Raw genomic sequence first — 144,179 nt, 5'->3', positions numbered from 1 at the left:
TTCTTGTCATCACTATGGTCCATGACACTTCTCATCATAATGTTACATGTTCTTGTCATCACAATCCTCCATGCACTTGTCATCGCAATGTTCCATGACCCTTGTCATAGCAAGCTCTATGCGCTTGTCATCACAGTGCTTCACGACATTGTCATCAAAATTCTCAATGACCCTTGGCATCACAATGTTCCATGCTCTTGTCATCACAATGCTCCATGCCATTGTCATCACAATGGACCCTGACATATGTCATCACAATGCTCCCTGACACCTGTCTATACAATATTCCATGACCTTGTCATCACAATGATCCATGCCTCTTTTCATCACAATGCTCCATGACCCCTGTCCTCACAATGCTGCATGACCACTGTCATCACAACGCTCCATGACCCCTGACAAAACAGTGATCCGGGACTCTTGACAGCAAAATTCTCCATGAGCATTGTCATCTCAATGCTCCATGAAACCTGTAATCACAGTAAATCATGACGCCTGTCATCACAGTGCTCCTTGACACTTGTCATCACGATGCTCCATGCCTTTGTCATCAAAATGTTACATGACCTTGTCATCACAATGCTCCCTGCCCTTCTCATCACAATGTACCACGCCCTGACATCAATATGCTTCATGACCTTTGTTATCACAAAGCTCCATGACCTTTGGCATCACAGTGATCCATGCCCCTGTCATCACAATGCTCCATGAAAGCTCTCATCACATTGCTCCATGCCCTTGTCATCACAAAGCTCCATGCCGCTTGTCATCACAATGCTCCATGCCCTTCTCATCACAATGATCCATGCCATAGTCATTACATTCCTCCATGACCCATGTATCACAATGTTCCTTGCCCTTGTCATCACAATGCTCCATGCCCACTCTCATCAAAATAATCCATGAATCTTCTCAGACCAATGCTCTATGCCCTTGTTATCACAATGCTCCATTACGCATGTCATAACAATGCTCCATGACTTCGGCCATCACAATGTTCCACGGCCTTGTCATCACAAGGCTCCATGACACTTGTCATCTCAATGCCCCAAGACCCATGCAATTACAATGCTCCATGTCCTTGTCATCACAAAACTCCATGACGCATGTCATCAGAATGCTCCTCGGCCCTCTCATCACAATGCTCCATACACTTGTCATCACGATGCTCCTAGACCCCTGTAATCACAATCCTCCATGCTCCCTGGCATCACAGTTCACCATCCCCATCATCATAATGCTTCATGCTATTGTCATCACAATGAAATCAAAATGCTCCATGACCTCTGGCATCAAAATGTTCCAAACCCTTAGGATCACAATGTTCCATCACACTTGTCATCAGAACACCCCATGACACTCGTGTTCAACATTATCTGTGGACTTCTCATCGCAATGCTCCATGCCCTTTTCATCACAATGCTCCATGCCATTGTCATCACAATACTCCACAAGATGGTCATCAGAATGCTCCATGACACTTGTCATCACAATGCTCCATGAACACTGTCCTCACAATGCTCGATGCCCCTTGTCATTACAGTGCTCCAAGTCACTCGGCATCACAATTATGCAAGGTCTTCGCATCACAATGCTCCACGGTCTTGCCATTACAAAGCTCCATGCCCTGGTCATCCCAATGCTCCATGTCCATTGTCATCACAATTCTCAACATCCTTGTCATCACAAAGGACCATGACACTTCTCATCATAATGTTACATGCTCTTGTCATCACAATTCTCCATGCACTTGTCATCACAATGCTCCATGACCCTTGTCATAGCAAGCTCCATGCACTTGTCATCACAGTGCTTCACGACCTTGTCATCAAAATTCTCAATGGCCCTTGGCATCACAATGCTCTATGTCCTTGTCATCACAATGCTCCATGCCATTGTCATCACAATGGACCCTGACATATGTCATCACAATGTTCACTGACACCTGCCTTCACAATACTCCTTCATCTTGTCATCATAATGATCCATGCCCTTGTCATCACAATGCTCCAAAACCCCTGTAATCACAATGCTCCATGCCCCTTGTCATCTCAATACTCCATGGACACTTTATTCACAATGCACTATGACCATCATCATAATGCTTCATGTTATTGTCATCACAATGAAATCAAAATGCTCCATGACCTCTCTCATCAGAATGCTCCAAACGCTTCTTATCACAATGTTCCATAACACTTGTCATCACAACGCCCAATGACGCTCATCATCACAATTATCCTTGGTCTTCTCATCACAATGCTCCATGAAATTTGCCATCACAATGCTCTATACTCATGTCATCACAATGCTCCCTGACACTTGTCGTCAGTATGCTCCTTGAAGCCTGTCATGACAAGGCTTCATGCCTTTTTCATCACAATGATCCATGCCCTTTTCATCACAAGGCTCCAAGAACACTGCACTCACAATGCTCCATGCCCTTGTCATCACAAAGGCCATGATTCAGGTCATCAGAAAGCTCCATGGCCTTCTCATCACAATGCTCCATGCCCTTGTCATCAAAATACTCCAAGAACCCTGTAATCACAGTGTTCCATGTCCCTTATCATCAGAATGCTCCATGAGATTTGTCATCACAAGGCTCCATGGTCTTCTCAAAACAGGGATCCAGAACCTTGTCATCACAGTGCTCCATTCCCTTATCATCACAATGCTCCATGACACCTGTCATCACATTACTCCATGAATATTTTCCCCAAAATGCTCCATGCCTTTGTCAGCAAAATGCTACATGACCCCAGTCATCACTATGTTCCATGCCCCTTTTCATCAGAATGCTCCATGAGACTTGTCATCACAAGGCTCCATGGTCTACTCATCAAAATGCTCCAGGATTTTGGCATCACAATGCTCCTTTCCCTTTTCCTCACCATGCTCCATGAAACCTGTCATCACAATACTCCATGAACATTTTAAGCCCAATGCTCCATACCCTTGTCATCCCAATGCTCAATGACCACTGTAATCACCATGCTCCATGCCTTTGTCGGCAAAATCCTACATGACCTCGCCATCACAATGCTCCATGCGCTTGTCATCACAATCCTCCATGAAACTTGGGATCACATTGCTCCATACACTTGTCATCACAATGCTCCATGCTCTTTGAAATCACAGTGTTCCATGACCTCTGTCATCACAATGCTACAAACACTTGTGATCACAATGCTCCATAACACTTGGCATCACAATGCTCCATGCCATTGTCATCACAATACTCCACAAGATGGTGATCAGAATGCTCCATGACACTTGTCATCACAATGTTCCATGACCCCGTCCTCACAATGCTCCATGACAGCTGTCCTCACAATGCTCCATGCCCCTTGTCATTACAGTGCTCCAAGACACTCGTCATCACAATTATCCATGGTCTTCTCATCACAATGCTCCACGGTCTTGCCATCACAATGCTCCATGCCCTGGTCATCCCAATGCTCCATGTCCATTGTCATCACAATTCTCCACGTCCTTGTCATCACAATGGTCCATGACACTTCTCATCATAATGTTACAAGCTCTTGTCATCACAATCCTCCATGCACTTGTCATCGCAATGCTCCATGACCCTTGTCATAGCAAGCTCCATGCGCTTTTCATCACAGTGCTTCACGAACTTGTCATCAAAATTCTCCATGGCCCTTGGCATCACAATGCTCCATGTCCTTGTCATCACAATGTTCCTTGCCTTTGTCATCACAATGCTCCAGGCCCACTCTTATCACAATAATCCATGAAACTTCTCAGACCAATGCTCTATGCCCTTGTTATCACAATGATCAATTACCCCTGTCATAACAAAGCTCCATGACCACTGCCATCACAATATTCCACGGCCTTGTCATCACAAGGCTCCATGACACTTGTCATCTCAGTGTTCCAAGAACACTGCAATTACAATGCTCCAAGCCCTTGTCATCACAAAGCTCCATGACGCATGCCATCAGAATGCTCCTTGGCCTTCTCATCACGATGCTCAATGCCCTGGTCATCACGATGCTCCTAGACCCCTGTCATCACAATCGTCTATGCACCCTGGCGTCACACTACTCCATCCCCATCATCATAATACTTCATGCTATTGTCATCACAATGAAATCAAAATGCTCCATGACCTCTGGCATCACAATGCTCCAAACCCTTGTGATCACAATGTTCCATCACACTTGTCATCACAACGCCCCATGACGCTCGTCTTCACCATTATCTGTGGACTTTTCATCACAATGCTCCATGCCCTTTTCATCACAATGCTCCATGCCATTGTCATCACAATACTCCACAAGATGGTCATCAGAATGCTCCATGACACTTGTCATCACAATGCTCCATGACCCCTATCCTCACAATGCTCCATGCCCCTTGTCATTACAGTGCTCCAAGACACTCGTCATCACAATTATCCAAGGTCTTCGCATCACAATGCTCCACGGTCTTGCCATCACAAAGCTCCATGCCCTGGTCATCCCAATGCTCCATGTCCATTGTCATCACAATTCTCAACGTCCTTGTCATCACAATGGTCCATGACACTTCTCATCATAATGTTACATGCTCTTGTCATCACAGTCCTCCATGCACTTGTCATCGCAATGCTCCATGACCCTTGTCATAGGCAAGCTCCATGCGCTTGTCATCACAGTGCTTCACGAGTTTGTCATCAAAATTCTCAATGGCCCTTGGCATCACAATGCTCCATGCCATTGTCATCACTATTGACCCTGACATATGTCATCACAATGCTCTCTGACACCTGCCTTCACAATACTCCTTGATCTTGTCATCATAATGATCCATGCCCTTGTCATCGCAATGCTCCAATACCCCTGTAATCACAATGCTCCATGCCCCTTTTCATCTCAGTGCTCCATGAAAACTGTCATCACAATGCACCATGTCCATCATCATAATGCTTCATGCTATTGTCATCACAATGAAATCAAAATGTTCCATGACCTCTGTCATCACAATGCCCCAAACCCTTGTGATCACTATGTTCCATAACACTTGTCATCATGACGCTCGTCTTCACCGTTATCTGTGGACTTCTCATCACAATGCTCCATGCCCTTGTCATCACAAAGCTCCATGACGCATGTCATCAGAATCCGCCATGGCCTTCTCATCACAATGCTCCATGCCCATGTCAGCACAATGCTCCAAGACCCCTGTAATCACAATGCTCCATGCCCCTTTTCATCTCAATGCTCCATGGACCCCTTCATCACAATGCACCATGACCATCATCAAAATGCTTCATGTTATTATCATCACAAGGAAACCAAAATGCTCCATGACCTCTTTTATCACGATGCTCCTATACCCCTGTAATCACAATCCTCCATGCCCCCTGGCATCACAGTGCACCATCCCCATCATCATAATGCTTCATGCTATTGTCATCACAATGAAATCAAAATGCTCCATGACCTCTGGCATCACAATGCTCCAAACCCTTGTGATCACAATGTTCCATCACACTTGTCATCACAACGCCCCATGACACTCGTCTTCACCATTATCTGTAGACTTTTCATCACAATGCTCCATGCCTTGTTCATCACAGTGCTCCATGCCATTGTCATCACAATAGTCCACAAGATGGTCATCAGAATGCTCCATGACACTTGTCATCACAATGCTCTATGACCCCTGTTATCACAATGCTCCATGACACCTGTCCTCACAATGCTCCATGCCCCTTGTCATTACAGTGCTCCATGACACTCATCATCACAATTATCCAAGGTCTTCGCATCACAATGCTCCATGGTCTTGCCATAACAATGCTCCATTTCCTTGTCATCACAAAGCTCCATGATGCATGTCATCAGAATGCTCCTTGGCCCTCTCATCTCAATGCTCCATGCCCTTGTCATCACTATGCTCCTAGACCCCTGTAATCAAAATCTCCCATGCCCCCTGGCATTACAGTGCAACATCCCCATCATCATAATGCTTCATGCTATTATCATCACAATGAAATCAAAATGCTCCATGACCTCTCTCATCAGAATGCTGCAAATGCTTGTGATCACAATGTTCCATTACACTTGTCATCACAATGCTCAATGATGCTCGTCATCACAATTATCCATGGTCTTCTCATCACAATGCTCCATGACCTTTGTCATCACAATGCTCAATACACTTGTCATCAAAATGCTCCCTGACACTTGTCGTCAGTATGCTCCTTGAAGCCTGGCATGAAAATGCTCCATGCCCTTTTCATCCCAATGATCCATGCCTTTTTCATCACAAGGCTCCAAGAACACTGCACTCCCAATGCTCCATGCCCTTGTCATCACAAAGGCCATGATGCATGTCATCAGAAAGCTCCATGGCCTTCTCATCACAATGCTCCATGCCCTTGTCATCACAATACTCCAAGACCCCTGTAATCACAGTGTTGCATGTCCCTTATCATCAGAATGCCCCAGGAGATTTGTCATCACAAGGCTCCATGGTCTTCTCATAACAATGCTCCAGAACCTTGTCATCACAGGGCTCCATTCCCTTATCATCACAATGCTCCATGGCACCTGTCATCACATTACTCCATGAATATTTTCCCCACAGTGCTCCATTCCTTTGTCAGCAAAATGCTACATGACCTTGTCATCACAATGCTCCATGCCATTGTCATCACAATGGACCCTGACATATGTCATCACAATGCTCCCTGACACCTGTCTATACAATATTCCATGACCTTGTCATCACAATGATCCATGCCTCTTTTCATCACAATGCTCCTTGACCCCTGTCCTCACAATGCTGCATGACCACTGTCATCACATCGCTCCATGACCCCTGACAAAACAATGATCCGGGACTCTTGTCAGCAAAATTCTCCATGAGCATTGTCATCTCAATGCTCCATGAAACCTGTAATCACAGTGAATCGTTACGCCTGTCATCACAGTGCTCCTTGACACTTGTCATCACGATGCTCCATGCCTTTGTCATCCAAATGTTACATGACCTTGTCATCACAATGCTCCCTGCTTTTCTCATCACAATGTACCACACCCTGACATCAATATGCTTCCTGACCTTTGTCATCACAAAGCTCCATGACCTTTGGCATCACAGTGATCTATGCCACTTTCATCACAATGCTCCATGAAAACTCTCCTCGCATTGCTCTGTACCCTTGTCATCACAAAGCTCCATGACGCTTGTCATCACAATGTTCCATGCCCTTCTCATCACAATGCTCCATGCCATAGTCATTACATTCCTCCATGTCCCATGTATAACAATGGTTCTTGCCCTTGTCATCACAATGCTCCATGCCCACTCTCATCACAATAACCCATGAATCTTCTCAGACCAATGCTCTATGCCCTTGTCATCACAATGCTCCATTACGCATGTCATAACAATGCTCCATGACTTCGGCCATCACAATGTTCCACGGCCTTGTCATCACAATGCTCCATACACTTCTCATCACGATGCTCCTAGACCCCTGTAATCGCAATCCTCCATGCTCCCTGGCATGACAGTTCACCATCCTCATCATCATAATGCTTCATGCTATTGTCCTCACAGTGAAATCAAAATGCTCCATGACCTCTGGCATCAAAATGTTCCAAACCCTTGTGATCACAATGTTCCATCACGCTTGTCATCAGAACGCCCCATGACACTCGTGTTCAACATTATCTGTGGACTTCTCATCACAATGCTCCATGCCCTTTTCATCACAATGCTCCATGCCATTGTCATCACAATACTCCACAAGATGGTCATCAGAATGCTCCATGACACTTGTCATCACAATGCTCCATGACCACTGTTATCACAATACTCCATGACACCTGTCCTCACAATGCTCCATGCCCCTTGTTACTACAGTGCTCCATGACACTCATAATCACAATTATCCAAGGTCTTCGCATCACAATGCTCCACGGTCTTGCCATCACAATGCTCCATGCCCTTGTCATCACAAAGCTCCATGACACATGTCATCAGAATGCTCCTTGGCCCTCTCATCACAATGCTCCATGCCTTTGTCATCACTATGCTCCTAGACCCCTGTAATCAAAATCCTCCATGACCCCTGGCATCACAGTGCAACATCCCCATCATCATAATGCTTCATGCTATTTTCATCACAATGAAATCAAAATGCTCCATGACCACTCTCATCAGAATGCTCCAAATGCTTGTGATCACAATGTTCCATAACACTTGTCATCACAACGCTCAATGACGCTCATCATCACGATTATCCATGGTCTTCTCATCACAATGCTCCATGACCTTTGTCATCACAATGCTCATTACACTTGTCATCAAAATGCTCCCTGACACTTGTCGTCAGTATGCTCCTTGAAGCCTGTCATGACAAGGCTCCATGCCTTTTTCATCCCAATGATCCATGCCTTTTTAATCACAAGGCTCCAAGAACACTGCACTCACAATGCTCCATGCCCTTGTCATCACAAAGGCCATGATGCATGTCATCAGAAAGCTCCATGGCCTTCTCATCACAATGCTCCATGCCCTTGTCATCACAATACACCAAGACCCCTGTAATCACAGTGTTCCATGCCCCTTATCATCAGAATGCCCCAGGAGATTTGTCATCACAAGGCTCCATGGTCTTCTCATAACAATGCTCCAGAACCTTGTCTTCACAGTGCTCCATTCCCTTATCATCAAAATGCTCCATGACACCTGTCATCACATTACTCCATGAATATTTTCCCCACAATGCTCCATGCCTTTGTCAGCAAAATGCTACATGACCTTGTCATCACAATGCTCCATGCCCCGTTTCATCAGAATGCTCCATGAGACTTGTCATCACAAGGCTCCATGGTCTACTCATCACAATGCTCCAGGATCTTGTCATCACAATGCTCCTTTCCCTTTTCATCACAATGCTCCATGAAATCTGTCATCACAATACTCCATGAACATTTTAAGCCCAATGCTCCATACCCTTGTCATCCCAATGCTCAATGACCACTGTAATCACCATGCTCCATACCTTTTAGCAAAATCCTACATGAACTTGCCATCACAATGCTCCATGCACTTGTCAACACATTCCTCCATGAACCTTGGGATCACATTGCCACATACACTTGTCATCACAATGCTGCATGCTCCTTGAAATCACAGTGCTCCATGACCCCTGTCATCACAATGCTACAAACACTTGTGATCACAATGCTCCATAACACTAGGCATCACAATGCTCCATGCCATTGCCATCACAATGCTTCATGACCATTGTTATCACAATGCTCAATACACTTGTCATCACAATGCTCACTGATACGTGTCATCAGAATGCTCCTTGAAACCTGTCATGAAAAGGCTCCATGCCTTTTTCATCACAATGCTACATGCCCTTTTCATCCCAATGCTCCATGTCCATTGTCATCACAATTCTCCACCTTCTTGTCATCACTATGGTCCATGACACTTCTCATCATAATGTTACATGTTCTTGTCATCACAATCCTCCATGCACTTGTCATCGCAATGTTCCATGACCCTTGTCATAGCAAGCTCTATGCGCTTGTCATCACAGTGCTTCACGACATTGTCATCAAAATTCTCAATGACCCTTGGCATCACAATGTTCCATGCTCTTGTCATCACAATGCTCCATGCCATTGTCATCACAATGGACCCTGACATATGTCATCACAATGCTCCCTGACACCTGTCTATACAATATTCCATGACCTTGTCATCACAATGATCCATGCCTCTTTTCATCACAATGCTCCATGACCCCTGTCCTCACAATGCTGCATGACCACTGTCATCACAACGCTCCATGACCCCTGACAAAACAGTGATCCGGGACTCTTGACAGCAAAATTCTCCATGAGCATTGTCATCTCAATGCTCCATGAAACCTGTAATCACAGTAAATCATGACGCCTGTCATCACAGTGCTCCTTGACACTTGTCATCACGATGCTCCATGCCTTTGTCATCAAAATGTTACATGACCTTGTCATCACAATGCTCCCTGCCCTTCTCATCACAATGTACCACGCCCTGACATCAATATGCTTCATGACCTTTGTTATCACAAAGCTCCATGACCTTTGGCATCACAGTGATCCATGCCCCTGTCATCACAATGCTCCATGAAAGCTCTCATCACATTGCTCCATGCCCTTGTCATCACAAAGCTCCATGCCGCTTGTCATCACAATGCTCCATGCCCTTCTCATCACAATGATCCATGCCATAGTCATTACATTCCTCCATGACCCATGTATCACAATGTTCCTTGCCCTTGTCATCACAATGCTCCATGCCCACTCTCATCAAAATAATCCATGAATCTTCTCAGACCAATGCTCTATGCCCTTGTTATCACAATGCTCCATTACGCATGTCATAACAATGCTCCATGACTTCGGCCATCACAATGTTCCACGGCCTTGTCATCACAAGGCTCCATGACACTTGTCATCTCAATGCCCCAAGACCCATGCAATTACAATGCTCCATGTCCTTGTCATCACAAAACTCCATGACGCATGTCATCAGAATGCTCCTCGGCCCTCTCATCACAATGCTCCATACACTTGTCATCACGATGCTCCTAGACCCCTGTAATCACAATCCTCCATGCTCCCTGGCATCACAGTTCACCATCCCCATCATCATAATGCTTCATGCTATTGTCATCACAATGAAATCAAAATGCTCCATGACCTCTGGCATCAAAATGTTCCAAACCCTTAGGATCACAATGTTCCATCACACTTGTCATCAGAACACCCCATGACACTCGTGTTCAACATTATCTGTGGACTTCTCATCTCAATGCTCCATGCCCTTTTCATCACAATGCTCCATGCCATTGTCATCACAATACTCCACAAGATGGTCATCAGAATGCTCCATGACACTTGTCATCACAATGCTCCATGAACACTGTCCTCACAATGCTCGATGCCCCTTGTCATTACAGTGCTCCAAGTCACTCGGCATCACAATTATGCAAGGTCTTCGCATCACAATGCTCCACGGTCTTGCCATTACAAAGCTCCATGCCCTGGTCATCCCAATGCTCCATGTCCATTGTCATCACAATTCTCAACATCCTTGTCATCACAAAGGACCATGACACTTCTCATCATAATGTTACATGCTCTTGTCATCACAATTCTCCATGCACTTGTCATCACAATGCTCCATGACCCTTGTCATAGCAAGCTCCATGCACTTGTCATCACAGTGCTTCACGACCTTGTCATCAAAATTCTCAATGGCCCTTGGCATCACAATGCTCTATGTCCTTGTCATCACAATGCTCCATGCCATTGTCATCACAATGGACCCTGACATATGTCATCACAATGTTCACTGACACCTGCCTTCACAATACTCCTTCATCTTGTCATCATAATGATCCATGCCCTTGTCATCACAATGCTCCAAAACCCCTGTAATCACAATGCTCCATGCCCCTTGTCATCTCAATACTCCATGGACACTTTATTCACAATGCACTATGACCATCATCATAATGCTTCATGTTATTGTCATCACAATGAAATCAAAATGCTCCATGACCTCTCTCATCAGAATGCTCCAAACGCTTCTTATCACAATGTTCCATAACACTTGTCATCACAACGCCCAATGACGCTCATCATCACAATTATCCTTGGTCTTCTCATCACAATGCTCCATGAAATTTGCCATCACAATGCTCTATACTCATGTCATCACAATGCTCCCTGACACTTGTCGTCAGTATGCTCCTTGAAGCCTGTCATGACAAGGCTTCATGCCTTTTTCATCACAATGATCCATGCCCTTTTCATCACAAGGCTCCAAGAACACTGCACTCACAATGCTCCATGCCCTTGTCATCACAAAGGCCATGATTCAGGTCATCAGAAAGCTCCATGGCCTTCTCATCACAATGCTCCATGCCCTTGTCATCAAAATACTCCAAGAACCCTGTAATCACACAGTTCCATGTCCCTTATCATCAGAATGCTCCATGAGATTTGTCATCACAAGGCTCCATGGTCTTCTCAAAACAGGGATCCAGAACCTTGTCATCACAGTGCTCCATTCCCTTATCATCACAATGCTCCATGACACCTGTCATCACATTACTCCATGAATATTTTCCCCACAATGCTCCATGCCTTTGTCAGCAAAATGCTACATGACCCCAGTCATCACTATGCTCCATGTCCCTTTTCATCTGAATGCTCCATGAGACTTGTCATCACAAGGCTCCATGGTCTACTCATCAAAATGCTCCAGGATTTTGGCATCACAATGCTCCTTTCCCTTTTCCTCACCATGCTCCATGAAACCTGTCATCACAATACTCCATGAACATTTTAAGCCCAATGCTCCATACCCTTGTCATCCCAATGCTCAATGACCACTGTAATCACCATGCTCCATGCCTTTGTCGGCAAAATCCTACATGACCTCGCCATCACAATGCTCCATGCGCTTGTCATCACAATCCTCCATGAAACTTGGGATCACATTGCTCCATACACTTGTCATCACAATGCTCCATGCTCTTTGAAATCACAGTGTTCCATGACCTCTGTCATCACAATGCTACAAACACTTGTGATCACAATGCTCCATAACACTTGGCATCACAATGCTCCATGCCATTGTCATCACAATACTCCACAAGATGGTGATCAGAATGCTCCATGACACTTGTCATCACAATGTTCCATGACCCCGTCCTCACAATGCTCCATGACAGCTGTCCTCACAATGCTCCATGCCCCTTGTCATTACAGTGCTCCAAGACACTCGTCATCACAATTATCCATGGTCTTCTCATCACAATGCTCCACGGTCTTGCCATCACAATGCTCCATGCCCTGGTCATCCCAATGCTCCATGTCCATTGTCATCACAATTCTCCACGTCCTTGTCATCACAATGGTCCATGACACTTCTCATCATAATGTTACAAGCTCTTGTCATCACAATCCTCCATGCACTTGTCATCGCAATGCTCCATGACCCTTGTCATAGCAAGCTCCATGCGCTTTTCATCACAGTGCTTCACGAACTTGTCATCAAAATTCTCCATGGCCCTTGGCATCACAATGCTCCATGTCCTTGTCATCACAATGTTCCTTGCCTTTGTCATCACAATGCTCCAGGCCCACTCTTATCACAATAATCCATGAAACTTCTCAGACCAATGCTCTATGCCCTTGTTATCACAATGATCAATTACCCCTGTCATAACAAAGCTCCATGACCACTGCCATCACAATATTCCACGGCCTTGTCATCACAAGGCTCCATGACACTTGTCATCTCAGTGTTCCAAGAACACTGCAATTACAATGCTCCAAGCCCTTGTCATCACAAAGCTCCATGACGCATGCCATCAGAATGCTCCTTGGCCTTCTCATCACGATGCTCAATGCCCTGGTCATCACGATGCTCCTAGACCCCTGTCATCACAATCGTCTATGCACCCTGGCGTCACACTACTCCATCCCCATCATCATAATACTTCATGCTATTGTCATCACAATGAAATCAAAATGCTCCATGACCTCTGGCATCACAATGCTCCAAACCCTTGTGATCACAATGTTCCATCACACTTGTCATCACAACGCCCCATGACGCTCGTCTTCACCATTATCTGTGGACTTTTCATCACAATGCTCCATGCCCTTTTCATCACAATGCTCCATGCCATTGTCATCACAATACTCCACAAGATGGTCATCAGAATGCTCCATGACACTTGTCATCACAATGCTCCATGACCCCTATCCTCACAATGCTCCATGCCCCTTGTCATTACAGTGCTCCAAGACACTCGTCATCACAATTATCCAAGGTCTTCGCATCACAATGCTCCACGGTCTTGCCATCACAAAGCTCCATGCCCTGGTCATCCCAATGCTCCATGTCCATTGTCATCACAATTCTCAACGTCCTTGTCATCACAATGGTCCATGACACTTCTCATCATAATGTTACATGCTCTTGTCATCACAGTCCTCCATGCACTTGTCATCGCAATGCTCCATGACCCTTGTCATAGGCAAGCTCCATGCGCTTGTCATCACAGTGCTTCACGAGTTTGTCATCAAAATTCTCAATGGCCCTTGGCATCACAATGCTCCATGCCATTGTCATCACTATTGACCCTGACATATGTCATCACAATGCTCTCTGACACCTGCCTTCACAATACTCCTTGATCTTGTCATCATAATGATCCATGCCCTTGTCATCGCAATGCTCCAATACCCCTGTAATCACAATGCTCCATGCCCCTTTTCATCTCAGTGCTCCATGAAAACTGTCATCACAATGCACCATGTCCATCATCATAATGCTTCATGCTATTGTCATCACAATGAAATCAAAATGTTCCATGACCTCTGTCATCACAATGCCCCAAACCCTTGTGATCACTATGTTCCATAACACTTGTCATCATGACGCTCGTCTTCACCGTTATCTGTGGACTTCTCATCACAATGCTCCATGCCCTTGTCATCACAAAGCTCCATGACGCATGTCATCAGAATCCGCCATGGCCTTCTCATCACAATGCTCCATGCCCATGTCAGCACAATGCTCCAAGACCCCTGTAATCACAATGCTCCATGCCCCTTTTCATCTCAATGCTCCATGGACCCCTTCATCACAATGCACCATGACCATCATCAAAATGCTTCATGTTATTATCATCACAAGGAAACCAAAATGCTCCATGACCTCTTTTATCACGATGCTCCTATACCCCTGTAATCACAATCCTCCATGCCCCCTGGCATCACAGTGCACCATCCCCATCATCATAATGCTTCATGCTATTGTCATCACAATGAAATCAAAATGCTCCATGACCTCTGGCATCACAATGCTCCAAACCCTTGTGATCACAATGTTCCATCACACTTGTCATCACAACGCCCCATGACACTCGTCTTCACCATTATCTGTAGACTTTTCATCACAATGCTCCATGCCTTGTTCATCACAGTGCTCCATGCCATTGTCATCACAATAGTCCACAAGATGGTCCTCAGAATGCTCCATGACACTTGTCATCACAATGCTCTATGACCCCTGTTATCACAATGCTCCATGACACCTGTCCTCACAATGCTCCATGCCCCTTGTCATTACAGTGCACCATGACACTCATCATCACAATTATCCAAGGTCTTCGCATCACAATGCTCCATAGTCTTGCCATAACAATGCTCCATTTCCTTGTCATCACAAAGCTCCATGATGCATGTCATCAGAATGCTCCTTGGCCCTCTCATCTCAATGCTCCATGCCCTTGTCATCACTATGCTCCTAGTCCCCTGTAATCAATATCCCCCATGCCCCCTGGCATTACAGTGCAACATCCCCATCATCATAATGCTTCATGCTATTATCATCCCAATGAAATCAAAATGCTCCATGACCTCTCTCATCAGAATGCTGCAAATGCTTGTGATCACAATGTTCCATTACACTTGTCATCACAATGCTCAATGATGCTCGTCATCACAATTATCCATGGTCTTCTCATCACAATGCTCCATGACCTTTGTCATCACAATGCTCAATACACTTGTCATCAAAATGCTCCCTGACACTTGTCGTCAGTATGCTCCTTGAAGCCTGGCATGAAAATGCTCCATGCCCTTTTCATCCCAATGATCCATGCCTTTTTCATCACAAGGCTCCAAGAACACTGCACTCCCAATGCTCCATGCCCTTGTCATCACAAAGGCCATGATGCATGTCATCAGAAAGCTCCATGGCCTTCTCATCACAATGCTCCATGCCCTTGTCATCACAATACTCCAAGACCCCTGTAATCACAGTGTTGCATGTCCCTTATCATCAGAATGCCCCAGGAGATTTGTCATCACAAGGCTCCATGGTCTTCTCATAACAATGCTCCAGAACCTTGTCATCACAGGGCTCCATTCCCTTATCATCACAATGCTCCATGGCACCTGTCATCACATTACTCCATGAATATTTTCCCCACAGTGCTCCATTCCTTTGTCAGCAAAATGCTACATGACCTTGTCATCACAATGCTCCATGCCATTGTCATCACAATGGACCCTGACATATGTCATCACAATGCTCCCTGACACCTGTCTATACAATATTCCATGACCTTGTCATCACAATGATCCATGCCTCTTTTCATCACAATGCTCCTTGACCCCTGTCCTCACAATGCTGCATGACCACTGTCATCACATCGCTCCATGACCCCTGACAAAACAATGATCCGGGACTCTTGTCAGCAAAATTCTCCATGAGCATTGTCATCTCAATGCTCCATGAAACCTGTAATCACAGTGAATCGTTACGCCTGTCATCACAGTGCTCCTTGACACTTGTCATCACGATGCTCCATGCCTTTGTCATCCAAATGTTACATGACCTTGTCATCACAATGCTCCCTGCTTTTCTCATCACAATGTACCACACCCTGACATCAATATGCTTCCTGACCTTTGTCATCACAAAGCTCCATGACCTTTGGCATCACAGTGATCTATGCCACTTTCATCACAATGCTCCATGAAAACTCTCATCGCATTGCTCTGTACCCTTGTCATCACAAAGCTCCATGACGCTTGTCATCACAATGTTCCATGCCCTTCTCATCACAATGCTCCATGCCATAGTCATTACATTCCTCCATGTCCCATGTATAACAATGGTTCTTGCCCTTGTCATCACAATGCTCCATGCCCACTCTCATCACAATAACCCATGAATCTTCTCAGACCAATGCTCTATGCCCTTGTCATCACAATGCTCCATTACGCATGTCATAACAATGCTCCATGACTTCGGCCATCACAATGTTCCACGGCCTTGTCATCACAATGCTCCATACACTTCTCATCACGATGCTCCTAGACCCCTGTAATCGCAATCCTCCATGCTCCCTGGCATGACAGTTCACCATCCTCATCATCATAATGCTTCATGCTATTGTCCTCACAGTGAAATCAAAATGCTCCATGACCTCTGGCATCAAAATGTTCCAAACCCTTGTGATCACAATGTTCCATCACGCTTGTCATCAGAACGCCCCATGACACTCGTGTTCAACATTATCTGTGGACTTCTCATCACAATGCTCCATGCCCTTTTCATCACAATGCTCCATGCCATTGTCATCACAATACTCCACAAGATGGTCATCAGAATGCTCCATGACACTTGTCATCACAATGCTCCATGACCACTGTTATCACAATACTCCATGACACCTGTCCTCACAATGCTCCATGCCCCTTGTTACTACAGTGCTCCATGACACTCATAATCACAATTATCCAAGGTCTTCGCATCACAATGCTCCACGGTCTTGCCATCACAATGCTCCATGCCCTTGTCATCACAAAGCTCCATGACACATGTCATCAGAATGCTCCTTGGCCCTCTCATCACAATGCTCCATGCCTTTGTCATCACTATGCTCCTAGACCCCTGTAATCAAAATCCTCCATGACCCCTGGCATCACAGTGCAACATCCCCATCATCATAATGCTTCATGCTATTTTCATCACAATGAAATCAAAATGCTCCATGACCACTCTCATCAGAATGCTCCAAATGCTTGTGATCACAATGTTCCATAACACTTGTCATCACAACGCTCAATGACGCTCATCATCACGATTATCCATGGTCTTCTCATCACAATGCTCCATGACCTTTGTCATCACAATGCTCATTACACTTGTCATCAAAATGCTCCCTGACACTTGTCGTCAGTATGCTCCTTGAAGCCTGTCATGACAAGGCTCCATGCCTTTTTCATCCCAATGATCCATGCCTTTTTAATCACAAGGCTCCAAGAACACTGCACTCACAATGCTCCATGCCCTTGTCATCACAAAGGCCATGATGCATGTCATCAGAAAGCTCCATGGCCTTCTCATCACAATGCTCCATGCCCTTGTCATCACAATACACCAAGACCCCTGTAATCACAGTGTTCCATGCCCCTTATCATCAGAATGCCCCAGGAGATTTGTCATCACAAGGCTCCATGGTCTTCTCATAACAATGCTCCAGAACCTTGTCTTCACAGTGCTCCATTCCCTTATCATCAAAATGCTCCATGACACCTGTCATCACATTACTCCATGAATATTTTCCCCACAATGCTCCATGCCTTTGTCAGCAAAATGCTACATGACCTTGTCATCACAATGCTCCATGCCCCGTTTCATCAGAATGCTCCATGAGACTTGTCATCACAAGGCTCCATGGTCTACTCATCACAATGCTCCAGGATCTTGTCATCACAATGCTCCTTTCCCTTTTCATCACAATGCTCCATGAAATCTGTCATCACAATACTCCATGAACATTTTAAGCCCAATGCTCCATACCCTTGTCATCCCAATGCTCAATGACCACTGTAATCACCATGCTCCATACCTTTTAGCAAAATCCTACATGAACTTGCCATCACAATGCTCCATGCACTTGTCAACACATTCCTCCATGAACCTTGGGATCACATTGCCACATACACTTGTCATCACAATGCTGCATGCTCCTTGAAATCACAGTGCTCCATGACCCCTGTCATCACAATGCTACAAACACTTGTGATCACAATGCTCCATAACACTAGGCATCACAATGCTCCATGCCATTGCCATCACAATGCTTCATGACCATTGTTATCACAATGCTCAATACACTTGTCATCACAATGCTCACTGATACGTGTCATCAGAATGCTCCTTGAAACCTGTCATGAAAAGGCTCCATGCCTTTTTCATCACAATGCTACATGCCCTTTTCATCCCAATGCTCCATGTCCATTGTCATCACAATTCTCCACCTTCTTGTCATCACTATGGTCCATGACACTTCTCATCATAATGTTACATGTTCTTGTCATCACAATCCTCCATGCACTTGTCATCGCAATGTTCCATGACCCTTGTCATAGCAAGCTCTATGCGCTTGTCATCACAGTGCTTCACGACATTGTCATCAAAATTCTCAATGACCCTTGGCATCACAATGTTCCATGCTCTTGTCATCACAATGCTCCATGCCATTGTCATCACAATGGACCCTGACATATGTCATCACAATGCTCCCTGACACCTGTCTATACAATATTCCATGACCTTGTCATCACAATGATCCATGCCTCTTTTCATCACAATGCTCCATGACCCCTGTCCTCACAATGCTGCATGACCACTGTCATCACAACGCTCCATGACCCCTGACAAAACAGTGATCCGGGACTCTTGACAGCAAAATTCTCCATGAGCATTGTCATCTCAATGCTCCATGAAACCTGTAATCACAGTAAATCATGACGCCTGTCATCACAGTGCTCCTTGACACTTGTCATCACGATGCTCCATGCCTTTGTCATCAAAATGTTACATGACCTTGTCATCACAATGCTCCCTGCCCTTCTCATCACAATGTACCACGCCCTGACATCAATATGCTTCATGACCTTTGTTATCACAAAGCTCCATGACCTTTGGCATCACAGTGATCCATGCCCCTGTCATCACAATGCTCCATGAAAGCTCTCATCACATTGCTCCATGCCCTTGTCATCACAAAGCTCCATGCCGCTTGTCATCACAATGCTCCATGCCCTTCTCATCACAATGATCCATGCCATAGTCATTACATTCCTCCATGACCCATGTATCACAATGTTCCTTGCCCTTGTCATCACAATGCTCCATGCCCACTCTCATCAAAATAATCCATGAATCTTCTCAGACCAATGCTCTATGCCCTTGTTATCACAATGCTCCATTACGCATGTCATAACAATGCTCCATGACTTCGGCCATCACAATGTTCCACGGCCTTGTCATCACAAGGCTCCATGACACTTGTCATCTCAATGCCCCAAGACCCATGCAATTACAATGCTCCATGTCCTTGTCATCACAAAACTCCATGACGCATGTCATCAGAATGCTCCTCGGCCCTCTCATCACAATGCTCCATACACTTGTCATCACGATGCTCCTAGACCCCTGTAATCACAATCCTCCATGCTCCCTGGCATCACAGTTCACCATCCCCATCATCATAATGCTTCATGCTATTGTCATCACAATGAAATCAAAATGCTCCATGACCTCTGGCATCAAAATGTTCCAAACCCTTAGGATCACAATGTTCCATCACACTTGTCATCAGAACACCCCATGACACTCGTGTTCAACATTATCTGTGGACTTCTCATCTCAATGCTCCATGCCCTTTTCATCACAATGCTCCATGCCATTGTCATCACAATACTCCACAAGATGGTCATCAGAATGCTCCATGACACTTGTCATCACAATGCTCCATGAACACTGTCCTCACAATGCTCGATGCCCCTTGTCATTACAGTGCTCCAAGTCACTCGGCATCACAATTATGCAAGGTCTTCGCATCACAATGCTCCACGGTCTTGCCATTACAAAGCTCCATGCCCTGGTCATCCCAATGCTCCATGTCCATTGTCATCACAATTCTCAACATCCTTGTCATCACAAAGGACCATGACACTTCTCATCATAATGTTACATGCTCTTGTCATCACAATTCTCCATGCACTTGTCATCACAATGCTCCATGACCCTTGTCATAGCAAGCTCCATGCACTTGTCATCACAGTGCTTCACGACCTTGTCATCAAAATTCTCAATGGCCCTTGGCATCACAATGCTCTATGTCCTTGTCATCACAATGCTCCATGCCATTGTCATCACAATGGACCCTGACATATGTCATCACAATGTTCACTGACACCTGCCTTCACAATACTCCTTCATCTTGTCATCATAATGATCCATGCCCTTGTCATCACAATGCTCCAAAACCCCTGTAATCACAATGCTCCATGCCCCTTGTCATCTCAATACTCCATGGACACTTTATTCACAATGCACTATGACCATCATCATAATGCTTCATGTTATTGTCATCACAATGAAATCAAAATGCTCCATGACCTCTCTCATCAGAATGCTCCAAACGCTTCTTATCACAATGTTCCATAACACTTGTCATCACAACGCCCAATGACGCTCATCATCACAATTATCCTTGGTCTTCTCATCACAATGCTCCATGAAATTTGCCATCACAATGCTCTATACTCATGTCATCACAATGCTCCCTGACACTTGTCGTCAGTATGCTCCTTGAAGCCTGTCATGACAAGGCTTCATGCCTTTTTCATCACAATGATCCATGCCCTTTTCATCACAAGGCTCCAAGAACACTGCACTCACAATGCTCCATGCCCTTGTCATCACAAAGGCCATGATTCAGGTCATCAGAAAGCTCCATGGCCTTCTCATCACAATGCTCCATGCCCTTGTCATCAAAATACTCCAAGAACCCTGTAATCACACAGTTCCATGTCCCTTATCATCAGAATGCTCCATGAGATTTGTCATCACAAGGCTCCATGGTCTTCTCAAAACAGGGATCCAGAACCTTGTCATCACAGTGCTCCATTCCCTTATCATCACAATGCTCCATGACACCTGTCATCACATTACTCCATGAATATTTTCCCCACAATGCTCCATGCCTTTGTCAGCAAAATGCTACATGACCCCAGTCATCACTATGCTCCATGTCCCTTTTCATCTGAATGCTCCATGAGACTTGTCATCACAAGGCTCCATGGTCTACTCATCAAAATGCTCCAGGATTTTGGCATCACAATGCTCCTTTCCCTTTTCCTCACCATGCTCCATGAAACCTGTCATCACAATACTCCATGAACATTTTAAGCCCAATGCTCCATACCCTTGTCATCCCAATGCTCAATGACCACTGTAATCACCATGCTCCATGCCTTTGTCGGCAAAATCCTACATGACCTCGCCATCACAATGCTCCATGCGCTTGTCATCACAATCCTCCATGAAACTTGGGATCACATTGCTCCATACACTTGTCATCACAATGCTCCATGCTCTTTGAAATCACAGTGTTCCATGACCTCTGTCATCACAATGCTACAAACACTTGTGATCACAATGCTCCATAACACTTGGCATCACAATGCTCCATGCCATTGTCATCACAATACTCCACAAGATGGTGATCAGAATGCTCCATGACACTTGTCATCACAATGTTCCATGACCCCGTCCTCACAATGCTCCATGACAGCTGTCCTCACAATGCTCCATGCCCCTTGTCATTACAGTGCTCCAAGACACTCGTCATCACAATTATCCATGGTCTTCTCATCACAATGCTCCACGGTCTTGCCATCACAATGCTCCATGCCCTGGTCATCCCAATGCTCCATGTCCATTGTCATCACAATTCTCCACGTCCTTGTCATCACAATGGTCCATGACACTTCTCATCATAATGTTACAAGCTCTTGTCATCACAATCCTCCATGCACTTGTCATCGCAATGCTCCATGACCCTTGTCATAGCAAGCTCCATGCGCTTTTCATCACAGTGCTTCACGAACTTGTCATCAAAATTCTCCATGGCCCTTGGCATCACAATGCTCCATGTCCTTGTCATCACAATGTTCCTTGCCTTTGTCATCACAATGCTCCAGGCCCACTCTTATCACAATAATCCATGAAACTTCTCAGACCAATGCTCTATGCCCTTGTTATCACAATGATCAATTACCCCTGTCATAACAAAGCTCCATGACCACTGCCATCACAATATTCCACGGCCTTGTCATCACAAGGCTCCATGACACTTGTCATCTCAGTGTTCCAAGAACACTGCAATTACAATGCTCCAAGCCCTTGTCATCACAAAGCTCCATGACGCATGCCATCAGAATGCTCCTTGGCCTTCTCATCACGATGCTCAATGCCCTGGTCATCACGATGCTCCTAGACCCCTGTCATCACAATCGTCTATGCACCCTGGCGTCACACTACTCCATCCCCATCATCATAATACTTCATGCTATTGTCATCACAATGAAATCAAAATGCTCCATGACCTCTGGCATCACAATGCTCCAAACCCTTGTGATCACAATGTTCCATCACACTTGTCATCACAACGCCCCATGACGCTCGTCTTCACCATTATCTGTGGACTTTTCATCACAATGCTCCATGCCCTTTTCATCACAATGCTCCATGCCATTGTCATCACAATACTCCACAAGATGGTCATCAGAATGCTCCATGACACTTGTCATCACAATGCTCCATGACCCCTATCCTCACAATGCTCCATGCCCCTTGTCATTACAGTGCTCCAAGACACTCGTCATCACAATTATCCAAGGTCTTCGCATCACAATGCTCCACGGTCTTGCCATCACAAAGCTCCATGCCCTGGTCATCCCAATGCTCCATGTCCATTGTCATCACAATTCTCAACGTCCTTGTCATCACAATGGTCCATGACACTTCTCATCATAATGTTACATGCTCTTGTCATCACAGTCCTCCATGCACTTGTCATCGCAATGCTCCATGACCCTTGTCATAGGCAAGCTCCATGCGCTTGTCATCACAGTGCTTCACGAGTTTGTCATCAAAATTCTCAATGGCCCTTGGCATCACAATGCTCCATGCCATTGTCATCACTATTGACCCTGACATATGTCATCACAATGCTCTCTGACACCTGCCTTCACAATACTCCTTGATCTTGTCATCATAATGATCCATGCCCTTGTCATCGCAATGCTCCAATACCCCTGTAATCACAATGCTCCATGCCCCTTTTCATCTCAGTGCTCCATGAAAACTGTCATCACAATGCACCATGTCCATCATCATAATGCTTCATGCTATTGTCATCACAATGAAATCAAAATGTTCCATGACCTCTGTCATCACAATGCCCCAAACCCTTGTGATCACTATGTTCCATAACACTTGTCATCATGACGCTCGTCTTCACCGTTATCTGTGGACTTCTCATCACAATGCTCCATGCCCTTGTCATCACAAAGCTCCATGACGCATGTCATCAGAATCCGCCATGGCCTTCTCATCACAATGCTCCATGCCCATGTCAGCACAATGCTCCAAGACCCCTGTAATCACAATGCTCCATGCCCCTTTTCATCTCAATGCTCCATGGACCCCTTCATCACAATGCACCATGACCATCATCAAAATGCTTCATGTTATTATCATCACAAGGAAACCAAAATGCTCCATGACCTCTTTTATCACGATGCTCCTATACCCCTGTAATCACAATCCTCCATGCCCCCTGGCATCACAGTGCACCATCCCCATCATCATAATGCTTCATGCTATTGTCATCACAATGAAATCAAAATGCTCCATGACCTCTGGCATCACAATGCTCCAAACCCTTGTGATCACAATGTTCCATCACACTTGTCATCACAACGCCCCATGACACTCGTCTTCACCATTATCTGTAGACTTTTCATCACAATGCTCCATGCCTTGTTCATCACAGTGCTCCATGCCATTGTCATCACAATAGTCCACAAGATGGTCCTCAGAATGCTCCATGACACTTGTCATCACAATGCTCTATGACCCCTGTTATCACAATGCTCCATGACACCTGTCCTCACAATGCTCCATGCCCCTTGTCATTACAGTGCACCATGACACTCATCATCACAATTATCCAAGGTCTTCGCATCACAATGCTCCATAGTCTTGCCATAACAATGCTCCATTTCCTTGTCATCACAAAGCTCCATGATGCATGTCATCAGAATGCTCCTTGGCCCTCTCATCTCAATGCTCCATGCCCTTGTCATCACTATGCTCCTAGACCCCTGTAATCAATATCCCCCATGCCCCCTGGCATTACAGTGCAACATCCCCATCATCATAATGCTTCATGCTATTATCATCCCAATGAAATCAAAATGCTCCATGACCTCTCTCATCAGAATGCTGCAAATGCTTGTGATCACAATGTTCCATTACACTTGTCATCACAATGCTCAATGATGCTCGTCATCACAATTATCCATGGTCTTCTCATCACAATGCTCCATGACCTTTGTCATCACAATGCTCAATACACTTGTCATCAAAATGCTCCCTGACACTTGTCGTCAGTATGCTCCTTGAAGCCTGGCATGAAAATGCTCCATGCCCTTTTCATCCCAATGATCCATGCCTTTTTCATCACAAGGCTCCAAGAACACTGCACTCCCAATGCTCCATGCCCTTGTCATCACAAAGGCCATGATGCATGTCATCAGAAAGCTCCATGGCCTTCTCATCACAATGCTCCATGCCCTTGTCATCACAATACTCCAAGACCCCTGTAATCACAGTGTTGCATGTCCCTTATCATCAGAATGCCCCAGGAGATTTGTCATCACAAGGCTCCATGGTCTTCTCATAACAATGCTCCAGAACCTTGTCATCACAGGGCTCCATTCCCTTATCATCACAATGCTCCATGGCACCTGTCATCACATTACTCCATGAATATTTTCCCCACAGTGCTCCATTCCTTTGTCAGCAAAATGCTACATGACCTTGTCATCACAATGCTCCATGCCATTGTCATCACAATGGACCCTGACATATGTCATCACAATGCTCCCTGACACCTGTCTATACAATATTCCATGACCTTGTCATCACAATGATCCATGCCTCTTTTCATCACAATGCTCCTTGACCCCTGTCCTCACAATGCTGCATGACCACTGTCATCACATCGCTCCATGACCCCTGACAAAACAATGATCCGGGACTCTTGTCAGCAAAATTCTCCATGAGCATTGTCATCTCAATGCTCCATGAAACCTGTAATCACAGTGAATCGTTACGCCTGTCATCACAGTGCTCCTTGACACTTGTCATCACGATGCTCCATGCCTTTGTCATCCAAATGTTACATGACCTTGTCATCACAATGCTCCCTGCTTTTCTCATCACAATGTACCACACCCTGACATCAATATGCTTCCTGACCTTTGTCATCACAAAGCTCCATGACCTTTGGCATCACAGTGATCTATGCCACTTTCATCACAATGCTCCATGAAAACTCTCATCGCATTGCTCTGTACCCTTGTCATCACAAAGCTCCATGACGCTTGTCATCACAATGTTCCATGCCCTTCTCATCACAATGCTCCATGCCATAGTCATTACATTCCTCCATGTCCCATGTATAACAATGGTTCTTGCCCTTGTCATCACAATGCTCCATGCCCACTCTCATCACAATAACCCATGAATCTTCTCAGACCAATGCTCTATGCCCTTGTCATCACAATGCTCCATTACGCATGTCATAACAATGCTCCATGACTTCGGCCATCACAATGTTCCACGGCCTTGTCATCACAATGCTCCATACACTTCTCATCACGATGCTCCTAGACCCCTGTAATCGCAATCCTCCATGCTCCCTGGCATGACAGTTCACCATCCTCATCATCATAATGCTTCATGCTATTGTCCTCACAGTGAAATCAAAATGCTCCATGACCTCTGGCATCAAAATGTTCCAAACCCTTGTGATCACAATGTTCTATCACGCTTGTCATCAGAACGCCCCATGACACTCGTGTTCAACATTATCTGTGGACTTCTCATCACAATGCTCCATGCCCTTTTCATCACAATGCTCCATGCCATTGTCATCACAATACTCCACAAGATGGTCATCAGAATGCTCCATGACACTTGTCATCACAATGCTCCATGACCACTGTTATCACAATACTCCATGACACCTGTCCTCACAATGCTCCATGCCCCTTGTTACTACAGTGCTCCATGACACTCATAATCACAATTATCCAAGGTCTTCGCATCACAATGCTCCACGGTCTTGCCATCACAATGCTCCATGCCCTTGTCATCACAAAGCTCCATGACACATGTCATCAGAATGCTCCTTGGCCCTCTCATCACAATGCTCCATGCCTTTGTCATCACTATGCTCCTAGACCCCTGTAATCAAAATCCTCCATGACCCCTGGCATCACAGTGCAACATCCCCATCATCATAATGCTTCATGCTATTTTCATCACAATGAAATCAAAATGCTCCATGACCACTCTCATCAGAATGCTCCAAATGCTTGTGATCACAATGTTCCATAACACTTGTCATCACAACGCTCAATGACGCTCATCATCACGATTATCCATGGTCTTCTCATCACAATGCTCCATGACCTTTGTCATCACAATGCTCATTACACTTGTCATCAAAATGCTCCCTGACACTTGTCGTCAGTATGCTCCTTGAAGCCTGTCATGACAAGGCTCCATGCCTTTTTCATCCCAATGATCCATGCCTTTTTAATCACAAGGCTCCAAGAACACTGCACTCACAATGCTCCATGCCCTTGTCATCACAAAGGCCATGATGCATGTCATCAGAAAGCTCCATGGCCTTCTCATCACAATGCTCCATGCCCTTGTCATCACAATACACCAAGACCCCTGTAATCACAGTGTTCCATGCCCCTTATCATCAGAATGCCCCAGGAGATTTGTCATCACAAGGCTCCATGGTCTTCTCATAACAATGCTCCAGAACCTTGTCTTCACAGTGCTCCATTCCCTTATCATCAAAATGCTCCATGACACCTGTCATCACATTACTCCATGAATATTTTCCCCACAATGCTCCATGCCTTTGTCAGCAAAATGCTACATGACCTTGTCATCACAATGCTCCATGCCCCGTTTCATCAGAATGCTCCATGAGACTTGTCATCACAAGGCTCCATGGTCTACTCATCACAATGCTCCAGGATCTTGTCATCACAATGCTCCTTTCCCTTTTCATCACAATGCTCCATGAAATCTGTCATCACAATACTCCATGAACATTTTAAGCCCAATGCTCCATACCCTTGTCATCCCAATGCTCAATGACCACTGTAATCACCATGCTCCATACCTTTTAGCAAAATCCTACATGAACTTGCCATCACAATGCTCCATGCACTTGTCAACACATTCCTCCATGAACCTTGGGATCACATTGCCACATACACTTGTCATCACAATGCTGCATGCTCCTTGAAATCACAGTGCTCCATGACCCCTGTCATCACAATGCTACAAACACTTGTGATCACAATGCTCCATAACACTAGGCATCACAATGCTCCATGCCATTGCCATCACAATGCTTCATGACCATTGTTATCACAATGCTCAATACACTTGTCATCACAATGCTCACTGATACGTGTCATCAGAATGCTCCTTGAAACCTGTCATGAAAAGGCTCCATGCCTTTTTCATCACAATGCTACATGCCCTTTTCATCCCAATGCTCCATGTCCATTGTCATCACAATTCTCCACCTTCTTGTCATCACTATGGTCCATGACACTTCTCATCATAATGTTACATGTTCTTGTCATCACAATCCTCCATGCACTTGTCATCGCAATGTTCCATGACCCTTGTCATAGCAAGCTCTATGCGCTTGTCATCACAGTGCTTCACGACATTGTCATCAAAATTCTCAATGACCCTTGGCATCACAATGTTCCATGCTCTTGTCATCACAATGCTCCATGCCATTGTCATCACAATGGACCCTGACATATGTCATCACAATGCTCCCTGACACCTGTCTATACAATATTCCATGATCTTGTCATCACAATGATCCATGCCTCTTTTCATCACAATGCTCCATGACCCCTGTCCTCACAATGCTGCATGACCACTGTCATCACAACGCTCCATGACCCCTGACAAAACAGTGATCCGGGACTCTTGACAGCAAAATTCTCCATGAGCATTGTCATCTCAATGCTCCATGAAACCTGTAATCACAGTAAATCATGACGCCTGTCATCACAGTGCTCCTTGACACTTGTCATCACGATGCTCCATGCCTTTGTCATCAAAATGTTACATGACCTTGTCATCACAATGCTCCCTGCCCTTCTCATCACAATGTACCACGCCCTGACATCAATATGCTTCATGACCTTTGTTATCACAAAGCTCCATGACCTTTGGCATCACAGTGATCCATGCCCCTGTCATCACAATGCTCCATGAAAGCTCTCATCACATTGCTCCATGCCCTTGTCATCACAAAGCTCCATGCCGCTTGTCATCACAATGCTCCATGCCCTTCTCATCACAATGATCCATGCCATAGTCATTACATTCCTCCATGACCCATGTATCACAATGTTCCTTGCCCTTGTCATCACAATGCTCCATGCCCACTCTCATCAAAATAATCCATGAATCTTCTCAGACCAATGCTCTATGCCCTTGTTATCACAATGCTCCATTACGCATGTCATAACAATGCTCCATGACTTCGGCCATCACAATGTTCCACGGCCTTGTCATCACAAGGCTCCATGACACTTGTCATCTCAATGCCCCAAGACCCATGCAATTACAATGCTCCATGTCCTTGTCATCACAAAACTCCATGACGCATGTCATCAGAATGCTCCTCGGCCCTCTCATCACAATGCTCCATACACTTGTCATCACGATGCTCCTAGACCCCTGTAATCACAATCCTCCATGCTCCCTGGCATCACAGTTCACCATCCCCATCATCATAATGCTTCATGCTATTGTCATCACAATGAAATCAAAATGCTCCATGACCTCTGGCATCAAAATGTTCCAAACCCTTAGGATCACAATGTTCCATCACACTTGTCATCAGAACACCCCATGACACTCGTGTTCAACATTATCTGTGGACTTCTCATCTCAATGCTCCATGCCCTTTTCATCACAATGCTCCATGCCATTGTCATCACAATACTCCACAAGATGGTCATCAGAATGCTCCATGACACTTGTCATCACAATGCTCCATGAACACTGTCCTCACAATGCTCGATGCCCCTTGTCATTACAGTGCTCCAAGTCACTCGGCATCACAATTATGCAAGGTCTTCGCATCACAATGCTCCACGGTCTTGCCATTACAAAGCTCCATGCCCTGGTCATCCCAATGCTCCATGTCCATTGTCATCACAATTCTCAACATCCTTGTCATCACAAAGGACCATGACACTTCTCATCATAATGTTACATGCTCTTGTCATCACAATTCTCCATGCACTTGTCATCACAATGCTCCATGACCCTTGTCATAGCAAGCTCCATGCACTTGTCATCACAGTGCTTCACGACCTTGTCATCAAAATTCTCAATGGCCCTTGGCATCACAATGCTCTATGTCCTTGTCATCACAATGCTCCATGCCATTGTCATCACAATGGACCCTGACATATGTCATCACAATGTTCACTGACACCTGCCTTCACAATACTCCTTCATCTTGTCATCATAATGATCCATGCCCTTGTCATCACAATGCTCCAAAACCCCTGTAATCACAATGCTCCATGCCCCTTGTCATCTCAATACTCCATGGACACTTTATTCACAATGCACTATGACCATCATCATAATGCTTCATGTTATTGTCATCACAATGAAATCAAAATGCTCCATGACCTCTCTCATCAGAATGCTCCAAACGCTTCTTATCACAATGTTCCATAACACTTGTCATCACAACGCCCAATGACGCTCATCATCACAATTATCCTTGGTCTTCTCATCACAATGCTCCATGAAATTTGCCATCACAATGCTCTATACTCATGTCATCACAATGCTCCCTGACACTTGTCGTCAGTATGCTCCTTGAAGCCTGTCATGACAAGGCTTCATGCCTTTTTCATCACAATGATCCATGCCCTTTTCATCACAAGGCTCCAAGAACACTGCACTCACAATGCTCCATGCCCTTGTCATCACAAAGGCCATGATTCAGGTCATCAGAAAGCTCCATGGCCTTCTCATCACAATGCTCCATGCCCTTGTCATCAAAATACTCCAAGAACCCTGTAATCACACAGTTCCATGTCCCTTATCATCAGAATGCTCCATGAGATTTGTCATCACAAGGCTCCATGGTCTTCTCAAAACAGGGATCCAGAACCTTGTCATCACAGTGCTCCATTCCCTTATCATCACAATGCTCCATGACACCTGTCATCACATTACTCCATGAATATTTTCCCCACAATGCTCCATGCCTTTGTCAGCAAAATGCTACATGACCCCAGTCATCACTATGCTCCATGTCCCTTTTCATCTGAATGCTCCATGAGACTTGTCATCACAAGGCTCCATGGTCTACTCATCAAAATGCTCCAGGATTTTGGCATCACAATGCTCCTTTCCCTTTTCCTCACCATGCTCCATGAAACCTGTCATCACAATACTCCATGAACATTTTAAGCCCAATGCTCCATACCCTTGTCATCCCAATGCTCAATGACCACTGTAATCACCATGCTCCATGCCTTTGTCGGCAAAATCCTACATGACCTCGCCATCACAATGCTCCATGCGCTTGTCATCACAATCCTCCATGAAACTTGGGATCACATTGCTCCATACACTTGTCATCACAATGCTCCATGCTCTTTGAAATCACAGTGTTCCATGACCTCTGTCATCACAATGCTACAAACACTTGTGATCACAATGCTCCATAACACTTGGCATCACAATGCTCCATGCCATTGTCATCACAATACTCCACAAGATGGTGATCAGAATGCTCCATGACACTTGTCATCACAATGTTCCATGACCCCGTCCTCACAATGCTCCATGACAGCTGTCCTCACAATGCTCCATGCCCCTTGTCATTACAGTGCTCCAAGACACTCGTCATCACAATTATCCATGGTCTTCTCATCACAATGCTCCACGGTCTTGCCATCACAATGCTCCATGCCCTGGTCATCCCAATGCTCCATGTCCATTGTCATCACAATTCTCCACGTCCTTGTCATCACAATGGTCCATGACACTTCTCATCATAATGTTACAAGCTCTTGTCATCACAATCCTCCATGCACTTGTCATCGCAATGCTCCATGACCCTTGTCATAGCAAGCTCCATGCGCTTTTCATCACAGTGCTTCACGAACTTGTCATCAAAATTCTCCATGGCCCTTGGCATCACAATGCTCCATGTCCTTGTCATCACAATGTTCCTTGCCTTTGTCATCACAATGCTCCAGGCCCACTCTTATCACAATAATCCATGAAACTTCTCAGACCAATGCTCTATGCCCTTGTTATCACAATGATCAATTACCCCTGTCATAACAAAGCTCCATGACCACTGCCATCACAATATTCCACGGCCTTGTCATCACAAGGCTCCATGACACTTGTCATCTCAGTGTTCCAAGAACACTGCAATTACAATGCTCCAAGTCCTTGTCATCACAAAGCTCCATGACGCATGTCATCAGAATGCTCCTTGGCCTTCTCATCACGATGCTCAATGCCCTGGTCATCACGATGCTCCTAGACCCCTGTCATCACAATCGTCTATGCACCCTGGCGTCACACTACTCCATCCCCATCATCATAATACTTCATGCTATTGTCATCACAATGAAATCAAAATGCTCCATGACCTCTGGCATCACAATGCTCCAAACCCTTGTGATCACAATGTTCCATCACACTTGTCATCACAACGCCCCATGACGCTCGTCTTCACCATTATCTGTGGACTTTTCATCACAATGCTCCATGCCCTTTTCATCACAATGCTCCATGCCATTGTCATCACAATACTCCACAAGATGGTCATCAGAATGCTCCATGACACTTGTCATCACAATGCTCCATGACCCCTATCCTCACAATGCTCCATGCCCCTTGTCATTACAGTGCTCCAAGACACTCGTCATCACAATTATCCAAGGTCTTCGCATCACAATGCTCCACGGTCTTGCCATCACAAAGCTCCATGCCCTGGTCATCCCAATGCTCCATGTCCATTGTCATCACAATTCTCAACGTCCTTGTCATCACAATGGTCCATGACACTTCTCATCATAATGTTACATGCTCTTGTCATCACAGTCCTCCATGCACTTGTCATCGCAATGCTCCATGACCCTTGTCATAGGCAAGCTCCATGCGCTTGTCATCACAGTGCTTCACGAGTTTGTCATCAAAATTCTCAATGGCCCTTGGCATCACAATGCTCCATGCCATTGTCATCACTATTGACCCTGACATATGTCATCACAGTGCTCTCTGACACCTGCCTTCACAATACTCCTTGATCTTGTCATCATAATGATCCATGCCCTTGTCATCGCAATGCTCCAATACCCCTGTAATCACAATGCTCCATGCCCCTTTTCATCTCAGTGCTCCATGAAAACTGTCATCACAATGCACCATGTCCATCATCATAATGCTTCATGCTATTGTCATCACAATGAAATCAAAATGTTCCATGACCTCTGTCATCACAATGCCCCAAACCCTTGTGATCACTATGTTCCATAACACTTGTCATCATGACGCTCGTCTTCACCGTTATCTGTGGACTTCTCATCACAATGCTCCATGCCCTTGTCATCACAAAGCTCCATGACGCATGTCATCAGAATCCGCCATGGCCTTCTCATCACAATGCTCCATGCCCATGTCAGCACAATGCTCCAAGACCCCTGTAATCACAATGCTCCATGCCCCTTTTCATCTCAATGCTCCATGGACCCCTTCATCACAATGCACCATGACCATCATCAAAATGCTTCATGTTATTATCATCACAAGGAAACCAAAATGCTCCCTGACCTCTTTTATCACGATGCTCCTATACCCCTGTAATCACAATCCTCCATGCCCCCTGGCATCACAGTGCACCATCCCCATCATCATAATGCTTCATGCTATTGTCATCACAATGAAATCAAAATGCTCCATGACCTCTGGCATCACAATGCTCCAAACCCTTGTGATCACAATGTTCCATCACACTTGTCATCACAACGCCCCATGACACTCGTCTTCACCATTATCTGTAGACTTTTCATCACAATGCTCCATGCCTTGTTCATCACAGTGCTCCATGCCATTGTCATCACAATAGTCCACAAGATGGTCCTCAGAATGCTCCATGACACTTGTCATCACAATGCTCTATGACCCCTGTTATCACAATGCTCCATGACACCTGTCCTCACAATGCTCCATGCCCCTTGTCATTACAGTGCACCATGACACTCATCATCACAATTATCCAAGGTCTTCGCATCACAATGCTCCATGGTCTTGCCATAACAATGCTCCATTTCCTTGTCATCACAAAGCTCCATGATGCATGTCATCAGAATGCTCCTTGGCCCTCTCATCTCAATGCTCCATGCCCTTGTCATCACTATGCTCCTAGACCCCTGTAATCAAAATCCCCCATGCCCCCTGGCATTACAGTGCAACATCCCCATCATCATAATGCTTCATGCTATTATCATCACAATGAAATCAAAATGCTCCATGACCTCTCTCATCAGAATGCTGCAAATGCTTGTGATCACAATGTTCCATTACACTTGTCATCACAATGCTCAATGATGCTCGTCATCACAATTATCCATGGTCTTCTCATCACAATGCTCCATGACCTTTGTCATCACAATGCTCAATACACTTGTCATCAAAATGCTCCCTGACACTTGTCGTCAGTATGCTCCTTGAAGCCTGGCATGAAAATGCTCCATGCCCTTTTCATCCCAATGATCCATGCCTTTTTCATCACAAGGCTCCAAGAACACTGCACTCCCAATGCTCCATGCCCTTGTCATCACAAAGGCCATGATGCATGTCATCAGAAAGCTCCATGGCCTTCTCATCACAATGCTCCATGCCCTTGTCATCACAATACTCCAAGACCCCTGTAATCACAGTGTTGCATGTCCCTTATCATCAGAATGCCCCAGGAGATTTGTCATCACAAGGCTCCATGGTCTTCTCATAACAATGCTCCAGAACCTTGTCATCACAGGGCTCCATTCCCTTATCATCACAATGCTCCATGGCACCTGTCATCACATTACTCCATGAATATTTTCCCCACAGTGCTCCATTCCTTTGTCAGCAAAATGCTACATGACCTTGTCATCACAATGCTCCATGCCATTGTCATCACAATGGACCCTGACATATGTCATCACAATGCTCCCTGACACCTGTCTATACAATATTCCATGACCTTGTCATCACAATGATCCATGCCTCTTTTCATCACAATGCTCCTTGACCCCTGTCCTCACAATGCTGCATGACCACTGTCATCACATCGCTCCATGACCCCTGACAAAACAATGATCCGGGACTCTTGTCAGCAAAATTCTCCATGAGCATTGTCATCTCAATGCTCCATGAAACCTGTAATCACAGTGAATCGTTACGCCTGTCATCACAGTGCTCCTTGACACTTGTCATCACGATGCTCCATGCCTTTGTCATCCAAATGTTACATGACCTTGTCATCACAATGCTCCCTGCTTTTCTCATCACAATGTACCACACCCTGACATCAATATGCTTCCTGACCTTTGTCATCACAAAGCTCCATGACCTTTGGCATCACAGTGATCTATGCCACTTTCATCACAATGCTCCATGAAAACTCTCATCGCATTGCTCTGTACCCTTGTCATCACAAAGCTCCATGACGCTTGTCATCACAATGTTCCATGCCCTTCTCATCACAATGCTCCATGCCATAGTCATTACATTCCTCCATGTCCCATGTATAACAATGGTTCTTGCCCTTGTCATCACAATGCTCCATGCCCACTCTCATCACAATAACCCATGAATCTTCTCAGACCAATGCTCTATGCCCTTGTCATCACAATGCTCCATTACGCATGTCATAACAATGCTCCATGACTTCGGCCATCACAATGTTCCACGGCCTTGTCATCACAATGCTCCATACACTTCTCATCACGATGCTCCTAGACCCCTGTAATCGCAATCCTCCATGCTCCCTGGCATGACAGTTCACCATCCTCATCATCATAATGCTTCATGCTATTGTCCTCACAGTGAAATCAAAATGCTCCATGACCTCTGGCATCAAAATGTTCCAAACCCTTGTGATCACAATGTTCCATCACGCTTGTCATCAGAACGCCCCATGACACTCGTGTTCAACATTATCTGTGGACTTCTCATCACAATGCTCCATGCCCTTTTCATCACAATGCTCCATGCCATTGTCATCACAATACTCCACAAGATGGTCATCAGAATGCTCCATGACACTTGTCATCACAATGCTCCATGACCACTGTTATCACAATACTCCATGACACCTGTCCTCACAATGCTCCATGCCCCTTGTTACTACAGTGCTCCATGACACTCATAATCACAATTATCCAAGGTCTTCGCATCACAATGCTCCACGGTCTTGCCATCACAATGCTCCATGCCCTTGTCATCACAAAGCTCCATGACACATGTCATCAGAATGCTCCTTGGCCCTCTCATCACAATGCTCCATGCCTTTGTCATCACTATGCTCCTAGACCCCTGTAATCAAAATCCTCCATGACCCCTGGCATCACAGTGCAACATCCCCATCATCATAATGCTTCATGCTATTTTCATCACAATGAAATCAAAATGCTCCATGACCACTCTCATCAGAATGCTCCAAATGCTTGTGATCACAATGTTCCATAACACTTGTCATCACAACGCTCAATGACGCTCATCATCACGATTATCCATGGTCTTCTCATCACAATGCTCCATGACCTTTGTCATCACAATGCTCATTACACTTGTCATCAAAATGCTCCCTGACACTTGTCGTCAGTATGCTCCTTGAAGCCTGTCATGACAAGGCTCCATGCCTTTTTCATCCCAATGATCCATGCCTTTTTAATCACAAGGCTCCAAGAACACTGCACTCACAATGCTCCATGCCCTTGTCATCACAAAGGCCATGATGCATGTCATCAGAAAGCTCCATGGCCTTCTCATCACAATGCTCCATGCCCTTGTCATCACAATACACCAAGACCCCTGTAATCACAGTGTTCCATGCCCCTTATCATCAGAATGCCCCAGGAGATTTGTCATCACAAGGCTCCATGGTCTTCTCATAACAATGCTCCAGAACCTTGTCTTCACAGTGCTCCATTCCCTTATCATCAAAATGCTCCATGACACCTGTCATCACATTACTCCATGAATATTTTCCCCACAATGCTCCATGCCTTTGTCAGCAAAATGCTACATGACCTTGTCATCACAATGCTCCATGCCCCGTTTCATCAGAATGCTCCATGAGACTTGTCATCACAAGGCTCCATGGTCTACTCATCACAATGCTCCAGGATCTTGTCATCACAATGCTCCTTTCCCTTTTCATCACAATGCTCCATGAAATCTGTCATCACAATACTCCATGAACATTTTAAGCCCAATGCTCCATACCCTTGTCATCCCAATGCTCAATGACCACTGTAATCACCATGCTCCATACCTTTTAGCAAAATCCTACATGAACTTGCCATCACAATGCTCCATGCACTTGTCAACACATTCCTCCATGAACCTTGGGATCACATTGCCACATACACTTGTCATCACAATGCTGCATGCTCCTTGAAATCACAGTGCTCCATGACCCCTGTCATCACAATGCTACAAACACTTGTGATCACAATGCTCCATAACACTAGGCATCACAATGCTCCATGCCATTGCCATCACAATGCTTCATGACCATTGTTATCACAATGCTCAATACACTTGTCATCACAATGCTCACTGATACGTGTCATCAGAATGCTCCTTGAAACCTGTCATGAAAAGGCTCCATGCCTTTTTCATCACAATGCTACATGCCCTTTTCATCCCAATGCTCCATGTCCATTGTCATCACAATTCTCCACCTTCTTGTCATCACTATGGTCCATGACACTTCTCATCATAATGTTACATGTTCTTGTCATCACAATCCTCCATGCACTTGTCATCGCAATGTTCCATGACCCTTGTCATAGCAAGCTCTATGCGCTTGTCATCACAGTGCTTCACGACATTGTCATCAAAATTCTCAATGACCCTTGGCATCACAATGTTCCATGCTCTTGTCATCACAATGCTCCATGCCATTGTCATCACAATGGACCCTGACATATGTCATCACAATGCTCCCTGACACCTGTCTATACAATATTCCATGACCTTGTCATCACAATGATCCATGCCTCTTTTCATCACAATGCTCCATGACCCCTGTCCTCACAATGCTGCATGACCACTGTCATCACAACGCTCCATGACCCCTGACAAAACAGTGATCCGGGACTCTTGACAGCAAAATTCTCCATGAGCATTGTCATCTCAATGCTCCATGAAACCTGTAATCACAGTAAATCGTGACGCCTGTCATCACAGTGCTCCTTGACACTTGTCATCACGATGCTCCATGCCTTTGTCATCAAAATGTTACATGACCTTGTCATCACAATGCTCCCTGCCCTTCTCATCACAATGTACCACGCCCTGACATCAATATGCTTCATGACCTTTGTTATCACAAAGCTCCATGACCTTTGGCATCACAGTGATCCATGCCCCTGTCATCACAATGCTCCATGAAAGCTCTCATCACATTGCTCCATGCCCTTGTCATCACAAAGCTCCATGCCGCTTGTCATCACAATGCTCCATGCCCTTCTCATCACAATGATCCATGCCATAGTCATTACATTCCTCCATGACCCATGTATCACAATGTTCCTTGCCCTTGTCATCACAATGCTCCATGCCCACTCTCATCAAAATAATCCATGAATCTTCTCAGACCAATGCTCTATGCCCTTGTTATCACAATGCTCCATTACGCATGTCATAACAATGCTCCATGACTTCGGCCATCACAATGTTCCACGGCCTTGTCATCACAAGGCTCCATGACACTTGTCATCTCAATGTCCCAAGACCCATGCAATTACAATGCTCCATGTCCTTGTCATCACAAAACTCCATGACGCATGTCATCAGAATGCTCCTTGGCCCTCTCATCACAATGCTCCATACACTTGTCATCACGATGCTCCTAGACCCCTGTAATCACAATCCTCCATGCTCCCTGGCATCACAGTTCACCATCCCCATCATCATAATGCTTCATGCTATTGTCATCACAATGAAATCAAAATGCTCCATGACCTCTGGCATCAAAATGTTCCAAACCCTTATGATCACAATGTTCCATCACACTTGTCATCAGAACACCCCATGACACTCGTGTTCAACATTATCTGTGGACTTCTCATCGCAATGCTCCATGCCCTTTTCATCACAATGCTCCATGCCATTGTCATCACAATACTCCACAAGATGGTCATCAGAATGCTCCATGACACTTGTCATCACAATGCTCCATGAACACTGTCCTCACAATGCTCGATGCCCCTTGTCATTACAGTGCTCCAAGTCACTCGTCATCACAATTATGCAAGGTCTTCGCATCACAATGCTCCACGGTCTTGCCATTACAAAGCTCCATGCCCTGGTCATCCCAATGCTCCATGTCCATTGTCATCACAATTCTCAACATCCTTGTCATCACAAAGGACCATGACACTTCTCATCATAATGTTACATGCTCTTGTCATCACAATTCTCCATGCACTTGTCATCACAATGCTCCATGACCCTTGTCATAGCAAGCTCCATGCACTTGTCATCACAGTGCTTCACGACCTTGTCATCAAAATTCTCAATGGCCCTTGGCATCACAATGCTCTATGTCCTTGTCATCACAATGCTCCATGCCATTGTCATCACAATGGACCCTGACATATGTCATCACAATGTTCACTGACACCTGCCTTCACAATACTCCTTCATCTTGTCATCATAATGATCCATGCCCTTGTCATCACAATGCTCCAAAACCCCTGTAATCACAATGCTCCATGCCCCTTGTCATCTCAATACTCCATGGACACTTTATTCACAATGCACTATGACCATCATCATAATGCTTCATGTTATTGTCATCACAATGAAATCAAAATGCTCCATGACCTCTCTCATCAGAATGCTCCAAACGCTTCTTATCACAATGTTCCATAACACTTGTCATCACAACGCCCAATGACGCTCATCATCACAATTATCCTTGGTCTTCTCATCACAATGCTCCATGAAATTTGCCATCACAATGCTCTATACTCATGTCATCACAATGCTCCCTGACACTTGTCGTCAGTATGCTCCTTGAAGCCTGTCATGACAAGGCTTCATGCCTTTTTCATCACAATGATCCATGCCCTTTTCATCACAAGGCTCCAAGAACACTGCACTCACAATGCTCCAAGCCCTTGTCATCACAAAGGCCATGATTCAGGTCATCAGAAAGCTCCATGGCCTTCTCATCAAAATGCTCCATGCCCTTGTCATCAAAATACTCCAAGAACCCTGTAATCACACAGTTCCATGTCCCTTATCATCAGAATGCTCCATGAGATTTGTCATCACAAGGCTCCATGGTCTTCTCAAAACAGGGATCCAGAACCTTGTCATCACAGTGCTCCATTCCCTTATCATCACAATGCTCCATGACACCTGTCATCACATTACTCCATGAATATTTTCCCCACAATGCTCCATGCCTTTGTCAGCAAAATGCTACATGACCCCAGTCATCACTATGCTCCATGCCCCTTTTCATCAGAATGCTCCATGAGACTTGTCATCACAAGGCTCCATGGTCTACTCATCAAAATGCTCCAGGATTTTGGCATCACAATGCTCCTTTCCCTTTTCCTCACCATGCTCCATGAAACCTGTCATCACAATACTCCATGAACATTTTAAGCCCAATGCTCCATACCCTTGTCATCCCAATGCTCAATGACCACTGTAATCACCATGCTCCATGCCTTTGTCGGCAAAATCCTACATGACCTCGCCATCACAATGCTCCATGCGCTTGTCATCACAATCCTCCATGAAACTTGGGATCACATTGCTCCATACACTTGTCATCACAATGCTCCATGCTCTTTGAAATCACAGTGTTCCATGACCTCTGTCATCACAATGCTACAAACACTTGTGATCACAATGCTCCATAACACTTGGCATCACAATGCTCCATGCCATTGTCATCACAATACTCCACAAGATGGTGATCAGAATGCTCCATGACACTTGTCATCACAATGTTCCATGACCCCGTCCTCACAATGCTCCATGACAGCTGTCCTCACAATGCTCCATGCCCCTTGTCATTACAGTGCTCCAAGACACTCGTCATCACAATTATCCATGGTCTTCTCATCACAATGCTCCACGGTCTTGCCATCACAATGCTCCATGCCCTGGTCATCCCAATGCTCCATGTCCATTGTCATCACAATTCTCCACGTCCTTGTCATCACAATGGTCCATGACACTTCTCATCATAATGTTACAAGCTCTTGTCATCACAATCCTCCATGCACTTGTCATCGCAATGCTCCATGACCCTTGTCATAGCAAGCTCCATGCGCTTTTCATCACAGTGCTTCACGAACTTGTCATCAAAATTCTCCATGGCCCTTGGCATCACAATGCTCCATGTCCTTGTCATCACAATGTTCCTTGCCTTTGTCATCACAATGCTCCAGGCCCACTCTTATCACAATAATCCATGAAACTTCTCAGACCAATGCTCTATGCCCTTGTTGTCACAATGATAAATTACCCCTGTCATAACAAAGCTCCATGACCACTGCCATCACAATATTCCACGTCCTTGTCATCACAAGGCTCCATGACACTTGTCATCTCAGTGATCCAAGAACACTGCAATTACAATGCTCCAAGCCCTTGTCATCACAAAGCTCCATGACGCATGTCATCAGAATGCTCCTTGGCCTTCTCATCACGATGCTCAATGCCCTGGTCATCACGATGCTCCTAGACCCCTGTCATCACAATCGTCTATGCACCCTGGCGTCACACTACTCCATCCCCATCATCATAATACTTCATGCTATTGTCATCACAATGAAATCAAAATGCTCCATGACCTCTGGCATCACAATGCTCCAAACCCTTGTGATCACAATGTTCCATCACACTTGTCATCACAACGCCCCATGACGCTCGTCTTCACCATTATCTGTGGACTTTTCATCACAATGCTCCATGCCCTTTTCATCACAATGCTCCATGCCATTGTCATCACAATACTCCACAAGATGGTCATCAGAATGCTCCATGACACTTGTCATCACAATGCTCCATGACCCCTATCCTCACCATGCTCCATGCCCCTTGTCATTACAGTGCTCCAAGACACTCGTCATCACAATTATCCAAGGTCTTCGCATCACAATGCTCCACGGTCTTGCCATCACAAAGCTCCATGCCCTGGTCATCCCAATGCTCCATGTCCATTGTCATCACAATTCTCAACGTCCTTGTCATCACAATGGTCCATGACACTTCTCATCATAATGTTACATGCTCTTGTCATCACAGTCCTCCATGCACTTGTCATCGCAATGCTCCATGACCCTTGTCATAAGCAAGCTCCATGCGCTTTTCATCACAGTGCTTCACGAGTTTGTCATCAAAATTCTCAATGGCCCTTGGCATCACAATGCTCCATGCCATTGTCATCACTATTGACCCTGACATATGTCATCACAATGCTCTCTGACACCTGCCTTCACAATACTCCTTGATCTTGTCATCATAATGATCCATGCCCTTGTCATCGCAATGCTCCAATACCCCTGTAATCACAATGCTCCATGCCCCTTTTCATCTCAGTGCTCCATGAAAACTGTCATCACAATGCACCATGTCCATCATCATAATGCTTCATGCTATTGTCATCACAATGAAATCAAAATGTTCCATGACCTCTGTCATCACAATGCCCCAAACCCTTGTGATCACTATGTTCCATAACACTTGTCATCATGACGCTCGTCTTCACCGTTATCTGTGGACTTCTCATCACAATGCTCCATGCCCTTGTCATCACAAAGCTCCATGACGCATGTCATCAGAATCCGCCATGGCCTTCTCATCACAATGCTCCATGCCCATGTCAGCACAATGCTCCAAGACCCCTGTAATCACAATGCTCCATGCCGCTTTTCATCTCAATGCTCCATGGACCCCTTCATCACAATGCACCATGACCATCATCAAAATGCTTCATGTTATTATCATCACAAGGAAACCAAAATGCTCCCTGACCTCTTTTATCACGATGCTCCTATACCCCTGTAATCACAATCCTCCATGCCCCCTGGCATCACAGTGCACCATCCCCATCATCATAATGCTTCATGCTATTGTCATCACAATGAAATCAAAATGCTCCATGACCTCTGGCATCACAATGCTCCAAACCCTTGTGATCACAATGTTCCATCACACTTGTCATCACAACGCCCCATGACACTCGTCTTCACCATTATCTGTAGACTTTTCATCACAATGCTCCATGCCTTGTTCATCACAGTGCTCCATGCCATTGTCATCACAATAGTCCACAAGATGGTCATCAGAATGCTCCATGACACTTGTCATCACAATGCTCTATGACCCCTGTTATCACAATGCTCCATGACACCTGTCCTCACAATGCTCCATGCCCCTTGTCATTACAGTGCTCCATGACACTCATCATCACAATTATCCAAGGTCTTCGCATCACAATGCTCCATGGTCTTGCCATACCAATGCTCCATTTCCTTGTCATCACAAAGCTCCATGATGCATGTCATCAGAATGCTCCTTGGCCCTCTCATCTCAATGCTCCATGCCCTTGTCATCACTATGCTCCTAGACCCCTGTAATCAAAATCTCCCATGCCCCCTGGCATTACAGTGCAACATCCCCATCATCATAATGCTTCATGCTATTATCATCACAATGAAATCAAAATGCTCCATGACCTCTCTCATCAGAATGCTGCAAATGCTTGTGATCACAATGTTCCATTACACTTGTCATCACAATGCTCAATGATGCTCGTCATCACAATTATCCATGGTCTTCTCATCACAATGCTCCATGACCTTTGTCATCACAATGCTCAATACACTTGTCATCAAAATGCTCCCTGACACTTGTCGTCAGTATGCTCCTTGAAGCCTGGCATGAAAATGCTCCATGCCCTTTTCATCCCAATGATCCATGCCTTTTTCATCACAAGGCTCCAAGAACACTGCACTCCCAATGCTCCATGCCCTTGTCATCACAAAGGCCATGATGCATGTCATCAGAAAGCTCCATGGCCTTCTCATCACAATGCTCCATGCCCTTGTCATCACAATACTCCAAGACCCCTGTAATCACAGTGTTGCATGTCCCTTATCATCAGAATGCCCCAGGAGATTTGTCATCACAAGGCTCCATGGTCTTCTCATAACAATGCTCCAGAACCTTGTCATCACAGGGCTCCATTCCCTTATCATCACAATGCTCCATGGCACCTGTCATCACATTACTCCATGAATATTTTCCCAACAGTGCTCCATTCCTTTGTCAGCAAAATGCTACATGACCTTGTCATCACAATGCTCCATGCCATTGTCATCACAATGGACCCTGACATATGTCATCACAATGCTCCCTGACACCTGTCTATACAATATTCCATGACCTTGTCATCACAATGATCCATGCCTCTTTTCATCACAATGCTCCTTGACCCCTGTCCTCACAATGCTGCATGACCACTGTCATCACATCGCTCCATGACCCCTGACAAAACAATGATCCGGGACTCTTGTCAGCAAAATTCTCCATGAGCATTGTCATCTCAATGCTCCATGAAACCTGTAATCACAGTGAATCGTTACGCCTGTCATCACAGTGCTCCTTGACACTTGTCATCACGATGCTCCATGCCTTTGTCATCCAAATGTTACATGACCTTGTCATCACAATGCTCCCTGCTTTTCTCATCACAATGTACCACACCCTGACATCAATATGCTTCCTGACCTTTGTCATCACAAAGCTCCATGACCTTTGGCATCACAGTGATCTATGCCACTTTCATCACAATGCTCCATGAAAACTCTCATCGCATTGCTCTGTACCCTTGTCATCACAAAGCTCCATGACGCTTGTCATCACAATGTTCCATGCCCTTCTCATCACAATGCTCCATGCCATAGTCATTACATTCCTCCATGTCCCATGTATAACAATGGTTCTTGCCCTTGTCATCACAATGCTCCATGCCCACTCTCATCACAATAACCCATGAATCTTCTCAGACCAATGCTCTATGCCCTTGTCATCACAATGCTCCATTACGCATGTCATAACAATGCTCCATGACTTCGGCCATCACAATGTTCCACGGCCTTGTCATCACAATGCTCCATACACTTCTCATCACGATGCTCCTAGACCCCTGTAATCGCAATCCTCCATGCTCCCTGGCATGACAGTTCACCATCCTCATCATCATAATGCTTCATGCTATTGTCCTCACAGTGAAATCAAAATGCTCCATGACCTCTGGCATCAAAATGTTCCAAACCCTTGTGATCACAATGTTCCATCACGCTTGTCATCAGAACGCCCCATGACACTCGTGTTCAACATTATCTGTGGACTTCTCATCACAATGCTCCATGCCCTTTTCATCACAATGCTCCATGCCATTGTCATCACAATACTCCACAAGATGGTCATCAGAATGCTCCATGACACTTGTCATCACAATGCTCCATGACCACTGTTATCACAATACTCCATGACACCTGTCCTCACAATGCTCCATGCCCCTTGTTACTACAGTGCTCCATGACACTCATAATCACAATTATCCAAGGTCTTCGCATCACAATGCTCCACGGTCTTGCCATCACAATGCTCCATGCCCTTGTCATCACAAAGCTCCATGACACATGTCATCAGAATGCTCCTTGGCCCTCTCATCACAATGCTCCATGCCTTTGTCATCACTATGCTCCTAGACCCCTGTAATCAAAATCCTCCATGACCCCTGGCATCACAGTGCAACATCCCCATCATCATAATGCTTCATGCTATTTTCATCACAATGAAATCAAAATGCTCCATGACCACTCTCATCAGAATGCTCCAAATGCTTGTGATCACAATGTTCCATAACACTTGTCATCACAACGCTCAATGACGCTCATCATCACGATTATCCATGGTCTTCTCATCACAATGCTCCATGACCTTTGTCATCACAATGCTCATTACACTTGTCATCAAAATGCTCCCTGACACTTGTCGTCAGTATGCTCCTTGAAGCCTGTCATGACAAGGCTCCATGCCTTTTTCATCCCAATGATCCATGCCTTTTTAATCACAAGGCTCCAAGAACACTGCACTCACAATGCTCCATGCCCTTGTCATCACAAAGGCCATGATGCATGTCATCAGAAAGCTCCATGGCCTTCTCATCACAATGCTCCATGCCCTTGTCATCACAATACACCAAGACCCCTGTAATCACAGTGTTCCATGCCCCTTATCATCAGAATGCCCCAGGAGATTTGTCATCACAAGGCTCCATGGTCTTCTCATAACAATGCTCCAGAACCTTGTCTTCACAGTGCTCCATTCCCTTATCATCAAAATGCTCCATGACACCTGTCATCACATTACTCCATGAATATTTTCCCCACAATGCTCCATGCCTTTGTCAGCAAAATGCTACATGACCTTGTCATCACAATGCTCCATGCCCCGTTTCATCAGAATGCTCCATGAGACTTGTCATCACAAGGCTCCATGGTCTACTCATCACAATGCTCCAGGATCTTGTCATCACAATGCTCCTTTCCCTTTTCATCACAATGCTCCATGAAACCTGTCATCACAATACTCCATGAACATTTTAAGCCCAATGCTCCATACCCTTGTCATCCCAATGCTCAATGACCACTGTAATCACCATGCTCCATACCTTTTAGCAAAATCCTACATGAACTTGCCATCACAATGCTCCATGCACTTGTCAACACATTCCTCCATGAACCTTGGGATCACATTGCCACATACACTTGTCATCACAATGCTGCATGCTCCTTGAAATCACAGTGCTCCATGACCCCTGTCATCACAATGCTACAAACACTTGTGATCACAATGCTCCATAACACTAGGCATCACAATGCTCCATGCCATTGCCATCACAATGCTTCATGACCATTGTTATCACAATGCTCAATACACTTGTCATCACAATGCTCACTGATACGTGTCGTCAGAATGCTCCTTGAAACCTGTCATGAAAAGGCTCCATGCCTTTTTCATCACAATGCTACATGCCCTTTTCATCACAATGCCCCATGCCATTGTCATCACAATACTCCACAAGATGGTCATCAGAATGCTCCATGACACTTGTCATCACAATGCTCCATGACCCCTATCATCACAATGCTCCATAACAGCTGTCCTCACAATGCTCCATGCCCCTTGTCATTACAGTGCTCCAAGACACTCGTCATCACAATTATCCATGGTCTTCTCATCACAATGCTCCACGGTCTTGCCGTCACAATGCTCCATGCCCTGGTCATCCCAATGCTCCATGCCCATTGTCATCACAATTCTCCACCTTCTTGTCATCACTATGGTCCATGACACTTCTCATCAGAATGTTACATGTTCTTGTCATCACAATCCTCCATGCACTTGTCATCGCAATGCTCCATGACCCTTGTCATAGCAAGCTCTATGCGCTTGTCATCACAGTGCTTCACGACATTGTCATCAAAATTCTCAATGACCCTTGGCATCACAATGTTCCATGCTCTTGTCATCACAATGCTCCATGCCATTGTCATCACAATGGACCCTGACATATGTCATCACAATGCTCCCTGACACCTGTCGATACAATATTCCATGACCTTGTCATCACAATGATCCATGCCTCTTTTCATCACAATGCTCCATGACCCCTGTCCTCAATGCTGCATGACCACTGTCATCACAACGCTCCATGACCCCTGACAAAACAATGATCCGGGACTCTTGTCAGCAAAATTCTCCATGAGCATTGTCATCTCAATGCTCCATGAAACCTGTAATCACAGTAAATCATGACGCCTGTCATCACAGTGCTCCTTGACACTTGTCATCACGATGCTCCATGCCTTTGTCATCAAAATGTTACATGACCTTGTCATCACAATGCTCCCTGCCCTTCTCATCACAATGTACCACGCCCTGACATCAATATGCTTCATGACCTTTGTTATTACAAAGCTCCATGACCTTTGGCATCACAGTGATCCATGCCCCTGTCATCACAATGCTCCATGAAAGCTCTCATCACATTGCTCCATGCCCTTGTCATCACAAAGCTCCATGCGGCTTGTCATCACAATGCTCCATGCCCTTCTCATCACAATGATCCATGCCATAGTCATTACATTCCTCCATGACCCATGTATCACAATGTTCCTTGCCCTTGTCATCACAATGCTCCATGCCCACTCTCATCAAAATAATCCATGAATCTTCTCAGACCAATGCTCTATGCCCTTGTTATCACAATGCTCCATTACGCATGTCATAACAATGCTCCATGACTTCGGCCATCACAATGTTCCACGGCCTTGTCATCACAAGGCTCCATGACACTTGTCATCTCAATGCCCCAAGACCCATGCAATTACAATGCTCCATGTCCTTGTCATCACAAAACTCCATGACGCATGTCATCAGAATGCTCCTTGGCCCTCTCATCACAATGCTACATACACTTGTCATCACGATGATCCTAGACCCCTGTAATCACAATCCTCCATGCTCCCTGGCATCACAGTTCACCATCCCCATCATCATAATGCTTCATGCTATTGTCATCACAATGAAATCAAAATGCTCCATGACCTCTGGCATCAAAATGTTCCAAACCCTTATGATCACAATGTTCCATCACACTTGTCATCAGAACACCCCATGACACTCGTGTTCAACATTATCTGTGGACTTCTCATCGCAATGTTCCATGCCCTTTTCATCACAATGCTCCATGCCATTGTCATCACAATACTCCACAAGATGGTCATCAGAATGCTCCATGACACTTGTCATCACAATGCTCCATGACACCTGTCCTCACAATGCTCGATGCCCCTTGTCATTACAGTGCTCCAAGACACTCGTCATCACAATTATGCAAGGTCTTCGCATCACAATGCTCCACGGTCTTGCCATTACAAAGCTCCATGCCCTGGTCATCCCAATGCTCCATGTCCATTGTCATCACAATTCTCAACATCCTTGTCATCACAAAGGACCATGACACTTCTCATCATAATGTTACATGCTCTTGTCATCACAATTCTCCATGCACTTGTCATCACAATGCTCCATGACCCTTGTCATAGCAAGCTCCATGCACTTGTCATCACAGTGCTTCACGACCTTGTCATCAAAATTCTCAATGGCCCTTGGCATCACAATGCTCTATGTCCTTGTCATCACAATGCTCCATGCCATTGTCATCACAATGGACCCTGACATATGTCATCACAATATTCACTGACACCTGCCTTCACAATACTCCTTCATCTTGTCATCATAATGATCCATTCCCTTGTCATCACAATGCTCCAAAACCCCTGTAATCACAATGCTCCATGCCCCTTGTCATCTCAATACTCCATGGACACTTTACTCACAATGCACTATGACTATCATCATAATGCTTCATGTTATTGTCATCACAATGAAATCAAAATGCTCCATGACCTCTCTCATCAGAATGCTCCAAACGCTTCTTATCACAATTTTCCATAACACTTGTCATCACAACGCCCAATGACGCTCATCATCACAATTATCCTTGGTCTTCTCATCACAATGCTCCATGAAATTTGCCATCACAATGCTCTATACTCATGTCATCACAATGCTCCCTGACACTTGTCGTCAGTATGCTCCTTGAAGCCTGTCATGACAAGGCTTCATGCCTTTTTCATCACAATGATCCATGCCCTTTTCATCACAAGGCTCCAAGAACACTGCACTCACAATACTCCATGCCCTTGTCATCACAAAGGCCATGATGCATGTCATCAGAAAGCTCCATGGCCTCCTCATCACAATGCTCCATGCCCTTGTCCTCAAAATACTCCAAGAACCCTGTAATCACAGTGTTCCATGTCCCTTATCATCAGAATGCTCCATGAGATTTGTCATCACAAGGCTCCATGGTCTTCTCAAAACAGGGCTCCAGAACCTTGTCATCACAGTGCTCCATTCCCTTATCATCACAATGCTCCATGACACCTGTCATCACATTACACCATGAATATGTTCCCCACAATGCTCCATGCCTTTGTCAGCAAAATGTTACATGACCTTGTCATCACAATGCTCCATGCCCCGTTTCATCAGAATGCTCCATGAGACTTGTCATCACAAGTCTCCATGGTCTACTCATCACAATGCTCCAGGATCTTGTCATCACAATGCTCCATGAAACCTGTCATCACAATACTCCATGAACATTTTAAGCCCAATGCTCCATACCCTTGTCATCCCAATGCTCAATGACCACTGTAATCACCATGCTCCATGCCTTTGTCAGCAAAATCCTACATGACCTCGCCATCACAATGCTCCATGCGCTTGTCATCACAATCCTCCATGAAACTTGGGATCACATTGCTCCATACACTTGTCATCACAATGCTCCATGCTCTTTGAAATCACAGTGTTCCATGACCTCTGTCATCACAATGCTACAAACACTTGTGATCACAATGCTCCATAACACTTGGCATCACAATGCTCCATGCCATTGTCATCACAATACTCCACAAGATGGTGATCAGAATGCTCCATGACACTTGTCATCACAATGTTCCATGACCCCGTCCACACAATGCTCCATGACAGCTGTCCTCACAATGCTCCATGCCCCTTGTCATTACAGTGCTCCAAGACACTCGTCATCACAATTATCCATGGTCTTCTCATCACAATGCTCCACGGTCTTGCCATCACAATGCTCCATGCCCTGGTCATCCCAATGCTCCATGTCCATTGTCATCACAATTCTCCACGTCCTTGTCATCACAATGGTCCATGACACTTCTCATCATAATGTTACAAGCTCTTGTCATCACAATCCTCCATGCACTTGTCATCGCAATGCTCCATGACCCTTGTCATAGCAAGCTCCATGCGCTTTTCATCACAGTGCTTCACGAACTTGTCATCAAAATTCTCCATGGCCCTTGGCATCACAATGCTCCATGTCCTTGTCATCACAATGTTCCTTGCCTTTGTCATCACAATTCTCCAGGCCCACTCTTATCACAATAATCCATGAAACTTCTCAGACCAATGCTCTATGCCCTTGTTATCACAATGATCAATTACCCCTGTCATAACAATGCTCCATGACCACGGCCATCACAATATTCCACGGCCTTCTCATCACAATGCTCCATGCCCTTGTCATCAAAATACTCCAAGACCCCTGTAATCACAGTGTCCCATGTCCCTTATCATCAGAATGCTCAATGAGATTTGTCATCACAAGGCTCCATGGTCTTCTCATAACAATGCTCCAGAAACTTGTCATCACATTGTTCCATTCCCTTATCATCACAATGCTCCATGACCCTTGTCATCACATTACACCATGAATATTTTCCCCACAATGCTCCATGCCTTTGTCAGCAAAATGCTACATGACCTTGTCATCACAATGCTCCATGACCCTTTTCATCAGAATGCTCCATGAGACTTGTCATCATAAGGCTCCATGGTCTGCTCATCACAATGCTCCAGGATTTTGTCATCAGAATGCTCCTTTCCCTGTTCCTCACAATGCTCCATGAAACCTGTCATCACAATACTCCATGAACATTTTAAGCCAATGCTCCATACTCTTGTCATCCCAATGCTCAATGACCACTGTAATCACCATGCTCCATGCCTTTGTCAGCAAAATCCTACATGAACTTGCCATCACAATGCTCCATGCGCTTGTCATCACAATCCTCCATGAAACTTGGATTCACATTGCCCCATACACTTGCCATCACAATGCTCCATGCGCTTGTCAACACATTCCTCCATGAACCTTGGGATCACATTGCCACATACACTTGTCATCACAATGCTCCTTTCCCTTTTCATCACAATGCTCCATGAAACCTGTCATCACAATACTCCATGAATATTTTAAGCCCAATGCTCCATACCCTTGTCATCCCAATGCTCAATGACCACTGTAATCACCATGCTCCATACCTTTGTAACAAAATCCTACATGAACTTGCCATCACAATGCTCCATGCACTTGTCAACACATTCCTCCATGAACCTTGGGATCACATTGCCACATACACTTGTCATCACAATGCTGCATGCTCCTTGAAATCACAGTGCTCCATGACCCCTGTCATCACAATGCTACAAACACTTGTGATCACAATGCTCCATAACACTAGGCATCACAATGCTCCATGCCATTGCCATCACAATGCTTCATGACCATTGTTATCACAATGCTCAATACACTTGTCATCACAATGCTCACTGATACGTGTCGTCAGAATGCTCCTTGAAACCTGTCATGAAAAGGCTCCATGCCTTTTTCATCACAATGCTACATGCCCTTTTCATCACAATGCTCCATGCCATTGTCATCACAATACTCCACAAGATGGTCATCAGAATGCTCCATGACACTTGTCATCACAATGCTCCATGACCCCTATCATCACAATGCTCCATAACAGCTGTCCTCACAATGCTCCATGCCCCTTGTCATTACAGTGCTCCAAGACACTCGTCATCACAATTATCCATGGTCTTCTCATCACAATACTCCACGGTCTTGCCGTCACAATGCTCCATGCCCTGGTCATCCCAATGCTCCATGTCCATTGTCATCACAATTCTCCACCTTCTTGTCATCACTATGGTCCATGACACTTCTCATCATAATGTTACATGTTCTTGTCATCACAATCCTCCATGCACTTGTCATAGCAATGCTCCGTGACCCTTGTCATAGCAAGCTCTATGCGCTTGTCATCACAGTGCTTCACGACATTGTCATCAAAATTCTCAATGACCCTTGGCATCACAATGTTCCATGCTCTTGTCATCACAATGCTCCATGCCATTGTCATCACAATGGACCCTGACATATGTCATCACAATGCTCCCTGACACCTGTCTATACAATATTCCATGACCTTGTCATCACAATGATCCATGCCTCTTTTCATCACAATGCTCCATGACCCCTGTCCTCACAATGCTGCATGACCACTGTCATCACAATGCTCCATGACCCCTGACAAAACAATGATCCGGGACACTTGTCAGCAAAATTCTCCATGAGCATTGTCATCTCAATGCTCCATGAAACCTGTAATCACAGTAAATCGTGACGCCTGTCATCACAGTGCTCCTTGACACTTGTCATCACGATGCTCCATGCCTTTGTCATCAAAATGTTACATGACCTTGTCATCACAATGCTCCCTGCCCTTCTCATCACAATGTACCACGCCCTGACATCAATATGCTTCATGACCTTTGTTATCACAAAGCTCCATGACCTTTGGCATCACAGTGATCCATGCCCCTGTCATCACAATGCTCCATGAAAGCTCTCATCACATTGCTCCATGCCCTTATCATCACAAAGCTCCATGCCGCTTGTCATCACAATGCTCCATGCCCTTCTCATCACAATGCTCCATGCCATAGTCATTACATTCCTCCATGACCCATGTATCACAATGTTCCTTGCCCTTGTCATCACAATGCTCCATGCCCACTCTCATCAAAATAATCCATGAATCTTCTCAGACCAATGCTCTATGCCCTTGTTATCACAATGCTCCATTACGCATGTCATAACAATGCTCCATGCTCTTTGAAATCACAGTGTTCCATGACCTCTGTCATCACAATGCTACAAACACTTGTGATCACAATGCTCCATGACCCTTGTCATCACATTACACCATGAATATTTTCCCCACAATGCTCCATGCCTTTGTCAGCAAAATGTTACATGACCTTGTCATCAAAATGCTCCATGCCCCGTTTCATCAGAATGCTCCATGAGACTTGTCATCACAAGGCTCCATGGTCTACTCATCACAATGCTCCAGGATCTTGTCATCACAATGCTCCTTTCCCTTTTCATCACAATGCTCCATGAAACCTGTCATCACAATACTCAATGAACATTTTAAGCCCAATGCTCCATACCCTTGTCATCCCAATGCTCAATGACCACTGTAATCACCATGCTCCATGCCTTTGTCAGTAAAATCCTACATGACCTCGCCATCACAATGCTCCATGCGCTTGTCATCACAATCCTCCATGAAACTTGGGATCACATTGCTCCATGCTCTTTGAAATCACAGTGTTCCATGACCTCTGTCATCACAATGCTACACACACTTGTGATCACAATGCTCCATAACACTTGGCATCACAATGCTCCATGTCCATTGTCATCACAATTCTCCACGTCCTTGTCATCACAATGGTCCATGACACTTCTCATCATAATGTTACAAGCTCTTGTCATCACAATCCTCCATGCACTTGTCATCGCAATGCTCCATGACCCTTGTCATAGCAAGCTCCATGCGCTTTTCATCACAGTGCTTCACGAACTTGTCATCAAAATTCTCCATGGCCCTTGGCATCACAATGCTCCATGTCCTTGTCATCACAATGTTCCTTGCCTTTGTCATCACAATTCTCCAGGCCCACTCTTATCACAATAATCCATGAAACTTCTCAGACCAATGCTCTATGCCCTTGTTATCACAATGATCAATTACCCCTGTCATAACAATGCTCCATGACCACGGCCATCACAATATTCCACGGCCTTCTCATCACAATGCTCCATGCCCTTGTCATCAAAATACTCCAAGACCCCTGTAATCACAGTGTCCCATGTCCCTTATCATCAGAATGCTCAATGAGATTTGTCATCACAAGGCTCCATGGTCTTCTCATAACAATGCTCCAGAAACTTGTCATCACATTGTTCCATTCCCTTATCATCACAATGCTCCATGACCCTTGTCATCACATTACACCATGAATATTTTCCCCACAATGCTCCATGCCTTTGTCAGCAAAATGCTACATGACCTTGTCATCACAATGCTCCATGACCCTTTTCATCAGAATGCTCCATGAGACTTGTCATCATAAGGCTCCATGGTCTGCTCATCACAATGCTCCAGGATTTTGTCATCAGAATGCTCCTTTCCCTGTTCCTCACAATGCTCCATGAAACCTGTCATCACAATACTCCATGAACATTTTAAGCCAATGCTCCATACTCTTGTCATCCCAATGCTCAATGACCACTGTAATCACCATGCTCCATGCCTTTGTCAGCAAAATCCTACATGAACTTGCCATCACAATGCTCCATGCGCTTGTCATCACAATCCTCCATGAAACTTGGATTCACATTGCCCCATACACTTGCCATCACAATGCTCCATGCGCTTGTCAACACATTCCTCCATGAACCTTGGGATCACATTGCCACATACACTTGTCATCACAATGCTCCTTTCCCTTTTCATCACAATGCTCCATGAAACCTGTCATCACAATACTCCATGAATATTTTAAGCCCAATGCTCCATACCCTTGTCATCCCAATGCTCAATGACCACTGTAATCACCATGCTCCATACCTTTGTAGCAAAATCCTACATGAACTTGCCATCACAATGCTCCATGCACTTGTCAACACATTCCTCCATGAACCTTGGGATCACATTGCCACATACACTTGTCATCACAATGCTGCATGCTCCTTGAAATCACAGTGCTCCATGACCCCTGTCATCACAATGCTACAAACACTTGTGATCACAATGCTCCATAACACTAGGCATCACAATGCTCCATGCCATTGCCATCACAATGCTTCATGACCATTGTTATCACAATGCTCAATACACTTGTCATCACAATGCTCACTGATACGTGTCGTCAGAATGCTCCTTGAAACCTGTCATGAAAAGGCTCCATGCCTTTTTCATCACAATGCTACATGCCCTTTTCATCACAATGCTCCATGCCATTGTCATCACAATACTCCACAAGATGGTCATCAGAATGCTCCATGACACTTGTCATCACAATGCTCCATGACCCCTATCATCACAATGCTCCATAACAGCTGTCCTCACAATGCTCCATGCCCCTTGTCATTACAGTGCTCCAAGACACTCGTCATCACAATTATCCATGGTCTTCTCATCACAATACTCCACGGTCTTGCCGTCACAATGCTCCATGCCCTGGTCATCCCAATGCTCCATGTCCATTGTCATCACAATTCTCCACCTTCTTGTCATCACTATGGTCCATGACACTTCTCATCATAATGTTACATGTTCTTGTCATCACAATCCTCCATGCACTTGTCATCGCAATGCTCCGTGACCCTTGTCATAGCAAGCTCTATGCGCTTGTCATCACAGTGCTTCACGACATTGTCATCAAAATTCTCAATGACCCTTGGCATCACAATGTTCCATGCTCTTGTCATCACAATGCTCCATGCCATTGTCATCACAATGGACCCTGACATATGTCATCACAATGCTCCCTGACACCTGTCTATACAATATTCCATGACCTTGTCATCACAATGATCCATGCCTCTTTTCATCACAATGCTCCATGACCCCTGTCCTCACAATGCTGCATGACCACTGTCATCACAATGCTCCATGACCCCTGACAAAACAATGATCCGGGACACTTGTCAGCAAAATTCTCCATGAGCATTGTCATCTCAATGCTCCATGAAACCTGTAATCACAGTATATCGTGACGCCTGTCATCACAGTGCTCCTTGACACTTGTCATCACGATGCTCCATGCCTTTGTCATCAAAATGTTACATGACCTTGTCATCACAATGCTCCCTGCCCTTCTCATCACAATGTACCACGCCCTGACATCAATATGCTTCATGACCTTTGTTATCACAAAGCTCCATGACCTTTGGCATCACAGTGATCCATGCCCCTGTCATCACAATGCTCCATGAAAGCTCTCATCACATTGCTCCATGCCCTTATCATCACAAAGCTCCATGCCGCTTGTCATCACAATGCTCCATGCCCTTCTCATCACAATGATCCATGCCATAGTCATTACATTCCTCCATGACCCATGTATCACAATGTTCCTTGCCCTTGTCATCACAATGCTCCATGCCCACTCTCATCAAAATAATCCATGAATCTTCTCAGACCAATGCTCTATGCCCTTGTTATCACAATGCTCCATTACGCATGTCATAACAATGCTCCATGCTCTTTGAAATCACAGTGTTCCATGACCTCTGTCATCACAATGCTACAAACACTTGTGATCACAATGCTCCATGACCCTTGTCATCACATTACACCATGAATATTTTCCCCACAATGCTCCATGCCTTTGTCAGCAAAATGTTACATGACCTTGTCATCAAAATGCTCCATGCCCCGTTTCATCAGAATGCTCCATGAGACTTGTCATCACAAGGCTCCATGGTCTACTCATCACAATGCTCCAGGATCTTGTCATCACAATGCTCCTTTCCCTTTTCATCACAATGCTCCATGAAACCTGTCATCACAATACTCCATGAACATTTTAAGCCCAATGCTCCATACCCTTGTCATCCCAATGCTCAATGACCACTGTAATCACCATGCTCCATGCCTTTGTCAGTAAAATCCTACATGACCTCGCCATCACAATGCTCCATACGCTTGTCATCACAATCCTCCATGAAACTTGGGATCACATTGCTCCATGCTCTTTGAAATCACAGTGTTCCATGACCTCTGTCATCACAATGCTACACACACTTGTGATCACAATGCTCCATAACACTTGGCATCACAATGCTCTATGCCATTGTCATCACAATACTCCACAAGATGGTGATCAGAATGCTCCATGACACTTGTCATCACAATGTTCCATGACCCCGTCCACACAATGCTCCATGACAGCTGTCCTCACAATGCTCCATGCCCCTTGTCATTACAGTGCTCCAAGACACTCGTCATCACAATTATCCATGGTCTTCTCATCACAATGCTCCACGGTCTTGCCATCACAATGCTCCATGCCCTGGTCATCCCAATGCTCCATGTCCATTGTCATCACAATTCTCCACGTCCTTGTCATCACAATGGTCCATGACACTTCTCATCATAATGTTACAAGCTCTTGTCATCACAATCCTCCATGCACTTGTCATCGCAATGCTCCATGACCCTTGTCATAGCAAGCTCCATGCGCTTTTCATCACAGTGCTTCACGAACTTGTCATCAAAATTCTCCATGGCCCTTGGCATCACAATGCTCCATGTCCTTGTCATCACAATGTTCCTTGCCTTTGTCATCACAATTCTCCAGGCCCACTCTTATCACAATAATCCATGAAACTTCTCAAACCAATGCTCTATGCCCTTGTTATCACAATGATCAATTACCCCTGTCATAACAATGCTCCATTACCACGGCCATCACAATATTCCACGGCCTTCTCATCACAATGCTCCATGCCCTTGTCATCAAAATACTCCAAGACCCCTGTAATCACAGTGTCCCATGTCCCTTATCATCAGAATGCTCAATGAGATTTGTCATCACAAGGCTCCATGGTCTTCTCATAACAATGCTCCAGAAACTTGTCATCACATTGTTCCATTCCCTTATCATCACAATGCTCCATGACCCTTGTCATCACATTACACCATGAATATTTTCCCCACAATGCTCCATGCCTTTGTCAGCAAAATGCTACATGACCTTGTCATCACAATGCTCCATGACCCTTTTCATCAGAATGCTCCATGAGACTTGTCATCATAAGGCTCCATGGTCTGCTCATCACAATGCTCCAGGATTTTGTCATCAGAATGCTCCTTTCCCTGTTCCTCACAATGCTCCATGAAACCTGTCATCACAATACTCCATGAACATTTTAAGCCAATGCTCCATACTCTTGTCATCCCAATGCTCAATGACCACTGTAATCACCATGCTCCATGCCTTTGTCAGCAAAATCCTACATGAACTTGCCATCACAATGCTCCATGCGCTTGTCATCACAATCCTCCATGAAACTTGGATTCACATTGCCCCATACACTTGCCATCACAATGCTCCATGCGCTTGTCAACACATTCCTCCATGAACCTTGGGATCACATTGCCACATACACTTGTCATCACAATGCTCCTTTCCCTTTTCATCACAATGCTCCATGAAACCTGTCATCACAATACTCCATGAATATTTTAAGCCCAATGCTCCATACCCTTGTCATCCCAATGCTCAATGACCACTGTAATCACCATGCTCCATACCTTTGTAGCAAAATCCTACATGAACTTGCCATCACAATGCTCCATGCACTTGTCAACACATTCCTCCATGAACCTTGGGATCACATTGCCACATACACTTGTCATCACAATGCTGCATGCTCCTTGAAATCACAGTGCTCCATGACCCCTGTCATCACAATGCTACAAACACTTGTGATCACAATGCTCCATAACACTAGGCATCACAATGCTCCATGCCATTGCCATCACAATGCTTCATGACCATTGTTATCACAATGCTCAATACACTTGTCATCACAATGCTCACTGATACGTGTCGTCAGAATGCTCCTTGAAACCTGTCATGAAAAGGCTCCATGCCTTTTTCATCACAATGCTACATGCCCTTTTCATCACAATGCTCCATGCCATTGTCATCACAATACTCCACAAGATGGTCATCAGAATGCTCCATGACACTTGTCATCACAATGCTCCATGACCCCTATCATCACAATGCTCCATAACAGCTGTCCTCACAATGCTCCATGCCCCTTGTCATTACAGTGCTCCAAGACACTCGTCATCACAATTATCCATGGTCTTCTCATCACAATACTCCACGGTCTTGCCGTCACAATGCTCCATGCCCTGGTCATCCCAATGCTCCATGTCCATTGTCATCACAATTCTCCACCTTCTTGTCATCACTATGGTCCATGACACTTCTCATCATAATGTTACATGTTCTTGTCATCACAATCCTCCATGCACTTGTCATCGCAATGCTCCGTGACCCTTGTCATAGCAAGCTCTATGCGCTTGTCATCACAGTGCTTCACGACATTGTCATCAAAATTCTCAATGACCCTTGGCATCACAATGTTCCATGCTCTTGTCATCACAATGCTCCATGCCATTGTCATCACAATGGACCCTGACATATGTCATCACAATGCTCCCTGACACCTGTCTATACAATATTCCATGACCTTGTCATCACAATGATCCATGCCTCTTTTCATCACAATGCTCCATGACCCCTGTCCTCACAATGCTGCATGACCACTGTCATCACAATGCTCCATGACCCCTGACAAAACAATGATCCGGGACACTTGTCAGCAAAATTCTCCATGAGCATTGTCATCTCAATGCTCCATGAAACCTGTAATCACAGTAAATCGTGACGCCTGTCATCACAGTGCTCCTTGACACTTGTCATCACGATGCTCCATGCCTTTGTCATCAAAATGTTACATGACCTTGTCATCACAATGCTCCCTGCCCTTCTCATCACAATGTACCACGCCCTGACATCAATATGCTTCATGACCTTTGTTATCACAAAGCTCCATGACCTTTGGCATCACAGTGATCCATGCCCCTGTCATCACAATGCTCCATGAAAGCTCTCATCACATTGCTCCATGCCCTTATCATCACAAAGCTCCATGCCGCTTGTCATCACAATGCTCCATGCCCTTCTCATCACAATGATCCATGCCATAGTCATTACATTCCTCCATGACCCATGTATCACAATGTTCCTTGCCCTTGTCATCACAATGTTCCATGCCCACTCTCATCAAAATAATCCATGAATCTTCTCAGACCAATGCTCTATGCCCTTGTTATCACAATGCTCCATTACGCATGTCATAACAATGCTCCATGACTTCGGCCATCACAATGTTCCACGGCCTTGTCATCACAAGGCTCCATGACACTTGTCATCTCAATGCCCCAAGACCCATGCAATTACAATGCTCCATGTCCTTGTCATCACAAAACTCCATGACGCATGTCATCAGAATGCTCCTTGGCCCTCTCATCACAATGCTCCATACACTTGTCATCACGATGCTCCTAGACCCCTGTAATCACAATCCTCCATGCTCCCTGGCATCACAGTTCACCATCCCCATCATCATAATGCTTCATGCTATTGTCATCACAATGAAATCAAAATGCTCCATTACCTCTGGCATCAAAATGTTCCAAACCCTTATGATCACAATGTTCCACCACACTTGTCATCAGAACACCCCATGACACTCGTGTTCAACATTATCTGTGGACTTCTCATGGCAATGCTCCATGCCCTTTTCATCACAATGCTCCATGCCATTGTCATCACAATACTCCACAATATGGTCATCAGAATGCTCCATGACACTTGTCATCACAATGCTCCATGAACACTGTCCTCACAATGCTCGATGCCACTTGTCATTACAGTGCTCCAAGTCACTCGTCATCACAATTATGCAAGGTCTTCGCATCACAATGCTCCACGGTCTTGCCATTACAAAGCTCCATGCCCTGGTCATCCCAATGCTCCATGTCCATTGTCATCACAATTCTCAACATCCTTGTCATCACAAAGGACCATGACACTTCTCATCATAATGTTACATGCTCTTGTCATCACAATTCTCCATGCACTTGTCATCACAATGCTCCATGACCCTTGTCATAGCAAGCTCCATGCACTTGTCATCACAGTGCTTCACGACCTTGTCATCAAAATTCTCAATGGCCCTTGGCATCACAATGCTCTATGTCCTTGTCATCACAATGCTCCATGCCATTGTCATCACAATGGACCCTGACATATGTCATCACAATGTTCACTGACACCTGCCTTCACAATACTCCTTCATCTTGTCATCATAATGATCCATGCCCTTGTCATCACAATGCTCCAAAACCCCTGTAATCACAATGCTCCATGCCCCTTGTCATCTCAATACACCATGGACACTTTATTCACAATGCATTATGACCATCATCATAATGCTTCATGTTATTGTCATCACAATGAAATCAAAATGCTCCATGACCTCTCTCATCAGAATGCTCCAAACGCTTCTTATCACAATGTTCCATAACACTTGTCATCACAACGCCCAATGACGCTCATCATCACAATTATCCTTGGTCTTCTCATCACAATCCTCCATGAAATTTGCCATCACAATGCTCTATACTCATGTCATCACAATGCTCCTTGACACTTGTCGTCAGTATGCTCCTTGAAGCCTGTCATGACAAGGCTTCATGCCTTTTTCATCACAATGATCCATGCCCTTTTCATCACAAGGCTCCAAGAACACTGCACTCACAATGCTCCATGCCCTTGTCATCACAAAGGCCATGATTCAGGTCATCAGAAAGCTCCATGGCCTTCTCATCACAATGCTCCATGCCCTTGTCATCAAAATACTCCAAGAACCCTGTAATCACACAGTTCCATGTCCCTTATCATCAGAATGCTCCATGAGATTTGTCATCACAAGGCTCCATGGTCTTCTCAAAACAGGGATCCAGAACCTTGTCATCACAGTGCTCCATTCCCTTATCATCACAATGCTCCATGACACCTGTCATCACATTACTCCATGAATATTTTCCCCAAAATGCTCCATGCCTTTGTCAACAAAATGCTACATGACCCCAGTCATCACTATGCTCCATGCCCCTTTTCATCAGAATGCTCCATGAGACTTGTCATCACAAGGCTCCATGGTCTACTCATCAAAATGCTCCAGGATTTTGGCATCACAATGCTCCTTTCCCTTTTCCTCACCATGCTCCATGAAACCTGTCATCACAATACTCCATGAACATTTTAAGCCCAATGCTCCATACCCTTGTCATCCCAATGCTCAATGACCACTGTAATCACCATGCTCCATGCCTTTGTCAGCAAAATCCTACATGACCTCGCCATCACAATGCTCCATGCGCTTGTCATCACAATCCTCCATGAAACTTGGGATCACATTGCTCCATACACTTGTCATCACAATGCTCCATGCTCTTTGAAATCACAGTGTTCCATGACCTCTGTCATCACAATGCTACAAACACTTGTGATCACAATGCTCCATAACACTTGGTATCACAATGCTCCATGCCATTGTCATCACAATACTCCACAAGATGGTGATCAGAATGCTCCATGACACTTGTCATCACAATGTTCCATGACCCCGTCCTCACAATGCTCCATGACAGCTGTCCTCACAATGCTCCCTGCCCCTTGTCATTGCAGTGCTCCAAGACACTCGTCATCACAATTATCCATGATCTTCTCATCACAATGCTCCACCGTCTTGCCATCACAATGCTCCATGCCCTGGTCATCCCAATGCTCCATGTCCATTGTCATCACAATTCTCCACGTCCTTGTCATCACAATGGTCCATGACACTTCTCATCATAATGTTACAAGCTCTTGTCATCACAATCCTCCATGCACTTGTCATCGCAATGCTCCATGACCCTTGTCATAGCAAGCTCCATGCGCTTTTCATCACAGTGCTTCACGAACTTGTCATCAAAATTCTCCATGGCCCTTGGCATCACAATGCTCCATGTCCTTGTCATCACAATGTTCCTTGCCTTTGTCATCACAATGCTCCAGGCCCACTCTTATCACAATAATCCATGAAACTTCTCAGACCAATGCTCTATGCCCTTGTTATCACAATGATCAATTACCCCTGTCATAACAAAGCTCCATGACCACGGCCATCACAATATTCCACGGCCTTGTCATCACAAGGCTCCATGACACTTGTCATCTCAGTGTTCCAAGAACACTGCAATTACAATGCTCCAAGCCCTTGTCATCACAAAGCTCCATGACGCATGTCATCAGAATGCTCCTTGGCCTTCTCATCACGATGCTCAATGCCCTGGTCATCACGATGCTCCTAGACCCCTGTCATCACAATCGTCTATGCACCCTGGCGTCACACTACTCCATCCCCATCATCATAATACTTCATGCTATTGTCATCACAATGAAATCAAAATGCTCCATGACCTCTGGCATCACAATGCTCCAAACCCTTGTGATCACAATGTTCCATCACACTTGTCATCACAACGCCCCATGACGCTCGTCTTCACCATTATCTGTGGACTTTTCATCACAATGCTCCATGCCCTTTTCATCACAATGCTCCATGCCATTGTCATCACAATACTCCACAAGATGGTCATCAGAATGCTCCATGACACTTGTCATCACAATGCTCCATGACCCCTATCCTCACAATGCTCCATGCCCCTTGTCATTACAGTGCTCCAAGACACTCGTCATCACAATTATCCAAGGTCTTCGCATCACAATGCTCCACGGTCTTGCCATCACAAAGCTCCATGCCCTGGTCATCCCAATGCTCCATGTCCATTGTCATCACAATTCTCAACGTCCTTGTCATCACAATGGTCCATGACACTTCTCATCATAATGTTACATGCTCTTGTCATCACAGTCCTCCATGCACTTGTCATCGCAATGCTCCATGAGCCTTGTCATAGGCAAGCTCCATGCGCTTGTCATCACAGTGCTTCTCGAGTTTGTCATCAAAATTCTCAATGGCCCTTGGCATCACAATGCTCCATGCCATTGTCATCACTATTGACCCTGACATATGTCATCACAGTGCTCTCTGACACCTGCCTTCACAATACTCCTTGATCTTGTCATCATAATGATCCATGCCCTTGTCATCGCAATGCTCCAATACCCCTGTAATCACAATGCTCCATGCCCCTTTTCATCTCAGTGCTCCATGAAAACTGTCATCACAATGCACCATGTCCATCATCATAATGCTTCATGCTATTGTCATCACAATGAAATCAAAATGTTCCATGACCTCTGTCATCACAATGCCCCAAACCCTTGTGATCACTATGTTCCATAACACTTGTCATCATGACGCTCGTCTTCACCGTTATCTGTGGACTTCTCATCACAATGCTCCATGCCCTTGTCATCACAAAGCTCCATGACGCATGTCATCAGAATCCGCCATGGCCTTCTCATCACAATGCTCCATGCCCATGTCAGCACAATGCTCCAAGACCCCTTTAATCACAATGCTCCATAACCCTTTTCATCTCAATGCTCCATGGACCCCTTCATCACAATGCACCATGACCAGCATCAAAATGCTTCATGTTATTATCATCACAAGGAAACCAAAATGCTCCATGACCTCTTTTATCACGATGCTCCTATACCCCTGTAATCACAATCCTCCATGCCCCCTGGCATCACAGTGCACCATCCCCATCATCATAATGCTTCATGCTATTGTCATCACAATGAAATCAAAATGCTCCATGACCTCTGGCATCACAATGCTCCAAACCCTTGTGATCACAATGTTCCATCACACTTGTCATCACAACGCCCCATGACACTCGTCTTCACCATTATCTGTAGACTTTTCATCACAATGCTCCATGCCTTGTTCATCACAGTGCTCCATGCCATTGTCATCACAATAGTCCACAAGATGGTCATCAGAATGCTCCATGACACTTGTCATCACAATGCTCTATGACCCCTGTTATCACAATGCTCCATGACACCTGTCCTCACAATGCTCCATGCCCCTTGTCATTACAGTGCTCCATGACACTCATCATCACAATTATCCAAGGTCTTCGCATCACAATGCTCCATGGTCTTGCCATAACAATGCTCCATTCCCTTGTCATCACAAAGCTCCATGATGCATGTCATCAGAATGCTCCTTGGCCCTCTCATCTCAATGCTCCATGCCCTTGTCATCACTATGCTCCTAGACCCCTGTAATCAAAATCTTCCATGCCCCCTGGCATTACAGTGCAACATCCCCATCATCATAATGCTTCATGCTATTATCATCACAATGAAATCAAAATGCTCCATGACCTCTCTCATCAGAATGCTCCAAATGCTTGTGATCACAATGTTCCATTACACTTGTCATCACAATGCTCAATGATGCTCGTCATCACAATTATCCATGGTCTTCTCATCACAATGCTCCATGACCTTTGTCATCACAATGCTCAATACACTTGTCATCAAAATGCTCCCTGACACTTGTCGTCAGTATGCTCCTTGAAGCCTGGCATGAAAATGCTCCATGCCATTTTCATCCCAATGATCCATGCCTTTTTCATCACAAGGCTCCAAGAACACTGCACTCACAATGCTCCATGCCCTTGTCATCACAAAGGCCATGATGCATGTCATCAGAAAGCTCCATGGCCTTCTCATCACAATGCTCCATGCCCTTGTCATCACAATACTCCAAGACCCCTGTAATCACAGTGTTGCATGTCCCTTATCATCAGAATGCCCCAGGAGATTTGTCATCACAAGGCTCCATGGTCTTCTCATAACAATGCTCCAGAACCTTGTCATCACAGGGCTCCATTCCCTTATCATCACAATGCTCCATGGCACCTGTCATCACATTACTCCATGAATATTTTCCCCACAGTGCTCCATTCCTTTGTCAGCAAATTGCTACATGACCTTGTCATCACAATGCTCCATGCCATTGTCATCACAATGGACCCTGACATATGTCATCACAATGCTCCCTGACACTTGTCTATACAATATTCCATGACCTTGTCATCACAATGATCCATGCCTCTTTTCATCACAATGCTCCATGACCCCTGTCCTCACAATGCTGCATGACCACTGTCATCACAACGCTCCATGACCCCTGACAAAACAATGATCCGGGACTCTTGTCAGCAAAATTCTCCATGACCATTGTCATCCCAATGCTCCATTTAACCTGTAATCACAGTGAATCGTTACGCCTGTCATCACAGTGCTCCTTGACACTTGTCATCACGATGCTCCATGCCTTTGTCATCCAAATGTTACATGACCTTGTCATCACAATGCTCCCTGCTTTTCTCATCACAATGTACCACGCCCTGACATCAATATGCTTCCTGACCTTTGTCATCACAAAGCTCCATGACCTTTGGCATCACAGTGATCCATGCCCCTGTCATAACAATGCTCCATGAAAGCTCTCATCACATTGCTCCATGCCCTTGTCATCACAAAGCTCCATGACCTTTGGCATCACAGTGATCTATGCCACTTTCATCACAATGCTCCATGAAAACTCTCATCGCATTGCTCCGTACCCTTGTCATCACAAAGCTCCATGACGCTTGTCATCACAATGTTCCATGCCCTTCTCATCACAATGCTCCATGCCATATTCATTACATTCCTCCATGTCCCATGTATAACAATGGTTCTTGCCCTTGTCATCACAATGCTCCATGCCCACTCTCATCACAATAACCCATGAATCTTCTCAGACCAATGCTCTATGCCCTTGTCATCACAATGCTCCATTACGCATGTCATAACAATGCTCCATGACTTCGGCCATCACAATGTTCCACGGCCTTGTCATCACAATGCTCCATACACTTCTCATCACGATGCTCCTAGACCCCTGTAATCGCAATCCTCCATGCTCCCTGGCATGACAGTTCACCATCCTCATCATCATAATGCTTCATGCTATTGTCCTCACAGTGAAATCAAAATGCTCCATGACCTCTGGCATCAAAATGTTCCAAACCCTTGTGATCACAATGTTCCATCACGCTTGTCATCAGAACGCCCCATGACACACTTGTTCAACATTATCTGTGGACTTCTCATCACAATGCTCCATGCCCTTTTCATCACAATGCTCCATGCCATTGTCATCACAATACTCCACAAGATGGTCATCAGAATGCTCCATGACACTTGTCATCACAATGCTCCATGACCACTGTTATCACAATACTCCATGACACCTGTCCTCACAATGTTCCATGCCCCTTGTTACTACAGTGCTCCATGACACTCATAATCACAATTATCCAAGGTCTTCACATCACAATGCTCCACGGTCTTGCCATTACAATGCTCCATGCCCTTGTCATCACAAAGCTCCATTACGCATGTCATCACAATGCTCCCTGCCCTTCTCATCACAATGTACCACGCCCTGACATCAATATGCTTCCTGACCTTTGTCATCACAAAGCTCCATGAACTTTGGCATCACAGTGATCTATGCCACTTTCATCACAATGCTCCATGAAAACTCTCATCGCATTGCTCCGTACCCTTGTCATCACAAAGCTCCATGACGCTTGTCATCACAATGTTCCATGCCCTTCTCATCACAATGCTCCATGCCATAGTCATTACATTCCTCCATGTCCCATGTATAACAATGGTTCTTGCCCTTGTCATCACAATGCTCCATGCCCACTCTCATCACAATAACCCATGAATCTTCTCAAACCAATGCTCTATGCCCTTGTCATCACAATGCTCCATTACGCATGTCATAACAATGCTCCATGACTTCGGCCATCACAATGTTCCACGGCCTTGTCATCACAATGCTCCATACACTTCTCATCACGATGCTCCTAGACCCCTGTAATCGCAATCCTCCATGCTCCCTGGCATGACAGTTCACCATCCTCATCATCATAATGCTTCATGCTATTGTCCTCACAGTGAAATCAAAATGCTCCATGACCTCTGGCATCAAAATATTCCAAACCCTTGTGATCACAATGTTCCATCACGCTTGTCATCAGAACGCCCCATGACACTCGTGTTCAACATTATCTGTGGACTTCTCATCACAATGCTCCATGCCCTTTTCATCACAATGCTCCATGCCATTGTCATCACAATACTCCACAAGATGGTCATCAGAATGCTCCATGACACTTGTCATCACAATGCTCCATGACCACTGTTATCACAATACTCCATGACACCTGTCCTCACAATGCTCCATGCCCCTTGTTACTACAGTGCTCCATGACACTCATAATCACAATTATCCAAGGTCTTCGCATCACAATGCTCCACGGTCTTGCCATCACAATGCTCCATGCCCTTGTCATCACAAAGCTCCATTACGCATGTCATCAGAATGCTCCTTGGCCCTCTCATCATAATGCTCCATGCCTTTGTCATCACTATGCTCCTAGACCCCTGTAATCAAAATCCTCCATGCCCCCTGGCACCACAGTGCAACATCCCCATCATCATAATGCTTCATGCTATTGTCATCACAATGAAATCAAAATGCTCCATGACCACTCTCATCAGAATGCTCCAAATGCTTGTGATCACAATGTTCCATAACACTTGTCATCACAACGCTCAATGACGCTCATCATCACAATTATCCATGGTCTTCTCATCACAATGCTCCATGACCTTTGTCATCACAATGCTCATTACACTTGTCATCAAAATGCTCCCTGACACTTGTCGTCAGTATGCTCCTTGAAGCCTGTCATGACAAGGCTTCATGCCTTTTTCATCACAATGATCCATGCCCTTTTCATCACAAGGCTCCAAGAACACTGCACTAACAATGCTCCATGCCCTTGTCATCACAAAGCCATGATTCAGGTCATCAGAAAGCTCCATGGCCTTCTCATCACAATGCTCCATGCCCTTGCCATCAAAATACTCCAAGAACCCTGTAATCACAGTGTTCCATGTCCCTTATCATCAGAATGCTCCATGAGATTTGTCATCACAAGGCTCCATGGTCTTCTCAAAACAGGGCTCCAGAACCTTGTCATCACAGTGCTCCATTCCCTTATCATCACAATGCTCCATGACACCTGCCATCACATTACTCCATGAATATTTTCCCCAAAATGCTCCATGCCTTTGTCAGCAAAATGCTACATGACCCCAGTCATCACTATGCTCCATGCCCCTTTTCATCAGAATGCTCCATGATACTTGTCATCACAAGGCTCCATGGTCTACTCATCAAAATGCTCCAGGATTTTGGCATCACAATGTTCCTTTCCCTTTTCCTCACCATGCTCCATGAAACCTGTCATCACAATACTCCATGAACATTTTAAGCCCAATGCTCCATACCCTTGTCATCCCAATGCTCAATGACCACTGTAATCACCATGCTCCATGCCTTTGTCAGCAAAATCCTACATGACCTCGCCATCACAATGCTCCATGCGCTTGTCATCACAATCCTCCATGAAACTTGGGATCACATTGCTCCATACACTTGTCATCACAATGCTCCATGCTCTTTGAAATCACAGTGTTCCATGACCTCTGTCATCACAATGCTACAAACACTTGTGATCACAATGCTCCACAACACTTGGCATCACAATGCTCCATGCCATTGTCATCACAATACTCCACAAGATGGTGATCAGAATGCTCCATGACACTTGTCATCACAATGTTCCATGACCCCGTCCTCACAATGCTCCATGACAGCTGTCCTCACAATGCTCCATGCCCCTTGTCATTACAGTGCTCCAAGACACTCGTCATCACAATTATCCATGGTCTTCTCATCACAATGCTCCACGGTCTTGCCATCACAATGCTCCATGCCCTGGTCATCCCAATGCTCCATGTCCACTGTCATTACAATTCTCCACGTCCTTGTCATCACAATGGTCCATGACACTTCTCATCATAATGTTACAAGCTCTTGTCATCACAATCCTCCATGCACTTGTCATCGCAATGCTCCATGACCCTTGTCATAGCAAGCTCCATGCGCTTTTCATCACAGTGCTTCATGAACTTGTCATCAAAATTCTCCATGGCCCTTGGCATCACAATGCTCCATGTCCTTGTCATCACAATGTTCCTTGCCTTTGTCATCACAATGCTCCAGGCCCACTCTTATCACAATAATCCATGAAACTTCTCAGACCAATGCTCTATGCCCTTGTTATCACAATGATCAATTACCCCTGTCATAACAAAGCTCCATGACCACGGCCATCACAATATTCCACGGCCTTGTCATCACAAGGCTCCATGACACTTGTCATCTCAGTGTTCCAAGAACACTGCAATTACAATGCTCCAAGCCCTTGTCATCACAAAGCTCCATGACGCATGTCATCAGAATGCTCCTTGGCCTTCTCATCACGATGCTCAATGCCCTGGTCATCATGATGCTCCTAGACCCCTGTCATCACAATCGTCTATGCACCCTGGCGTCACACTACTCCATCCCCATCATCATAATACTTCATGCTATTGTCATCACAATGAAATCAAAATGCTCCATGACCTCTGGCATCACAATGCTCCAAACCCTTGTGATCACAATGTTCCATCACATTTGTCATCACAATGCCCCATGACGCTCGTCTTCACCATTATCTGTGGACTTTTCATCACAATGCTCCATGCCCTTTTCATCACAATGCTCCATGCCATTGTCATCACAATACTCCACAAGATGGTCATCAGAATGCTCCATGACACTTGTCATCACAATGCTCCATGACCCCTATCCTCACAATGCTCCATGCCCCTTGTCATTACAGTGCTCCAAGACACTCGTCATCACAATTATCCAAGGTCTTCGCATCACAATGCTCCACGGTCTTGCCATCACAAAGCTCCATGCCCTGGTCATCCCAATGCTCCATGTCCATTGTCATCACAATTCTCAACGTCCTTGTCATCACAATGGTCCATGACACTTCTCATCATAATGTTACATGCTCTTGTCATCACAGTCCTCCATGCACTTGTCATCGCAATGCTCCATGGCCCTTGTCATAGGCAAGCTCCATGCGCTTGTCATCACAGTGCTTCACGAGTTTGTCATCAAAATTCTCAATGGCCCTTGGCATCACAATGCTCCATGCCATTGTCATCACTATTGACCCTGACATATGTCATCACAATGCTCTCTGACACCTGCCTTCACAATACTCCTTGATCTTGTCATCATAATGATCCATGCCCTTGTCATCGCAATGCTCCAATACCCCTGTAATCACAATGCTCCATGCCCCTTTTCATCTCAGTGCTCCATGAAAACTGTCATCACAATGCACCATGTCCATCATCATAATGCTTCATGCTATTGTCATCACAATGAAATCAAAATGTTCCATGACCTCTGTCATCACAATGCCCCAAACCCTTGTGATCACTATGTTCCATAACACTTGTCATCATGACGCTCGTCTTCACCGTTATCTGTGGACTTCTCATCACAATGCTCCATGCCCTTGTCATCACAAAGCTCCATGACGCATGTCATCAGAATCCGCCATGGCCTTCTCATCACAATGCTCCATGCCCATGTCAGCACAATGCTCCAAGACCCCTGTAATCACAATGCTCCATACCCCTTTTCATCTCAATGCTCCATGGACCCCTTCATCACAATGCACCATGACCATCATCAAAATGCTTCATGTTATTATCATCACAAGGAAACCAAAATGCTCCATGACCTCTTTTATCACGATGTTCCTATACCCCTGTAATCACAATCCTCCATGCCCCCTGGCATCACAGTGCACCATCCCATCATCATAATGCTTCATGCTATTGTAATCACAATGAAATCAAAATGCTCCATGACCTCTGGCATCACAATGCTCCAAACCCTTGTGATCACAATGTTCCATCACACTTGTCATCACAACGCCCCATGACACTCGTCTTCACCATTATCTGTAGACTTTTCATCACAATGCTCCATGCCTTGTTCATCACAGTGCTCCATGCCATTGTCATCACAATAGTCCACAAGATGGTCATCAGAATGCTCCATGACACTTGTCATCACAATGCTCTATGACCCCTGTTATCACAATGCTCCATGACACCTGTCCTCACAATGCTCCATGCCCCTTGTCATTACAGTGCTCCATGACACTCATCATCACAATTATCCAAGGTCTTCGCATCACAATGCTGCATGGTCTTGCCATAACAATGCTCCATTTCCTTGTCATCACAAAGCTCCATGATGCATGTCATCAGAATGCTCCTTGGCCCTCTCATCTCAATGCTCCATGCCCTTGTCATCACTATGCTCCTAGACCCCTGTAATCAAAATCTTCCATGCCCCCTGGCATTACAGTGCAACATCCCCATCATCATAATGCTTCATGTTATTATCATCACAATGAAATCAAAATGCTCCATGACCTCTCTCATCAGAATGCTGCAAATGCTTGTGATCACAATGTTCCATTACACTTGTCATCACAATGCTCAATGATGCTCGTCATCACAATTATCCATGGTCTTCTCATCACAATGCTCCATGACCTTTGTCATCACAATGCTCAATACACTTGTCATCAAAATGCTCCCTGACACTTGTCGTCAGTATGCTCCTTGAAGCCTGGCATGAAAATGCTCCATGCCCTTTTCATCCCAATGATCCATGCCTTTTTCATCACAAGGCTCCAAGAACACTGCACTCACAATGCTCCATGCCCTTGTCATCACAAAGGCCATGATGCATGTCATCAGAAAGCTCCATGGCCTTCTCATCACAATGCTCCATGCCCTTGTCATCACAATACTCCAAGACCCCTGTAATCACAGTGTTGCATGTCCCTTATCATCAGAATGCCCCAGGAGATTTGTCATCACAAGGCTCCATGGTCTTCTCATAACAATGCTCCAGAACCTTGTCATCACAGGGCTCCATTCCCTTATCATCACAATGCTCCATGGCACCTGTCATCACATTACTCCATGAATATTTTCCCCACAGTGCTCCATTCCTTTGTCAGCAAAATGCTACATGACCTTGTCATCACAATGCTCCATGCCATTGTCATCACAATGGACCCTGACATATGTCATCACAATGCTCCCTGACACTTGTCTATACAATATTCCATGACCTTGTCATCACAATGATCCATGCCTCTTTTCATCACAATGCTCCATGACCCCTGTCCTCACAATGCTGCATGACCACTGTCATCACAACGCTCCATGACCCCTGACAAAACAATGATCCGGGACTCTTGTCAGCAAAATTCTCCATGACCATTGTCATCCCAATGCTCCATGAAAACTGTAATCACAGTGAATCGTTACGCCTGTCATCACAGTGCTCCTTGACACTTGTCATCACGATGCTCCATGCCTTTGTCATCCAAATGTTACATGACCTTGTCATCACAATGCTCCCTGCTTTTCTCATCACAATGTACCACGCCCTGACATCAATATGCTTCCTGACCTTTGTCATCACAAAGCTCCATGACCTTTGGCATCACAGTGATCTATGCCACTTTCATCACAATGCTCCATGAAAACTCTCATCGCATTGCTCCGTACCCTTGTCATCACAAAGCTCCATGACGCTTGTCATCACAATGTTCCATGCCCTTCTCATCACAATGCTCCATGCCATAGTCATTACATTCCTCTATGTCCCATGTATAACAATGGTTCTTGCCCTTGTCATCACAATGCTCCATGCCCACTCTCATCACAATAACCCATGAATCTTCTCAGACCAATGCTCTATGCCCTTGTCATCACAATGCTCCATTACGCATGTCATAACAATGCTCCATGACTTCGGCCATCACAATGTTCCACGGCCTTGTCATCACAATGCTCCATACACTTCTCATCACGATGCTCCTAGACCCCTGTAATCGCAATCCTCCATGCTCCCTGGCATGACAGTTCACCATCCTCATCATCATAATGCTTCATGCTATTGTCCTCACAGTGAAATCAAAATGCTCCATGACCTCTGGCATCAAAATGTTCCAAACCCTTGTGATCACAATGTTCCATCACGCTTGTCATCAGAACGCCCCATGACACTCGTGTTCAACATTATCTGTGGACTTCTCATCACAATGCTCCATGCCCTTTTCATCACAATGCTCCATGCCATTGTCATCACAATACTCCACAAGATGGTCATCAGAATGCTCCATGACACTTGTCATCACAATGCTCCATGACCACTGTTATCACAATACTCCATGACACCTGTCCTCACAATGCTCCATGCCCCTTGTTACTACAGTGCTGCATGACACTCATAATTACAATTATCCAAGGTCTTCGCATCACAATGCTCCACGGTCTTGCCATCACAATGCTCCATGCCCTTGTCATCACAAAGCTCCATTACGCATGTCATCAGAATGCTCCTTGGCCCTCTCATCACAATGATCCATGCCTTTGTCATCACTATGCTCCTAGACCCCTGTAATCAAAATCCTCCATGCCCCCTGGCATCACAGTGCAACATCCCCATCATCATAATGCTTCATGCTATTGTCATCACAATGAAATCAAAATGCTCCATGACCTCTCTCATCAGAATGCTCCAAATGCTTGTGATCACAATGTTCCATAACACTTGTCATCACAACGCTCAATGACGCTCATCATCACAATTATCCATGGTCTTCTCATCACAATGCTCCATGACCTTTGTCATCACAATGCTCATTACACTTGTCATCAAAATGCTCCCTGACACTTTTCGTCAGTATGCTCCTTGAAGCCTGTCATGACAAGGCTCCATGCCTTTTTCATCCCAATGATCCATGCCTTTTTAATCACAAGGCTCCAAGAACACTGCACTCACAATGCTCCATGCCCTTGTCATCACAAAGGCCATGATGCATGTCATCAGAAAGCTCCATGGCCTTCTCATCACAATGCTCCATGCCCTTGTCATCACAATACACCAAGACCCCTGTAATCAGAGTGTTCCATGCCCCTTATCATCAGAACGCCCCAGGAGATTTGTCATCACAAGGCTCCATGGACTTCTCATAACAATGCTCCAGAACCTTGTCTTCACAGTGCTCCATTCCCTTATCATCAAAATGCTCCATGACACCTGTCATCACATTACTCCATGAATATTTTCCCCACAATGCTTCATGCCTTTGTCAGCAAAATGCTACATGACCTTGTCATCACAATGCTCCATGGCCCGTTTCATCAGAATGCTCCATGAGACTTGTCATCACAAGGCTCCATGGTCTACTCATCACAATGCTCCAGGATCTTGTCATCACAATGCTCCTTTCCCTTTTCATCACAATGCTCCATGAAACCTGTCATCACAATACTCCATGAACATTTTAAGCCAATGCTCCATACTCTTGTCATCCCAATGCTCAATGACCACTGTAATCACCATGCTCCATGCCTTTGTCAGCAAAATCCTACATGAACTTGCCATCACAATGCTCCATGCACTTGTCAACACATTCCTCCATGAACCTTGGGATCACATTGCCACATACACTAGTCATCACAATGCTGCATGCTCCTTGAAATCACAGTGCTCCATGACCCCTGTCATCACAATGCTACAAACACTTGTGATCACAATGCTCCATAACACTAGGCATCACAATGCTCCATGCCATTGCCATCACAATGCTTCATGACCATTGTTATCACAATGCTCAATACACTTGTCATCACAATGCTCACTGATACGTGTCGTCAGAATGCTCCTTGAAACCTGTCATGAAAAGGCTCCATGCCTTTTTCATCACAATGCTACATGCCCTTTTCATCACAATGCTCCATGCCATTGTCATCACAATACTCCACAAGATGGTCATCAGAATGCTCCATGACACTTGTCATCACAATGCTCCATGACCACTGTTATCACAATACTCCATGACACCTGTCCTCACAATGCTCCATGCCCCTTGTTACTACAGTGCTCCATGACACTCATAATCACAATTATCCAAGGTCTTCGCATCACAATGCTCCACGGTCTTGCCATCACAATGTTCCATGCCCTTGTCATCACAAAGCTCCATTACGCATGTCATCAGAATGCTCCTTGGCCCTCTCATCACAATGCTCCATGCCTTTGTCATCACTATGCTCCTAGACCCCTGTAATCAAAATCCTCCATGCCCCCTGGCACCACAGTGCAACATCCCCATCATCATAATGCTTCATGCTATTGTCATCACAATGAAATCAAAATGCTCCATGACCACTCTCATCAGAATGCTCCAAATGCTTGTGATCACAATGTTCCATAACACTTGTCATCACAACGCTCAATGACGCTCATCATCACAATTATCCATGGTCTTCTCATCACAATGCTCCATGACCTTTGTCATCACAATGCTCATTACACTTGTCATCAAAATGCTCCCTGACACTTGTCGTCAGTATGCTCCTTGAAGCCTGTCATGACAAGGCTCCATGCCTTTTTCATCACAATGATCCATGCCCTTTTCATCACAAGGCTCCAAGAACACTGCACTCACAATGCTCCATGCCCTTGTCATCACAAAGGCCATGATTCAGGTCATCAGAAAGCTCCATGGCCTTCTCATCACAATGCTCCATGCCCTTGCCATCAAAATACTCCAAGAACCCTGTAATCACAGTGTTCCATGTCCCTTATCATCAGAATGATCCATGAGATTTGTCATCACAAGGCTCCATGGTCTTCTCAAAACAGGGCTCCAGAACATTGTCATCACAGTGCTCCATTCCCTTATCATCACAATGCTCCATGACACCTGTCATCACATTACTCCATGAATATTTTCCCCAAAATGCTCCATGCCTTTGTCAGCAAAATGCTACATGACCCCAGTCATCACTATGCTCCATGCCCCGTTTCATCAGAATGCTCCATGAGACTTGTCATCACAAGGCTCCATGGTCTACTCATCAAAATGCTCCAGGATTTTGGCATCACAATGCTCCTTTCCCTTTTCCTCACCATGCTCCATGAAACCTGTCATCACAATACTCCATGAACATTTTAAGCCCAATGCTCCATACCCTTGTCATCCCAATGCTCAATGACCACTGTAATCACCATGCTCCATGCCTTTGTCAGCAAAATCCTACATGACCTCGCCATCACAATGCTCCATGCGCTTGTCATCACAATCCTCCATGAAACTTGGGATCACATTGCTCCATACACTTGTCATCACAATGCTCCATGCTCTTTGAAATCACAGTGTTCCATGACCTCTGTCATCACAATGCTACAAACACTTGTGATCACAATGCTCCATAACACTTGGCATCACAATGCTCCATGCCATTGTCATCACAATGCTTCATGAACATTGTTATCACAATGCTCAATACACTTGTCATCACAATGCTCCCTGACAATTGTCGTCAGAATACGCCTTGACACCTGTCATGAAAAGGCTCCATGACTTTTTCATCACAATGTTCCATGCTCTTTTCATCACAATGCTCCATGCCATTGTCATCACAATACTCCACAAGATGGTGATCAGAATGCTCCATGACACTTGTCATCACAATGTTCCATGACCCCGTCCTCACAATGCTCCATGACAGCTGTCCTCACAATGCTCCATGCCCCTTGTCATTACAGTGCTCCAAGACACTCGTCATCACAATTATCCATGGTCTTCTCATCACAATGCTCCACGGTCTTGCCATCACAATGCTCCATGCCCTGGTCATCCCAATGCTCCATGTCCATTGTCATCACAATTCTCCACGTCCTTGTCATCACAATGGTCCATGACACTTCTCATCATAATGTTACAAGCTCTTGTCATCACAATCCTCCATGCACTTGTCATCGCAATGCTCCATGACCCTTGTCATAGCAAGCTCCATGCGCTTTTCATCACAGTGCTTCACGAACTTGTCATCAAAATTCTCCATGGCCCTTGGCATCACAATGCTCCATGTCCTTGTCATCACAATGTTCCTTGCCTTTGTCATCACAATGCTCCAGGCCCACTCTTATCACAATAATCCATGAAACTTCTCAGACCAATGCTCTATGCCCTTGTTATCACAATGATCAATTACCCCTGTCATAACAAAGCTCCATGACCACTGCCATCACAATATTCCACGGCCTTGTCATCACAAGGCTCCATGACACTTGTCATCTCAGTGTTCCAAGAACACTGCAATTACAATGCTCCAAGCCCTTGTCATCACAAAGCTCCATGACGCATGTCATCAGAATGCTCCTTGGCCTTCTCATCACGATGCTCAATGCCCTGGTCATCACTGTGCTCCTAGACCCCTGTCATCACAATCGTCTATGCACCCTGGCGTCACACTACTCCATCCCCATCATCATAATACTTCATGCTATTGTCATCACAATGAAATCAAAATGCTCCATGACCTCTGGCATCACAATGCTCCAAACCCTTGTGATCACAATGTTCCATCACACTTGTCATCACAACGCCCCATGACGCTCGTCTTCACCATTATCTGTGGACTTTTCATCACAATGCTCCATGCCCTTTTCATCACAATGCTCCATGCCATTGTCATCACAATACTCCACAAGATGGTCATCAGAATGCTCCATGACACTTGTCATCACAATGCTCCATGACCCCTATCCTCACAATGCTCCATGCCCCTTGTCATTACAGTGCTCCAAGACACTCGTCATCACAATTATCCAAGGTCTTCGCATCACAATGCTCCAAGGTCTTGCCATCACAAAGCTCCATGCCCTTGTCATCCCAATGCTCCATGTCCATTTTCATCACAATTCTCAACGTCCTTGTCATCACAATGGTCCATGACACTTCTCATCATAATGTTACATGCTCTTGTCATCACAGTCCTCCATGCACTTGTCATCGCAATGCTCCATGACCCTTGTCATAGGCAAGCTCCATGCACTTGTCATCACAGTGCTTCACGAACTTGTCATCAAAATTCTCCATGGCCCTTGGCATCACAATGCTCCAAACCCTTGTGATCACAATGTTCCATCACACTTGTCATCACAACGCCCCATGACGCTCGTCTTCACCATTATCTGTGGACTTTTCATCACAATGCTCCATGCCCTTTTCATCACAATGCTCCATGCCATTGTCATCACAATACTCCACAAGATGGTCATCAGAATGCTCCATGACACTTGTCATCACAATGCTCCATGACCCCTATCCTCACAATGCTCCATGCCCCTTGTCATTACAGTGCTCCAAGACACTCGTCATCACAATTATCCAAGGTCTTCGCATCACAATGCTCCACGGTCTTGCCATCACAAAGCTCCATGCCCTTGTCATCCCAATGCTCCATGTCCATTTTCATCACAATTCTCAACGTCCTTGTCATCACAATGGTCCATGACACTTCTCATCATAATGTTACATGCTCTTGTCATCACAGTCCTCCATGCACTTGTCATCGCAATGCTCCATGACCCTTGTCATAGGCAAGCTCCATGCGCTTGTCATCACAGTGCTTCACGAACTTGTCATCAAAATTCTCCATGGCCCTTGGCATCACAATGCTCCATGTCCTTGTCATCACAATGTTCCTTGCCTTTGTCATCACAATGCTCCAGGCCCACTCTTATCACAATAATCCATGAAACTTCTCAGACCAATGCTCTATGCCCTTGTTATCACAATGATCAATTACCCCTGTCATAACAAAGCTCCATGACCACTGCCATCACAATATTCCACGGCCTTGTCATCACAAGGCTCCATGACACTTGTCATCTCAGTGTTCCAAGAACACTGCAATTACAATGCTCCAAGCCCTTGTCATCACAAAGCTCCATGACGCATGTCATCAGAATGCTCCTTGGCCTTCTCATCACGATGCTCAATGCCCTGGTCATCACGATGCTCCTAGACCCCTGTCATCACAATCGTCTATGCACCCTGGCGTCACACTACTCCATCCCCATCATCATAATACTTCATGCTATTGTCATCACAATGAAATCAAAATGCTCCATGACCTCTGGCATCACAATGCTCCAAACCCTTGTGATCACAATGTTCCATCACACTTGTCATCACAACGCCCCATGACGCTCGTCTTCACCATTATCTGTGGACTTTTCATCACAATGCTCCATGCCCTTTTCATCACAATGCTCCATGCCCTTGTCATCACAATACTCCAAGACCCCTGTAATCACAGTGTTGCATGTCCCTTATCATCAGAATGCCCCAGGAGATTTGTCATCACAAGGCTCCATGGTCTTCTCATAACAATGCTCCAGAACCTTGTCATCACAGGGCTCCATTCCCTTATCATCACAATGCTCCATGGCACCTGTCATCACATTACTCCATGAATATTTTCCCCACAGTGCTCCATTCCTTTGTCAGCAAAATGCTACATGACCTTGTCATCACAATGCTCCATGCCATTGTCATCACAATGGACCCTGACATATGTCATCACAATGCTCCCTGACACCTGTCTATACAATATTCCATGACCTTGTCATCACAATGATCCATGCCTCTTTTCATCACAATGCTCCATGACCCCTGTCCTCACAATGCTGCATGACCACTGTCATCACAACGCTCCATGACCCCTGACAAAACAATGATCCGGGACTCTTGTCAGCAAAATTCTCCATGACCATTGTCATCCCAATGCTCCATGAAACCTGTAATCACAGTGAATCGTTACGCTTGTCATCACAGTGCTCCTTGAAACTTGTCATCACGATGCTCCATGCCTTTGTCATCCAAATGTTACATGACCTTGTCATCACAATGCTCCCTGCTTTTCTCATCACAATGTACCACGCCCTGACATCAATATGCTTCCTGACCTTTGTCATCACAAAGCTCCATGACCTTTGGCATCACAGTGATCTATGCCACTTTCATCACAATGCTCCATGAAAACTCTCATCGCATTGCTCCGTACCCTTGTCATCACAAAGCTCCATGACGCTTGTCATCACAATGTTCCATGCCCTTCTCATCACAATACTCCATGCCATAGTCATTACATTCCTCCATGTCCCATGTATAACAATGGTTCTTGCCCTTGTCATCACAATGCTCCATGCCCACTCTCATCACAATAACCCATGAATCTTCTCAGACCAATGCTCTATGCCCTTGTCATCACAATGCTCCATTACGCATGTCATAACAATGCTCCATGACTTCGGCCATCACAATGTTCCACGGCCTTGTCATCACAATGCTCCATACACTTCTCATCACGATGCTCCTAGACCCCTGTAATCGCAATCCTCCATGCTCCCTGGCATGACAGTTCACCATCCTCATCATCATAATGCTTCATGCTATTGTCCTCACAGTGAAATCAAAATGCTCCATGACCTCTGGCATCAAAATGTTCCAAACCCTTGTGATCACAATGTTCCATCACGCTTGTCATCAGAACGCCCCATGACACTCGTGTTCAACATTATCTGTGGACTTCTCATCACAATGCTCCATGCCCTTTTCATCACAATGCTCCATGCCATTGTCATCACAATACTCCACAAGATGGTCATCAGAATGCTCCATGACACTTGTCATCACAATGCTCCATGACCACTGTTATCACAATACTCCATGACACCTGTCCTCACAATGCTCCATGCCCCTTGTTACTACAGTGCTGCATGACACTCATAATTACAATTATCCAAGGTCTTCGCATCACAATGCTCCACGGTCTTGCCATCACAATGCTCCATGCCCTTGTCATCACAAAGCTCCATTACGCATGTCATCAGAATGCTCCTTGGCCCTCTCATCACAATGATCCATGCCTTTGTCATCACTATGCTCCTAGACCCCTGTAATCAAAATCCTCCATGCCCCCTGGCATCACAGTGCAACATCCCCATCATCATAATGCTTCATGCTATTGTCATCACAATGAAATCAAAATGCTCCATGACCTCTCTCATCAGAATGCTCCAAATGCTTGTGATCACAATGTTCCATAACACTTGTCATCACAACGCTCAATGACGCTCATCATCACAATTATCCATGGTCTTCTCATCACAATGCTCCATGACCTTTGTCATCACAATGCTCATTACACTTGTCATCAAAATGCTCCCTGACACTTTTCGTCAGTATGCTCCTTGAAGCCTGTCATGACAAGGCTCCATGCCTTTTTCATCCCAATGATCCATGCCTTTTTAATCACAAGGCTCCAAGAACACTGCACTCACAATGCTCCATGCCCTTGTCATCACAAAGGCCATGATGCATGTCATCAGAAAGCTCCATGGCCTTCTCATCACAATGCTCCATGCCCTTGTCATCACAATACACCAAGACCCCTGTAATCAGAGTGTTCCATGCCCCTTATCATCAGAACGCCCCAGGAGATTTGTCATCACAAGGCTCCATGGACTTCTCATAACAATGCTCCAGAACCTTGTCTTCACAGTGCTCCATTCCCTTATCATCAAAATGCTCCATGACACCTGTCATCACATTACTCCATGAATATTTTCCCCACAATGCTTCATGCCTTTGTCAGCAAAATGCTACATGACCTTGTCATCACAATGCTCCATGGCCTGTTTCATCAGAATGCTCCATGAGACTTGTCATCACAAGGCTCCATGGTCTACTCATCACAATGCTCCAGGATCTTGTCATCACAATGCTCCTTTCCCTTTTCATCACAATGCTCCATGAAACCTGTCATCACAATACTCCATGAACATTTTAAGCCAATGCTCCATACTCTTGTCATCCCAATGCTCAATGACCACTGTAATCACCATGCTCCATGCCTTTGTCAGCAAAATCCTACATGAACTTGCCATCACAATGCTCCATGCACTTGTCAACACATTCCTCCATGAACCTTGGGATCACATTACCACATACACTAGTCATCACAATGCTGCATGCTCCTTGAAATCACAGTGCTCCATGACCCCTGTCATCACAATGCTACAAACACTTGTGATCACAATGCTCCATAACACTAGGCATCACAATGCTCCATGCCATTGCCATCACAATGCTTCATGACCATTGTTATCACAATGCTCAATAAACTTGTCATCACAATGCTCCCTGATACGTGTCGTCAGAATGCTCCTTGAAACCTGTCATGAAAAGGCTCCATGCCTTTTTCATCACAATGCTACATGCCCTTTTCATCACAATGCTCCATGCCATTGTCATCACAATACTCCACAAGATGGTCATCAGAATGCTCCATGACACTTGTCATCACAATGCTCCATGACCACTGTTATCACAATACTCCATGACACCTGTCCTCACAATGCTCCATGCCCCTTGTTACTACAGTGCTCCATGACACTCATAATCACAATTATCCAAGGTCTTCGCATCACAATGCTCCACGGTCTTGCCATCACAATGTTCCATGCCCTTGTCATCACAAAGCTCCATTACGCATGTCATCAGAATGCTCCTTGGCCCTCTCATCACAATGCTCCATGCCTTTGTCATCACTATGCTCCTAGACCCCTGTAATCAAAATCCTCCATGCCCCCTGGCACCACAGTGCAACATCCCCATCATCATAATGCTTCATGCTATTGTCATCACAATGAAATCAAAATGCTCCATGACCACTCTCATCAGAATGCTCCAAATGCTTGTGATCACAATGTTCCATAACACTTGTCATCACAACGCTCAATGACGCTCATCATCACAATTATCCATGGTCTTCTCATCACAATGCTCCATGACCTTTGTCATCACAATGCTCATTACACTTGTCATCAAAATGCTCCCTGACACTTGTCGTCAGTATGCTCCTTGAAGCCTGTCATGACAAGGCTCCATGCCTTTTTCATCACAATGATCCATGCCCTTTTCATCACAAGACTCCAAGAACACTGCACTCACAATGCTCCATGCCCTTGTCATCACAAAGGCCATGATTCAGGTCATCAGAAAGCTCCATGGCCTTCTCATCACAATGCTCCATGCCCTTGCCATCAAAATACTCCAAGAACCCTGTAATCACAGTGTTCCATGTCCCTTATCATCAGAATGCTCCATGAGATTTGTCATCACAAGGCTCCATGGTCTTCTCAAAACAGGGCTCCAGAACCTTGTCATCACAGTGCTCCATTCCCTTATCATCACAATGCTCCATGACACCTGTCATCACATTACTCCATGAATATTTTCCCCAAAATGCTCCATGCCTTTGTCAGCAAAATGCTACATGACCCCAGTCATCACTATGCTCCATGCCCCGTTTCATCAGAATGCTCCATGAGACTTGTCATCACAAGGCTCCATGGTCTACTCATCAAAATGCTCCAGGATTTTGGCATCACAATGCTCCTTTCCCTTTTCCTCACCATGCTCCATGAAACCTGTCATCACAATACTCCATGAACATTTTAAGCCCAATGCTCCATACCCTTGTCATCCCAATGCTCAATGACCACTGTAATCACCATGCTCCATGCCTTTGTCAGCAAAATCCTACATGACCTCGCCATCACAATGCTCCATGCGCTTGTCATCACAATCCTCCATGAAACTTGGGATCACATTGCTCCATACACTTGTCATCACAATGCTCCATGCTCTTTGAAATCACAGTGTTCCATGACCTCTGTCATCACAATGCTACAAACACTTGTGATCACAATGCTCCATAACACTTGGCATCACAATGCTCTATGCCATTGTCATCACAATGCTTCATGAACATTGTTATCACAATGCTCAATACACTTGTCATCACAATGCTCCCTGACAATTGTCGTCAGAATACGCCTTGACACCTGTCATGAAAAGGCTCCATGACTTTTTCATCACAATGTTCCATGCTCTTTTCATCACAATGCTCCATGCCATTGTCATCACAATACTCCACAAGATGGTGATCAGAATGCTCCATGACACTTGTCATCACAATGTTCCATGACCCCGTCCTCACAATGCTCCATGACAGCTGTCCTCACAATGCTCCATGCCCCTTGTCATTACAGTGCTCCAAGACACTCGTCATCACAATTATCCATGGTCTTCTCATCACAATGCTCCACGGTCTTGCCATCACAATGCTCCATGCCCTGGTCATCCCAATGCTCCATGTCCATTGTCATCACAATTCTCCACGTCCTTGTCATCACAATGGTCCATGACACTTCTCATCATAATGTTACAAGCTCTTGTCATCACAATCCTCCATGCACTTGTCATCGCAATGCTCCATGACCCTTGTCATAGCAAGCTCCATGCGCTTTTCATCACAGTGCTTCACGAACTTGTCATCAAAATTCTCCATGGCCCTTGGCATCACAATGCTCCATGTCCTTGTCATCACAATGTTCCTTGCCTTTGTCATCACAATGCTCCAGGCCCACTCTTATCACAATAATCCATGAAACTTCTCAGACCAATGCTCTATGCCCTTGTTATCACAATGATCAATTACCCCTGTCATAACAAAGCTCCATGACCACGGCCATCACAATATTCCACGGCCTTGTCATCACAAGGCTCCATGACACTTGTCATCTCAGTGTTCCAAGAACACTGCAATTACAATGCTCCAAGCCCTTGTCATCACAAAGCTCCATGACGCATGTCATCAGAATGCTCCTTGGCCTTCTCATCACGATGCTCAATGCCCTGGTCATCACGATGCTCCTAGACCCCTGTCATCACAATCGTCTATGCACCCTGGCGTCACACTACTCCATCCCCATCATCATAATACTTCATGCTATTGTCATCACAATGAAATCAAAATGCTCCATGACCTCTGGCATCACAATGCTCCAAACCCTTGTGATCACAATGTTCCATCACACTTGTCATCACAACGCCCCATGACGCTCGTCTTCACCATTATCTGTGGACTTTTCATCACAATGCTCCATGCCCTTTTCATCACAATGCTCCATGCCATTGTCATCACAATACTCCACAAGATGGTCATCAGAATGCTCCATGACACTTGTCATCACAATGCTCCATGACCCCTATCCTCACAATGCTCCATGCCCCTTGTCATTACAGTGCTCCAAGACACTCGTCATCACAATTATCCAAGGTCTTCGCATCACAATGCTCCAAGGTCTTGCCATCACAAAGCTCCATGCCCTTGTCATCCCAATGCTCCATGTCCATTTTCATCACAATTCTCAACGTCCTTGTCATCACAATGGTCCATGACACTTCTCATCATAATGTTACATGCTCTTGTCATCACAGTCCTCCATGCACTTGTCATCGCAATGCTCCATGACCCTTGTCATAGGCAAGCTCCATGCACTTGTCATCACAGTGCTTCACGAACTTGTCATCAAAATTCTCCATGGCCCTTGGCATCACAATGCTCCAAACCCTTGTGATCACAATGTTCCATCACACTTGTCATCACAACGCCCCATGACGCTCGTCTTCACCATTATCTGTGGACTTTTCATCACAATGCTCCATGCCCTTTTCATCACAATGCTCCATGCCATTGTCATCACAATACTCCACAAGATGGTCATCAGAATGCTCCATGACACTTGTCATCACAATGCTCCATGACCCCTATCCTCACAATGCTCCATGCCCCTTGTCATTACAGTGCTCCAAGACACTCGTCATCACAATTATCCAAGGTCTTCGCATCACAATGCTCCACGGTCTTGCCATCACAAAGCTCCATGCCCTTGTCATCCCAATGCTCCATGTCCATTTTCATCACAATTCTCAACGTCCTTGTCATCACAATGGTCCATGACACTTCTCATCATAATGTTACATGCTCTTGTCATCACAGTCCTCCATGCACTTGTCATCGCAATGCTCCATGACCCTTGTCATAGGCAAGCTCCATGCGCTTGTCATCACAGTGCTTCACGAACTTGTCATCAAAATTCTCCATGGCCCTTGGCATCACAATGCTCCATGTCCTTGTCATCACAATGTTCCTTGCCTTTGTCATCACAATGCTCCAGGCCCACTCTTATCACAATAATCCATGAAACTTCTCAGACCAATGCTCTATGCCCTTGTTATCACAATGATCAATTACCCCTGTCATAACAAAGCTCCATGACCACTGCCATCACAATATTCCACGGCCTTGTCATCACAAGGCTCCATGACACTTGTCATCTCAGTGTTCCAAGAACACTGCAATTACAATGCTCCAAGCCCTTGTCATCACAAAGCTCCATGACGCATGTCATCAGAATGCTCCTTGGCCTTCTCATCACGATGCTCAATGCCCTGGTCATCACGATGCTCCTAGACCCCTGTCATCACAATCGTCTATGCACCCTGGCGTCACACTACTCCATCCCCATCATCATAATACTTCATGCTATTGTCATCACAATGAAATCAAAATGCTCCATGACCTCTGGCATCACAATGCTCCAAACCCTTGTGATCACAATGTTCCATCACACTTGTCATCACAACGCCCCATGACGCTCGTCTTCACCATTATCTGTGGACTTTTCATCACAATGCTCCAAGCCCTTTTCATCACAATGCTCCATGCCCTTGTCATCACAATACTCCAAGACCCCTGTAATCACAGTGTTGCATGTCCCTTATCATCAGAATGCCCCAGGAGATTTGTCATCACAAGGCTCCATGGTCTTCTCATAACAATGCTCCAGAACCTTGTCATCACAGGGCTCCATTCCCTTATCATCACAATGCTCCATGGCACCTGTCATCACATTACTCCATGAATATTTTCCCCACAGTGCTCCATTCCTTTGTCAGCAAAATGCTACATGACCTTGTCATCACAATGCTCCATGCCATTGTCATCACAATGGACCCTGACATATGTCATCACAATGCTCCCTGACACCTGTCTATACAATATTCCATGACCTTGTCATCACAATGATCCATGCCTCTTTTCATCACAATGCTCCATGACCCCTGTCCTCACAATGCTGCATGACCACTGTCATCACAACGCTCCATGACCCCTGACAAAACAATGATCCGGGACTCTTGTCAGCAAAATTCTCCATGACCATTGTCATCCCAATGCTCCATGAAACCTGTAATCACAGTGAATCGTTACGCCTGTCATCACAGTGCTCCTTGACACTTGTCATCACGATGCTCCATGCCTTTGTCATCCAAATGTTACATGACCTTGTCATCACAATGCTCCCTGCTTTTCTCATCACAATGTACCACGCCCTGACATCAATATGCTTCCTGACCTTTGTCATCACAAAGCTCCATGACCTTTGGCATCACAGTGATCTATGCCACTTTCATCACAATGCTCCATGAAAACTCTCATCGCATTGCTCCGTACCCTTGTCATCACAAAGCTCCATGACGCTTGTCATCACAATGTTCCATGCCCTTCTCATCACAATACTCCATGCCATAGTCATTACATTCCTCCATGTCCCATGTATAACAATGGTTCTTGCCCTTGTCATCACAATGCTCCATGCCCACTCTCATCACAATAACCCATGAATCTTCTCAGACCAATGCTCTATGCCCTTGTCATCACAATGCTCCATTACGCATGTCATAACAATGCTCCATGACTTCGGCCATCACAATGTTCCACGGCCTTGTCATCACAATGCTCCATACACTTCTCATCACGATGCTCCTAGACCCCTGTAATCGCAATCCTCCATGCTCCCTGGCATGACAGTTCACCATCCTCATCATCATAATGCTTCATGCTATTGTCCTCACAGTGAAATCAAAATGCTCCATGACCTCTGGCATCAAAATATTCCAAACCCTTGTGATCACAATGTTCCATCACGCTTGTCATCAGAACGCCCCATGACACTCGTGTTCAACATTATCTGTGGACTTCTCATCACAATGCTCCATGCCCTTTTCATCACAATGCTCCATGCCATTGTCATCACAATACTCCACAAGATGGTCATCAGAATGCTCCATGACACTTGTCATCACAATGCTCCATGACCACTGTTATCACAATACTCCATGACACCTGTCCTCACAATGCTCCATGCCCCTTGTTACTACAGTGCTGCATGACACTCATAATTACAATTATCCAAGGTCTTCGCATCACAATGCTCCACGGTCTTGCCATCACAATGCTCCATGCCCTTGTCATCACAAAGCTCCATTACGCATGTCATCAGAATGCTCCTTGGCCCTCTCATCACAATGATCCATGCCTTTGTCATCACTATGCTCCTAGACCCCTGTAATCAAAATCCTCCATGCCCCCTGGCATCACAGTGCAACATCCCCATCATCATAATGCTTCATGCTATTGTCATCACAATGAAATCAAAATGCTCCATGACCTCTCTCATCAGAATGCTCCAAATGCTTGTGATCACAATGTTCCATAACACTTGTCATCACAACGCTCAATGACGCTCATCATCACAATTATCCATGGTCTTCTCATCACAATGCTCCATGACCTTTGTCATCACAATGCTCATTACACTTGTCATCAAAATGCTCCCTGACACTTTTCGTCAGTATGCTCCTTGAAGCCTGTCATGACAAGGCTCCATGCCTTTTTCATCCCAATGATCCATGCCTTTTTAATCACAAGGCTCCAAGAACACTGCACTCACAATGCTCCATGCCCTTGTCATCACAAAGGCCATGATGCATGTCATCAGAAAGCTCCATGGCCTTCTCATCACAATGCTCCATGCCCTTGTCATCACAATACACCAAGACCCCTGTAATCAGAGTGTTCCATGCCCCTTATCATCAGAACGCCCCAGGAGATTTGTCATCACAAGGCTCCATGGACTTCTCATAACAATGCTCCAGAACCTTGTCTTCACAGTGCTCCATTCCCTTATCATCAAAATGCTCCATGACACCTGTCATCACATTACTCCATGAATATTTTCCCCACAATGCTTCATGCCTTTGTCAGCAAAATGCTACATGACCTTGTCATCACAATGCTCCATGGCCCGTTTCATCAGAATGCTCCATGAGACTTGTCATCACAAGGCTCCATGGTCTACTCATCACAATGCTCCAGGATCTTGTCATCACAATGCTCCTTTCCCTTTTCATCACAATGCTCCATGAAACCTGTCATCACAATACTCCATGAACATTTTAAGCCAATGCTCCATACTCTTGTCATCCCAATGCTCAATGACCACTGTAATCACCATGCTCCATGCCTTTGTCAGCAAAATCCTACATGAACTTGCCATCACAATGCTCCATGCACTTGTCAACACATTCCTCCATGAACCTTGGGATCACATTGCCACATACACTTGTCATCACAATGCTGCATGCTCCTTGAAATCACAGTGCTCCATGACCCCTGTCATCACAATGCTACAAACACTTGTGATCACAATGCTCCATAACACTAGGCATCACAATGCTCCATGCCACTGCCATCACAATGCTTCATGAACTTTGTTATCACAATGCTCAATACACTTGTCATCACAATGCTCACTGATACGTGTCGTCAGAATGCTCCTTGAAACCTGTCATGAAAAGGCTCCATGCCTTTTTCATCACAATGCTACATGCCCTTTTCATCACAATGCTCCATGCCATTGTCATCACAATACTCCAGAAGATGGTCATCAGAATGCTCCATGACACTTGTCATCACAATGCTCCATGACCACTGTTATCACAATACTCCATGACACCTGTCCTCACAATGCTCCATGCCCCTTGTTACTACAGTGCTCCATGACACTCATAATCACAATTATCCAAGGTCTTCGCATCACAATGCTCCACGGTCTTGCCATCACAATGTTCCATGCCCTTGTCATCACAAAGCTCCATTACGCATGTCATCAGAATGCTCCTTGGCCCTCTCATCACAATGCTCCATGCCTTTGTCATCACTATGCTCCTAGACCCCTGTAATCAAAATCCTCCATGCCCCCTGGCACCACAGTGCAACATCCCCATCATCATAATGCTTCATGCTATTGTCATCACAATGAAATCAAAATGCTCCATGACCACTCTCATCAGAATGCTCCAAATGCTTGTGATCACAATGTTCCATAACACTTGTCATCACAACGCTCAATGACGCTCATCATCACAATTATCCATGGTCTTCTCATCACAATGCTCCATGACCTTTGTCATCACAATGCTCATTACACTTGTCATCAAAATGCTCCCTGACACTTGTCGTCAGTATGCTCCTTGAAGCCTGTCATGACAAGGCTCCATGCCTTTTTCATCACAATGATCCATGCCCTTTTCATCACAAGACTCCAAGAACACTGCACTCACAATGCTCCATGCCCTTGTCATCACAAAGGCCATGATTCAGGTCATCAGAAAGCTCCATGGCCTTCTCATCACAATGCTCCATGCCCTTGCCATCAAAATACTCCAAGAACCCTGTAATCACAGTGTTCCATGTCCCTTATCATCAGAATGCTCCATGAGATTTGTCATCACAAGGCTCCATGGTCTTCTCAAAACAGGGCTCCAGAACCTTGTCATCACAGTGCTCCATTCCCTTATCATCACAATGCTCCATGACACCTGTCATCACATTACTCCATGAATATTTTCCCCAAAATGCTCCATGCCTTTGTCAGCAAAATGCTACATGACCCCAGTCATCACTATGCTCCATGCCCCGTTTCATCAGAATGCTCCATGAGACTTGTCATCACAAGGCTCCATGGTCTACTCATCAAAATGCTCCAGGATTTTGGCATCACAATGCTCCTTTCCCTTTTCCTCACCATGCTCCATGAAACCTGTCATCACAATACTCCATGAACATTTTAAGCCCAATGCTCCATACCCTTGTCATCCCAATGCTCAATGACCACTGTAATCACCATGCTCCATGCCTTTGTCAGCAAAATCCTACATGACCTCGCCATCACAATGCTCCATGCGCTTGTCATCACAATCCTCCATGAAACTTGGGATCACATTGCTCCATACACTTGTCATCACAATGCTCCATGCTCTTTGAAATCACAGTGTTCCATGACCTCTGTCATCACAATGCTACAAACACTTGTGATCACAATGCTCCATAACACTTGGCATCACAATGCTCTATGCCATTGTCATCACAATGCTTCATGAACATTGTTATCACAATGCTCAATACACTTGTCATCACAATGCTCCCTGACAATTGTCGTCAGAATACGCCTTGACACCTGTCATGAAAAGGCTCCATGACTTTTTCATCACAATGTTCCATGCTCTTTTCATCACAATGCTCCATGCCATTGTCATCACAATACTCCACAAGATGGTGATCAGAATGCTCCATGACACTTGTCATCACAATGTTCCATGACCCCGTCCTCACAATGCTCCATGACAGCTGTCCTCACAATGCTCCATGCCCCTTGTCATTACAGTGCTCCAAGACACTCGTCATCACAATTATCCATGGTCTTCTCATCACAATGCTCCACGGTCTTGCCATCACAATGCTCCATGCCCTGGTCATCCCAATGCTCCATGTCCATTGTCATCACAATTCTCCACGTCCTTGTCATCACAATGGTCCATGACACTTCTCATCATAATGTTACAAGCTCTTGTCATCACAATCCTCCATGCACTTGTCATCGCAATGCTCCATGACCCTTGTCATAGCAAGCTCCATGCGCTTTTCATCACAGTGCTTCACGAACTTGTCATCAAAATTCTCCATGGCCCTTGGCATCACAATGCTCCATGTCCTTGTCATCACAATGTTCCTTGCCTTTGTCATCACAATGCTCCAGGCCCACTCTTATCACAATAATCCATGAAACTTCTCAGACCAATGCTCTATGCCCTTGTTATCACAATGATCAATTACCCCTGTCATAACAAAGCTCCATGACCACTGCCATCACAATATTCCACGGCCTTGTCATCACAAGGCTCCATGACACTTGTCATCTCAGTGTTCCAAGAACACTGCAATTACAATGCTCCAAGCCCTTGTCATCACAAAGCTCCATGACGCATGTCATCAGAATGCTCCTTGGCCTTCTCATCACGATGCTCAATGCCCTGGTCATCACGATGCTCCTAGACCCCTGTCATCACAATCGTCTATGCACCCTGGCGTCACACTACTCCATCCCCATCATCATAATACTTCATGCTATTGTCATCACAATGAAATCAAAATGCTCCATGACCTCTGGCATCACAATGCTCCAAACCCTTGTGATCACAATGTTCCATCACACTTGTCATCACAACGCCCCATGATGCTCGTCTTCACCATTATCTGTGGACTTTTCATCACAATGCTCCATGCCCTTTTCATCACAATGCTCCATGCCATTGTCATCACAATACTCCACAAGATGGTCATCAGAATGCTCCATGACACTTGTCATCACAATGCTCCATGACCCCTATCCTCACAATGCTCCATGCCCCTTGTCATTACAGTGCTCCAAGACACTCGTCATCACAATTATCCAAGGTCTTCGCATCACAATGCTCCACGGTCTTGCCATCACAAAGCTACATGCCCTTGTCATCCCAATGCTCCATGTCCATTTTCATCACAATTCTCAACGTCCTTGTCATCACAATGGTCCATGACACTTCTCATCATAATGTTACATGCTCTTGTCATCACAGTCCTCCATGCACTTGTCATCGCAATGCTCCATGACCCTTGTCATAGGCAAGCTCCATGCGCTTGTCATCACAGTGCTTCACGAACTTGTCATCAAAATTCTCCATGGCCCTTGGCATCACAATGCTCCATGTCCTTGTCATCACAATGTTCCTTGCCTTTGTCATCACAATGCTCCAGGCCCACTCTTATCACAATAATCCATGAAACTTCTCAGACCAATGCTCTATGCCCTTGTTATCACAATGATCAATTACCCCTGTCATAACAAAGCTCCATGACCACTGCCATCACAATATTCCACGGCCTTGTCATCACAAGGCTCCATGACACTTGTCATCTCAGTGTTCCAAGAACACTGCAATTACAATGCTCCAAGCCCTTGTCATCACAAAGCTCCATGACGCATGTCATCAGAATGCTCCTTGGCCTTCTCATCACGATGCTCAATGCCCTGGTCATCACGATGCTCCTAGACCCCTGTCATCACAATCGTCTATGCACCCTGGCGTCACACTACTCCATCCCCATCATCATAATACTTCATGCTATTGTCATCACAATGAAATCAAAATGCTCCATGACCTCTGGCATGACAATGCTCCAAACCCTTGTGATCACAATGTTCCATCACACTTGTCATCACAACGCCCCATGACGCTCGTCTTCACCATTATCTGTGGACTTTTCATCACAATGCTCCATGCCCTTTTCATCACAATGCTCCATGCCATTGTCATCACAATACTCCACAAGATGGTCATCAGAATGCTCCATGACACTTGTCATCACAATGCTCCATGACCCCTATCCTCACAATGCTCCATGCCCCTTGTCATTACAGTGCTCCAAGACACTCGTCATCACAATTATCCAAGGTCTTCGCATCACAATGCTCCACGGTCTTGCCATCACAAAGCTCCATGCCCTGGTCATCCCAATGCTCCATGTCCATTGTCATCACAATTCTCAACGTCCTTGTCATCACAATGGTCCATGACACTTCTCATCATAATATTACATGCTCTTGTCATCACAGTCCTCCATGCACTTGTCATCGCAATGCTCCATGACCCTTGTCATAGGCAAGCTCCATGCGCTTGTCATCACAGTGCTTCACGAGTTTGTCATCAAAATTCTCAATGGCCCTTGGCATCACAATGCTCCATGCCATTGTCATCACTATTGACCCTGACATATGTCATCACAATGCTCTCTGACACCTGCCTTCACAATACTCCTTGATCTTGTCATCATAATGATCCATGCCCTTGTCATCGCAATGCTCCAATACCCCTGTAATCACAATGCTCCATGCCCCTTTTCATCTCAGTGCTCCATGAAAACTGTCATCACAATGCACCATGTCCATCATCATAATGCTTCATGCTATTGTCATCACAATGAAATCAAAATGTTCCATGACCTCTGTCATCACAATGCCCCAAACCCTTGTGATCACTATGTTCCATAACACTTGTCATCATGACGCTCGTCTTCACCGTTATCTGTGGACTTCTCATCAAAATGCTCCATGCCCTTGTCATCACAAAGCTCCATGACGCATGTCATCAGAATCCGCCATGGCCTTCTCATCACAATGCTCCATGCCCATGTCAGCACAATGCTCCAAGACCCCTGTAATCACAATGCTCCATGCCCCTTTTCATCTCAATGCTCCATGGACCCCTTCATCACAATGCACCATGACCATCATCAAAATGCTTCATGTTATTATCATCACAAGGAAACCAAAATGCTCCCTGACCTCTTTTATCACGATGCTCCTATACCCCTGTAATCACAATCCTCCATGCCCCCTGGCATCACAGTGCACCATCCCCATCATCATAATGCTTCATGTTATTGTCATCACAATGAAATCAAAATGCTCCATGACATCTGGCATCACAATGCTCCAAACCCTTGTGATCACAATGTTCCATCCCACTTGTCATCACAACGCCCCATGACACTCGTCTTCACCATTATCTGTAGACTTTTCATCACAATGCTCCATGCCTTGTTCATCACAGTGCTCCATGCCATTGTCATCACAATAGTCCACAAGATGGTCATCAGAATGCTCCATGACACTTGTCATCACAATGCTCTATGACCCCTGTTATCACAATGCTCCATGACACCTGTCCTCACAATGCTCCATGCCCCTTGTCATTACAGTGCTCCATGACACTCATCATCACAATTATCCAAGTTCTTCGCATCACAATGCTCCATGGTCTTGCCATACCAATGCTCCATTTCCTTGTCATCACAAAGCTCCATGATGCATGTCATCAGAATGCTCCTTGGCCCTCTCATCTCAATGCTCCATGCCCTTGTCATCACTATGCTCCTAGACCCCTGTAATCAAAATCTTCCATGCCCCCTGGCATTACAGTGCAACATCCCCATCATCATAATGCTTCATGCTATTATCATCACAATGAAATCAAAATGCTCCATGACCTCTCTCATCAGAATGCTCCAAATGCTTGTGATCACAATGTTCCATTACACTTGTCATCACAATGCTCAATGATGCTCGTCATCACAATTATCCATGGTCTTCTCATCACAATGCTCCATGACCTTTGTCATCACAATGCTCAATACACTTGTCATCAAAATGCTCCCTGACACTTGTCGTCAGTATGCTCCTTGAAGCCTGGCATGAAAATGCTCCATGCCCTTTTCATCCCAATGATCCATGCCTTTTTCATCACAAGGCTCCAAGAACACTGCACTCACAATGCTCCATGCCCTTGTCATCACAAAGGCCATGATGCATGTCATCAGAAAGCTCCATGGCCTTCTCATCACAATGCTCCATGCCCTTGTCATCACAATACTCCAAGACCCCTGTAATCACAGTGTTGCATGTCCCTTATCATCAGAATGCCCCAGGAGATTTGTCATCACAAGGCTCCATGGTCTTCTCATAACAATGCTCCAGAACCTTGTCATCACAGGGCTCCATTCCCTTATCATCACAATGCTCCATGGCACCTGTCATCACATTACTCCATGAATATTTTCCCCACAGTGCTCCATTCCTTTGTCAGCAAAATGCTACATGACCTTGTCATCACAATGCTCCATGCCATTGTCATCACAATGGACCCTGACATATGTCATCACAATGCTCCCTGACACCTGTCTATACAATATTCCATAACCTTGTCATCACAATGATCCATGCCTCTTTTCATCACAATGCTCCATGACCCCTGTCCTCACAATGCTGCATGACCACTGTCATCACAACGCTCCATGACCCCTGACAAAACAATGATCCGGGACTCTTGTCAGCAAAATTCTCCATGACCATTGTCATCCCAATGCTCCATGAAACCTGTAATCACAGTGAATCGTTACGCCTGTCATCACAGTGCTCCTTGACACTTGTCATCACGATGCTCCATGCCTTTGTCATCCAAATGTTACATGACCTTGTCATCACAATGCTCCCTGCTTTTCTCATCACAATGTACCACGCCCTGACATCAATATGCTTCCTGACCTTTGTCATCACAAAGCTCCAGGACCTTTGGCATCACAGTGATCTATGCCACTTTCATCACAATGCTCCATGAAAACTCTCATCGCATTGCTCCGTACCCTTGTCATCACAAAGCTCCATGACGCTTGTCATCACAATGTTCCATGTCCTTCTCATCACAATGCTCCATGCCATAGTCATTACATTCCTCCATGTCCCATGTATAACAATGGTTCTTGCCCTTGTCATCACAATGCTCCATGCCCACTCTCATCAAAATAACCCATGAATCTTCTCAGACCAATGCTCTATGCCCTTGTCATCACAATGCTCCATTACGCATGTCATAACAATGCTCCATGACTTCGGCCATCACAATGTTCCACGGCCTTGTCATCACAATGCTCCATACACTTCTCATCACGATGCTCCTAGACCCCTGTAATCGCAATCCTCCATGCTCCCTGGCATGACAGTTCACCATCCTCATCATCATAATGCTTCATGCTATTGTCCTCACAGTGAAATCAAAATGCTCCATGACCTCTGGCATCAAAATGTTCCAAACCCTTGTGATCACAATGTTCCATCACGCTTGTCATCAGAACGCCCCATGACACTCGTGTTCAACATTATCTGTGGACTTCTCATCACAATGCTCCATGCCCTTTTCATCACAATGCTCCATGCCATTGTCATCACAATACTGCACAAGATGGTCATCAGAATGCTCCATGACACTTGTCATCACAATGCTCCATGACCACTGTTATCACAATACTCCATGACACCTGTCCTCACAATGCTCCATGCCCCTTGTTACTACAGTGCTCCATGACACTCATAATCACAATTATCCAAGGTCTTCGCATCACAATGCTCCACGGTCTTGCCATCACAATGCTCCATGCCCTTGTCATCACAAAGCTCCATTACGCATGTCATCAGAATGCTCCTTGGCCCTCTCATCACAATGCTCCATGCCTTTGTCATCACTATGCTCCTAGACCCCTGTAATCAAAATCCTCCATGCCCCCTGGCATCACAGTGCAACATCCCCATCATCATAATGCTTCATGCTATTGTCATCACAATGAAATCAAAATGCTCCATGACCACTCTCATCAGAATGCTCCAAATGCTTGTGATCACAATGTTCCATAACACTTGTCATCACAACGCTCAATGACGCTCATCATCACAATTATCCATGGTCTTCTCATCACAATGCTCCATGACCTTTGTCATCACAATGCTCATTACACTTGTCATCAAAATGCTCCCTGACACTTGTCGTCAGTATGCTCCTTGAAGCCTGTCATGACAAGGCTCCATGCCTTTTTCATCACAATGATCCATGCCCTTTTCATCACAAGGCTCCAAGAACACTGCACTCACAATGCTCCATGCCCTTGTCATCACAAAGGCCATGATTCAGGTCATCAGAAAGCTCCATGGCCTTCTCATCACAATGCTCCATGCCCTTGCCATCAAAATACTCCAAGAACCCTGTAATCACAGTGTTCCATGTCCCTTATCATCAGAATGCTCCATGAGATTTGTCATCACAAGGCTCCATGGTCTTCTCAAAACAGGGCTCCAGAACCTTGTCATCACAGTGCTCCATTCCCTTATCATCACAATGCTCCATGACACCTGTCATCACATTACTCCATGAATATTTTCCCCAAAATGCTCCATGCCTTTGTCAGCAAAATGCTACATGACCCCAGTCATCACTATGCTCCATGCCCCTTTTCATCAGAATGCTCCATGAGACTTGTCATCACAAGGCTCCATGGTCTACTCATCAAAATGCTCCAGGATTTTGGCATCACAATGTTCCTTTCCCTTTTCCTCACCATGCTCCATGAAACCTGTCATCACAATACTCCATGAACATTTTAAGCCCAATGCTCCATACCCTTGTCATCCCAATGCTCAATGACCACTGTAATCACCATGCTCCATGCCTTTGTCAGCAAAATCCTACATGACCTCGCCATCACAATGCTCCATGCGCTTGTCATCACAATCCTCCATGAAACTTGGGATCACATTGCTCCATACACTTGTCATCACAATGCTCCATGCTCTTTGAAATCACAGTGTTCCATGACCTCTGTCATCACAATGCTACAAACACTTGTGATCACAATGCTCCATAACACTTGGCATCACAATGCTCCATGCCATTGTCATCACAATACTCCACAAGATGGTGATCAGAATGCTCCATGACACTTGTCATCACAATGTTCCATGACCCCGTCCTCACAATGCTCCATGACAGCTGTCCTCACAATGCTCCATGCCCCTTGTCATTACAGTGCTCCAAGACACTCGTCATCACAATTATCCATGGTCTTCTCATCACAATGCTCCACGGTCTTGCCATCACAATGCTCCATGCCCTGGTCATCCCAATGCTCCATGTCCATTGTCATCACAATTCTCCACGTCCTTGTCATCACAATGGTCCATGACACTTCTCATCATAATGTTACAAGCTCTTGTCATCACAATCCTCCATGCACTTGTCATCGCAATGCTCCATGACCCTTGTCATAGCAAGCTCCATGCGCTTTTCATCACAGTGCTTCACGAACTTGTCATCAAAATTCTCCATGGCCCTTGGCATCACAATGCTCCATGTCCTTGTCATCACAATGTTCCTTGCCTTTGTCATCACAATGCTCCAGGCCCACTCTTATCACAATAATCCATGAAACTTCTCAGACCAATGCTCTATGCCCTTGTTATCACAATGATCAATTACCCCTGTCATAACAAAGCTCCATGACCACTGCCATCACAATATTCCACGGCCTTGTCATCACAAGGCTCCATGACACTTGTCATCTCAGTGTTCCAAGAACACTGCAATTACAATGCTCCAAGCCCTTGTCATCACAAAGCTCCATGACGCATGTCATCAGAATGCTCCTTGGCCTTCTCATCACGATGCTCAATGCCCTGGTCATCACTGTGCTCCTAGACCCCTGTCATCACAATCGTCTATGCACCCTGGCGTCACACTACTCCATCCCCATCATCATAATACTTCATGCTATTGTCATCACAATGAAATCAAAATGCTCCATGACCTCTGGCATCACAATGCTCCAAACCCTTGTGATCACAATGTTCCATCACACTTGTCATCACAACGCCCCATGACGCTCGTCTTCACCATTATCTGTGGACTTTTCATCACAATGCTCCATGCCCTTTTCATCACAATGCTCCATGCCATTGTCATCACAATACTCCACAAGATGGTCATCAGAATGTTCCATGACACTTGTCATCACAATGCTCCATGACCCCTATCCTCACAATGCTCCATGCCCCTTGTCATTACAGTGCTCCAAGACACTCGTCATCACAATTATCCAAGGTCTTCGCATCACAATGCTCCACGGTCTTGCCATCACAAAGCTCCATGCCCTTGTCATCCCAATGCTCCATGTCCATTTTCATCACAATTCTCAACGTCCTTGTCATCACAATGGTCCATGACACTTCTCATCATAATGTTACATGCTCTTGTCATCACAGTCCTCCATGCACTTGTCATCGCAATGCTCCATGACCCTTGTCATAGGCAAGCTCCATGCGCTTGTCATCACAGTGCTTCACGAACTTGTCATCAAAATTCTCCATGGCCCTTGGCATCACAATGCTCCATGTCCTTGTCATCACAATGTTCCTTGCCTTTGTCATCACAATGCTCCAGGCCCACTCTTATCACAATAATCCATGAAACTTCTCAGACCAATGCTCTATGCCCTTGTTATCACAATGATCAATTACCCCTGTCATAACAAAGCTCCATGACCACTGCCATCACAATATTCCACGGCCTTGTCATCACAAGGCTCCATGACACTTGTCATCTCAGTGTTCCAAGAACACTGCAATTACAATGCTCCAAGCCCTTGTCATCACAAAGCTCCATGACGCATGTCATCAGAATGCTCCTTGGCCTTCTCATCACGATGCTCAATGCCCTGGTCATCACGATGCTCCTAGACCCCTGTCATCACAATCGTCTATGCACCCTGGCGTCACACTACTCCATCCCCATCATCATAATACTTCATGCTATTGTCATCACAATGAAATCAAAATGCTCCATGACCTCTGGCATCACAATGCTCCAAACCCTTGTGATCACAATGTTCCATCACACTTGTCATCACAACGCCCCATGACGCTCGTCTTCACCATTATCTGTGGACTTTTCATCACAATGCTCCATGCCCTTTTCATCACAATGCTCCATGCCCTTGTCATCACAATACTCCAAGACCCCTGTAATCACAGTGTTGCACGTCCCTTATCATCAGAATGCCCCAGGAGATTTGTCATCACAAGGCTCCATGGTCTTCTCATAACAATGCTCCAGAACCTTGTCATCACAGGGCTCCATTCCCTTATCATCACAATGCTCCATGGCACCTGTCATCACATTACTCCATGAATATTTTCCCCACAGTGCTCCATTCCTTTGTCAGCAAAATGCTACATGACCTTGTCATCACAATGCTCCATGCCATTGTCATCACAATGGACCCTGACATATGTCATCACAATGCTCCCTGACACCTGTCTATACAATATTCCATGACCTTGTCATCACAATGATCCATGCCTCTTTTCATCACAATGCTCCATGACCCCTGTCCTCACAATGCTGCATGACCACTGTCATCACAACGCTCCATGACCCCTGACAAAACAATGATCCGGGACTCTTGTCAGCAAAATTCTCAATGACCATTGTCATCCCAATGCTCCATGAAACCTGTAATCACAGTGAATCGTTACGCTTGTCATCACAGTGCTCCTTGAAACTTGTCATCACGATGCTCCATGCCTTTGTCATCCAAATGTTACATGACCTTGTCATCACAATGCTCCCTGCTTTTCTCATCACAATGTACCACGCCCTGACATCAATATGCTTCCTGACCTTTGTCATCACAAAGCTCCATGACCTTTGGCATCACAGTGATCTATGCCACTTTCATCACAATGCTCCATGAAAACTCTCATCGCATTGCTCCGTACCCTTGTCATCACAAAGCTCCATGACGCTTGTCATCACAATGTTCCATGCCCTTCTCATCACAATACTCCATGCCATAGTCATTACATTCCTCCATGTCCCATGTATAACAATGGTTCTTGCCCTTGTCATCACAATGCTCCATGCCCACTCTCATCACAATAACCCATGAATCTTCTCAGACCAATGCTCTATGCCCTTGTCATCACAATGCTCCATTACGCATGTCATAACAATGCTCCATGACTTCGGCCATCACAATGTTCCACGGCCTTGTCATCACAATGCTCCATACACTTCTCATCACGATGCTCCTAGACCCCTGTAATCGCAATCCTCCATGCTCCCTGGCATGACAGTTCACCATCCTCATCATCATAATGCTTCATGCTATTGTCCTCACAGTGAAATCAAAATGCTCCATGACCTCTGGCATCAAAATGTTCCAAACCCTTGTGATCACAATGTTCCATCACGCTTGTCATCAGAACGCCCCATGACACTCGTGTTCAACATTATCTGTGGACTTCTCATCACAATGCTCCATGCCCTTTTCATCACAATGCTCCATGCCATTGTCATCACAATACTCCACAAGATGGTCATCAGAATGCTCCATGACACTTGTCATCACAATGCTCCATGACCACTGTTATCACAATACTCCATGACACCTGTCCTCACAATGCTCCATGCCCCTTGTTACTACAGTGCTGCATGACACTCATAATTACAATTATCCAAGGTCTTCGCATCACAATGCTCCACGGTCTTGCCATCACAATGCTCCATGCCCTTGTCATCACAAAGCTCCATTACGCATGTCATCAGAATGCTCCTTGGCCCTCTCATCACAATGATCCATGCCTTTGTCATCACTATGCTCCTAGACCCCTGTAATCAAAATCCTCCATGCCCCCTGGCATCACAGTGCAACATCCCCATCATCATAATGCTTCATGCTATTGTCATCACAATGAAATCAAAATGCTCCATGACCTCTCTCATCAGAATGCTCCAAATGCTTGTGATCACAATGTTCCATAACACTTGTCATCACAACGCTCAATGACGCTCATCATCACAATTATCCATGGTCTTCTCATCACAATGCTCCATGACCTTTGTCATCACAATGCTCATTACACTTGTCATCAAAATGCTCCCTGACACTTTTCGTCAGTATGCTCCTTGAAGCCTGTCATGACAAGGCTCCATGCCTTTTTCATCCCAATGATCCATGCCTTTTTAATCACAAGGCTCCAAGAACACTGCACTCACAATGCTCCATGCCCTTGTCATCACAAAGGCCATGATGCATGTCATCAGAAAGCTCCATGGCCTTCTCATCACAATGCTCCATGCCCTTGTCATCACAATACACCAAGACCCCTGTAATCAGAGTGTTCCATGCCCCTTATCATCAGAACGCCCCAGGAGATTTGTCATCACAAGGCTCCATGGACTTCTCATAACAATGCTCCAGAACCTTGTCTTCACAGTGCTCCATTCCCTTATCATCAAAATGCTCCATGACACCTGTCATCACATTACTCCATGAATATTTTCCCCACAATGCTTCATGCCTTTGTCAGCAAAATGCTACATGACCTTGTCATCACAATGCTCCATGGCCTGTTTCATCAGAATGCTCCATGAGACTTGTCATCACAAGGCTCCATGGTCTACTCATCACAATGCTCCAGGATCTTGTCATCACAATGCTCCTTTCCCTTTTCATCACAATGCTCCATGAAACCTGTCATCACAATACTCCATGAACATTTTAAGCCAATGCTCCATACTCTTGTCATCCCAATGCTCAATGACCACTGTAATCACCATGCTCCATGCCTTTGTCAGCAAAATCCTACATGAACTTGCCATCACAATGCTCCATGCACTTGTCAACACATTCCTCCATGAACCTTGGGATCACATTGCCACATACACTAGTCATCACAATGCTGCATGCTCCTTGAAATCACAGTGCTCCATGACCCCTGTCATCACAATGCTACAAACACTTGTGATCACAATGCTCCATAACACTAGGCATCACAATGCTCCATGCCATTGCCATCACAATGCTTCATGACCATTGTTATCACAATGCTCAATACACTTGTCATCACAATGCTCACTGATACGTGTCGTCAGAATGCTCCTTGAAACCTGTCATGAAAAGGCTCCATGCCTTTTTCATCACAATGCTACATGCCCTTTTCATCACAATGCTCCATGCCATTGTCATCACAATACTCCACAAGATGGTCATCAGAATGCTCCATGACACTTGTCATCACAATGCTCCATGACCACTGTTATCACAATACTCCATGACACCTGTCCTCACAATGCTCCATGCCCCTTGTTACTACAGTGCTCCATGACACTCATAATCACAATTATCCAAGGTCTTCGCATCACAATGCTCCACGGTCTTGCCATCACAATGTTCCATGCCCTTGTCATCACAAAGCTCCATTACGCATGTCATCAGAATGCTCCTTGGCCCTCTCATCACAATGCTCCATGCCTTTGTCATCACTATGCTCCTAGACCCCTGTAATCAAAATCCTCCATGCCCCCTGGCACCACAGTGCAACATCCCCATCATCATAATGCTTCATGCTATTGTCATCACAATGAAATCAAAATGCTCCATGACCACTCTCATCAGAATGCTCCAAATGCTTGTGATCACAATGTTCCATAACACTTGTCATCACAACGCTCAATGACGCTCATCATCACAATTATCCATGGTCTTCTCATCACAATGCTCCATGACCTTTGTCATCACAATGCTCATTACACTTGTCATCAAAATGCTCCCTGACACTTGTCGTCAGTATGCTCCTTGAAGCCTGTCATGACAAGGCTCCATGCCTTTTTCATCACAATGATCCATGCCCTTTTCATCACAAGACTCCAAGAACACTGCACTCACAATGCTCCATGCCCTTGTCATCACAAAGGCCATGATTCAGGTCATCAGAAAGCTCCATGGCCTTCTCATCACAATGCTCCATGCCCTTGCCATCAAAATACTCCAAGAACCCTGTAATCACAGTGTTCCATGTCCCTTATCATCAGAATGCTCCATGAGATTTGTCATCACAAGGCTCCATGGTCTTCTCAAAACAGGGCTCCAGAACCTTGTCATCACAGTGCTCCATTCCCTTATCATCACAATGCTCCATGACACCTGTCATCACATTACTCCATGAATATTTTCCCCAAAATGCTCCATGCCTTTGTCAGCAAAATGCTACATGACCCCAGTCATCACTATGCTCCATGCCCCGTTTCATCAGAATGCTCCATGAGACTTGTCATCACAAGGCTCCATGGTCTACTCATCAAAATGCTCCAGGATTTTGGCATCACAATGCTCCTTTCCCTTTTCCTCACCATGCTCCATGAAACCTGTCATCACAATACTCCATGAACATTTTAAGCCCAATGCTCCATACCCTTGTCATCCCAATGCTCAATGACCACTGTAATCACCATGCTCCATGCCTTTGTCAGCAAAATCCTACATGACCTCGCCATCACAATGCTCCATGCGCTTGTCATCACAATCCTCCATGAAACTTGGGATCACATTGCTCCATACACTTGTCATCACAATGCTCCATGCTCTTTGAAATCACAGTGTTCCATGACCTCTGTCATCACAATGCTACAAACACTTGTGATCACAATGCTCCATAACACTTGGCATCACAATGCTCCATGCCATTGTCATCACAATACTCCACAAGATGGTGATCAGAATGCTCCATGACACTTGTCATCACAATGTTCCATGACCCCGTCCTCACAATGCTCCATGACAGCTGTCCTCACAATGCTCCATGCCCCTTGTCATTACAGTGCTCCAAGACACTCGTCATCACAATTATCCATGGTCTTCTCATCACAATGCTCCACGGTCTTGCCATCACAATGCTCCATGCCCTGGTCATCCCAATGCTCCATGTCCATTGTCATCACAATTCTCCACGTCCTTGTCATCACAATGGTCCATGACACTTCTCATCATAATGTTACAAGCTCTTGTCATCACAATCCTCCATGCACTTGTCATCGCAATGCTCCATGACCCTTGTCATAGCAAGCTCCATGCGCTTTTCATCACAGTGCTTCACGAACTTGTCATCAAAATTCTCCATGGCCCTTGGCATCACAATGCTCCATGTCCTTGTCATCACAATGTTCCTTGCCTTTGTCATCACAATGCTCCAGGCCCACTCTTATCACAATAATCCATGAAACTTCTCAGACCAATGCTCTATGCCCTTGTTATCACAATGATCAATTACCCCTGTCATAACAAAGCTCCATGACCACTGCCATCACAATATTCCACGGCCTTGTCATCACAAGGCTCCATGACACTTGTCATCTCAGTGTTCCAAGAACACTGCAATTACAATGCTCCAAGCCCTTGTCATCACAAAGCTCCATGACGCATGTCATCAGAATGCTCCTTGGCCTTCTCATCACGATGCTCAATGCCCTGGTCATCACTGTGCTCCTAGACCCCTGTCATCACAATCGTCTATGCACCCTGGCGTCACACTACTCCATCCCCATCATCATAATACTTCATGCTATTGTCATCACAATGAAATCAAAATGCTCCATGACCTCTGGCATCACAATGCTCCAAACCCTTGTGATCACAATGTTCCATCACACTTGTCATCACAACGCCCCATGACGCTCGTCTTCACCATTATCTGTGGACTTTTCATCACAATGCTCCATGCCCTTTTCATCACAATGCTCCATGCCATTGTCATCACAATACTCCACAAGATGGTCATCAGAATGTTCCATGACACTTGTCATCACAATGCTCCATGACCCCTATCCTCACAATGCTCCATGCCCCTTGTCATTACAGTGCTCCAAGACACTCGTCATCACAATTATCCAAGGTCTTCGCATCACAATGCTCCACGGTCTTGCCATCACAAAGCTCCATGCCCTTGTCATCCCAATGCTCCATGTCCATTTTCATCACAATTCTCAACGTCCTTGTCATCACAATGGTCCATGACACTTCTCATCATAATGTTACATGCTCTTGTCATCACAGTCCTCCATGCACTTGTCATCGCAATGCTCCATGACCCTTGTCATAGGCAAGCTCCATGCGCTTGTCATCACAGTGCTTCACGAACTTGTCATCAAAATTCTCAATGGCCCTTGGCATCACAATGCTCCATGTCCTTGTCATCACAATGTTCCTTGCCTTTGTCATCACAATGCTCCAGGCCCACTCTTATCACAATAATCCATGAAACTTCTCAGACCAATGCTCTATGCCCTTGTTATCACAATGATCAATTACCCCTGTCATAACAAAGCTCCATGACCACTGCCATCACAATATTCCACGGCCTTGTCATCACAAGGCTCCATGACACTTGTCATCTCAGTGTTCCAAGAACACTGCAATTACAATGCTCCAAGCCCTTGTCATCACAAAGCTCCATGACGCATGTCATCAGAATGCTCCTTGGCCTTCTCATCACGATGCTCAATGCCCTGGTCATCACGATGCTCCTAGACCCCTGTCATCACAATCGTCTATGCACCCTGGCGTCACACTACTCCATCCCCATCATCATAATACTTCATGCTATTGTCATCACAATGAAATCAAAATGCTCCATGACCTCTGGCATCACAATGCTCCAAACCCTTGTGATCACAATGTTCCATCACACTTGTCATCACAACGCCCCATGACGCTCGTCTTCACCATTATCTGTGGACTTTTCATCACAATGCTCCATGCCCTTTTCATCACAATGCTCCATGCCCTTGTCATCACAATACTCCAAGACCCCTGTAATCACAGTGTTGCATGTCCCTTATCATCAGAATGCCCCAGGAGATTTGTCATCACAAGGCTCCATGGTCTTCTCATAACAATGCTCCAGAACCTTGTCATCACAGGGCTCCATTCCCTTATCATCACAATGCTCCATGGCACCTGTCATCACATTACTCCATGAATATTTTCCCCACAGTGCTCCATTCCTTTGTCAGCAAAATGCTACATGACCTTGTCATCACAATGCTCCATGCCATTGTCATCACAATGGACCCTGACATATGTCATCACAATGCTCCCTGACACCTGTCTATACAATATTCCATGACCTTGTCATCACAATGATCCATGCCTCTTTTCATCACAATGCTCCATGACCCCTGTCCTCACAATGCTGCATGACCACTGTCATCACAACGCTCCATGACCCCTGACAAAACAATGATCCGGGACTCTTGTCAGCAAAATTCTCCATGACCATTGTCATCCCAATGCTCCATGAAACCTGTAATCACAGTGAATCGTTACGCTTGTCATCACAGTGCTCCTTGAAACTTGTCATCACGATGCTCCATGCCTTTGTCATCCAAATGTTACATGACCTTGTCATCACAATGCTCCCTGCTTTTCTCATCACAATGTACCACGCCCTGACATCAATATGCTTCCTGACCTTTGTCATCACAAAGCTCCATGACCTTTGGCATCACAGTGATCTATGCCACTTTCATCACAATGCTCCATGAAAACTCTCATCGCATTGCTCCGTACCCTTGTCATCACAAAGCTCCATGACGCTTGTCATCACAATGTTCCATGCCCTTCTCATCACAATACTCCATGCCATAGTCATTACATTCCTCCATGTCCCATGTATAACAATGGTTCTTGCCCTTGTCATCACAATGCTCCATGCCCACTCTCATCACAATAACCCATGAATCTTCTCAGACCAATGCTCTATGCCCTTGTCATCACAATGCTCCATTACGCATGTCATAACAATGCTCCATGACTTCGGCCATCACAATGTTCCACGGCCTTGTCATCACAATGCTCCATACACTTCTCATCACGATGCTCCTAGACCCCTGTAATCGCAATCCTCCATGCTCCCTGGCATGACAGTTCACCATCCTCATCATCATAATGCTTCATGCTATTGTCCTCACAGTGAAATCAAAATGCTCCATGACCTCTGGCATCAAAATGTTCCAAACCCTTGTGATCACAATGTTCCATCACGCTTGTCATCAGAACGCCCCATGACACTCGTGTTCAACATTATCTGTGGACTTCTCATCACAATGCTCCATGCCCTTTTCATCACAATGCTCCATGCCATTGTCATCACAATACTCCACAAGATGGTCATCAGAATGCTCCATGACACTTGTCATCACAATGCTCCATGACCACTGTTATCACAATACTCCATGACACCTGTCCTCACAATGCTCCATGCCCCTTGTTACTACAGTGCTGCATGACACTCATAATTACAATTATCCAAGGTCTTCGCATCACAATGCTCCACGGTCTTGCCATCACAATGCTCCATGCCCTTGTCATCACAAAGCTCCATTACGCATGTCATCAGAATGCTCCTTGGCCCTCTCATCACAATGATCCATGCCTTTGTCATCACTATGCTCCTAGACCCCTGTAATCAAAATCCTCCATGCCCCCTGGCATCACAGTGCAACATCCCCATCATCATAATGCTTCATGCTATTGTCATCACAATGAAATCAAAATGCTCCATGACCTCTCTCATCAGAATGCTCCAAATGCTTGTGATCACAATGTTCCATAACACTTGTCATCACAACGCTCAATGACGCTCATCATCACAATTATCCATGGTCTTCTCATCACAATGCTCCATGACCTTTGTCATCACAATGCTCATTACACTTGTCATCAAAATGCTCCCTGACACTTTTCGTCAGTATGCTCCTTGAAGCCTGTCATGACAAGGCTCCATGCCTTTTTCATCCCAATGATCCATGCCTTTTTAATCACAAGGCTCCAAGAACACTGCACTCACAATGCTCCATGCCCTTGTCATCACAAAGGCCATGATGCATGTCATCAGAAAGCTCCATGGCCTTCTCATCACAATGCTCCATGCCCTTGTCATCACAATACACCAAGACCCCTGTAATCAGAGTGTTCCATGCCCCTTATCATCAGAACGCCCCAGGAGATTTGTCATCACAAGGCTCCATGGACTTCTCATAACAATGCTCCAGAACCTTGTCTTCACAGTGCTCCATTCCCTTATCATCAAAATGCTCCATGACACCTGTCATCACATTACTCCATGAATATTTTCCCCACAATGCTTCATGCCTTTGTCAGCAAAATGCTACATGACCTTGTCATCACAATGCTCCATGGCCTGTTTCATCAGAATGCTCCATGAGACTTGTCATCACAAGGCTCCATGGTCTACTCATCACAATGCTCCAGGATCTTGTCATCACAATGCTCCTTTCCCTTTTCATCACAATGCTCCATGAAACCTGTCATCACAATACTCCATGAACATTTTAAGCCAATGCTCCATACTCTTGTCATCCCAATGCTCAATGACCACTGTAATCACCATGCTCCATGCCTTTGTCAGCAAAATCCTACATGAACTTGCCATCACAATGCTCCATGCACTTGTCAACACATTCCTCCATGAACCTTGGGATCACATTGCCACATACACTAGTCATCACAATGCTGCATGCTCCTTGAAATCACAGTGCTCCATGACCCCTGTCATCACAATGCTACAAACACTTGTGATCACAATGCTCCATAACACTAGGCATCACAATGCTCCATGCCATTGCCATCACAATGCTTCATGACCATTGTTATCACAATGCTCAATACACTTGTCATCACAATGCTCACTGATACGTGTCGTCAGAATGCTCCTTGAAACCTGTCATGAAAAGGCTCCATGCCTTTTTCATCACAATGCTACATGCCCTTTTCATCACAATGCTCCATGCCATTGTCATCACAATACTCCACAAGATGGTCATCAGAATGCTCCATGACACTTGTCATCACAATGCTCCATGACCACTGTTATCACAATACTCCATGACACCTGTCCTCACAATGCTCCATGCCCCTTGTTACTACAGTGCTCCATGACACTCATAATCACAATTATCCAAGGTCTTCGCATCACAATGCTCCACGGTCTTGCCATCACAATGTTCCATGCCCTTGTCATCACAAAGCTCCATTACGCATGTCATCAGAATGCTCCTTGGCCCTCTCATCACAATGCTCCATGCCTTTGTCATCACTATGCTCCTAGACCCCTGTAATCAAAATCCTCCATGCCCCCTGGCACCACAGTGCAACATCCCCATCATCATAATGCTTCATGCTATTGTCATCACAATGAAATCAAAATGCTCCATGACCACTCTCATCAGAATGCTCCAAATGCTTGTGATCACAATGTTCCATAACACTTGTCATCACAACGCTCAATGACGCTCATCATCACAATTATCCATGGTCTTCTCATCACAATGCTCCATGACCTTTGTCATCACAATGCTCATTACACTTGTCATCAAAATGCTCCCTGACACTTGTCGTCAGTATGCTCCTTGAAGCCTGTCATGACAAGGCTCCATGCCTTTTTCATCACAATGATCCATGCCCTTTTCATCACAAGACTCCAAGAACACTGCACTCACAATGCTCCATGCCCTTGTCATCACAAAGGCCATGATTCAGGTCATCAGAAAGCTCCATGGCCTTCTCATCACAATGCTCCATGCCCTTGCCATCAAAATACTCCAAGAACCCTGTAATCACAGTGTTCCATGTCCCTTATCATCAGAATGCTCCATGAGATTTGTCATCACAAGGCTCCATGGTCTTCTCAAAACAGGGCTCCAGAACCTTGTCATCACAGTGCTCCATTCCCTTATCATCACAATGCTCCATGACACCTGTCATCACATTACTCCATGAATATTTTCCCCAAAATGCTCCATGCCTTTGTCAGCAAAATGCTACATGACCCCAGTCATCACTATGCTCCATGCCCCGTTTCATCAGAATGCTCCATGAGACTTGTCATCACAAGGCTCCATGGTCTACTCATCAAAATGCTCCAGGATTTTGGCATCACAATGCTCCTTTCCCTTTTCCTCACCATGCTCCATGAAACCTGTCATCACAATACTCCATGAACATTTTAAGCCCAATGCTCCATACCCTTGTCATCCCAATGCTCAATGACCACTGTAATCACCATGCTCCATGCCTTTGTCAGCAAAATCCTACATGACCTCGCCATCACAATGCTCCATGCGCTTGTCATCACAATCCTCCATGAAACTTGGGATCACATTGCTCCATACACTTGTCATCACAATGCTCCATGCTCTTTGAAATCACAGTGTTCCATGACCTCTGTCATCACAATGCTACAAACACTTGTGATCACAATGCTCCATAACACTTGGCATCACAATGCTCTATGCCATTGTCATCACAATGCTTCATGAACATTGTTATCACAATGCTCAATACACTTGTCATCACAATGCTCCCTGACAATTGTCGTCAGAATACGCCTTGACACCTGTCATGAAAAGGCTCCATGACTTTTTCATCACAATGTTCCATGCTCTTTTCATCACAATGCTCCATGCCATTGTCATCACAATACTCCACAAGATGGTGATCAGAATGCTCCATGACACTTGTCATCACAATGTTCCATGACCCCGTCCTCACAATGCTCCATGACAGCTGTCCTCACAATGCTCCATGCCCCTTGTCATTACAGTGCTCCAAGACACTCGTCATCACAATTATCCATGGTCTTCTCATCACAATGCTCCACGGTCTTGCCATCACAATGCTCCATGCCCTGGTCATCCCAATGCTCCATGTCCATTGTCATCACAATTCTCCACGTCCTTGTCATCACAATGGTCCATGACACTTCTCATCATAATGTTACAAGCTCTTGTCATCACAATCCTCCATGCACTTGTCATCGCAATGCTCTATGACCCTTGTCATAGCAAGCTCCATGCGCTTTTCATCACAGTGCTTCACGAACTTGTCATCAAAATTCTCCATGGCCCTTGGCATCACAATGCTCCATGTCCTTGTCATCACAATGTTCCTTGCCTTTGTCATCACAATGCTCCAGGCCCACTCTTATCACAATAATCCATGAAACTTCTCAGACCAATGCTCTATGCCCTTGTTATCACAATGATCAATTACCCCTGTCATAACAAAGCTCCATGACCACTGCCATCACAATATTCCACGGCCTTGTCATCACAAGGCTCCATGACACTTGTCATCTCAGTGTTCCAAGAACACTGCAATTACAATGCTCCAAGCCCTTGTCATCACAAAGCTCCATGACGCATGTCATCAGAATGCTCCTTGGCCTTCTCATCACGATGCTCAATGCCCTGGTCATCACGATGCTCCTAGACCCCTGTCATCACAATCGTCTATGCACCCTGGCGTCACACTACTCCATCCCCATCATCATAATACTTCATGCTATTGTCATCACAATGAAATCAAAATGCTCCATGACCTCTGGCATCACAATGCTCCAAACCCTTGTGATCACAATGTTCCATCACACTTGTCATCACAACGCCCCATGACGCTCGTCTTCACCATTATCTGTGGACTTTTCATCACAATGCTCCATGCCCTTTTCATCACAATGCTCCATGCCATTGTCATCACAATACTCCACAAGATGGTCATCAGAATGCTCCATGACACTTGTCATCACAATGCTCCATGACCCCTATCCTCACAATGCTCCATGCCCCTTGTCATTACAGTGCTCCAAGACACTCGTCATCACAATTATCCAAGGTCTTCGCATCACAATGCTCCACGGTCTTGCCATCACAAAGCTCCATGCCCTTGTCATCCCAATGCTCCATGTCCATTTTCATCACAATTCTCAACGTCCTTGTCATCACAATGGTCCATGACACTTCTCATCATAATGTTACATGCTCTTGTCATCACAGTCCTCCATGCACTTGTCATCGCAATGCTCCATGACCCTTGTCATAGGCAAGCTCCATGCACTTGTCATCACAGTGCTTCACGAACTTGTCATCAAAATTCTCCATGGCCCTTGGCATCACAATGCTCCAAACCCTTGTGATCACAATGTTCCATCACACTTGTCATCACAACGCCCCATGACGCTCGTCTTCACCATTATCTGTGGACTTTTCATCACAATGCTCCATGCCCTTTTCATCACAATGCTCCATGCCATTGTCATCACAATACTCCACAAGATGGTCATCAGAATGCTCCATGACACTTGTCATCACAATGCTCCATGACCCCTATCCTCACAATGCTCCATGCCCCTTGTCATTACAGTGCTCCAAGACACTCGTCATCACAATTATCCAAGGTCTTCGCATCACAATGCTCCACGGTCTTGCCATCACAAAGCTCCATGCCCTTGTCATCCCAATGCTCCATGTCCATTTTCATCACAATTCTCAACGTCCTTGTCATCACAATGGTCCATGACACTTCTCATCATAATGTTACATGCTCTTGTCATCACAGTCCTCCATGCACTTGTCATCGCAATGCTCCATGACCCTTGTCATAGGCAAGCTCCATGCGCTTGTCATCACAGTGCTTCACGAACTTGTCATCAAAATTCTCCATGGCCCTTGGCATCACAATGCTCCATGTCCTTGTCATCACAATGTTCCTTGCCTTTGTCATCACAATGCTCCAGGCCCACTCTTATCACAATAATCCATGAAACTTCTCAGACCAATGCTCTATGCCCTTGTTATCACAATGATCAATTACCCCTGTCATAACAAAGCTCCATGACCACTGCCATCACAATATTCCACGGCCTTGTCATCACAAGGCTCCATGACACTTGTCATCTCAGTGTTCCAAGAACACTGCAATTACAATGCTCCAAGCCCTTGTCATCACAAAGCTCCATGACGCATGTCATCAGAATGCTCCTTGGCCTTCTCATCACGATGCTCAATGCCCTGGTCATCACGATGCTCCTAGACCCCTGTCATCACAATCGTCTATGCACCCTGGCGTCACACTACTCCATCCCCATCATCATAATACTTCATGCTATTGTCATCACAATGAAATCAAAATGCTCCATGACCTCTGGCATCACAATGCTCCAAACCCTTGTGATCACAATGTTCCATCACACTTGTCATCACAACGCCCCATGACGCTCGTCTTCACCATTATCTGTGGACTTTTCATCACAATGCTCCATGCCCTTTTCATCACAATGCTCCATGCCCTTGTCATCACAATACTCCAAGACCCCTGTAATCACAGTGTTGCATGTCCCTTATCATCAGAATGCCCCAGGAGATTTGTCATCACAAGGCTCCATGGTCTTCTCATAACAATGCTCCAGAACCTTGTCATCACAGGGCTCCATTCCCTTATCATCACAATGCTCCATGGCACCTGTCATCACATTACTCCATGAATATTTTCCCCACAGTGCTCCATTCCTTTGTCAGCAAAATGCTACATGACCTTGTCATCACAATGCTCCATGCCATTGTCATCACAATGGACCCTGACATATGTCATCACAATGCTCCCTGACACCTGTCTATACAATATTCCATGACCTTGTCATCACAATGATCCATGCCTCTTTTCATCACAATGCTCCATGACCCCTGTCCTCACAATGCTGCATGACCACTGTCATCACAACGCTCCATGACCCCTGACAAAACAATGATCCGGGACTCTTGTCAGCAAAATTCTCCATGACCATTGTCATCCCAATGCTCCATGAAACCTGTAATCACAGTGAATCGTTACGCTTGTCATCACAGTGCTCCTTGAAACTTGTCATCACGATGCTCCATGCCTTTGTCATCCAAATGTTACATGACCTTGTCATCACAATGCTCCCTGCTTTTCTCATCACAATGTACCACGCCCTGACATCAATATGCTTCCTGACCTTTGTCATCACAAAGCTCCATGACCTTTGGCATCACAGTGATCTATGCCACTTTCATCACAATGCTCCATGAAAACTCTCATCGCATTGCTCCGTACCCTTGTCATCACAAAGCTCCATGACGCTTGTCATCACAATGTTCCATGCCCTTCTCATCACAATACTCCATGCCATAGTCATTACATTCCTCCATGTCCCATGTATAACAATGGTTCTTGCCCTTGTCATCACAATGCTCCATGCCCACTCTCATCACAATAACCCATGAATCTTCTCAGACCAATGCTCTATGCCCTTGTCATCACAATGCTCCATTACGCATGTCATAACAATGCTCCATGACTTCGGCCATCACAATGTTCCACGGCCTTGTCATCACAATGCTCCATACACTTCTCATCACGATGCTCCTAGACCCCTGTAATCGCAATCCTCCATGCTCCCTGGCATGACAGTTCACCATCCTCATCATCATAATGCTTCATGCTATTGTCCTCACAGTGAAATCAAAATGCTCCATGACCTCTGGCATCAAAATGTTCCAAACCCTTGTGATCACAATGTTCCATCACGCTTGTCATCAGAACGCCCCATGACACTCGTGTTCAACATTATCTGTGGACTTCTCATCACAATGCTCCATGCCCTTTTCATCACAATGCTCCATGCCATTGTCATCACAATACTCCACAAGATGGTCATCAGAATGCTCCATGACACTTGTCATCACAATGCTCCATGACCACTGTTATCACAATACTCCATGACACCTGTCCTCACAATGCTCCATGCCCCTTGTTACTACAGTGCTGCATGACACTCATAATTACAATTATCCAAGGTCTTCGCATCACAATGCTCCACGGTCTTGCCATCACAATGCTCCATGCCCTTGTCATCACAAAGCTCCATTACGCATGTCATCAGAATGCTCCTTGGCCCTCTCATCACAATGATCCATGCCTTTGTCATCACTATGCTCCTAGACCCCTGTAATCAAAATCCTCCATGCCCCCTGGCATCACAGTGCAACATCCCCATCATCATAATGCTTCATGCTATTGTCATCACAATGAAATCAAAATGCTCCATGACCTCTCTCATCAGAATGCTCCAAATGCTTGTGATCACAATGTTCCATAACACTTGTCATCACAACGCTCAATGACGCTCATCATCACAATTATCCATGGTCTTCTCATCACAATGCTCCATGACCTTTGTCATCACAATGCTCATTACACTTGTCATCAAAATGCTCCCTGACACTTTTCGTCAGTATGCTCCTTGAAGCCTGTCATGACAAGGCTCCATGCCTTTTTCATCCCAATGATCCATGCCTTTTTAATCACAAGGCTCCAAGAACACTGCACTCACAATGCTCCATGCCCTTGTCATCACAAAGGCCATGATGCATGTCATCAGAAAGCTCCATGGCCTTCTCATCACAATGCTCCATGCCCTTGTCATCACAATACACCAAGACCCCTGTAATCAGAGTGTTCCATGCCCCTTATCATCAGAACGCCCCAGGAGATTTGTCATCACAAGGCTCCATGGACTTCTCATAACAATGCTCCAGAACCTTGTCTTCACAGTGCTCCATTCCCTTATCATCAAAATGCTCCATGACACCTGTCATCACATTACTCCATGAATATTTTCCCCACAATGCTTCATGCCTTTGTCAGCAAAATGCTACATGACCTTGTCATCACAATGCTCCATGGCCTGTTTCATCAGAATGCTCCATGAGACTTGTCATCACAAGGCTCCATGGTCTACTCATCACAATGCTCCAGGATCTTGTCATCACAATGCTCCTTTCCCTTTTCATCACAATGCTCCATGAAACCTGTCATCACAATACTCCATGAACATTTTAAGCCAATGCTCCATACTCTTGTCATCCCAATGCTCAATGACCACTGTAATCACCATGCTCCATGCCTTTGTCAGCAAAATCCTACATGAACTTGCCATCACAATGCTCCATGCACTTGTCAACACATTCCTCCATGAACCTTGGGATCACATTGCCACATACACTAGTCATCACAATGCTGCATGCTCCTTGAAATCACAGTGCTCCATGACCCCTGTCATCACAATGCTACAAACACTTGTGATCACAATGCTCCATAACACTAGGCATCACAATGCTCCATGCCATTGCCATCACAATGCTTCATGACCATTGTTATCACAATGCTCAATACACTTGTCATCACAATGCTCACTGATACGTGTCGTCAGAATGCTCCTTGAAACCTGTCATGAAAAGGCTCCATGCCTTTTTCATCACAATGCTACATGCCCTTTTCATCACAATGCTCCATGCCATTGTCATCACAATACTCCACAAGATGGTCATCAGAATGCTCCATGACACTTGTCATCACAATGCTCCATGACCACTGTTATCACAATACTCCATGACACCTGTCCTCACAATGCTCCATGCCCCTTGTTACTACAGTGCTCCATGACACTCATAATCACAATTATCCAAGGTCTTCGCATCACAATGCTCCACGGTCTTGCCATCACAATGTTCCATGCCCTTGTCATCACAAAGCTCCATTACGCATGTCATCAGAATGCTCCTTGGCCCTCTCATCACAATGCTCCATGCCTTTGTCATCACTATGCTCCTAGACCCCTGTAATCAAAATCCTCCATGCCCCCTGGCACCACAGTGCAACATCCCCATCATCATAATGCTTCATGCTATTGTCATCACAATGAAATCAAAATGCTCCATGACCACTCTCATCAGAATGCTCCAAATGCTTGTGATCACAATGTTCCATAACACTTGTCATCACAACGCTCAATGACGCTCATCATCACAATTATCCATGGTCTTCTCATCACAATGCTCCATGACCTTTGTCATCACAATGCTCATTACACTTGTCATCAAAATGCTCCCTGACACTTGTCGTCAGTATGCTCCTTGAAGCCTGTCATGACAAGGCTCCATGCCTTTTTCATCACAATGATCCATGCCCTTTTCATCACAAGACTCCAAGAACACTGCACTCACAATGCTCCATGCCCTTGTCATCACAAAGGCCATGATTCAGGTCATCAGAAAGCTCCATGGCCTTCTCATCACAATGCTCCATGCCCTTGCCATCAAAATACTCCAAGAACCCTGTAATCACAGTGTTCCATGTCCCTTATCATCAGAATGCTCCATGAGATTTGTCATCACAAGGCTCCATGGTCTTCTCAAAACAGGGCTCCAGAACCTTGTCATCACAGTGCTCCATTCCCTTATCATCACAATGCTCCATGACACCTGTCATCACATTACTCCATGAATATTTTCCCCAAAATGCTCCATGCCTTTGTCAGCAAAATGCTACATGACCCCAGTCATCACTATGCTCCATGCCCCGTTTCATCAGAATGCTCCATGAGACTTGTCATCACAAGGCTCCATGGTCTACTCATCAAAATGCTCCAGGATTTTGGCATCACAATGCTCCTTTCCCTTTTCCTCACCATGCTCCATGAAACCTGTCATCACAATACTCCATGAACATTTTAAGCCCAATGCTCCATACCCTTGTCATCCCAATGCTCAATGACCACTGTAATCACCATGCTCCATGCCTTTGTCAGCAAAATCCTACATGACCTCGCCATCACAATGCTCCATGCGCTTGTCATCACAATCCTCCATGAAACTTGGGATCACATTGCTCCATACACTTGTCATCACAATGCTCCATGCTCTTTGAAATCACAGTGTTCCATGACCTCTGTCATCACAATGCTACAAACACTTGTGATCACAATGCTCCATAACACTTGGCATCACAATGCTCTATGCCATTGTCATCACAATGCTTCATGAACATTGTTATCACAATGCTCAATACACTTGTCATCACAATGCTCCCTGACAATTGTCGTCAGAATACGCCTTGACACCTGTCATGAAAAGGCTCCATGACTTTTTCATCACAATGTTCCATGCTCTTTTCATCACAATGCTCCATGCCATTGTCATCACAATACTCCACAAGATGGTGATCAGAATGCTCCATGACACTTGTCATCACAATGTTCCATGACCCCGTCCTCACAATGCTCCATGACAGCTGTCCTCACAATGCTCCATGCCCCTTGTCATTACAGTGCTCCAAGACACTCGTCATCACAATTATCCATGGTCTTCTCATCACAATGCTCCACGGTCTTGCCATCACAATGCTCCATGCCCTGGTCATCCCAATGCTCCATGTCCATTGTCATCACAATTCTCCACGTCCTTGTCATCACAATGGTCCATGACACTTCTCATCATAATGTTACAAGCTCTTGTCATCACAATCCTCCATGCACTTGTCATCGCAATGCTCCATGACCCTTGTCATAGCAAGCTCCATGCGCTTTTCATCACAGTGCTTCACGAACTTGTCATCAAAATTCTCCATGGCCCTTGGCATCACAATGCTCCATGTCCTTGTCATCACAATGTTCCTTGCCTTTGTCATCACAATGCTCCAGGCCCACTCTTATCACAATAATCCATGAAACTTCTCAGACCAATGCTCTATGCCCTTGTTATCACAATGATCAATTACCCCTGTCATAACAAAGCTCCATGACCACTGCCATCACAATATTCCACGGCCTTGTCATCACAAGGCTCCATGACACTTGTCATCTCAGTGTTCCAAGAACACTGCAATTACAATGCTCCAAGCCCTTGTCATCACAAAGCTCCATGACGCATGTCATCAGAATGCTCCTTGGCCTTCTCATCACGATGCTCAATGCCCTGGTCATCACGATGCTCCTAGACCCCTGTCATCACAATCGTCTATGCACCCTGGCGTCACACTACTCCATCCCCATCATCATAATACTTCATGCTATTGTCATCACAATGAAATCAAAATGCTCCATGACCTCTGGCATCACAATGCTCCAAACCCTTGTGATCACAATGTTCCATCACACTTGTCATCACAACGCCCCATGACGCTCGTCTTCACCATTATCTGTGGACTTTTCATCACAATGCTCCATGCCCTTTTCATCACAATGCTCCATGCCATTGTCATCACAATACTCCACAAGATGGTCATCAGAATGCTCCATGACACTTGTCATCACAATGCTCCATGACCCCTATCCTCACAATGCTCCATGCCCCTTGTCATTACAGTGCTCCAAGACACTCGTCATCACAATTATCCAAGGTCTTCGCATCACAATGCTCCACGGTCTTGCCATCACAAAGCTCCATGCCCTTGTCATCCCAATGCTCCATGTCCATTTTCATCACAATTCTCAACGTCCTTGTCATCACAATGGTCCATGACACTTCTCATCATAATGTTACATGCTCTTGTCATCACAGTCCTCCATGCACTTGTCATCGCAATGCTCCATGACCCTTGTCATAGGCAAGCTCCATGCACTTGTCATCACAGTGCTTCACGAACTTGTCATCAAAATTCTCCATGGCCCTTGGCATCACAATGCTCCAAACCCTTGTGATCACAATGTTCCATCACACTTGTCATCACAACGCCCCATGACGCTCGTCTTCACCATTATCTGTGGACTTTTCATCACAATGCTCCATGCCCTTTTCATCACAATGCTCCATGCCATTGTCATCACAATACTCCACAAGATGGTCATCAGAATGCTCCATGACACTTGTCATCACAATGCTCCATGACCCCTATCCTCACAATGCTCCATGCCCCTTGTCATTACAGTGCTCCAAGACACTCGTCATCACAATTATCCAAGGTCTTCGCATCACAATGCTCCACGGTCTTGCCATCACAAAGCTCCATGCCCTTGTCATCCCAATGCTCCATGTCCATTTTCATCACAATTCTCAACGTCCTTGTCATCACAATGGTCCATGACACTTCTCATCATAATGTTACATGCTCTTGTCATCACAGTCCTCCATGCACTTGTCATCGCAATGCTCCATGACCCTTGTCATAGGCAAGCTCCATGCGCTTGTCATCACAGTGCTTCACGAACTTGTCATCAAAATTCTCCATGGCCCTTGGCATCACAATGCTCCATGTCCTTGTCATCACAATGTTCCTTGCCTTTGTCATCACAATGCTCCAGGCCCACTCTTATCACAATAATCCATGAAACTTCTCAGACCAATGCTCTATGCCCTTGTTATCACAATGATCAATTACCCCTGTCATAACAAAGCTCCATGACCACTGCCATCACAATATTCCACGGCCTTGTCATCACAAGGCTCCATGACACTTGTCATCTCAGTGTTCCAAGAACACTGCAATTACAATGCTCCAAGCCCTTGTCATCACAAAGCTCCATGACGCATGTCATCAGAATGCTCCTTGGCCTTCTCATCACGATGCTCAATGCCCTGGTCATCACGATGCTCCTAGACCCCTGTCATCACAATCGTCTATGCACCCTGGCGTCACACTACTCCATCCCCATCATCATAATACTTCATGCTATTGTCATCACAATGAAATCAAAATGCTCCATGACCTCTGGCATCACAATGCTCCAAACCCTTGTGATCACAATGTTCCATCACACTTGTCATCACAACGCCCCATGACGCTCGTCTTCACCATTATCTGTGGACTTTTCATCACAATGCTCCATGCCCTTTTCATCACAATGCTCCATGCCCTTGTCATCACAATACTCCAAGACCCCTGTAATCACAGTGTTGCATGTCCCTTATCATCAGAATGCCCCAGGAGATTTGTCATCACAAGGCTCCATGGTCTTCTCATAACAATGCTCCAGAACCTTGTCATCACAGGGCTCCATTCCCTTATCATCACAATGCTCCATGGCACCTGTCATCACATTACTCCATGAATATTTTCCCCACAGTGCTCCATTCCTTTGTCAGCAAAATGCTACATGACCTTGTCATCACAATGCTCCATGCCATTGTCATCACAATGGACCCTGACATATGTCATCACAATGCTCCCTGACACCTGTCTATACAATATTCCATGACCTTGTCATCACAATGATCCATGCCTCTTTTCATCACAATGCTCCATGACCCCTGTCCTCACAATGCTGCATGACCACTGTCATCACAACGCTCCATGACCCCTGACAAAACAATGATCCGGGACTCTTGTCAGCAAAATTCTCCATGACCATTGTCATCCCAATGCTCCATGAAACCTGTAATCACAGTGAATCGTTACGCTTGTCATCACAGTGCTCCTTGAAACTTGTCATCACGATGCTCCATGCCTTTGTCATCCAAATGTTACATGACCTTGTCATCACAATGCTCCCTGCTTTTCTCATCACAATGTACCACGCCCTGACATCAATATGCTTCCTGACCTTTGTCATCACAAAGCTCCATGACCTTTGGCATCACAGTGATCTATGCCACTTTCATCACAATGCTCCATGAAAACTCTCATCGCATTGCTCCGTACCCTTGTCATCACAAAGCTCCATGACGCTTGTCATCACAATGTTCCATGCCCTTCTCATCACAATACTCCATGCCATAGTCATTACATTCCTCCATGTCCCATGTATAACAATGGTTCTTGCCCTTGTCATCACAATGCTCCATGCCCACTCTCATCACAATAACCCATGAATCTTCTCAGACCAATGCTCTATGCCCTTGTCATCACAATGCTCCATTACGCATGTCATAACAATGCTCCATGACTTCGGCCATCACAATGTTCCACGGCCTTGTCATCACAATGCTCCATACACTTCTCATCACGATGCTCCTAGACCCCTGTAATCGCAATCCTCCATGCTCCCTGGCATGACAGTTCACCATCCTCATCATCATAATGCTTCATGCTATTGTCCTCACAGTGAAATCAAAATGCTCCATGACCTCTGGCATCAAAATGTTCCAAACCCTTGTGATCACAATGTTCCATCACGCTTGTCATCAGAACGCCCCATGACACTCGTGTTCAACATTATCTGTGGACTTCTCATCACAATGCTCCATGCCCTTTTCATCACAATGCTCCATGCCATTGTCATCACAATACTCCACAAGATGGTCATCAGAATGCTCCATGACACTTGTCATCACAATGCTCCATGACCACTGTTATCACAATACTCCATGACACCTGTCCTCACAATGCTCCATGCCCCTTGTTACTACAGTGCTGCATGACACTCATAATTACAATTATCCAAGGTCTTCGCATCACAATGCTCCACGGTCTTGCCATCACAATGCTCCATGCCCTTGTCATCACAAAGCTCCATTACGCATGTCATCAGAATGCTCCTTGGCCCTCTCATCACAATGATCCATGCCTTTGTCATCACTATGCTCCTAGACCCCTGTAATCAAAATCCTCCATGCCCCCTGGCATCACAGTGCAACATCCCCATCATCATAATGCTTCATGCTATTGTCATCACAATGAAATCAAAATGCTCCATGACCTCTCTCATCAGAATGCTCCAAATGCTTGTGATCACAATGTTCCATAACACTTGTCATCACAACGCTCAATGACGCTCATCATCACAATTATCCATGGTCTTCTCATCACAATGCTCCATGACCTTTGTCATCACAATGCTCATTACACTTGTCATCAAAATGCTCCCTGACACTTTTCGTCAGTATGCTCCTTGAAGCCTGTCATGACAAGGCTCCATGCCTTTTTCATCCCAATGATCCATGCCTTTTTAATCACAAGGCTCCAAGAACACTGCACTCACAATGCTCCATGCCCTTGTCATCACAAAGGCCATGATGCATGTCATCAGAAAGCTCCATGGCCTTCTCATCACAATGCTCCATGCCCTTGTCATCACAATACACCAAGACCCCTGTAATCAGAGTGTTCCATGCCCCTTATCATCAGAACGCCCCAGGAGATTTGTCATCACAAGGCTCCATGGACTTCTCATAACAATGCTCCAGAACCTTGTCTTCACAGTGCTCCATTCCCTTATCATCAAAATGCTCCATGACACCTGTCATCACATTACTCCATGAATATTTTCCCCACAATGCTTCATGCCTTTGTCAGCAAAATGCTACATGACCTTGTCATCACAATGCTCCATGGCCCGTTTCATCAGAATGCTCCATGAGACTTGTCATCACAAGGCTCCATGGTCTACTCATCACAATGCTCCAGGATCTTGTCATCACAATGCTCCTTTCCCTTTTCATCACAATGCTCCATGAAACCTGTCATCACAATACTCCATGAACATTTTAAGCCAATGCTCCATACTCTTGTCATCCCAATGCTCAATGACCACTGTAATCACCATGCTCCATGCCTTTGTCAGCAAAATCCTACATGAACTTGCCATCACAATGCTCCATGCACTTGTCAACACATTCCTCCATGAACCTTGGGATCACATTGCCACATACACTTGTCATCACAATGCTGCATGCTCCTTGAAATCACAGTGCTCCATGACCCCTGTCATCACAATGCTACAAACACTTGTGATCACAATGCTCCATAACACTAGGCATCACAATGCTCCATGCCACTGCCATCACAATGCTTCATGAACTTTGTTATCACAATGCTCAATACACTTGTCATCACAATGCTCACTGATACGTGTCGTCAGAATGCTCCTTGAAACCTGTCATGAAAAGGCTCCATGCCTTTTTCATCACAATGCTACATGCCCTTTTCATCACAATGCTCCATGCCATTGTCATCACAATACTCCAGAAGATGGTCATCAGAATGCTCCATGACACTTGTCATCACAATGCTCCATGACCACTGTTATCACAATACTCCATGACACCTGTCCTCACAATGCTCCATGCCCCTTGTTACTACAGTGCTCCATGACACTCATAATCACAATTATCCAAGGTCTTCGCATCACAATGCTCCACGGTCTTGCCATCACAATGTTCCATGCCCTTGTCATCACAAAGCTCCATTACGCATGTCATCAGAATGCTCCTTGGCCCTCTCATCACAATGCTCCATGCCTTTGTCATCACTATGCTCCTAGACCCCTGTAATCAAAATCCTCCATGCCCCCTGGCACCACAGTGCAACATCCCCATCATCATAATGCTTCATGCTATTGTCATCACAATGAAATCAAAATGCTCCATGACCACTCTCATCAGAATGCTCCAAATGCTTGTGATCACAATGTTCCATAACACTTGTCATCACAACGCTCAATGACGCTCATCATCACAATTATCCATGGTCTTCTCATCACAATGCTCCATGACCTTTGTCATCACAATGCTCATTACACTTGTCATCAAAATGCTCCCTGACACTTGTCGTCAGTATGCTCCTTGAAGCCTGTCATGACAAGGCTCCATGCCTTTTTCATCACAATGATCCATGCCCTTTTCATCACAAGACTCCAAGAACACTGCACTCACAATGCTCCATGCCCTTGTCATCACAAAGGCCATGATTCAGGTCATCAGAAAGCTCCATGGCCTTCTCATCACAATGCTCCATGCCCTTGCCATCAAAATACTCCAAGAACCCTGTAATCACAGTGTTCCATGTCCCTTATCATCAGAATGCTCCATGAGATTTGTCATCACAAGGCTCCATGGTCTTCTCAAAACAGGGCTCCAGAACCTTGTCATCACAGTGCTCCATTCCCTTATCATCACAATGCTCCATGACACCTGTCATCACATTACTCCATGAATATTTTCCCCAAAATGCTCCATGCCTTTGTCAGCAAAATGCTACATGACCCCAGTCATCACTATGCTCCATGCCCCGTTTCATCAGAATGCTCCATGAGACTTGTCATCACAAGGCTCCATGGTCTACTCATCAAAATGCTCCAGGATTTTGGCATCACAATGCTCCTTTCCCTTTTCCTCACCATGCTCCATGAAACCTGTCATCACAATACTCCATGAACATTTTAAGCCCAATGCTCCATACCCTTGTCATCCCAATGCTCAATGACCACTGTAATCACCATGCTCCATGCCTTTGTCAGCAAAATCCTACATGACCTCGCCATCACAATGCTCCATGCGCTTGTCATCACAATCCTCCATGAAACTTGGGATCACATTGCTCCATACACTTGTCATCACAATGCTCCATGCTCTTTGAAATCACAGTGTTCCATGACCTCTGTCATCACAATGCTACAAACACTTGTGATCACAATGCTCCATAACACTTGGCATCACAATGCTCTATGCCATTGTCATCACAATGCTTCATGAACATTGTTATCACAATGCTCAATACACTTGTCATCACAATGCTCCCTGACAATTGTCGTCAGAATACGCCTTGACACCTGTCATGAAAAGGCTCCATGACTTTTTCATCACAATGTTCCATGCTCTTTTCATCACAATGCTCCATGCCATTGTCATCACAATACTCCACAAGATGGTGATCAGAATGCTCCATGACACTTGTCATCACAATGTTCCATGACCCCGTCCTCACAATGCTCCATGACAGCTGTCCTCACAATGCTCCATGCCCCTTGTCATTACAGTGCTCCAAGACACTCGTCATCACAATTATCCATGGTCTTCTCATCACAATGCTCCACGGTCTTGCCATCACAATGCTCCATGCCCTGGTCATCCCAATGCTCCATGTCCATTGTCATCACAATTCTCCACGTCCTTGTCATCACAATGGTCCATGACACTTCTCATCATAATGTTACAAGCTCTTGTCATCACAATCCGCCATGCACTTGTCATCGCAATGCTCCATGACCCTTGTCATAGCAAGCTCCATGCGCTTTTCATCACAGTGCTTCACGAACTTGTCATCAAAATTCTCCATGGCCCTTGGCATCACAATGCTCCATGTCCTTGTCATCACAATGTTCCTTGCCTTTGTCATCACAATGCTCCAGGCCCACTCTTATCACAATAATCCATGAAACTTCTCAGACCAATGCTCTATGCCCTTGTTATCACAATGATCAATTACCCCTGTCATAACAAAGCTCCATGACCACTGCCATCACAATATTCCACGGCCTTGTCATCACAAGGCTCCATGACACTTGTCATCTCAGTGTTCCAAGAACACTGCAATTACAATGCTCCAAGCCCTTGTCATCACAAAGCTCCATGACGCATGTCATCAGAATGCTCCTTGGCCTTCTCATCACGATGCTCAATGCCCTGGTCATCACGATGCTCCTAGACCCCTGTCATCACAATCGTCTATGCACCCTGGCGTCACACTACTCCATCCCCATCATCATAATACTTCATGCTATTGTCATCACAATGAAATCAAAATGCTCCATGACCTCTGGCATCACAATGCTCCAAACCCTTGTGATCACAATGTTCCATCACACTTGTCATCACAACGCCCCATGATGCTCGTCTTCACCATTATCTGTGGACTTTTCATCACAATGCTCCATGCCCTTTTCATCACAATGCTCCATGCCATTGTCATCACAATACTCCACAAGATGGTCATCAGAATGCTCCATGACACTTGTCATCACAATGCTCCATGACCCCTATCCTCACAATGCTCCATGCCCCTTGTCATTACAGTGCTCCAAGACACTCGTCATCACAATTATCCAAGGTCTTCGCATCACAATGCTCCACGGTCTTGCCATCACAAAGCTACATGCCCTTGTCATCCCAATGCTCCATGTCCATTTTCATCACAATTCTCAACGTCCTTGTCATCACAATGGTCCATGACACTTCTCATCATAATGTTACATGCTCTTGTCATCACAGTCCTCCATGCACTTGTCATCGCAATGCTCCATGACCCTTGTCATAGGCAAGCTCCATGCGCTTGTCATCACAGTGCTTCACGAACTTGTCATCAAAATTCTCCATGGCCCTTGGCATCACAATGCTCCATGTCCTTGTCATCACAATGTTCCTTGCCTTTGTCATCACAATGCTCCAGGCCCACTCTTATCACAATAATCCATGAAACTTCTCAGACCAATGCTCTATGCCCTTGTTATCACAATGATCAATTACCCCTGTCATAACAAAGCTCCATGACCACTGCCATCACAATATTCCACGGCCTTGTCATCACAAGGCTCCATGACACTTGTCATCTCAGTGTTCCAAGAACACTGCAATTACAATGCTCCAAGCCCTTGTCATCACAAAGCTCCATGACGCATGTCATCAGAATGCTCCTTGGCCTTCTCATCACGATGCTCAATGCCCTGGTCATCACGATGCTCCTAGACCCCTGTCATCACAATCGTCTATGCACCCTGGCGTCACACTACTCCATCCCCATCATCATAATACTTCATGCTATTGTCATCACAATGAAATCAAAATGCTCCATGACCTCTGGCATGACAATGCTCCAAACCCTTGTGATCACAATGTTCCATCACACTTGTCATCACAACGCCCCATGACGCTCGTCTTCACCATTATCTGTGGACTTTTCATCACAATGCTCCATGCCCTTTTCATCACAATGCTCCATGCCATTGTCATCACAATACTCCACAAGATGGTCATCAGAATGCTCCATGACACTTGTCATCACAATGCTCCATGACCCCTATCCTCACAATGCTCCATGCCCCTTGTCATTACAGTGCTCCAAGACACTCGTCATCACAATTATCCAAGGTCTTCGCATCACAATGCTCCACGGTCTTGCCATCACAAAGCTCCATGCCCTGGTCATCCCAATGCTCCATGTCCATTGTCATCACAATTCTCAACGTCCTTGTCATCACAATGGTCCATGACACTTCTCATCATAATATTACATGCTCTTGTCATCACAGTCCTCCATGCACTTGTCATCGCAATGCTCCATGACCCTTGTCATAGGCAAGCTCCATGCGCTTGTCATCACAGTGCTTCACGAGTTTGTCATCAAAATTCTCAATGGCCCTTGGCATCACAATGCTCCATGCCATTTGTCATCACTATTGACCCTGACATATGTCATCACAATGCTCTCTGACACCTGCCTTCACAATACTCCTTGATCTTGTCATCATAATGATCCATGCCCTTGTCATCGCAATGCTCCAATACCCCTGTAATCACAATGCTCCATGCCCCTTTTCATCTCAGTGCTCCATGAAAACTGTCATCACAATGCACCATGTCCATCATCATAATGCTTCATGCTATTGTCATCACAATGAAATCAAAATGTTCCATGACCTCTGTCATCACAATGCCCCAAACCCTTGTGATCACTATGTTCCATAACACTTGTCATCATGACGCTCGTCTTCACCGTTATCTGTGGACTTCTCATCACAATGCTCCATGCCCTTGTCATCACAAAGCTCCATGACGCATGTCATCAGAATCCGCCATGGCCTTCTCATCACAATGCTCCATGCCCATGTCAGCACAATGCTCCAAGACCCCTGTAATCACAATGCTCCATGCCCCTTTTCATCTCAATGCTCCATGGACCCCTTCATCACAATGCACCATGACCATCATCAAAATGCTTCATGTTATTATCATCACAAGGAAACCAAAATGCTCCATGACCTCTTTTATCACGATGCTCCTATACCCCTGTAATCACAATCCTCCATGCCCCCTGGCATCACAGTGCACCATCCCCATCATCATAATGCTTCATGCTATTGTCATCACAATGAAATCAAAATGCTCCATGACATCTGGCATCACAATGCTCCAAACCCTTGTGATCACAATGTTCCATCACACTTGTCATCACAACGCCCCATGACACTCGTCTTCACCATTATCTGTAGACTTTTCATCACAATGCTCCATGCCTTGTTCATCACAGTGCTCCATGCCATTGTCATCACAATAGTCCACAAGATGGTCATCAGAATGCTCCATGACACTTGTCATCACAATGCTCTATGACCCCTGTTATCACAATGCTCCATGACACCTGTCCTCACAATGCTCCATGCCCCTTGTCATTACAGTGCTCCATGACACTCATCATCACAATTATCCAAGGTCTTCGCATCACAATGCTCCATGGTCTTGCCATACCAATGCTCCATTTCCTTGTCATCACAAAGCTCCATGATGCATGTCATCAGAATGCTCCTTGGCCCTCTCATCTCAATGCTCCATGCCCTTGTCATCACTATGCTCCTAGACCCCTGTAATCAAAATCTTCCATGCCCCCTGGCATTACAGTGCAACATCCCCATCATCATAATGCTTCATGCTATTATCATCACAATGAAATCAAAATGCTCCATGACCTCTCTCATCAGAATGCTCCAAATGCTTGTGATCACAATGTTCCATTACACTTGTCATCACAATGCTCAATGATGCTCGTCATCACAATTATCCATGGTCTTCTCATCACAATGCTCCATGACCTTTGTCATCACAATGCTCAATACACTTGTCATCAAAATGCTCCCTGACACTTGTCGTCAGTATGCTCCTTGAAGCCTGGCATGAAAATGCTCCATGCCCTTTTCATCCCAATGATCCATGCCTTTTTCATCACAAGGCTCCAAGAACACTGCACTCACAATGCTCCATGCCCTTGTCATCACAAAGGCCATGATGCATGTCATCAGAAAGCTCCATGGCCTTCTCATCACAATGCTCCATGCCCTTGTCATCACAATACTCCAAGACCCCTGTAATCACAGTGTTGCATGTCCCTTATCATCAGAATGCCCCAGGAGATTTGTCATCACAAGGCTCCATGGTCTTCTCATAACAATGCTCCAGAACCTTGTCATCACAGGGCTCCATTCCCTTATCATCACAATGCTCCATGGCACCTGTCATCACATTACTCCATGAATATTTTCCCCACAGTGCTCCATTCCTTTGTCAGCAAAATGCTACATGACCTTGTCATCACAATGCTCCATGCCATTGTCATCACAATGGACCCTGACATATGTCATCACAATGCTCCCTGACACCTGTCTATACAATATTCCATAACCTTCTCATCACAATGATCCATGCCTCTTTTCATCACAATGCTCCATGACCCCTGTCCTCACAATGCTGCATGACCACTGTCATCACAACGCTCCATGACCCCTGACAAAACAATGATCCGGGACTCTTGTCAGCAAAATTCTCCATGACCATTGTCATCCCAATGCTCCATGAAACCTGTAATCACAGTGAATCGTTACGCCTGTCATCACAGTGCTCCTTGACACTTGTCATCACGATGCTCCATGCCTTTGTCATCCAAATGTTACATGACCTTGTCATCACAATGCTCCCTGCTTTTCTCATCACAATGTACCACGCCCTGACATCAATATGCTTCCTGACCTTTGTCATCACAAAGCTCCAGGACCTTTGGCATCACAGTGATCTATGCCACTTTCATCACAATGCTCCATGAAAACTCTCATCGCATTGCTCCGTACCCTTGTCATCACAAAGCTCCATGACGCTTGTCATCACAATGTTCCATGTCCTTCTCATCACAATGCTCCATGCCATAGTCATTACATTCCTCCATGTCCCATGTATAACAATGGTTCTTGCCCTTGTCATCACAATGCTCCATGCCCACTCTCATCAAAATAACCCATGAATCTTCTCAGACCAATGCTCTATGCCCTTGTCATCACAATGCTCCATTACGCATGTCATAACAATGCTCCATGACTTCGGCCATCACAATGTTCCACGGCCTTGTCATCACAATGCTCCATACACTTCTCATCACGATGCTCCTAGACCCCTGTAATCGCAATCCTCCATGCTCCCTGGCATGACAGTTCACCATCCTCATCATCATAATGCTTCATGCTATTGTCCTCACAGTGAAATCAAAATGCTCCATGACCTCTGGCATCAAAATGTTCCAAACCCTTGTGATCACAATGTTCCATCACGCTTGTCATCAGAACGCCCCATGACACTCGTGTTCAACATTATCTGTGGACTTCTCATCACAATGCTCCATGCCCTTTTCATCACAATGCTCCATGCCATTGTCATCACAATACTCCACAAGATGGTCATCAGAATGCTCCATGACACTTGTCATCACAATGCTCCATGACCACTGTTATCACAATACTCCATGACACCTGTCCTCACAATGCTCCATGCCCTTTGTTACTACAGTGCTCCATGACACTCATAATCACAATTATCCAAGGTCTTCGCATCACAATGCTCCACGGTCTTGCCATCACAATGCTCCATGCCCTTGTCATCACAAAGCTCCATTACGCATGTCATCAGAATGCTCCTTGGCCCTCTCATCACAATGCTCCATGCCTTTGTCATCACTATGCTCCTAGACCCCTGTAATCAAAATCCTCCATGCCCCCTGGCATCACAGTGCAACATCCCCATCATCATAATGCTTCATGCTATTGTCATCACAATGAAATCAAAATGCTCCATGACCACTCTCATCAGAATGCTCCAAATGCTTGTGATCACAATGTTCCATAACACTTGTCATCACAACGCTCAATGACGCTCATCATCACAATTATCCATGGTCTTCTCATCACAATGCTCCATGACCTTTGTCATCACAATGCTCATTACACTTGTCATCAAAATGCTCCCTGACACTTGTCGTCAGTATGCTCCTTGAAGCCTGTCATGACAAGGCTCCATGCCTTTTTCATCACAATGATCCATGCCCTTTTCATCACAAGGCTCCAAGAACACTGCACTCACAATGCTCCATGCCCTTGTCATCACAAAGGCCATGATTCAGGTCATCAGAAAGCTCCATGGCCTTCTCATCACAATGCTCCATGCCCTTGCCATCAAAATACTCCAAGAACCCTGTAATCACAGTGTTCCATGTCCCTTATCATCAGAATGCTCCATGAGATTTGTCATCACAAGGCTCCATGGTCTTCTCAAAACAGGGATCCAGAACCTTGTCATCACAGTGCTCCATTCCCTTATCATCACAATGCTCCATGACACCTGTCATCACATTACTCCATGAATATTTTCCCCAAAATGCTCCATGCCTTTGTCAGCAAAATGCTACATGACCCCAGTCATCACTATGCTCCATGCCCCTTTTCATCAGAATGCTCCATGAGACTTGTCATCACAAGGCTCCATGGTCTACTCATCAAAATGCTCCAGGATTTTGGCATCACAATGTTCCTTTCCCTTTTCCTCACCATGCTCCATGAAACCTGTCATCACAATACTCCATGAACATTTTAAGCCCAATGCTCCATACCCTTGTCATCCCAATGCTCAATGACCACTGTAATCACCATGCTCCATGCCTTTGTCAGCAAAATCCTACATGACCTCGCCATCACAATGCTCCATGCGCTTGTCATCACAATCCTCCATGAAACTTGGGATCACATTGCTCCATACACTTGTCATCACAATGCTCCATGCTCTTTGAAATCACAGTGTTCCATGACCTCTGTCATCACAATGCTACAAACACTTGTGATCACAATGCTCCATAACACTTGGCATCACAATGCTCCATGCCATTGTCATCACAATACTCCACAAGATGGTGATCAGAATGCTCCATGACACTTGTCATCACAATGTTCCATGACCCCGTCCTCACAATGCTCCATGACAGCTGTCCTCACAATGCTCCATGCCCCTTGTCATTACAGTGCTCCAAGACACTCGTCATCACAATTATCCATGGTCTTCTCATCACAATGCTCCACGGTCTTGCCATCACAATGCTCCATGCCCTGGTCATCCCAATGCTCCATGTCCATTGTCATCACAATTCTCCACGTCCTTGTCATCACAATGGTCCATGACACTTCTCATCATAATGTTACAAGCTCTTGTCATCACAATCCTCCATGCACTTGTCATCGCAATGCTCCATGACCCTTGTCATAGCAAGCTCCATGCGCTTTTCATCACAGTGCTTCATGAACTTGTCATCATAATTCTCCATGGCCCTTGGCATCACAATGCTCCATGTCCTTGTCATCACAATGTTCCTTGCCTTTGTCATCACAATGCTCCAGGCCCACTCTTATCACAATAATCCATGAAACTTCTCAGACCAATGCTCTATGCCCTTGTTATCACAATGATCAATTACCCCTGTCATAACAAAGCTCCATGACCACTGCCATCACAATATTCCACGGCCTTGTCATCACAAGGCTCCATGACACTTGTCATCTCAGTGTTCCAAGAACACTGCAATTACAATGCTCCAAGCCCTTGTCATCACAAAGCTCCATGACGCATGTCATCAGAATGCTCCTTGGCCTTCTCATCACGATGCTCAATGCCCTGGTCATCACGATGCTCCTAGACCCCTGTCATCACAATCGTCTATGCACCCTGGCGTCACACTAATCCATCCCCATCATCATAATACTTCATGCTATTGTCATCACAATGAAATCAAAATGCTCCATGACCTCTGGCATCACAATGCTCCAAACCCTTGTGATCACAATGTTCCATTACACTTGTCATCACAACGCCCCATGACGCTCGTCTTCACCATTATCTGTGGACTTTTCATCACAATGCTCCATGCCCTTTTCATCACAATGCTCCATGCCATTGTCATCACAATACTCCACAAGATGGTCATCAGAATGCTCCATGACACTTGTCATCACAATGCTCCATGACCCCTATCCTCACAATGCTCCATGCCCCTTGTCATTACAGTGCTCCAAGACACTCGTCATCACAATTATCCAAGGTCTTCGCATCACAATGCTCCACGGTCTTGCCATCACAAAGCTCCATGCCCTGGTCATCCCAATGCTCCATGTCCATTGTCATCACAATTCTCAACGTCCTTGTCATCACAATGGTCCATGACACTTCTCATCATAATGTTACATGCTCTTGTCATCACAGTCCTCCATGCACTTGTCATCGCAATGCTCCATGACCCTTGTCATAGGCAAGCTCCATGCGCTTGTCATCACAGTGCTTCACGAGTTTGTCATCAAAATTCTCAATGGCCCTTGGCATCACAATGCTCCATGCCATTGTCATCACTATTGACCCTGACATATGTCATCACAATGCTCTCTGACACCTGCCTTCACAATACTCCTTGATCTTGTCATCATAATGATCCATGCCCTTGTCATCGCAATGCTCCAATACCCCTGTAATCACAATGCTCCATGCCCCTTTTCATCTCAGTGCTCCATGAAAACTGTCATCACAATGCACCATGTCCATCATCATAATGCTTCATGCTATTGTCATCACAATGAAATCAAAATGTTCCATGACCTCTGTCATCACAATGCCCCAAACCCTTGTGATCACTATGTTCCATAACACTTGTCATCATGACGCTCGTCTTCACCGTTATCTGTGGACTTCTCATCACAATGCTCCATGCCCTTGTCATCACAAAGCTCCATGACGCATGTCATCAGAATCCGCCATGGCCTTCTCATCACAATGCTCCATGCCCATGTCAGCACAATGCTCCAAGACCCCTGTAATCACAATGCTCCATGCCCCTTTTCATCTCAATGCTCCATGGACCCCTTCATCACAATGCACCATGACCATCATCAAAATGCTTCATGTTATTATCATCACAAGGAAACCAAAATGCTCCATGACCTCTTTTATCACGATGCTCCTATACCCCTGTAATCACAGTCCTCCATGCCCCCTGGCATCACAGTGCACCATCCCCATCATCATAATGCTTCATGCTATTGTCATCACAATGAAATCAAAATGCTCCATGACATCTGGCATCACAATGCTCCAAACCCTTGTGATCACAATGTTCCATCACACTTGTCATCACAACGCCCCATGACACTCGTCTTCACCATTATCTGTAGACTTTTCATCACAATGCTCCATGCCTTGTTCATCACAGTGCTCCATGCCATTGTCATCACAATAGTCCACAAGATGGTCATCAGAATGCTCCATGACACTTGTCATCACAATGCTCTATGACCCCTGTTATCACAATGCTCCATGACACCTGTCCTCACAATGCTCCATGACCTTTGTCATCACAATGCTCAATACACTTGTCATCAAAATGCTCCCTGACACTTGTCGTCAGTATGCTCCTTGAAGCCTGGCATGAAAATGCTCCATGCCGTTTTCATCCCAATGATCCATGCCTTTTTCATCACAAGGCTCCAAGAACACTGCACTCACAATGCTCCATGCCCTTGTCATCACAAAGGCCATGATGCATGTCATCAGAAAGCTCCATGGCCTTCTCATCACAATGCTCCATGCCCTTGTCATCACAATACTCCAAGACCCCTGTAATCACAGTGTTGCATGTCCCTTATCATCAGAATGCCCCAGGAGATTTGTCATCACAAGGCTCCATGGTCTTCTCATAACAATGCTCCAGAACCTTGTCATCACAGGGCTCCATTCCCTTATCATCACAATGCTCCATTGCACCTGTCATCACATTACTCCATGAATATTTTCCCCACAGTGCTCCATTCCTTTGTCAGCAAAATGCTACATGAACTTGTCATCACAATGCTCCATGCCATTGTCATCACAATGGACCCTGACATATGTCATCACAATGCTCCCTGACACTTGTCTATACAATATTCCATGACCTTGTCATCACAATGATCCATGCCTCTTTTCATCACAATGCTCCATGACCCCTGTCCTCACAATGCTGCATGACCACTGTCATCACAACGCTCCATGACCCCTGACAAAACAATGATCCGGGACTCTTGTCAGCAAAATTCTCCATGACCATTGTCATCCCAATGCTCCATTTAACCTGTAATCACAGTGAATCGTTACGCCTGTCATCACAGTGCTCCTTGACACTTGTCATCACGATGCTCCATGCCTTTGTCATCCAAATGTTACATGACCTTGTCATCACAATGCTCCCTGCTTTTCTCATCACAATGTACCACGCCCTGACATCAATATGCTTCCTGACCTTTGTCATCACAAAGCTCCAGGACCTTTGGCATCACAGTGATCTATGCCACTTTCATCACAATGCTCCATGAAAACTCTCATCGCATTGCTCCGTACCCTTGTCATCACAAAGCTCCATGACGCTTGTCATCACAATGTTCCATGCCCTTCTCATCACAATACTCCATGCCATAGTCATTACATTCCTCCATGTCCCATGTATAACAATGGTTCTTGCCCTTGTCATCACAATGCTCCATGCCCACTCTCATCACAATAACCCATGAATCTTCTCAGACCAATGCTCTATGCCCTTGTCATCCAAATGCTCCATTACGCATGTCATAACAATGCTCCATGACTTCGGCCATCACAATGTTCCACGGCCTTGTCATCACAATGCTCCATACACTTCTCATCACGATGCTCCTAGACCCCTGTAATCGCAATCCTCCATGCTCCCTGGCATGACAGTTCACCATCCTCATCATCATAATGCTTCATGCTATTGTCCTCACAATGAAATCAAAATGCTCCATGACCTCTGGCATCAAAATGTTCCAAACCCTTGTGATCACAATGTTCCATCACGCTTGTCATCAGAACGCCCCATGACACTCGTGTTCAACATTATCTGTGGACTTCTCATCACAATGCTCCATGCCCTTTTCATCACAATGCTCCATGCCATTGTCATCACAATACTCCACAAGATGGTCATCAGAATGCTCCATGACACTTGTCATCACAATGCTCCATGACCACTGTTATCACAATACTCCATGACACCTGTCCTCACAATGTTCCATGCCCCTTGTTATTACAGTGCTCCATGACACTCATAATCACAATTATCCAAGGTCTTCACATCACAATGCTCCACGTTCTTGCCATCACAATGCTCCATGCCCTTGTCATCACGAAGCTCCATTACGCATGTTATCACAATGCTCCCTGCCCTTCTCATCACAATGTACCATGCACTGACATCAATATGCTTCCTGACCTTTGTCATCACAAAGCTCCATGACCTTTGGCATCACAGTGATCTATGCCACTTTCATCACAATGCTCCATGAAAACTCTCATCGCATTGCTACGTACCCTTGTCATCACAAAGCTCCATGACGCTTGTCATCACAATGTTCCATGCCCTTCTCATCACAATGCTCCATGCCATAGTCATTACATTCCTCCATGTCCCATGTATAACAATGGTTCTTGCCCTTGTCATCACAATGCTCCATGCCCACTCTCATCAAAATAACCCATGAATCTTCTCAGACCAATGCTCTATGCCCTTGTCATCACAATGCTCCATTACGCATGTCATAACAATGCTCCATGACTTCGGCCATCACAATGTTCCACGGCCTTGTCATCACAATGCTCCATACACTTCTCATCACGATGCTCCTAGACCCCTGTAATCGCAATCCTCCATGCTCCCTGGCATGACAGTTCACCATCCTCATCATCATAATGCTTCATGCTATTGTCCTCACAGTGAAATCAAAATGCTCCATGACCTCTGGCATCAAAATGTTCCAAACCCTTGTGATCACAATGTTCCATCACGCTTGTCATCAGAACGCCCCATGACACTCGTGTTCAACATTATCTGTGGACTTCTCATCACAATGCTCCATGCCCTTTTCATCACAATGCTCCATGCCATTGTCATCACAATACTCCACAAGATGGTCATCAGAATGCTCCATGACACTTGTCATCACAATGCTCCATGACCACTGTTATCACAATACTCCATGACACCTGTCCTCACAATGCTCCATGCCCCTTGTTACTACAGTGCTCCATGACACTCATAATCACAATTACCCAAGGTCTTCGCATCACAATGCTCCACGGTCTTGCCATCACAATGCTCCATGCCCTTGTCATCACAAAGCTCCATTACGCATGTCATCAGAATGCTCCTTGGCCCTCTCATCACAATGCTCCATGCCTTTGTCATCACTATGCTCCTAGACCCCTGTAATCAAAATACTCCATGCCCCCTGGCACCACAGTGCAACATCCCCATCATCATAATGCTTCATGCTATTGTCATCACAATGAAATCAAAATGCTCCATGACCACTCTCATCAGAATGCTCCAAATGCTTGTGATCACAATGTTCCATAACACTTGTCATCACAACGCTCAATGACGCTCATCATCACAATTATCCATGGTCTTCTCATCACAATGCTCCATGACCTTTGTCATCACAATGCTCATTACACTTGTCATCAAAATGCTCCCTGACACTTGTCGTCAGTATGCTCCTTGAAGCCTGTCATGACAAGGCTTCATGCCTTTTTCATCACAATGATCCATGCCCTTTTCATCACAAGGCTCCAAGAACACTGCACTCACAATGCTCCATGCCCTTGTCATCACAAAGGCCATGATTCAGGTCATCAGAAAGCTCCATGGCCTTCTCATCACAATGCTCCATGCCCTTGCCATCAAAATACTGCAAGAACCCTGTAATCACAGTGTTCCATGTCCCTTATCATCAGAATGATCCATGAGATTTGTCATCACAAGGCTCCATGGTCTTCTCAAAACAGGGCTCCAGAACATTGTCATCACAGTGCTCCATTCCCTTATCATCACAATGCTCCATGACACCTGTCATCACATTACTCCATGAATATTTTCCCCAAAATGCTCCATGCCTTTGTCAGCAAAATGCTACATGACCCCAGTCATCACTATGCTCCATGCCCCTTTTCATCAGAATGCTCCATGAGACTTGTCATCACAAGGCTCCATGGTCTACTCATCAAAATGCTCCAGGATTTTGGCATCACAATGTTCCTTTCCCTTTTCCTCACCATGCTCCATGAAACCTGTCATCACAATACTCCATGAACCTTTTAAGCCCAATGCTCCATACCCTTGTCATCCCAATGCTCAATGACCACTGTAATCACCATGCTCCATGCCTTTGTCAGCAAAATCCTACATGACCTCGCCATCACAATGCTCCATGCGCTTGTCATCACAATCCTCCATGAAACTTGGGATCACATTGCTCCATACACTTGTCATCACAATGCTCCATGCTCTTTGAAATCACAGTGTTCCATGACCTCTGTCATCACAATGCTACAAACACTTGTGATCACAATGCTCCATAACACTTGGCATCACAATGCTCCATGCCATTGTCATCACAATACTCCACAAGATGGTGATCAGAATGCTCCATGACACTTGTCATCACAATGTTCCATGACCCCGTTCTCACAATGCTCCATGACAGCTGTCCTCACAATGCTCCATGCCCCTTGTCATTACAGTGCTCCAAGACACTCGTCATCACAATTATCCATGGTCTTCTCATCACAATGCTCCACGGTCTTGCCATCACAATGCTCCATGCCCTGGTCATCCCAATGCTCCATGTCCATTGTCATCACAATTCTCCACGTCCTTGTCATCACAATGGTCCATGACACTTCTCATCATAATGTTACAAGCTCTTGTCATCACAATCCTCCATGCACTTGTCATCGCAATGCTCCATGACCCTTGTCATAGCAAGCTCCATGCGCTTTTCATCACAGTGCTTCACGAACTTGTCATCAAAATTCTCCATGGCCCTTGGCATCACAATGCTCCATGTCCTTGTCATCACAATGTTCCTTGCCTTTGTCATCACAATGCTCCAGGCCCACTCTTATCACAATAATCCATGAAACTTCTCAGACCAATGCTCTATGCCCTTGTTATCACAATGATCAATTACCCCTGTCATAACAAAGCTCCATGACCACTGCCATCACAATATTCCACGGCCTTGTCATCACAAGGCTCCATGACACTTCTCATCTCAGTGTTCCAAGAACACTGCAATTACAATGCTCCAAGCCCTTGTCATCACAAAGCTCCATGACGCATGTCATCAGAATGCTCCTTGGCCTTCTCATCACGATGCTCAATGCCCTGGTCATCACGATGCTCCTAGACCCCTGTCATCACAATCGTCTATGCACCCTGGCGTCACACTACTCCATCCCCATCATCATAATACTTCATGCTATTGTCATCACAATGAAATCAAAATGCTCCATGACCTCCGGCATCACAATGCTCCAAACCCTTGTGATCACAATGTTCCATCACACTTGTCATCACAACGCCCCATGACGCTCGTCTTCACCATTATCTGTGGACTTTTCATCACAATGCTCCATGCCCTTTTCATCACAATGCTCCATGCCATTGTCATCACAATACTCCACAAGATGGTCATCAGAATGCTCCATGACACTTGTCATCACAATGCTCCATGACCCCTATCCTCACAATGCTCCATGCCCCTTGTCATTACAGTGCTCCAAGACACTCGTCATCACAATTATCCAAGGTCTTCGCATCACAATGCTCCACTTTCTTGCCATCACAAAGCTCCATGCCCTGGTCATCCCAATGCTCCATGTCCATTGTCATCACAATTCTCAACGTCCTTGTCATCACAATGGTCCATGACACTTCTCATCATAATGTTACATGCTCTTGTCATCACAGTCCTCCATGCACTTGTCATCGCAATGCTCCATGACCCTTGTCATAGGCAAGCTCCATGCGCTTGTCATCACAGTGCTTCACGAGTTTGTCATCAAAATTCTCAATGGCCCTTGGCATCACAATGCTCCATGCCATTGTCATCACTATTGACCCTGACATATGTCATCACAATGCTCTCTGACGCCTGCCTTCACAATACTCCTTGATCTTGTCATCATAATGATCCATGCCCTTGTCATCGCAATGCTCCAATACCCCTGTAATCACAATGCTCCATGCCCCTTTTCATCTCAGTGCTCCATGAAAACTGTCATCACAATGCACCATGTCCATCATCATAATGCTTCATGCTATTGTCATCACAATGAAATCAGAATGTTCCATGACCTCTGTCATCACAATGCCCCAAACCCTTGTGATCACTATGTTCCATAACACTTGTCATCATGACGCTCGTCTTCACCGTTATCTGTGGACTTCTCATCACAATGCTCCATGCCCTTGTCATCACAAAGCTCCATGACGCATGTCATCAGAATCCGCCATGGCCTTCTCATCACAATGCTCCATGCCCATGTCAGCACAATGCGCCAAGAACCCTGTAATCACAATGCTCCATGCCCCTTTTCATCTCAATGCTCCATGGACCCCTTCATCACAATGCACCATGACCATCATCAAAATGCTTCATGTTATTATCATCACAAGGAAACCAAAATGCTCCATGACCTCTTTTATCACGATGCTCCTATACCCCTGTAATCACAATCCTCCATGCCCCCTGGCATCACAGTGCACCATCCCCATCATCATAATGCTTCATGCTATTGTCATCACAATGAAATCAAAATGCTCCATGACCTCTGGCATCACAATGCTCCAAACCCTTGTGATCACAATGTTCCATCACACTTGTCATCACAACGCCCCATGACGCTCGTCTTCACCATTATCTGTGGACTTTTCATCACAATGCTCCATGCCCTTTTCATCACAATGCTCCATGCCATTGTCATCACAATACTCCACAAGATGGTCATCAGAATGCTCCATGACACTTGTCATCACAATGCTCCATGACC

Source organism: Mesoplodon densirostris, chromosome Y (assembly GCF_025265405.1).
Source record: "Mesoplodon densirostris isolate mMesDen1 chromosome Y, mMesDen1 primary haplotype, whole genome shotgun sequence".
Classification (NCBI taxonomy): domain Eukaryota; kingdom Metazoa; phylum Chordata; class Mammalia; order Artiodactyla; family Ziphiidae; genus Mesoplodon; species Mesoplodon densirostris.
The sequence above is the reverse complement of the archived record's forward strand: the minus strand, read 5'-3'. Positions refer to the sequence as shown.